The sequence below is a fragment of the Equus przewalskii genome, chromosome 3 (assembly GCF_037783145.1).
Source record: "Equus przewalskii isolate Varuska chromosome 3, EquPr2, whole genome shotgun sequence".
NCBI classification, from domain to species: domain Eukaryota; kingdom Metazoa; phylum Chordata; class Mammalia; order Perissodactyla; family Equidae; genus Equus; species Equus przewalskii.
In genome coordinates, this window is record NC_091833.1 from 36149199 (window position 1) to 36286290 (window position 137092).

The following is a 137092-nucleotide window of genomic DNA, read 5'->3' on the forward strand; positions in this document are numbered from 1 at the left end:
CTCGTGCACGCCGGGCTCGGGGTGCCCTGAGCAGCAGAGAAGTGCCTTCTAGGAGCTGATGCTCCTGGGCACCTGCTCCCCACCCCACACAAGAGGCGGCTGGGTCACAGCACAACTGTCCGGGCCACGTGGCAAATGGGGATTTGAGCCCTGCCCCAAGTCCCAGCCGCTGGGTCCTCACAACCGTGTAGTGAAGGAGGCTGGACATCCACCAGGGCTTCACAGGGCTGCCGGCCTCCACACAGTTGGAGGCAGTGGGTGTCCAAAAGGGTTTGGTGACCCAAAAAGAGTTGAGACACCTGCCCAGTGTTGACAAAGGTCCTCCCGGCTCCTAACACCCACAGGTGCTCATGCTGGGCCCCAGGTCCACGGTCTTCCCGGGCCATCTCCTGGGGGCTCAACCCATAGACCTCATTTAACCTCCACAGTGAAGCTACGAGGTACATCATTATTATCCACGTCTCACAGGCAAAGAAACGGAGAGGTAAGGGCATTTGCCAGCCAGCAAGCGGCAGAGCCGGGAGTCTGGCCCAAGGCTGGGTACCTCTCTACTTTGCTTAAAACGGCCAAACATCGTCCTTCCCCCCTCAGCACCCACACCCATGAGAACTGCATCTCTGCTCACGTTGCCCAGATGGGCCTGGCCTCCTTGGGCCACCCTTCCTTCGTGGAGCTGGTTTCCTTCCTTCTCCCCCGAGACCTACAGCCAGACTCCCGCACGGACATGCAGTGCAGACTGCTGGTGGGATGGGGGAAGCAGGAGCAGGAGCGGCCCTCCCGGCCGCTGGGACCCCTCTGCTGCTCCGCAGAATTCCTCTCCTGTGGGAGCGGCTGCTCCTTCTTTCTGCCACCTTCCCTGCTCCTTCAGCTAGTCCTCCCGGAGCTCCAGCTCCCCTTTCTTATGAGGAGTAATTTAGTTCTCTCCTGTTCTCACCCTCCCGTCACAGAAACTGGAGCAGAGGCAAGCCAGCCCTGCGTTCTACATGAATTCCTGACCCACAACATCCCTGAGCACGATGAGGTTGCTGCTGCCTTGTGCCAGGGGACTCCAGAGCTGTTACGCAGCGATGTAAAATAGGAATGCCATGGAAAGTGGCTAGAACAGCGAGTGTCCCATAATAGGGGCCGTGAGTGTGGCTCTTAAATGTATCTGTTATTATTAGGAGGGGTTTGTTTGCAAGGACATGTGGGCATGAGGGTGCAGGAGAAGCCAGCTCAACAGAACCTCCTGGAAGGGCTCTCACTGGCCTGACACCATCTAGTGTGAGTGCCCCTACTGGATGGCGTTTTGGGCCAGCCATCTCATTGGCTGCTTTGTCCTCAGGTCCACTTGTCCATTTTGGCCTGGGTGAAGGGCCGGGCATGTCAGACCTGGGCCCCCTCCTGGTCCTGATGGAGGAGGAGCCCCAACCCTCCTGCACCCTCTGCCTGACTGGTGGGCAGGACGTGCTTAGGGCTGGGAGGGGACCTCACACCAGGGGTGGGGCTGCCAGAGCAAACACAGGATGCCCAGGTAAGTGACATTTCAGATAAACAAGTAACATTCCACTTGGGCCATGTCTATACAAGCAACTATTTCTTAGTTGCTAAATCCAGGAGACCTACAAAGCTGGGCCTATGCCAGGGGCCAGGCAATCTTGACCTCCTCACTCCGTCCACTTATTTGCTCCTCACAACAACCCTGTGAGGCAGATGCTGACAGATGAAGAAACTGAGGCACGGGACAGGAGAAACTGCCCAAGGAGGCCCAGCTGCAAGTGGTAGGGCCAGTTTGAACAGAGGAGATCGAGGGCCGCGTCATCGCCATTCCTACCTCCCCTGGGGACAGCGGCAGCCTGAGAAGGGGTTGGTGAGAGAGGGTTGAATGGAGATGACCCTCAACTCTGCCCCTCTCTGTGTGGCCAGGTCACTTCCCACCTCGAGGGCACTTTCCCCAGCTGCAGAGAACAAGCCCTCCGTGCATTTTAGAAGTTGGAATTCCATATATGTTCACTTGAGAGGAAAGACTTCTGCCCTTAAAATTCTTTGAAAATTGGGGCTGGCCCCGTGGCCGAGTGGTTAAGTTCACGCGCTCCGCTGCAGGCAGCCCGGTGTTTCGTTAGTTCGAATCCTGGGCGCGGACATGGCACTGCTCATCAGACCACGTTGAGGCAGCGTCCTACATGCCACAACTAGAAGAACCCACAACGAAGAATACACAACTATGTACCGGGGGGCTTTGGGGAGAAAAAGGAAAAAATAAAATCTTTAAAAAAGAAGGAAACCAAGCACTAGAGGCTTTGCTTTAAAAAAAAAAAAAATTCTTTGAAAATTACTTGCTTAAATAATAAGAACTGCGAGTACACAAATTGGATGGTGATGAAACCCAGCCCTTAGAGACCACCAGATGCAGCTGCCGCTGTCACCAGAAGTGTGGGTGGGTGGGTAGGTCCCCCCAGAGGAGGAGCCAGGGCCATGTGGGCTGTGGAGGAAACATGTGGAATTAGGCAACACCGAAATGGAGTCAGTCACCAAGGGCTGCATGTGAGGATGTCCACTTCGGACCAGGACTCAGGAGCTGACCAGGGCCCCGTTTCCTAGGGAATGACAAGTGAAAGCAGATGTGAGGTATTGGTGCAGAGCCCCCAACCTGAAGCTTACACCTAGGCCCCTCTGGGTCAAGTGGCCACATGGCTTAGACGCTCCAGGCAGGATCCTGCCGCTTGCTGCCCTAGTATGATTGCAGACGACATTCCTCACAGACTGCAAGCTTCAAACACAGGGCTTCTCCACCTTGCACCTGCTATGGAGCGCATGTTTGTGTTTCCCCCCAAATTCATGTTCGACATCCTAATCCCTAACGTGATGGCATTAGGAGGTGAGGCATTGGGGAGGTGATTAGGTCATGAGGGTGGAGCCTCGAGAGTGAGATTAGCACCCTTATAAAAGAGGCTCCACAGCTCCCTCACCCTCTGTCCACTGTGTGAGGAGACAAGGAGATGACCCTCAGCGGCACCGGACCAGACTGGCACCCTGACCTCGCTCTTCTGCCTCCAGCACTGTGAAAACCAAATTTCTGTTGTTTGTAAGTCACCAGTCTATGATCCTTCATCGCTGCACCCTGAAAGGACTGAGAGAGAAGCCTCAGTGCTAAGGTACAAAAGCCGTCTTTACAGTCTCCCCCACTTGGTCTGCGAGAAGCACTCAACCGAGATGACGCTGTTTACCATTCCCGGCAGCTCACTCAGAAGCGGCTGGTCCAGACCTGCTCTCCATCTGAGCAAACGGAGGCCCGCAGGGCTCACCAGCCAGCAAGCTCGTCACAGGGGCCCCTAGGGCGGTGGGCATCGCACAGCGGGCTCTGCCGGCAGCGTTCGAAGATCCAGCATGGCAAGGCTGCTCCCGCCGCACTGAGGCCAAACATGAGTGGTCAGCCATGGAGCAGGACTTCTGGCCCTGGAGCCAATATGGAAGCTTCCGTGCATTTTTCTATCTCCTTCTCTGAGGGTGTTTGAGGACTGGATTCTCATCCAGCAGGAATGATTTGTAAGATCAGTTAAAGCCTAGCTCCAGGATTCCTCCACTTTCCAGAGTTGGTCATACATCTGACATCCTTCCAGTGGCCCTGGGGATACTTCAGTTTTCCAGGATGGCGTGCTTGTCACAGGAAAATCCAAGAACAAAGATTAACAAAAAGAGAAAACACCAGAGTCACTCGTGGTTATGTGAACATTGGGAACCGGGCAGTGTGCCCAGGGAGATGGGCATCCAGGCCCCTGCAGCCCTGCCCTGGCCTCCAGCTTTGCCCTGACTGTGGGGGTGAGGGGTAGGGCTTTTCATGTATGGCACTTATTATGTTGAACTAATTTCCATCTATTCCTAGTTTGTTGAGTTTTTAACATGCTGGGGTGTTGAATCTTATCAAACACTTTTTCTGCATCTATTGAGAGGACCTGTGATTTTTATCTTCAACAAATGGTGCTGGGAAAACTGGATATCCATATGCAAAAGATTAAAATTGGACCCTTATCTTTCACCATTCACAAAAAAATCAACAAAAAATGGATTGAAGACTTAAATGTGAGACCTGAAACTATAGAACTCCTAGAAGAAAACAGGGGAAAAGCTTCGTGACATTGGCCTTGGCAATGATTTCGTGGACATGACACCAAAAGCACAGGCAATAAAAGCAAGGAGTAACAAGTTTTCATCAAACTGAAAAGCTTTTGCACAGCAAAGGATATAATCAACAGAGTGGAAAGTCAACCTATGGAATGAAATAAAATATTTTCAAACCATCTATTAGATTTCCAAAATATATAAGAAACTCCTACAACTCAAAGGCAAAAAACAACTTGCTTACAGAACGGGCAAAGGACTTGAATAGATATTTCTCCAAAGGAGACATACAGATGGCCAACAGGTACATGAAAATGTGCTCAACATCACTAGTCATCAGGGAAATGCAAATCAAAATCACAACGAGCTATCACCTCACACCTGTTAGGATGGCTTTTACCAAAATGCAAAGGGCAACAAGTGTTGGCAAAGATGTGGAGAAATTGGAACCCTTATGCTGTTGGTGAGAACGCAAAATGGTGCAGCCACTATGGGAAACATTATGGAGAGTACTCAAAAAATTAAAAATAGAGCTATCGTATGATCCAGCAAACCAACTTCTGGGTATTTATCCAAAAGAATTGACATCAGGATCTCAAAGAGATATTAGCACAGCCATGGTCATTGCAGCACTATTCACAGTAGTCGAGATATGGAAACAAACCCAATGTCCATTGACAGATGAATGGATAAAGAAAATTTGGTATATACGTACAATGGAATACTATTCAGCCTTAAAAAAGAAGAAAACCCCACAATATGCAATGACATTGATGAACCCTAAGGACATTACGCTAAGTGCAATAAGTCAGACTCAGAAAGACAAATACTGCATGATTCCACTCACAGGAGGCACCTGAAACAGTCAAACTCATAGAAGCAGAGAGCAGAACGGTGGGTGCCAGGCCAGGGGAGGGCAGAGCTGCTAGTCAACGGGTATAAAGTCTTAGTAATGCAAGGTGAGTAAGTTCTGGAGATCTGCTGTACAAAATTGGGCCTACAGTTAACAAGGCTGTATCGTACACTTAAAAATCTGTTGTGAAGGTAGATCTCATCTTATGTGTTCTTACCACAATAAAATAAAATTTAAAATGAAAAAAATTCATGCTGCTTCTCTGCTCAAAATCCTCCATGGAGAGACTGACTGAGGACATCAAATGTTGGTGTGGATCCAGAGATGGAATTGGAATCTCAGGAATGCTCAGACCAATGGAAATGTGAAAGGGCACAACCACCACAGGAAAAGTTTGACAGACCCCCAGAAATTTAAACACACACCTAACATATGATCCAGCCATTCCAAGCCTGAGTATTTACCCAGGAGAAGTAAAAGCAGACCCCACACAGACTTGTACACGAATGTTTACAGCAGCTTTATTAGTAACAGCAAACCCTGAACACAGCCCAGATGTTCACCCACAGGTGAATGCATAAAGCAGCTGTGGTCTGTCCACACCATGGAAACCTACTCGGGAACAAGAAGAAACTACTGACACCTGTTTTGACATGATGCGTCTCAGAATAATCAACCTGAGTGAAAGAAGCCAGACAAAAAAAGAGTCCCTGTGATAAGATTTCATCTCTACAAAATCCGAGGAAATGCAGTGTAGCAACAGAAAGCAGATCAGTGGTCTCCTGGGGACAGAGGTGGGGACCAGGAGGGAGACGGTGGAAGGGCACGAGCATGATGGACAGGTTTACCATGTCAGCGCGGTCGCAGTTTCTCAGGTGCATGTGCCTGTCAAAGCTCATCGGACTGTACACGTGATGTCAATTATACCTCAGTAAAGCTGTTAAGAAAAAATGAACTTCCACTGGCTCCCATCTCACCAAAAATCAGAGCCAGCGTGTTTATAAACGGCCCCCACCCTCTCTCGTCTCCAGATCTCCCCTCTCACTTCTCCTTTCACCAAACTCCGGCCACACAGACCTGCTCTCTCTCTGCAGGAACACTGGGCTCTTTTGGTTCCTCAGGCCCTTTGCACTTGTGGTTTCCTTCTGGATGTTTTTTTCCCAGCTCTTCTGTGGTTCTCTCCTTCTTACCCTTTGGGTCTTGGCTTGAGGATGATGTCCTCCTCCCCTGACCTTGGTCACTACCCTGTGACCCTGTTTATTTCCTTTTCAGTGCTCATCACATCTCCTATTAATTTGCATCTTTGCTTATTGTCCATCTGGCTCCTTCAGGGCTGGGACCTTGTCCGTCTTCTCACCACTGCGGCCCAGCCTCAGCCAAGGCCTGGTGCAGCAGACACTGATTCAGCTTGACAACTGGCACTAACACAGGCTAATGGAGTGGGCCATCTGCCAGGTGGAAACTTCGTCCTCCCAGGGCCAGCCTCACTCGGGGACCCATCCCTTCGTCAGTCCGTGTAACTAAGCACCCACCGTGTCCAGGCACTGTGTCCAGGCCCTGAGGCAGTGAAGAAAGCAAACCAAACCCTTGCCTGCAGCCCTCAGTTTCCGTGGGGGGAGGGGGGCAGTGGAGACAGACAAGAAGTAAAAACGCACAAGACACAGGACATCAGGCAGGCACGAAAGTAATAGGACAGAGCAGCAACGTGGAACTGCAAAGCAGCTACTGCAGATGCCGGCTTCTCCAACGCTCGACCCCAGCCTCCACTGAGCAGCCCCCTAACCTCCCATGCCTCAGTTTCCTCCTCCATAAGATGGGGTAGAACGACAGCGTTTCGTCCCTCGCCAGTTGTGAAGGTCACGCAGCGGTGAGCGAGCACAAGCAGCTGCTACTTGCAACCTGATTCCCTCTTCCTTTTTTTTTTTGCTCTCCACCACTTTTTTTTTTTTTGTAAATTAACTAAGACCAATTTCTTGTTTAAGCGTTGTGGTTTCTATTCGAACCAGGACTTTTGTGATTCCGGAAAATCTGGGAAATGCAACCCCACGCCAAACCGTCTTGAACAGGCGGAGGAGGCGTCACCCCTTCCCAGGGCGCGGGGGCGGCTGCCATGAGCCTCCGGGCCGCGGGCGGCAGCAGCGGGCGGCGGCGGCCGACACTGGAGCGAGCGCGGCGGGGACGATGCAGCGGGCGCGGCGGCGGCAGGTGAGCGGCGGGCGGCCCGAGGGCCGGGGAGCGGGGGTCGGGGGGGGCTGGTGCTCGGGGCCGCTTGGCCGCCACGCCCCGAGCTCGGGGGCCCCTTTCCCGCCGCGAACGCCAAGGGCGCAGGGGCCGAGGGACCCGCCGGAGGCGGGATTCAGACCGCCGGCTGGGACCCCGGCTGCCCGGTCCTCAAATGGGTGCAGGGGTTGTTGGTGACCTCAGCTGCCCCCCACCCGACTCGGGCAAGGTTTAGCACCCCAGATGGGAGTGGCCTCCCCAGGAGACACTGTCACCGCCTCGGGCTGTCAACCCTGCGCTGTCTGTGGGACCCATAAGGCCTGCGTGGACCCCTATGGCTTTCCCACCCTCCACGGATGCTGGGCCTCTCTGAGCCTCAGTCTCCTCATCTAGGAGACGGGCAGGCGTGGTGGGAGAGACCTGCCCCTAACCACATCCCCAGAGAGTATGCCTGTTGTTGTGGGTGAAGGTGGGGGAGCTATGTTTTGGAGTGGCCACTCTGCCGAGGCCTCAGGGGCAAGCAAGCCTTAACGGACAGTAACGCTGCCCCTGCTCCTGGAGGCCTCCTTCCAGGTGTGAGCAGATGGGATAAACCTTCTCCCCTGCCCCCTCCAGGGCGAATTCTTGTGGCCTCGGTGGCGGCTTGGGTGGTAACAGGACCTCTTGGTGGCCATGCCACAGGCAGGACATGGCGGGCTGGTTTGGTGCATCGGGAGCACATCTGAGCTTCAGGCCAGCACCCCTCCGTGCCCGCAACACCCTGGGCTTTATTCTGAGGTTTCCTTTAATTGCCAAGTCGTAGAATCCTCTCACCCATGAGAGGGGCGGTCTCTGGAGGAGGGCAGAGGGTAGAATAGCGAGTTTCCTTCCTTCTTGGTTTCCACCTTCCTGCCTGTTCCTCTCTGTGGTCAAGCCTGAGTTCTGGGTGCAGAGTTCTCTGTGAGGTGAACCTGGAGGGCTTCTGGGGTGGCTGTGTCCCTGGGCCCGTGTGTTTGGACATCAGGTGTCTGCCCTCGGCAGCCCCAAGGGAAATATAATTCTCCAACCTGGTAGGAGAGAAACTGAGGGGGAGAGAGGTCAAGTGAGCCCACTCGTTCATTCCTCCGTGGCCTCTGTGTCAGGCCTGGGGCTGGCAGCCCATAGAGAAGTGCATGAAGATGCTTCTTCCCGGGAGCTTGCAGACTGCAGGGGACCTGCTGCAAAGAGTGGCTCCTCTGGCCAGATTTTACAACGCTGGAAAGTTTCCAGGGAGAGACCCCTGGGAGTGGCTCCTGCGGTCCCTCAGCGCTGGGCCGGTTGTCAGGCAATGACAATGACAGTTGGGTCTGCAGCAGCTCTGGGCTTCACTGCCATATACAAGCACTTCGTGCTTCCGCCCACCCTGAGAGGGAGGCGTTCTCCCCTAGGTATGGGCGAGAAATAGGGAGCTCATCGCTGGGAGAGCCAGAATTTAAATCAATCATAATTGATTCTTAATTATGATAGTAACAATGAAAATAATAAGTTGTAGCTGATATTTATTGGAGGCTTACTTTTTGCTGGCCAGGGTACTCAGAACTTCATGTGAACTAATCTTCACAATAACCCTACACAGTGGGTACTGTTATCATCCCCATTTGAAACACCAGAAATCGAAAGCAAAGAGAAGGTTAGGCCTTTGCCCAAGGTCACACAGCGAGGAGCTGACAGAGCTGGAATTTGAATAGGTCCAGTTCGTCTCACTACAAGGCTGTTGGGGTGTTCAGTCAGGATCTGTTTTGGCTGCAAGAGACAGAAATCCCTCACCCAATGACAGTTGTTTCAGCAGAAGTTTATTTCTGTCTCATTTGAATGAAGCATAGGGGTGTGCAGCTCAGGGCTCCGAGGTCACAACCGGAGGTGGCTGGTCCAGCTCCACCCATTATATCTGCATTCCAAGAGGCAGGAAGGGCTGCAAAGGGGCAGTCCCTCCTTTTTAAGAGCAGTTCCCAGAAGTCTCATGAGATCTTTCTGTTCACATCCCATTGGGCAGAATATAGTCATATGACCACATCTAGCTTCAAGGAGGTGGGAAATTATGTGATAAGCCAAAAATCAGAGTTCCACACTGTCAAAATAAAAACAGACCTGGACAGTCATTAAAACAGTAAAAACAGGTTTCATTCAGGACTACTGCAGTAGGGGAAAAGAGACCTCAGTGTAGAACTGAGCTCAGCTCCAAACACAGCACACGGGCAAGTGGGTGTTTATGCCAAGGTGCAGGGCGGGGTTGGGGGGTGGAAAATTGCTAGGAGGAAACATCGGGGGGAGGGGGATTCTGGCTAAATGGACTTAACAGGCTGCTTACTGAAGGCAGGCCAGGTGGGCAGACATCCCCTGGGGGATGGTGGGGGGTGAGGAACCCCATCAGATATGAGGGTGACCAGATAGCAGGGTGGGGGTCTCTTGCTAAACCGACGTAGCAGGGTTCTTGCTAAAACTGGATTTTACAAGGACGGACACAGAAGGGCCTCAGAGGAGGTTCAGGACCTGGCTGCAGTCTGGTTGAGCAAAGAATCTCTGTCACTACTTGCGAAGAAGGGGTGAGTGAGTCTTGGAACTGCTGGATCTGCACTCTGCGTGCTTCCTGGGACACTGGCACCTGCCATCTGGGGAGGGGAGGCGCTGGGCAGCAGGGACTGAGCACCCTGGTGAGCTGCCCAGAGCCATCAGGTCAGAAGAGAGAGGGGGACTGGAGCCCATGGCACCTGTGTCCTCCTGTTTTGACCCAGAGGCAGCCAGTCATTGGGTGCTGGGCTCTGCCAGACTGGAACTCCCAGCCCACATGCGCACCACAGAAGCCAAACAGGCAGGACAGCTCCCACTGGGGGTGTGGGAGTTCCTGACCCAGGGTGGAGGTGGGGTGACCCTGGGCAGGGCTGCCCCGTCTGGGCTCAGTTCTCTTTCTTTTGCATGAGGGGTGCCGATAGGAGTCACAGGGTTGTCTTCTAGAATTACAAATTATTTCAGGCTGTAAACAGGTATAGAGAAAGCATGATCAACACCCAGGCTTACCACAGAGCTTTAAAAAAAAATCTCTGACTTCCTGTGAACTCATCTCCTCTGCCCTGGAGGCAGAGAAGCTGAGGAACGTGGCCCAGCTGGTCAAGTAGGGGGACCTGGGATGTTAACCCTCCTGTCAGGAGGCATTGGCCCAGTGTATTCTGCAGTTTGCTGACCCCCCCAGGGAGGGGAAAGGAGGTGCTTCCTGCCTGGATCCAGGGATCCCGAGGTGTGGGGCCTGCGCACTGACTCCTGAGGCACTGACTCACATGGGGCATTGGTGGGAACCCAGGCAGTGGGGTGCCGGCCTGGCCTACGTGATGATTAAATAGCATTCGTGGATGCTTCTGGCAGGGATCTGGAGCTCCATGGGGCTCCAGGAAGAGGGCCCTGCCCAGGGCCACACTGTAGGCCTGGGCCCTGGCATCAGATCGAGTGTTCAGCACTGTGCCCTCTGATGGTCGTCACTGATGTTCTGCTCAGGGGCTGTGGTTTTGGGGTGCTCTCACGGGAAAGGAGCCCTCAGGTCAGGGTCCTGGGTGGTGTGTCTCATGGGAGCAAGGGAGCTGTTCCTCCTCAGTGGACAGTGAGGGTGTGGCTGGAATGGTGCCAAGGGACCCAGTGCTGGGAGGAGGGGGGTCCTTTCCCCAAGAACAAGTCCCTCTCCTAGTCCTGCTTGTGTCATCTGCACGACGGGGGTGGGTTGGATGTCACTGCTGTCACTGAGGGGACACTACCAGTGGGGGCCTGGGCGAGGGGGCTGAGCTGGTTTGGCAGGGTGAGGATGGAGGCTGTGGTGTGGCAGTGTTCCACCCAGCACCTCCCAGGGAGGTGAAAGAGGCCCGGTGTCACCTCTGCAACCCCTGGAACTCAGCAAGCCTGGGGGCTGGATGCTCATCTCTGCCCCTGCCCTCCCGCAGGTGGGATGCTATGGAATATGATGAGAAGCTGGCCCGGTTCCGGCAGGCCCACCTCAACCCCTTCAACAAGCAGCTTGGGCCGAGGCAGCATGAGCAGGGGGCTGGCGAGGAGGCCCTGGACGTCGCTTCTGAAGGTGGGCGCTGGGGGTAGGCCTGCGTGGGCAGCCCACCCCCTCCCATGCACCCCCCCAAACCCCCCTCCCTGGCTCCTCCAGTGGAGCATGTTGGCCGCCCCCTCCCACAGCTGCCCTCTCCCAGCTCCTCCAGTGGAGCGTGGTGGCTGCTTCCTTTTCTCCACAGCACAGACCCGTTTCCACCTGTTCTATAGTTTGCTTCTGTTCCTGCATTAGAGTGGACACTGCTGAGAGTAGGGATTTGTGACCATGTCATTGCTGCTGTGTCCCGGGCCCAGCACACACCAGTGCTCACCCACCTTTGGGGGGGGTGCTCAGAGCTGATTGTGGTGGGTGAGGGGTTAGCTGATGGCCTGTATGAAGGCCCGCTCCTCTGGGGGTTAGGGGGTATGAGCTCCAAGACAGCAGAGTCCACAGGGGTACTCGGGCCCGGGGGCTGTGCAGGGCGGGCTTGGAGTCCACACAGGGCTTAGGAGTTCTGATGTGTAGCCTCTGGGGGCCTTTCTTGAAGCCATATTCTCATACACGAGGTGTGTGCCTTAGAAGCAGGTGTTTCTGTAGTGCTGGTCTGTGGACCTCTTCTCGCACCGTCGGGGTCCTTCCTCCTCATCCTTTTGAATGGCTCTCTCCTGTCTGCACAAGGATATGGGTCCCTCTGCAGATGCAAACAGGGGAGATGCCAGGGCAGGGCCAGGCTCCCCGCTCCCCGAGAGCCCTTCCACTCCTGGCCGCCCCAGCTCCTCTTCTCTCTCTGCCCTCCACACCGGCGCCCTCCAGAGGCCCCGCCGCAGCTGCGCCCTGGGGAGCCGGAGTTCCGCTGCACTGAGCGCGTGATGGATCTCGGTCTGTCTGAGGACCACTTCTCCCGCCCCGTGGTAAGATTTGAGGTCTGGGGGAAGGGACTGGGTGAACCACCAAGGCGTGAGGAGCCAGCCATCTCCTTGTCAGCCCACCCTCGGGCAGCGGGGCCACGTGGACCTCAGCTGGGGCTCCTGGGCCTGAACTCTGAGGCCACAGGACACCTGACTCCCACCCCCAAAACCTGTTTGGGGGCCGTGGAGACAGGCTAGACGTGGGGTCAGGGACCCTGGGCTGCTGTTCTCGTGTAGGCCGTTCCTCTCCACTGCGCTCCACACGCCTGTGAAGCAAATGAGAGGGCTGAGTCCATCTGGGGTCCTAGGGAATCCTGCAGACAAGCCGCAGGTGAGGGCGAGGGAGGGCGAGAGGGGAGCCCCCACCCACCTCCCACCACCCTCTCAGCTCGGTGGCCACTCCTGTCTGTTCCATATTTCGTTCCACAGAAAACTTTTGTTTTTTTAAATAAAAGAGCTCTAGTGATTTTTTTTAAAAAGTTTGGAAATCTTTTAGTTTTATCCAAACCATCCCCAACTTTTATTTGAGAGGAACATTATAGTAACATTCAAATGTAACTAAAAAAAGGTTTACCCAGAAGCCCCCGTTCTAATTTATTTTCATTTTGTATGTGGCCTTTAAGCTTTGCTGGTACAGATAGCTATTTCATTTATGAATCTTTATTACGACACTTTGAGCCCCTCCTGTGGCCCATGCACTGAGCCCCAAGAGGGTCATCGCCTGCTCTTTGCCTGGTCTCCCGGAGCCTGGTGTGTCACAGGGGAGGGTGGCCCCAAGGGCTCCCAGCCGAGACCTGAGCCTGTCTTCCTTCCCCAGCGCGGCAGTGTCCTGAGTCCAGGGGCCTTCCCAGCCTGGCCCGGGTCACTGTGAGGTGCTGGGGCTGGGGTAGGTAGGTGCCTGCGGCATCTCTGGGCTTGGTGATTAAGCTGGAGGCCACTTCCTCTTCTTCACAACAGGCCTTCATGACAGTGTCATTTCCCCAGTTTTCATCCCAAAGGAAGTTCTGCAGAAGTAAGCAAAATAGCATAGTCAGAAAAGCGATAGGACTTCTCAAAGAAGGAAGTTGTGTTTTGAAAAACATCCTGAATTAGGTCTTCCGAGGCCTGTGGTAGACACGTCCAGCCGAGGGCCGGGCAGTGGGGGGGCTCCTACCGTGCTGCTCACTCTCCTGGGCCTCCAGCAAGTTCTCAGCCCCCTCAGGCTTCAGTTTCCCTCTCTGGGCAAGTGAAGAGGGGGAGTGCTCCTCTGGGTGTCTGTGAGGATGGGCCTGGCCTCCACTGGGAGAGCATCTGACCATCGTCCGCGCCTTCCCCGCCCCGGGCAGGGTCTGTTCCTGGCCTCTGACCTCCAGCAGCTGCGGCAGGCGATTGAGGAGTGCAAGCAGGTGATCCTGGAGCTCCCCGAGCACTCCGAGAAGCAGAAGGACGCCGTGGTGAGGCTCATCCACCTCCGGCTGAAGCTGCAGGAGCTGAAGGTGGGCGCTGGGCCCAACATGGAGGCACTGGAGCCGAGCTGGAGGCCACGGCAGCTTCTGGCTCCTTCCCAGGGGCTCAGTCTGCCTCCAGGTGCTGAGGGGCTGAGATAGGAGGCCCCCCAGAAAGGCAGGGAGAGAGAGAGAGACGGGCCCTCACCCACGTGCAGGGATTTCTCTATTAGTCTGACCTTGAGTGGGCGCCCTGGGTCACGTGCCCTCCCACTGGAGCAAGTGGGGGAGGTGAGTCCCACCTTGAACCACATGACCAGAGTTGGGGATGGTTTCCTGAAGGTGACAACAGAAGGGGTAATGGATCCTGGAGGCCAGACCCACAGGTGTCCACAATGCCATTCTTGAGTCTGTGCACTCTTTGGCTTGTCTGCACGGTGTCCCTACTCTGATTCAGGAGTCCCTGGGAATTTAGAATGTGGAATATTCATTAGGATCTAGCTAAGGCTGTGGTAGAAAAGACATCCCAAAACACAGTGGCTTAAAGGAATTATACGTACAATTTTACTCATGTAGAAATCCCACAGGTGGTCTCATACGGCAGCTAGTGGTGTTGGGGACCCAAGGTCTTCCTTTTTATTGCTCTGCCCGTCCCTGGGGGAGTCCTGGATGGTCCCACACCACATCTGGGTCTGTACTCAGCCAGCAGAAAACAGGTGGGAAGGGCAGACAAGGCCGGGTCATTCTTGCTCATGTGCCCTTGGCTCCAACTTAGTCCTAGGGGAGCCTGGGTACAAGGGATGCTGGGAAAGGGGGTCTGTAATCGGGTGGTCCGGGTGATCACTGGGGAGCTGCTAAAGGGAAAAGCAGGTGTGACATTGGCGGAAACTCACAATCTCTGCTACAAATGGTGCCTGGAAGAAAAGCCACAGGGCTTGAGTGCAGTCGGCTCCCTGAGACCCTTCCCTGGGCCTCTCTCCAGGACCCCAGCGATGAGGAGCCCAACATCCGAGTCCTCCTCGAGCACCGCTTCTACAAGGAGAAGAGCAAGAGCGTCAAGCAGGCCTGTGACAAATGTAACACCATCATCTGGGGGCTCATCCAGACCTGGTATACCTGCACAGGTGGGCCGAGACCCAGACCTGCTCCTGCTGGGCGGGCACTCCGGGTCCGCAGGGCAGGGCTGAGGCTTCGCAGCCCAGGGCTGTGTCAGGTGAATTCATTCTCTCCAGAGTACTCACTGTTTACTGAGCCCTGCGGCACGCTGGGACACATGGACGTAAGACCCAAACTCCTGCCTTGACCCTGCTTGTGTCCACATCTGCCCCTTCCGTATGGCAGCCACTAGCCACACATGGCTATTGAAACTTAACTTTAAATTAATTAAGGTAAATAACTATTTAGTTCCTCAGTTGTACTAGCCATATTACAAGTGCTCATTAGTCACCTGAGGCTGGTGGCTACCATATTGGACAGTGCAGAGAGAACATCTCCATCAGTGCCCAAAATTCCATTGGGTGGTGCTGTTCTGGATGAAAAATCAAATAAGTGACTGACAGGGTATGTTAGACAATATAGTACAGTGAAGAAAGATAAGGAAAGGGGACCAGCATGTGTTAAGGAGTGGGATGGGTGCAGCTTTAGGGTGGAATGAAAAGGCATCCTGTGACATTTAAGCAAAAACTTGGAGGTCAGGGAGGAAGCCAGGAGTATATCTGGGGAGGAATGTTTCTGTGGGGCAGCTGTCCCTGCAAAGTTCCTGTGGTCGGCGTGTGTCCAGTGTGTTCAAGGAGGAGCAGAGTGTGGCTGGAGCACCATGTCTGAGAGGAGGCATGGTAGGGTGGGCTCAGGGTGGCCAGGGGATTTTCTCTAAGCACACTGGCAGCCATGGGTGGTGCTGGCGTACTCAGGTCTTAGCGGGATCACTCTGGCTGCTGAGCTGAGCATGGACTGAAGGAGGAGGATGGCAGCAGACTGATCAGGGTGGGGCGGTTGAGCGTGAGAAGTGGCCACGGGCAGCACTAGCTGAATGGCTGGAAACGGTGTAAGAGAGAGGAGTCGGGGCGCCTCACCATTTTAGTCTTTAGCAGGTGGAAAGGGGGAGTCGCTGAAATCCCAGATGGGAAGACTGTGCATGGGGGTGGGTTTGGTAAAGGAAGAGCTGGGGTTCCATTTAGACAGCTTGGGTTTGATGCCTCTTAGGCGTCAAGGTCGGAATGGCAGGTGGTGGCCCCTGGATTTGAGTCTGGAGTTGAGGGGCAAGGTCTCAAGGCTCCAGGGATGGAGACTGAGGGGATCTTTGAATTCTGGGACCTGCAGTGGTACCTGGAGAAGCCGTGGGATTGATCTGGGCACAGAGTAGAGCCCCCTTGGCGATCCTGGCAGCTGAAGGTAGGCCTCCGCTGCAGGATACCCCCACTTCTAAGAGGCTCATTGTTGCCCCGTGCCCCCAGGGTGCTATTACCGCTGTCACAGCAAGTGCTTGAACCTCATCTCCAAGCCCTGTGTGCGCTCCAAAGTCAGCCACCAAGCCGAGTACGAGCTGAACATCTGCCCCGAGACGGGGCTGGACAGCCAGGATTACCGCTGCGCGGAGTGTCGGGCGCCCATCTCACTGCGTGAGTGCGGCGGGCGGACAGGGTGCGGGGGCCCCGGGAGCTGTTCTGAGCAGTGTGGACGGCCAGCGGCCTGCTCTCCTCGGGAAGCGGCAAGGGGCCGCCACGGGCACCTTGTCACTTCCCACCCAAGCAGCCTGAGGTTCCAGCCCAGGTCACCTGAAAGTACTGCAGTGCTGGGCCTGCACCCTGCCTCCTGTGTGTGGCCCCTTGTCACAGAAAGCCCATGTAGGCGGGGCTAAGAAAACTACACCGTGTCACGCACGTGCCCGTCAGGCCGTCTTCCTAGAGATTTACTAACGTTCATTTGTGGGGTCCCCTCAGCGGCCCCATGGCAGGGGTCCTGTTATTGTCCCATTTTACTGATGAGAAAACTGAGAGCAGCGAGAGGCCCTGGCCCGAGGTCTCGAGGCTGAGAAGAGGATGAGTCGGGTCTGGAGGGTGGTACCCCGCCCAGCTGGCTCTTTAAGTGAGAGCCTTGGGTGCGGCGGGGCAAGGGGCCACGCACCACGTGGCGCGGACCCTGAAGGCAGCCCCCGCTTTGTAACGACCCGCCCCTCCGCAGGGGGCGTGCCCAGCGAGGCCCGGCAGTGCGACTACACCGGCCAGTACTACTGCAGCCACTGCCACTGGAACGACCTGGCCATCATCCCGGCGCGCGTGGTGCACAACTGGGACTTCGAGCCGCGCAAGGTGAAGGGGGCAGAGCTGTGCGCCGCCTGGGGGGCGGGGGGTGGATTGGGGTGGGAGGGGGTGTGGCCCTAGGAGGGAGACCCATGCGCAGGCTAGGCGGGATTGGGGAGGAAGGCATATGCGTGGCTCTCCTGGGGGGTGCAGTGCTGGAGGCGCTGCTCCGTCACGCCCCCCAGGTGTCCCGCTGCAGCATGCGCTACCTGGCGCTGATGGTTTCGCGGCCGGTGCTCAGGCTCCGGGAGATCAACCCTCTGCTGTTCAACTACGTGGAGGAGCTGGTGGAGATCCGGGTGAGCCTGGGCTGGCGCGAGGTGGGGGCGGACACGGCCCACCCCGGGCGTCTGGGAGCCGAGCACAGAGATCACTTGCTTAGGTTTAGCGGGACTCCTCGGCTGTCCTTTGGGTTAAAGACTGTGCCCTGTCTGGGGCATATCCAGTCACAATCTGATGCTAGGCCCAGAGGTAATTTGAAATTTTCTAGTCGCCACATTAAAAACTTAAAAAGAAGCAGGTGAAGTTAATTTTAATAATATATTTTACTTAATATATCCAAAAGATTATTTCCATGTAATCAGTATGCAACATTATTTAGGTATATTACATTCCTTTTCTTTTGTACTATGTCTTTGAATTCTCGTGCGTATCCTACACTAACAGCAGTCTCACTTCAGCCCAGCCACATTTGCATGCTCGGCAGCTACAGTGGCTGATGGCCACTCTGCCAGGTCCACAGGAGGGTGGGGCGGGGGGCAGTGTCTCAGGTGAGGTGGTGAGAAGGGGTTGGTTCCACTTAAAGGGGAGGAGACCTAGGCATTGCCAAGGCCACTTGGGCTGTGGAGGGAAATAGGATTTGACTGGGAAGCCCGGGTCGGTGCTCAGCCGCAGCCCCATGCTGGCCCCGAGGCTGCTGCTGTGCATGTGTGGGTGGGCTGGAGTAGGTGACTGAGGTTGAATGAATGTTTGAGGTCCTGCCTGGCCTGGAAGCTCTGGTTTTCACTTGAGCTGGGCTGAAGCACTCAGATCTGGGACCGTCCTGGGGGCCGTGAAGGCCCTTCCTGTTCCCGGCTCACCCAGAGTGCAAGGTGGGATGACTCCTACAAAGCCAGTGCAGGGCCAGCCCCCTCAGCCACGAGTTGGGGCAGTGGCCTAGCCCCTGCCCTGGTGAGGACACCGACCTGTCCCTTTGTCCACAGAAGCTGCGCCAGGACATCCTGCTCATGAAGCCTTACTTCATCACTTGTAAGGAGGCCATGGAAGCGCGCCTGCTCCTGCAGGTCAGACCACAGAGGGCCTGGCCCATGGTGGGGCGGGGAGTCCTAGGGGAGGGCAGGTGGAAGACAGCCAGGGTGATGAGCACATGTCATGCTCAGGTCTTCCTCGGATGGCTTGGTGGCTTGTGTGTGTTGTGTCTGTAGCAGAGGGGCCCCTGGCTCTGCTCTGGGTCTGTAATAGGCAAACAGGTGTTCTGCCCACTGAAGTTCTCTGATTACATCACTGGGGGAAGCGCTGAGGGCAGGTACCATCTCTGCAGCCTTTCCATGCGTCCCGTGGAGTGGGCCTGGCGCAGGCCTGCCAGGCAGGGTTGGCCACAAAACTCTTTTCAAGGGTCACCTGTTTATTTGTTCAACAAGAATTCAGAGTGCCTGCTGTGGGCAGACTCTTGTCTAGGTGCTGGGCAGCAGTAACAGCAAGAATCCTTGCTCTCACCTCAGAGAGCACCCTTCAGGTGGGGAGGACAAGAATGAGCAGCAGTGCATCGGAGGGCGGCGAGGGCTGGGCGCAAGACAAAGCAGGGAAGCGGGTGGGGAATGTTGGGTGGTAACGGGGTCAGGACCGGGAGGAGGTGTGGCGTGCGGGCAGAGGTGCGCTGTGCCGGGTGCCTCGGGAGCAGGCATGGCTGGAGGGGCCGTATGGGGCCCAGATGCCACAGCAGCTGAAGCCTGTTCTTCCAGGAGAGCCCAGGCCCAGGGAGGGTGGGCAGGGGGGGCCCTCACCCAGTGCTTGGGGTCACGGCTGCTGGGACCCGCAGCTCCAGGACCGGCAGCATTTTGTGGAGAACGATGAGATGTACTCCGTCCAGGACCTGCTGGACGCGCACACAGGCCGCCTCGGCTGCTCGCTCACTGAGACCCACACGCTCTTCGCCAAGCACATCAAGCTGGACTGTGAGGTGGGCCCCCGCCTCAGACCACGGGGCATCTCTCTCTGCTCCCAGTCCCAAGGGCGGGGAGGGCGGGAGAGCAGCTCGGCCTGGTGTGACCCTGGCCCCGGTGCCCTTCGGGCAGGCCTGACCTTCCTCTGCACTGTTGCCCCCAGCGGTGCCAGGCCAAGGGCTTCGTGTGTGAGCTCTGCAGAGAGGGTGACGTGCTCTTCCCCTTCGACAGCCACACGTCCGTGTGCACCGACTGCTCCGCCGTCTTCCACAGGTGGGTGTGGCCCGACCCCCCTCAGGCCAGGTGCCTGGGCACCCCACCAGTGGGAGCCTGTGCTGCTGCCCTGCAGTGAGGGGGAGGGGAGGCAGGAGGGACTTGGAGGCTGGTCTCTGCTGCCTGATTTCAAAGCCCTTTGCCTTGATCCTGACGTAGGGACTTCGCCCTGATACGTGTGACTAAGTTGAAAGTTCCACTGGGAACGAGAACCTATGGGGTAGGGAGGGGGTGCTGCAGCCAGACCCCGGGTGTGGGCACAGCGTCCGACCTGCTCCCCTTCTCCAGCGGGACTGAGGTTCTCTCGGGTTATATAGGCCAGAGGTTCCTCAGCTCTGGGCCCTGGCACCCTTGGTGTCTCAGAGACTTTTTCAGACATCCCTAGGCCAAAAGAAATACCTGACGTTTTTGTTTGTTAAGTACTTAGGTTCAAACAACTCAAGCATTTATGTCCCAAAGACTTAGTGGATGTTTGGAAAAATAATACACATAAGTTAGAAGAAAAACATTTTAATTCTTTAATAAGCACAATTACTAATGACATGTACGTGCCTGCTGGGCCCTGCATGATTTCTCACACTGGATTCAGATGGGACACCACCACCCCCATTCCTATCCACACTTATGTTTGCCTGGCACTTGCTGTTTGTCGTAGCTTTGCAGAGCTGTCACAGAGAGGGCTGTGGCAAAAACTAATGTTGAAACTGTGAACTCCTTTGAGCGAGCAGTTTGCATGGTGTCTGACAGAGGACAAGTATTTTTCTGCCCTTCAGAAGTTTAAACCAGCCCACAGGACCCTGTGTAGCTCCACGGTGCCCGGTGATGAGGACAGGTGGGGAAGTCGAGTCACTAAGAGCTCTGAGCAGAAGCTTCCTTGTCAGGTGGTAATGAGGTGATAGGTGTGGACCCCTCAGGAGTGGGCTATACCAAGGTACTGGGTCACAGCCCTGGCAGGCACACCTGGGCGCAGACCCCGCTTCTGCCCTTTGGGAGAAACTGTGCCTCAGTTTCCCTGTCTGTAGAGGGGGCTATTGGGACCTGACATGGGAAGCTTGTAAAGACTCAGTGGTAGAATTTTACATGCAGAGAGCCGTGCCCTGTCCAGGGCTGACCCTATATCCCTGCCCCTAGGGACTGCTACTACGACAACTCCACCACGTGCCCCAAGTGTGCCCGGCTCACCTTGCGCAAGCAGTCGCTCTTCCAGGACCCTGCTCCAGACGTGGACGCCTAGAGCCACGGGCACCCTTCCCCCCCGTCTGGCACCCACCCTGCTGGTCATTGCCAAAGTCAAGGTGTTTCTTGTGCTCTGGAGACCCCGAGGGTGCATGCCCTGGACCTCTCCCCACTGCCGGGCCAGAGAGGTGTGAGTGGTGACACAAGGACCTTCACCCCAGGTGCTCGCAGGGACTCGGGGTGGCTGCACCTGCCTGTTTCCTGGGTGCACTGCTGTGAGGGGGATGTGGCCCCTCCCACTGCAGGGCTCCACAGGCAGGGGAGTGCCTCCCCTCTGGGAGAGAGCCCCCGACACCCGTGGGGCCAAGGCTGCTGCTGCAGCTTCCCGCCCTGAAAACGCTGGAGGGCTTTGGGGGAGTGGCCGACCAGACGGAGGATGCCGGCTGTGCACACCATGCCTTGGCCTGAGCTTCGTCTGCTGTGGATGGTTTCGGTTCTGCCTGGAGGCTCCCATCCCCCCCGGCCCCTTGTGTCTTTGAGGTCTTAGAATTGTCCCTGGCTGGGGCTGTTCACTACTGCCTCCTGAGGCTCTTTCCCTCTGGGTCATCCTCCAGCAGGGTCAGTCCAGGGGTTACTGGCTCCTTCTATCAACATGGAGGGAAGGGGGCCGTGGAGCCACTCCTCCTGCCTGGGCCCAGCCCCGCGTGCCCTGGTGCTCTGAGCTGGGTGGATGGGGGTCCAGCCTGAGGACGCTGTCCCACTTCCAGATGTGGAGCAGGGACTGTGCCCCCGGGGGAGGTTCCAGGTTAGGCAAGAGGTTGGTTGCAGCGGGCCTGGGTGGCATTTCTCGGGACCAAATTTGCCCCTGCGGGGCTCCATCCTGTGCCTGTGGGGGGCTGCAGGTGGCTCAGAAACCGCCAGCCAGGGGCCTTTTGTTTGGGGGCCTGCGGTTGGCACTGGGGAAATTTGCTCGAGGGAGCTCCAGAGGAAGCCTGGGTGTGGGGTGTGTGAGGTCTCGCGCCCCCGCAGAGGAAGGGACCGCTGGCCGGAGAATGAGACCCACAGCTCTCCAGCAGGGACCACAGTCGGTCTCAGCATTTGCAGGGCGCTTCATGCTGTGGAGACCCTGCCATCGAAGGGAAGGCCCTTGGGAAGAGGATGTTTCAGGACACAGCTTCCCCGTCTTTCCTGTCCTCCTCCTCGCCCTAGACTGTGCTCGGGTGCCAGTGCATGTGGTTGACACACACAGGTGGTGGGTGGCGGGCAGAGAACGTAGCTGCTTGGATATCCATCACCTCTGACTGGGAAGCCAAGAAGAGATGCCTCGGCCAGCAGAAAGGCCAGCTTAGCTTGCTGGCGACGTGAGGGGTGGATGGAGACAGCGTCACCTCTTCTCGCCCCTCGGCACCATCAGGACCACCCCACGTGGTGGCTTTGGGCAGTCCTCTCACTGTCTGTTCTGACCTGTGTCAGGGGGTGACAGTGAGAAGGGGGCACTGGTGAGGTCAAGGTCAGCTCAACGGGTCCTCACTCTGCTTCCCTTCTGGGTCGAAGAGTGAGTCAAAGGCCAAATGCCCTTTTCTTACACCCCTAGATCTGCACATTTTTTGCCACAGCATCACATTTCTGTCCTAGCAATACTGGCCATTCCTGAATTTACTGTGTAATCAACATCGCATTGTTCTAGTTACAATCACTGTGTCATAGAAACATTAGCATGCTGGCATTTATCGGACAGAGTTGGCTCCTCCCCCCTTTTTTTTAACTCCCCCCCATTACCTCCTCCCCACCTACCCCTTGTGGATGACAGTCTTTAAACAGAATCATGTGTCCATCTTTCTGAGTCCACAGCACAGTAGCAAGAACCCACCAAGGAACCAGTTTGCATCGCAAGCACCTCACAGAGGAGCAGCGAGGGACACCCAGATGTACCAGTGCCGCAGCCGCTGTCTCATTAAATCGGTGTTCTCTAGACTCTGGTTGTGTGGTGAATGGGGGACAACGCAGGGTTTGAAGACACGCAAACCACTTGCAGGCTTGGGGAAAGCCCATAGCCTTCCCATCCAGTGGGACCAAATGTCATCTGGTTTGGGGAGAAGCACATACGTGGGTGTCCGACTGAGGCCTGTGTGTGCTCTGATACCTCTCGGCCTCCATTTCTTCTGTGAGAAGGTTGAAAACACACCTCGTGGGGTTTCGGGTTCCAGGAAGCAATGAGCACTGAGGCTGGCATGCAGAGAATGCTGGATAAATAGAAGCTATGTCTGCTTTCCAGTGTCCTCAGTGCAAGGACTGTCTCATTAGCCCAAAGTAAGCAATGAGGAGCTGGCTGGTCATGCAAGTCACAGGTCCAGCTCCTGGGACCCACAAAAGGGTCTTCACTGCAACTCAGGGCCATTCCTGTTATCCAAGTTACATTCAACCCATCGCATACGTACATTTGTCTGCAAAGAGATGATCCGTGGTTTCGACCAGCATCTCAAAGGGGCTGTGACCCAAAAAGCGTCAGGAATCTGCTCTAGAAGGTGTCTATACATCATCCATATCCACTAGCAATCCAGATAGTTGACAGACTGCAACCGTGTGCCTGAGGAAACCAGAGAGCTCCACGGGGCATGTGTGCAAGGGTGGGAGGAAAGGCATGCAAGGGCTGTCTGGGGCCCAGGGCTGGCATGCTTGAGCGCAGGCCTCCAACTACAGATGACTAAAGCTGCACTTTGGATAGTAGATGGAGGGTGAAAACATAATCCCTCCATTTCAGGTTATGAAATAGTATTTTAACATTTTTATTTTGACAAACTTAGATTTACAGAAATATTGCAAAAACATTCCCATTTACCCATCTCCTTGATTCTCCAAATGTTAACATTTTGCCCCATTGCTGTATTCTTTCTCCACATACACACATTTTCTTTTTTCTGAAACATTTGACGGTAAGATGCAGAGATGATGCCCTAGTGCCTCTAAATGCTTGTATTCCTTCCAAACAAGAACATTACAAGGCCACAGTGCAATCATCAACATCAGGAGATTAACACTGATGCAACACCATAAAACCTACAACAAACCTATTTAGATTTTTCCATTCAGTTGCCATGTCTCTTTAGCCTTCATTAATGTGGAAGGGTGCATGACATCAACATTTCTGAAAAGTGCAGGCTAATCATTGTGAAGAGTATCCTTCAATGTGAGTTTTCCTGATTGGATTCAGGCTTTGCACTTTTGGTGGGAATTCCACAGACGTGTTGCCATCTCCTTGGTGCATCGTGTGTTCCGTTCCTGGAGGTGTTGACTCTGATCCTCCTGTCTCCCGTGTCCTTTCGGCACGTTCCTGTCATTCTTTGGGCACTCGCTTACTTTCTAGCATAGCAAGGTGTTGCAGGCTCTCTTGTGCTCTCCCAGTTGTGGCCCTGAAACCAAGGAGCCTAGCACCTTTCAGTGGAGAAGAGTAGTGAGTAAACAACAGGTGGTTGTTGGATGTGTGCACTGCTACCAGGCTGTCACTGCTTCTAGGTCCTTCCAACAGAGAGCTAGGAAACAGTCCCCCCTACATCTATTTCTGTCTATAAGCACATTAAAAACCATGAGTTCGCCCTGATACTTCCAGCTTCAAAACCACACCACAAGACTCACTCTTCACCTTTTTCATGTCTGCGATTCCCTTCCTTCACAGTGAGGAACCTGGCTCCATTATTCCTAATATATTTATTTGCCCAACCTTAGAATACACAGAAAGCACTGTGAGCACTGCTGACCTATGCCTCGGAAAAACAAGTCCACTAATGAGTTTAATATTACAGTTCCTTTTTGTCTGCAGTGTGAGGGCATACGGTCAGACGATGGTGTTCTAAATTTACTTGGGTGTTTCTGGCCCTTCATTGTGGGTGTGTAATTCATGTGAAATTGGGTTCCACTCATATATTCCATTTTATGTCTTATTTCCCTATCCTTTATTTGTGTGATATACTAACATGGTTCCAAAAGTCAGAACTTTACAAGAGATACACTCAGTCAAGTGTCACCCTGCCGAGCCCCATAGGTAACCAAGCTCTTTAGTCTCTGGTTTCACCTTCCTGTGTTTCTTTTTGCACAAATGAGTAAGATACATGTATATTTCGCTTCTCCTTCTTTCTTCCACAAAAGGTCACATACTATACTCTTGCGTGTTGCTTTTTTCAATTAATAGTACATCCTGGAAATGACTCCACGTCAGTTCATAGACTTTTTTCTCATTTTATTATTATTATCATTGGTGTCTGTATTCTATTCCAGGGTGTGGAGGTGCCATTTCATTTTCTACCACTCTACTATGTGTGAACATTTAGGATATCTCCTTGCTCTCGCAGTTACAAGCAAGACTGCAATGAATAATCTGTGCACATGGATTTTCTTTTTTTGGAGATGTAGCTTCAGGGTACAATCCTAAAAGTGGGATTGCTAAATCAAAAAGAGATCCATTTTTTATTAGTGTCTAATCCCCTCCATAAGGGTTGTGCCACTTTGCACTCCCCCAGCAATGTACAAGCACGCCTGTTACACCACAGCCTCAACAACAAAACGTGGAGTCATACTTTTTGATTATTAACCAGGCCGGTTAGTGAGAAATGGTATTTGTGTAGGCTTAATTTGCATCTCTCTGTACGAGCGAGGTTGAACTTATGTTTCAAGATCCAATTTACTTATGAATCATAGCTTTTGTCCACTTTATTAGATGTCTGGTATTTTTTCTTCTCAATCTTTGAGAGTTCCTCATGTATCAGGGGTATTAACTCATCTGTGAGATGCACTGTAGACATTTTCTTCCAGTTGTCAACTGCCTTTCACCTCATTTGTAGTGTTCTTCTCCATGGAAAAGTTTCGTTTTGTTACATTTTTATATGGTCAAACTGATTAATATTTTTTTATTTTGTCTGGATTTTGTCATAGAAAAGTTTCTCCCTACACCCAGGTCAAAGAGTCATTCACTCATGTGTTTTTGTAGTATTTGCATGGTTTCAATTTTTACATTTAGATCCCTGATCTCTTTATTTATTCTTGCATATGCTGTGAGGTATGGATCTTATTTTACTTTTCTCCAAATGGTTAAGCAGTTGTCCTGCACCACTTAAAAAAAAAGGTCTGGGACCAGCCCAGTGGCATAATGGTTAGGTCCACATGCTCCACTTCAGTGGCCCAGGGTTTGTGGGTTCAGATCCCAGGCATGGACCTACACACTGCTCATCAAGCCACGCTGTGGTGGCATCCCATATACACAATAGAGGAAGACTGGCAACAGCTGTTAGCTCAGGGCCAATCTGCCTCACCAAAAAAACCCAGTCTATCCGCATGTATTTCTGGATTTTCTATTCCACAGGTCTACTACACTGCTTTAATTACAGAGGTTTTATAGTATGTTTTAATGTCCAAAAGGGCTAGTCTCAGTGTGGTTTTGCTTTCCTTAAAGAAATGTTTTTCTGGGTATTCTTGCATGCAATCTTTTTAAACCACATATGTAAATAAAATTTTAATGACAAAACTTGATACTCTCGAGTTTCAAAATGCAAATCCCAGAAACAGGGTTTCCAGGGATGTTAAACATCTGGAAGCAGAGGGTCTGGCTGGGCCTCATCGCTGAGGTCATCTTGTTGCTTCTGGCTTTATTTTGGCTTTTGGTTACAACACTGAAAAATGGCCTAAGAGAGTTGCTTTGAGCGCCGCTTTTTCTCATTGTACAACTCCCTGTAGCAGTTGATTGCATCATTGATTGCTCTTGAAACTTTCAGTTTCCACTCATCATTAGGGCTGTTACTGGTAAGGACCTGCAAGCCAGCCTCGAAATGGGAGAAGGCAGCTGAGAGTTCTCCTGTGGTTAGTTGACGCAGGGCAGGTGGAGTATCCTCGCTGTCCTCCTCTCCCGCTGGCTCCTGTCCCAGCTGCATCAGCTCCTCATTTGAGAGATCTTCCTCATGAGACTGCAGCAACTGCTCCACATCACCTTCTACAACCTCCCCAAAAGCCACGTTCTTGGCAAGGTTAACAATGTTTTGTTGAAGCTGTGCAATGTTATCTGTTTGGGAAACACTCTGGAACTGAACACATTCGGGCCAAATCTTCTTCCACACACTGTTCATTGTTGCCGGTCTGAGCTCCTCCCAAGCTACTGCAATGTTGTCCACAGCATCCATGATGTTGTAGTTTCTCCAAAACTCCCTGATTATAGCTGTATCCTCCCCATCTGTTGCTTCTAGGATGTGCTCAAAAGTCCTTCTCAGGTACTGAGCTTTGAAGACAGAGGCCACACCTTGACTCATGGGCTGGACTGAGTCAGCTGTGCTGTCAGGAAGATATTCCACTCTTACATTATCAGACAGATCACTCAAATTTACTGGGTGGCATGGCGCATTGTCTAGGATGAGCAATGCTTTGTTGGTGAGATTATTTTGGGCACAGTATTTTTCAACAGCAGGGCAAAAAAAGTATGTGAACCATTCATGAAAGATGCTCCTGGTTGCCCAGGCCTTTCTATTTGAGCGCCAAATCACAGGCAAATTTGGCTTGGAGTACCCCTTCAGAGCCTTGGGGTTCTCTGAGTGGTACACCAGTAAGGGCTTCAACTTAAAGTCCCCAGCTGCGTTGCCACCAAGAAGCAGCATCAAGCGATCTTTGGATGACTTAAACCCTGGCTCAGCTTTCTCTTCCATGGAAATAAATGTTCCTTCAGGCATTCTCTTCCAATAAAGCCCTGTCTCGTCTACATTAAAAACTTGCTGGGGGGTGTACTCACCTTCTTGTATGATGCTTTTCAGCACTTCTGGATACCCGTCCTTGTGGCCAGGAGCTGTGCCGTTCATCTTGAAGTGGGGCAAACAATGGCGCTCCTTGAATCTCACAAACCACCCTTTACTGGCGCTGAACGTTTCTGTTCGAGAGCTTTCGCCTTTTTGACGCTGTAAGTCATCAAACAAACTCTTAGCCTTCTCCTGAATGATGGTGACACTCAGGGGCACATTTCGCTGGGTCTGGTCTTCAAGCCACACGTGCAACAATCGCTCCATGGTCTCCATGACTGCACTCCGATGGCGAGTCAGCCGAGAAGCTCTCAAGGGAGTAGCTACTCGTGAACTCGCTTTGATTTTTTCTTTATTGTCTCGGATTGTGGCCACTGTAGAGACGGCAAGGCCTAAGGCCTTCGCGATTTCACTAAGCTTCTCACCTGCTTCAAATCGTCTCAACACTTGTAATTTTACATCAAGGGTAATTGCTTTCCGTTCTCTTTTGGCACTCGGAATGACCGCTGCACTGAGGCGCCTTTTCCCAGGCATCTTTGCTTCCAAAATGTAATAAAATCGCAGCAGTCTCGGGTGCAAGAAGTTCTGCGGCTACTCTGGGCTCCCTTGCTGAACTTGGGAAAGAGAAAAGAGAGCTGCAAGGAGGCACAGGCTGACGTCCCCAGAGACGCGGAACGGTCACCGTAGGCCTGCCCAGCCCCGCTGCCAAGATACAGGCTGGTTCATCCTCGACCCCAAGCCGGGCGGCAGGGACCCCTGGCGTCCATCAGTGTCCAAATTCCTGGACAGCACAGCTGCAGGTGTCTGTGATCCAGAGGACAAACAAACAAAAATCCGTGGAGGGGAACAATACTGCGTAGCATACACGATTCCTTCGTTCACGAAGGACCGAGGAGCAAGAGACCAGCCCGGAGACCGCAGAACCCAGCGCACGGGCAGCAGCGCGACGGCCCAGGAAGAGCAGCAGCCGCCACTCCACTTTGTGACCCGCTGCCCATGGAGGACCCCGGAAACACGCGTCCTTGGGGAGGCCCGACTTAAAATAGGTCTAAAGGCGCTGGGTATCTTCCTAGCCTTAAACTCAGTCGGTCGCTGTAATTTCTGCACTCAGCCGTCTGCGTAGGGCAAGGCTACGCTCCTGTTCAGATTCTTAGAGAGTCAGGCGATAAAGTAGACACCTAAAGAGAGGTCCCCGAGCCGGCGCAGTACCTTTACTGCGCATGAGCCAGGCCTCCCCGAGCCCGCGGGGGCCGGCTTGAGGGTGTGGCGTCACTGTGGCCGGTTTGCCGCTAGTTTGCGCGTGCGCGCGCCGAGGGGCGCGAGGCTTGCCGCGGGGCGCGAGGCGCCGGCTGGTGGTGGCGGTCGGCAGCCGAGTGGTGGTCGGGTCGCTCGCAGTGCTGTGGCGATGCGGCGGTGGCCCAGGAGGCAGCAGGCTGGCCGGGACAGGCCTGAGGACCCTCGGAACCGTCCGGCAGGTGAGTGGGGAGGCGCTGCCCGTCGGTTCCAGGCGGCGGGGGCGGCGGCTGCGCGCAACGCTGCGGTGACGCCATCCGGGCGCGCCGGCTGGCGCGGGGGAGCGGAGAAGCGGGGCGGCTGTCCCTGCCCGGGCGTGTCGTCCTCCGAACACCCTGCTCTTCCCTGGCGGCACCTGCCACCCTTTCCTCCGGAGGGCCCCGCTGCCTCTGCCGGCTCCGTTCGGGAGGCGAGCCGGTGCCGCCGGCCTCCTTGCTCCCGCCTCCAGAGAGCCCCACGGGAGCAGTTAGCGCTCGTGTTCCGCTCCGCTGCTAATTTACCGTGTCTTCTTGGGCGCCTCGCTCCGACCGCAAGCCCATGTACTCCTGCGCTCAGCGGGGATATTACTTCTGCTTTAGTTGCTCCCCAACCAGGTATGGTTTCGGACGTGAACGAGTTTTGTGACCTGTTAGTGTCTCTTATTTGGCCGACATTCGTTGAGCCCAACTCTGGCGCTTTAATAACAGCTAATACTGCTTGAGGGCTTCCGTGCTGAGGACTGTACCCGGATTGTTTCATTAAAGTCTTGTACCAGTCCTGCAGGTAGGCTCTGCTGTGAGCCTCTTTTATAGAAGGGAAATATAAGACCAAAGCTGGTCAGCAGCTGCTCTCACCTTGCAGTTCAGGTCCCTCCCGCCCTACTGCCTCCATTTTTCATGATTTTATTTTAGTTTATTTATTTGTTTATTTTTGTTTGAGGAAGATTAGCCCTGAGCTAACTACTGCCAGTTCTCCTCTTTTTACTGAGGAGGACCGGCCCTGAGCTAATATCTGTGCCCATCTTCCTCTACTCTGTATGTGGGACGCCTGCCACAGCGTGGCTTGACGAGTGGTGCCACGTCCACACCCGGGATCCGAACCGGCAAACCCCGGGCCGCCTAGAAGTGGAACGTGAGCACTTAACCGTCGTGCCACCGGGCCGGTCTCCTACTGCCTTAATTTTTAAATACCTCTGTGTTATATGCTATTCTCTGGGTTAGGCGCTATGAATATTATTCCATATTTTGGAACAATGGCTGTATTTTTGTATTGATACATCCCAGGGGGCAGTGATCACGTTGACTTTTTTTTTTCCTAATGCATTGATGTGGAGTTTTTGGATTTTGCTCCAAGAAAGGTGTCTTACTTTTCAGATAGAAGTGAAAGAGGAAGAAGGATTCTTTGGGTTTATTTTCTGTCTTGTCTTCAGGAATGAACTTTCCCCTTTCACATCTCTTCATTTTGGAGACGGTGCATGTCAGATTTAAGTTGTTTCTAGCAATATCAGTGAAAGCAGAGCCTTTCACCTGTAGCCACATGGCATCTCAGCATGGCAGGGGACTGTTCTGCTTGTTAATGTGTGGTGGAAGTGAGTAATTGACGGTACAGCACAGGTGTCCTGTGAGCCGCTGGACCTGCATGGACCTCGGTGGTTTTAGTGATGAAGGGAGGAAGTTCCTTTCCAGACTGAGTCATTCGCCTGTTGACAAACTGCCGGCCAGGGGACATGATGGTGAACAGGACAGGCGGGGGTTCTGCCCCGTGGGCTGCTCTCCCTTGAGGACTTGCTGATTCGTAGGCTGAGTGGGGCATGCAAAGGCCAGAGAGGCAGTGGCAACCTACTTCATAGTTGAAAGATCTACCCTAACAGTGAGCACCCACCAAGGGAAGCTTATGTTCTGGAGGCTTCCATGCAGTCATTTGCTGGGAGCCGTGGCTACATCATTTGATCGGCTGTTTGACAGGGTCCAGCCGATTAACGCTGAGGGGTGCAGGGTCGCCCCTTGGTGAAGAATAACCGGCCAGCCCCTCACACAGTTCTGAAACCTGTGCTGCTTCTAATTGCCCTTCATTCCTTTTCCTTTCTTAACCTCCAGTTTTCACTCCTTTGGGTGGCTGCTTGGGAGGCACTACCTCCCGGGAAAATTAAATATAGTAAGAGAATGTGACCACCTGCAGGTAACTTTCAAGATATTTTTCGGTTAATTAACGGAGGAGCACACAGTCCCATTTGAGACAAGCAGAAAGGAATCCTGTCCAGATAAGATGTCGAATTAGGTTTATGGCCTCTATCTGGTTAATGTTTCCTTCTCCCTCCAGTTCTTTGTCTAAATATATATATGCATCGTCCTTCTAAGTTTGCTGGTTAATTGGATGATCAAGAAGTATCTATATATTATTCTTGACCTTCTGCTTTCTGTTAAAACGTTATAGAGGTTTTCTCCTAAAAGCAATAAATAATAAATAATTGATGAGTAGAAGGGCCGAGAGGTGCAGGGATGCCCCTCGGTGAAGAATGGCCGGCCGACACCCCTGATATTTTCTGAATTATATGCATGCTTTCTAGCAAGGTTATGTCTAACTTATTTCTTTTTTATTCTTGAAGATATATAGTTTAGCCTAGCTTTTCAGCCCTTTACTTTACTAACAAAATGATACTTTCTCCGGCAGCGTGCTTAAGGGACTGTTAGCTCCACAATCTAAAAGACAAAGGAATGCTTTCACCCCCTAAAGGGCGCAAAAATGTAAAGATGTTTAACTGCCCACTGAGAATGCAGATAGCCCTGGGGATAAGATACTCTGGACTCGCCTTTTGTTCCCATTAACCATGTACACTAATGGCGTAAATGATTGAGGGAGGCAGGGATGGCTCCACCAGGATGTAACCAGACAGATTGCTGTCCTGTCCGGAGGCCTGGACCTTCTCTCTTTGATTTAACTTTACCATGAATTACAACAGATGCCTAGGTACCTATCTCCTTTAGCTTAGAGACAACAAACACTAGTTAATTGTGGAGAAGACGATCATTAACCTTATGCTCTATAGAATGGAATGCTAATAAATATTCTTGTGCTCATTTTTTACTTCCTTATCTCTCTGAGAATATTTGTAGAACTATTTCTGTACTAATCCTGAAAAATATATAAACGACACTTGTGCACAGTAAAGTCGGACTTGCTAACACCAACCCAAGTCTCACATCCCCTTTATTTTCCCCTCATTGCGCCGACGCCGTCCATCCCTCAGGAACCTGGACTCCGCCGGGGCAGGACCCCGGCAGTCATTTTTTCATTCAGTGAGCTTTCCACACTGTTCCTGCCACGCAAGGAGGAGATCCAGATAACAAACAAGTTTATGGCATGTTAGTTGGTTATATGTGAGGTATGAAAGAGAAGGAAGCAGAATGAGGGAAGTGGAAAATAAAGAGAAGGGTTGGAGGAGGATGAATGTCACACTTTGTAGGTGGAATAGTCAGCTCCTGAAGGAAGTGAGCAAGTGAGTGGGAGCTCGCTTGCAGATTGATTTTTGTTGTTGTTTGTTTTTCTTTTTCTTTTTTGTTTTAGATTGGCACCTGAGCTAACATCTGTTGCCAGTCTTTTCTTTTCCTTCTCCCCAAAGCCCCCCAGCACATAGTTGTATGTTCTAGTTGTAGGTCCTTCTGGCTGTGCTATGTGGGATGCCACCTCAACGTGGCCTGACAGGTGGTGCCATGTCCGTGCCCAGGATCCGAACCAGTGAAACCCTGGCCTGAGGAAGCGTGTGAACTTAACCACTTGGCCGTGGGGCCGGCCTCTCGCTCAGAGATTGAGTAGCAGATGCCTGGTGGGCCTGCAGCTGTGTGAATCTGAGACACAGACCAGGGTCACCTGATTCATTATTTAACTGGGAAGAAAGGACAGTGCACTTTGCCTGTTTAAAGGAGACCTTGGTGTGCCCCGCTTCGCTCTTGTCTTGGCTTTGCATATGCAAAGGCCAGTTTAAAAACCAAACACCAAGAACTGGTGGTAGACCTGTGTCTTCTAGAGCTGCATCTGACCTAATGTGGTCCCCTAATCAAATCAGAAAAGGATTAACTCATCAATTGAAATAAAGGAATTGGATTTTTGTGTGTGTGTGTGTGTGTGTGTGTGTGTGTGAGTGTGAGGAAGATTGGCCCTGAGCTAACATCTGTGCCAGTCTTCCTCTATTTTATGTGGGATGCCGTGACAGCATGGTTTGACGAGTGGTGCTAGATCTGCCTGCACCCAGGATCTGAACCTGTGAACCCTGGGCAACCTAAGCAGAGCATGCAAACTTAACCACTATACACCAAGCTGGCCCCAGGAATTGGAGGTTTCATCAAGTTTTGAAGGCTTTAGCGTTGTACTTTGTATCCCTAGGGCTGCAGGTCACCAGATAACTCTTTCACACCAACAGCTCCTTTTTCTCTGGGCGATGCTGGAGAAGCCCTGGGAGGTTTGGGCACCAGAATTCTCATCCCACATCACCAGCTCTTGGCTCTCTTACTGCAGGCATGCACCCCTCTGAACTTCTGCTCTTCCAGCTGTGCGGTGGGGATGGCAGCACCTCCTTCCTCAGAATGGGCCGTGAGGATCGGAGGAGGTGACAGAAGCTCCTGGCACCCACCGCCTTCCGTGCTCCTTTGTCTAGATTTCTGCTCACAGTGACACACTTCTGTGGCATCTCTGTGGGTGCATTGTTTCTTCCAGGTGAGCTCTGGGCTGTTGTGCGGGGTGAGCTGCTGCAGCAGGGAGGCCTCATTAGTGGTGCAGAAGTGCCAGGTAGCTTCCTCACCATTACTGGCTACGTCTCCTTTCTGAGCTTCCCTGTTTGGATGTTTTCCTGATTTTAATATCTTTCTCATAGCTTACCTGACTTTTTAGTCCACTATGGCCTTTGAGAGGCATATTTGAATAATTTGGCTAATTAGCAAGTTAGTAATCCTCGGGGAATGAGTTTACTTTGGGGAATAGCCTGCCTCACTGTGAAAGATGGCACGGCTGGAGAAACACCGGTGTCATCACCTGTGGATCCATTTTCATCATCATAAAACATTGGGGGGCCAGCCCCGTGGCCGAATGGTTGAGTTCACGCTCCCCGTTTCAGTGGCCCAGGTTTTCACCGGTTCGGATCCTGGGCGCAGACATGGCACCGCTCATCAGGCCATGCTGAGGCGGTGTCCCACATGCCACAACCAGAAGGACTTACAACTAGAATATGCAACTGTGTACTGGGGGGCTTTGGGGAAAAGGGAAAAAATAAAATAAAATATTTGGGACAGATCCTTGGTTGGGTTGGGATTTTGTTAAATACAAGTAATCCTGGGTTGTTGAGTATATGCAGGTTTTGTTTTCTGGTGTGGTGGCTTTTATTGTGCTCGTTGTTGCAATAATGGCTTTTGACCTATAATAGTGGAAAATCTAAGTTGGTTGTCTCTAGTCCTGTTCTTAATTGATGTTAAGTATTGTTAATGGCTTATGGTAAAAACTGGCATTTTCCTCCTTGTAGACAAGAAAATACAGCTCTGGAAAAGCGTTTGCTTTCCTTGGCATGACAAAAACACTGAGTTTTGGCTAATAAAAGATAAATCGTAGTACCCTTTGGTTTTTAAATTTCACATGATTTTAATCTTAGAATCACGTTTGTTTTTGAGACTGCAATAGTTTCAGTGATCAAAGTTGCCTCAGGGAAGAAATGGTTGGGTTTTTTTGAGAGTTGTAGCTATAAAAAAAAATCTTTATGCATTTCTGCAGTGAATTTAGTTTCTGTTTATCCTGTTTGAATCGTTTTTTTTTTTTTTTTAAGATTTTATTTCTCCCCAAAGCCCCCCGGTACATAGTTGTATATTCTTCATTGTGGGTCCTTCTAGTTGTGGCATGTGGGACGCTGCCTCAGCGTGGTTTGACAAGCAATGCCATGTCCGCGCCCAGGATTCAAACCAACGAAACACTGAGCCGCCTGCAGCGGAGCACGCGAGCTTAACCACTCGGCCATGGGGCCAGCCCCTGAATAGTATTTTTAATGGGACATTTAAGCAGATAAATAAGGCAGCAAGCTTGCATCTCAGCCCATCAAGTTGCAGAAGCAGCTAATCCTCTCTCTCCTTTCAGTTCCTTCATGGGATCCACTTTCAGCAGCTGGCTCCGCGGGTGAGACTGACACTGTTTTCCCAGTGGCTGTGTTCAAAACCACCTGGAGGTACCTGTCTGTCGTCTACCATCATTAGCAGCATAAGGTTTGCTGGAACTGAGTGTGGCTGCCTCAGTGTCTCCCCACAGTGGGGAATCAGGGGAGGGGGCGTGTGATGACTCAGGATGCTGCCCACTTCCCCCCTTTTTTCACTTCCATATTGGCCACACTTAGCTCTTCCCATTTCTGGGTCACTGCAGCACTTTTTCACGTGTTTACGGTTTTATCTCAGGGAAGATGATGAGGAGAAACTGTCAGAAGGAACTTGCTAGGTGAATCTTTTGGAATGCATGGAAACAAGCCTTGTTTCTGCACATCTGAGGGCCAGCAAACTAAGTCTCATGTTTGGAAAGCAGAACAGAGACGATATGCAGACTGCAGTTGGCTGGAACACATCTGCCCCTCAGAGCAGGCTGTGGACCTCTGCTCAGTGCTCTACCCCCTGGAGATCCCGTGTGTGGAGGCTTGAGCAGAAGGCACTTGTCCACACTTCTTGTTCTCCCATTGTTAGGACTTGGAGGAGCATGGCGATTGCTTCCAGTAAGAAGTCAGGAAGGAAGGCTGGACTGCTCACTCTCTCTGTCCTGGTGGACAGTATGGCTGCTTATCTGAGTGTGATGCGTGCTTTTAAAGTGCTAGAACCTCATCGTTTTGTCCCTAAGGGTTTGAGAAGTTCTTTAAAAGGAGTGGAAGAAACACAGACTTAGAAAAAACAACTCCAAAGAGAAGTAAAAGGGCCAGTTTGACAAATCAGACTGTCAGCAGTTTCACCTGTGAGTATTTATAAAGTGTTACTAATCTTTGAGTTACTCTCCTTGGGAGGTGACAGGCAGGCGGGCCTGTCCGCGTGTGGTGTGGCATGCTCTTCCCTCTGCTTGCTCATGGATGTTGCTGTCATGCCAAGTTCCTCCACCTTTTGTCTTTTTGTCGGGGCCTCTGCAGCTCATTCGCGTCCTAAGCCTCGGCATGTCCATCTTTTAAATCCCATCACAGCTTGGTGATGTGGATTGGTGAAGTCAGTATTTATCAGATGGGTTTCTCCTGTGAAACATTTCCTGCTCAGGTACCCAAGAGCCGGGAATAAGAAGAGGCCCATAAAAGCATGTTGGGAGGTCTGTTAACATGCTTTGCTACAAATATAGCATTTATTTGAAGACTCGTTTTTGTCCTTAAAATTCATGCAAATTTTTACTATATCCCATAATATGTTTGGCCATTCCCGGGGTCCCCTAGGCCTTGGGGCTTCCAGGCTTAGTTTTGGGTTGTTTCAGTGGCGATGTGTGTGCGAGGGGCTGCACCATGGCTCGTTCTGGAACCTTTATGAGTGTCGTGCTTCTTGCTCAGGCGCTTACGTTTTCTGTCATCGACTGGCTGTGAAGAGACGTGGCCGTGGACAGATTGCCTGCCTGAGGAGGTGATTGCTTTCTCAAAAGCCACTATTTCACTACCTTTTCCTTACTTGGGAATTTTTTTATAAGTTTTGGGTTAGTTTCCCAGGTTCTTATGAAAAACTCATTCCTGTGTGTCTCCTCTACTCTTAGTACTTCACTCTGGTCACAACTGTGTGTGTGGAGGTTTCCCCCCACAAGCAGTTCTGCGACACTAGCTGGGTGTCCTACAGCTCAACTCGACCTAACACTGTCTGCTGGGAGGCAGCATCAGATCCCACAGGTTACGGGCTCAGTCCTGCAGGAGTGCCCCCACCCACCCTTGAGACATCAGTCACTAGTCCCATCATCAGCTGTGCTTCTGACCAGCTGCTGTAAATCAGAGATTCCTGCAACCCCCTCCTCTGCTTCTGTTAATTTACTGGAGTGGCTCACAGAACTCCAGAAAGCAGTTGACTTACTAGATTATGGGGTTATTACAAACGATATTAAAGGATGGGAATGAACAGCCAGATGAAGAGATACACAGGGCGAGGTCCAGAAGGGTCCCTGGTACTGGAGCTTCTGTCCCCTTGGAGTTTGGGGCAGGCCACTCTCTAGTATGTGGATCTGTTCTTGTCTAGCAGCCCAGAAGTTCTCCAGACCCTGTCCTTTTGTGTTTTTATGGAGGCTTCATTGCTGTTCCCATGAGTGATTAAATCATTGCCCACTGGTGACTGATTCAACCTCCAGCCCCATCCCCAGAGGTGGGAAGGTGGGGCTGAAAGTTCCAACCCTCAAATCACTGGCTGGTTCTCCTGGCAGCCAGCCCCACTCCTTAGGGGCTTTCCAAAGTCACCTCATTAACACAGACTGGGGTACCTTGGAGGGGCTCGTTATGAATAACAAAAGACATCTTTATCACCTAGGAAATTCTAAGGGTTTTAGGAGCTTCTGCTAGGAAGATCAAATGTGTTTCTTATTATAAATTAAACATTACAGAGGTCAAAGCTAACTTCCTGGCAGATACTGTGATAGCAGTTATTTGCTTTCGTTTCACGTTTTTCCCCTTGTCGTTTTTGTGTGTGCTAAAGTACCTTTTGATAATTTTAATCGCAAGTGTAATTGGTTTAGTTACAAGGGAAAGGACGGTTTTTCTCCTTGGATGTGCCCAGCTTTCTAGGACCGTTCAAGCCCCCTGACCCATAGACTGTATGTAGAGGAAATGGGGCATTAGACCACAGATGGGCACGTCCTGAGTCAGACCCATCGCCCTCGACACGTTCTTTGCACCTAACAGAAGGGCGGGGCTTCAGGGATGCTTATGGCCTTGGACTTGTGTGATTGGAACTGTTCCGTGCGTCATGTGCGTGTGTTGCAGGAAGAGGCTTGCAGGGCTAGGTTCCGCCGTCTAGTGTCTGGGTCACAGTGTTCTGAGGAGAGGGGACCGTGCCTGAGAGCCGGAGGTCTGAGTTCTGGCTTTCCTGAGCAGAGGACCTCCACAGAGGGTCCACCTGTCCCAGTCTCTTGTCACTTTCTTCCTTCCTTTCTGTTCCCCACTTAGTGGTGTGGCAAGGTGACTGTTACCCCAGAAAGAGTTACTATTAAAGTTTGGGTCTGGAGCCAGCAAGGTGAAACTGGAGGCATTTTACATGTATCTGAAGCTATGGCCGGGCAGCCTCCGCCACCCTAACCTAAGCCCTGAGCTGAGCTGAGCACTGCTGCTTCCCTGCCCACTTCGGAACAGGACGCCGCCCACTCCAGTGCCACCTCCAGCTCCTCCTCTCCTTGTCCCTGTTTATCTCCAGAAAGCACCAGTGTTAGGAAAATCGTATGTTGGAAAGTTATGTATGATTGTTTTCTCTCAGGAACTGGTGAACCAAAAAGTGCTGGGCCTGGAGCAGATGGAGGCCAGAGAGGAGGGAAGCAGGATGACTCTGCCTGGTGGAAGCGGATGCAGAAGGTTTGTGCGTGTCTGAGCTCCAGACCCTGTTGCTTTCCCAAGGAAATGGTCCTGTAGCTCAGGCTTTGTACAGCCTCTCTGCTGATTTCGGTGCAAGCTGAATCAAGGATTCTAAGAAATGAGTTTAATTTATAAAAATGTGGAGATTTCCATCTGAATTTTAAAAAGACTCAGATAAGAGGTAACAGCCCCGGAAGTGATGGCTCTGAAGGCAGCCCTTTGTGGAGGCTCCTCTGGGGGGTCTGGTGAGCTGCGGCTTGCAGTGTGTGCTCATGCCCTGTGCAGTCTTTCCTCCTGAGAGAACTGGCCTTGGCGTCACCACGCACAGCCCTCCAGGGGCAGTGTGAGGAGGCAGGTTTGGACAGCTGCTCTCAGGACGTCACGGGGAGGAAGCAGCTGTGTCGTGAAGGAGCCACCTTGTGTAACTGAACTGTTGATCTTCCACAGGGCGAGCTCCCCTGGGACGACAAGGATTTCCGCAGTCTGGTGGTTTTGGGGGCAGGTGTTGCCTTCTACTTGTATTTTCGAGATCCTGGGAAAGAAATCACGTGGAAGCACTTCGTGCAGTATTACCTGGCGAGAGGTCTGGTGAGAGGATTTACAGTCTGTCCTGGAAGGAGGTGGTGCACACGGTCTGTGAGCAGGAATCCTAAGCAGTCCCAGCCTCGGGTACAGACAAGACACGGTTTTACTTTTTCCAGTAACGAGCCCACCGAGCACTGTCATGCCCACTTTCTTGCTGGGTGGAAGTCCCTTGAGATCATGGCTAACTTCATCTTTCCTTTGCTTTTGCTTCTAAGACTTAGTTCTGTTTGTTTATCTTTAAGTTTCGATCTTGTATCTGATTCAGAGCTTCTCTCCTCTTAGTGCACGCTGCCCCACTGGCTGGCCCAGCACAGTGTGGGCCAGCGCTGTCAACCCTGGGCTTTGTGTTGCCAGCAGAGCCCTCCCTGGCTTGACTTTCCCAGGACTTGGGTTTATCCTTCAGGATGCTGAGGTCGAGTGAAGTGCTGCTCAGGCTTATGTAAACTTCTGCGAGAGCAGAGGCCTTACTCCTCTCCTGCCCTCAGTGGCACGCTGTGAAGAGCTAGACTTCCTTCTGGGATGACGTCCCTAGGAAGCTGTTAGTTTCCACTAGGGCTATGGCCGAGGCCTTTGTCATCTGCCCGACATCTGTCCTCAGAGAGGCCCTTGATGACGCTTCCTGCAGCGTGAGGGAAGAGCTATTGCAGCCCCCCTCTGCCCAGGACCTACCATCTCCAGGTGTGGCTGTGAGGAGGCAGACAGATGTCCACCTGCAGGTGAAGCTGTGAGGAATGAGACAGATATCCTCCTGAAGGTGCAGCTGTGAGGAGGCAGACAGATATCCCCCTGTAGGTGTGTGAGGAGGGAGACATGTCCCCCTGCAGGTGCAGCTGTGAGGAGGGAGACAGCTGTCCCCCTGCAGGTGTGTGAGGAGGGAGACATGTCTTCCTACAGGTGCGGCTGTGAGGAGGGAGACAGATGTCTTCCTGCAGGTGCGGCTGTGAGGAAGGAGACAGATGTCTTCCTGCAGGTGCGGCTGTGAGGAAGGAGACAGATGTCCCCCTGCAGGTGCGGCTGTGAGGAGGGAGACAGATGTCTTCCTGCAGGTGTGTGAGGAGGGAGACAGATGACCCCTGTAGGTGTGGCTGTGAGGAGGGAGACAGGTGTTCTCCTGTCTATGCACTCTGGACAGATTCCAGAGTTTCCTAGAGGTCTGACATGCTGATAGTGACACACTCATTCTGAACCACAGCCTGGAAGGGCGAGGTAATCCCTCCCCAGCCTGCTGACATAGCCGTGTGCTCCGCTCCTATGGTGCGTAGTGGGAGCCTCTCTTCTGGCTCAGGCAGTCCAGGAACCCACTCCTGCTCACTTAGAGGAACTTCCGTGTAAACTGGAAAAGCCTAGCGTGTGAACACGAGTGCTGTGTCCTCTCCCAGCCCCTCCTGATTCTTCTAAGGAGATCCCCTAATAATATCTTAGGCTATCACGGAAGTAAGTTAACTCATGCACCACCACCCTGGAGCCCCGATGCATTTCCAAGTCTGTGGCTTGGAACAGATGTTGTTTTGTGAAGGGCTTATTTGGGAATGAAAAACTACAATACCCTAAAACTTCAGTAGCGATCTTGCTTTTAAAACAGCTTTGTTGTCTTTCTTGATTATAAACAGACCACATGCTTATTGTAAGAAATACTTGAGAAATAAATAAAAATATAAAGAAGGAAGTCACCATCCTCTGATGACCAAGATTGGGCTTTCATTGTGGCCCTCCTGGCCTGCGAATGCATAGGTGCTCACTGTCTCGTCCCCTGCCTCTCTGACCTCCCCATGTCCAGTCACGCACTCAGGCGATAGTGCACTGTGTTGGAGAAAGCATGACAGGTCTGCTGGGCAGTGATCCAGAAAGTAAAAGATTGCAGCATGATAAGGGGCAGCGAGGATGACCATGCTCTTGTGTCATCGATGTGACGGCTGTTGGGGTCTTGTTCTCTGGGGACTCTGCATGTTGCCAAAGGGAAGCTGGAACCTTTGGTCGCTCTGAGTACTTTTAATACCATGTGTATACAGCTGTGTCACAGGGGTATTCAGGAGTTTGTTGGGTAAAGACCATACTGTTGTGATTGTAAGGTACCCACTTAGGAACACGTCCTCCTCACAACCCTAAGTCCACATTTAGTTTCCAAAAGGAGCTATGTTGTTGTGATTTAAGATGCTGTTTAGAGCAACAAGCAATGAAATTCCCATTATAACCAGCGAAACGGGGCCCACCCCTCAGTCCTGTCTTTGAAGTGCTTCCCAGAGGGGCACATTAGCTTTCGGATGGCTGGGTTTAGAGGCGACACCGGCTCCTGGGCTTTGGGGTACATTTTCCTTCTCGCTGGCATCATTTTCTTGTGGTACCTGCAGCTGAGTGGACAGAATGTTCCTGAATCAGCTCTGGATTTCAGACTTCACTCTATTGTCAGTATAAGTCTTTCATTCTTATTCCTTTGGATTTTTAAGCTAGTCTGGAATCTTGGTGCTCAGATGTACCAAATTTTAATTCCTATTCTTGAATTGGTACCTGTTTATTAAAATGGGAATAAATTCATACCCTGTGTTAGTAGGGAAACAAAGCAGATGTGTTCCGCAGAGCATAAGCTGTGTCTCGGGTAGTCGGTCTGGGTGTGGGACGCGTCTGAGGACGGAGGCCCAGAATTTGCTGTTGGCTGTGCTGCTCGCTGCCTCAGCTGTTGGGATTGGTTTCTCTTTTTCCTAGGTGGACCAGCTGGAAGTCGTGAGCAAACAGTTTGTGCGTGTTATTCCTGCCCCTGGGACCTCGTCCGAGGTGAGTGCTGGGTTCAGGGCAGAGTGCTCCAGACATAGGCTTTTTTTACATAGAGTATAGTCTTCTGTTTTTGCAGAGAAATGCCTCCCCTTGTTTCCCTATCCAACAGCAACCTGTGTTAATTGGGTGTTTGTCTTATTGACACATGTCAGTAACAGTCTTCCAGCCAGAACAGGAGGCCCTTATAAGACTATAACTGTGATTTAGTTTTGCCAAGTAACATGTCAGAACCACTAGCCAAGATTTGGAAGAAGAATGAAAAGAAAAAAGAAGGGGCAGAGGCAGGCATTAGAGTTGCTGCAGCATTTTATACTTTCATCCAGAACCTACAGCCCGTGGTTTAGTGGGGCTCTTAGCAGCATTCCCTTCAGAGCTAGACTCGGGCCTTGCTGGGCGAGGGGCTGGGGAGTGAGGCGGCGGCCGTGGGGAGGGGCAGCCTGAAGCTGCTCTTGGGCCTCCGTCTCTGCAGACGTTCGTGTGGTTTAACATCGGCAGTGTGGACATCTTTGAGCGGAATCTGACGATGGCTCAGTGGGAGCTGGGCGTTGAGCCCCACAACCAGACGGCAGTGATCTACACCACTGAGAGCGATGGGTGAGCAGCGGGCCTCCAGTCCGGGCCTCTGGTTCTGAACACAGAACAAATCAGCCTTTAATCTGTTTTGGAATGTGCTTCCTTCAAGCCTGTTACTGGCATCCACTAATATTTAGTGTTTGTAACAAACAATAAATCTGTTAGCTCTCTCTCTCTTTTTTTTTCCTGGCGGTAGTGCTCCGTTATTCAGAGAATAGCATGGAGTAGCATGGGGACAGGACCCATGGGCAGTAAGAGCTGCCAGCTCTCTTTTTTTTTAAGAGAGAATCGATCAGGGAAATATTTAGCTAGGCAGCCTTAAAAATTGGCATGATGGGCCAGTAGGGCCCAGCTCTGAGGAGGCCATGCTGGGTCTGCTGGAGGCACTTCCTGAGGGCAGGGCTCCTGGCACCCACAGGTTACGTCAGCAGACAGACGTGCTGGGATGAGAGCCTTCAGAGTTGGGGGAAGGCTGGATGCTGTGTACAGACTTGGACACATTTTGAAAAGAAGCTACTCCCTTTTGTGTAGCAAAACAAAGTTTCAGAGCATTCTACTCTTCATGGTCTGAAGGTAATATTTCTGGTGTCTCCTGAGGGAACGTGACGAAGGGTTTTCTTGGATTTTCCAGCTCTTTCTTGCGAAGCCTGGTGCCCACCCTCCTCCTGGTGGGCATCCTCCTGTATGCTGCGAGGAGGGGCCCGATGGGGGCTGGGCGTGACAGGCGTGCAGGGGGCCTCTTCAGTGTTGGGGAGACGACGGCCAAGATCCTAAAGAAGAACGTCGACGTGCGATTTGCAGATGTAGCTGGTTGTGAAGAAGCCAAACTGGAGATTATGGAGTTTGTGAATTTCCTGAAGAACCCCAAGCAGTATCAGGACTTAGGAGCCAAAATTCCAAAGGTATTGATTTCAGAAAATGTGATAATGCTGAGCTCCACCCAAAGCCGGCATCACTGTGGCTCAGTGTCGACAGCTGTTGACAGCTTTGCTTTTGCAGTGACTCTGTATTTTATTAATCGTAGTAGAAAGTGGAAATAGCATTTGCAGAGTAGAACAGTGAAAATCCTCCTATCTCACTGACTTGGAACACTGTGCGTTATTTTTTTTTTTTTTTTTTAAAGATTTTATTTTTTCCTTTTTCTCCCCAAAGTCCCCCAGTACATAGTTGTATATTCTTCGTTGTGGGTCCTTCTAGTTGTAGCATGTGGGACGCTGCCTCAGCGTGGTTGGATGAGCAGTGCCATGTCCATGCCCAGGATTCGAACCAACGAAACACTGGGCCGCCTGCAGCGGAGCGCACAGACTTAACCACTCGGCCACGGGGCCAGCCCCAGTGTGCGTTATTTTTTTAACTGTGAAACTGTGCAGTCATAGGAACAATATATGTCCATCTGAAGTGTGTTTATTTTTAGCTTAAAATTTTTAGCTTAAAATGTGTGTCCTTTAATGGTCTCTCCTTCATAGGCCAGCTCTTCCTTTGTGTTTGGTTCCAGTGATCAAAATTCTTTGTTAAATGTCCTGTATAACCACGTGTTGTCTATAATTTTATTTCTCTAAATTGAAGTGAGAATTTAGAAGCAATCAGTGCAGAATCTCCTATACTTTTATGACTTTTACTCTTTTAGTATTTTCTCACATACTCAGTTCAGCAGCATTTTTTTTTTTTTTAGCAGTTTGCCTTTATTGCTTTATTATCCAAATCCTTTGACTTAGTTTTTGGAGAAACAAGTGTTTTACTCCGTGACCCATGACCCCGCAGGTGGGACAGGTGGGCAGTGTGGGCATGGGTACAGGGGACCTGGAGCCGTAGGGATTCTGGCCGCTGGGTCTGTCTGCTGGTGTCTTTTGTGTCGCGGACCTTTTGAGGGCCTGACAGAAGCCATAAATTGTTTTCCCAGAAAGTTTTGCATCTCACACAAAATTGACTCACAGACCCTTCAGGTCATCCCCAGCCTCTGCACCAGGCCAAGAGCCCCTGTGCAGATGGTGCTCTCCACACAGACCCTCGCAGTAGCCCCATGCTGCTCCCAGCTCCTCCCTGCAGAGTAGGTGCCACTGGACAGTTTGTCCTGAGCAACAACCCAGAATCGTGAGCCTGGGGAGGAGAGGGCGGGAGGTGGTACTCCTACAGTCTGGTGGGTGGGACAGCGTGCTGATGGCTGCCCCTCGCCCCTGTTGGAGCTTTGCAGCAGCAAGTCCGGCTCTCACTCACTTTGGCTCAGCGGTTGGGTATCGCAGTGGATGCTGCTGTTTGCTTTTCAGGTTTTCTTTCAGGGGCTTACATTTCCTGGGAAAATGCCTCTGATAAACAGAGGGGGCGGAACAGTCAAGTACCCAGGAAAGGCTTCTCACCTGGAGTACTGCCCACCAGCCAGGCCTGGGCTGGAGGGAGGGGGCTCTGTCAGTCTGTGGTGTGAGGATGTCGGGGCCCACATGGCTCTCCAGCTCCTTCTGGGTGGGTAGGATGACAGCTCCTAAAATGACCTGCCATGACTGTGGGCACGTGTACCCTGGGTTCCACTGCCTCCCTGTCTCGAAGAATCGGCCGTCTGTGTGACTGGCGGGGATGGAGCTTGAGACCATACACATGGTGGCTTGTGATGCGTCTGTGAACCCCACCTCCATGCTTGAGGGGATGTGGGATCCCAACGCCTTGTTGTGGGTTTGAGGTTTATGGCTCACTCCCCAACTTTATGTGAGCATTTTGTTTTTGTTGTTAAATAAGAAAACAACCCTCATGGTCTCCTTTGAGACACCAACCCACACCCTTGACTAGAAAGGGAGCCGTACGAGCCCCGCTTGAATCTCTTCAGTGTTCAGGCACGATAATGATCCATCCAACGGACACCAAAGCATGGTAGACGGGCGTGAATTGGTGATTTTTAAGCCTTAGGTCAGCATAGAAAAAGGCAAGTCACAGACAGGCCACCACAGGTGCCGGTGACCACACAGTGCGCCTTCATAGCCAAAGGCAGGCCAGCTAGTTTGTGAAGCTGGACAGGCTTCTCTGTGGCCTGAGATCTGGGGAGTGGGCTCCTGTTCTTCCTGGCGGGGTATGAATCGGGGTCACTACTTTGGAGAGCAGTTTGACAGTAGATGTTAAACTAAACATTCAGACCCTTTGATCCAGCAAGTCCTACCCTTGGGGCCTTTTTCTGAGTAACTCACCTGCTCAGCTGGTTGGGGGTATGAGGGCTTTCGTTTTCTGTATTAATGTCTATAATACTTGAGCTTTTTATAGTGAATATGCATTAATTTTATAGGCAGAAAATATTAACAGGAAAACAAACCCTGGTCTCCATGAGTGGTGCATCGTCTGATGAGGTTCTCCTTAGTCCTAGAAGTTGCCTGTTTCAGTGGAAACAGGCCTCTTTCCTCTGGGTGCTGTCTTTAAGAACCCTTTAAGAACCATCTGCCGCCTTTCTGTTTCAGGGAGCCGTGCTCACTGGTCCTGCTGGGACGGGCAAAACACTTCTTGCCAAAGCAACTGCCAGGGAGGCCAGCGTGCCTTTCATCACTGTGAATGGGTCAGAGTTCCTGGAGCTGTTTGTCGGCGTCGGGCCAGCGAGGGTAGGTGGATGTTGCTTGCTCTTGAGTAGGACAGCCCATGCTTTGTGTGGGGCCCTGGCGACAGGCACAGAGCCTGCCACAGGTGTGTGAGGGAGACTCAGGTGGCAGAACAGAGCAGGTTCTGGAGGGGAGAACTTGGGTTGATGAACTCTCGTTCCCGTCTTGGTGCCTGTAACGAAATAGACTGTGGGTTCCCGTTGCAGGTCCATGACATGTTTGCAATGGCCCGAAAAAATGCGCCTTGTATCTTATTCATTGATGAGATTGATGCTATTGGCAGGAAGCGTGGCCGCGGGCACCTTGGAGGCCAGAGTGAGCAGGAGAACACGCTGAACCAGATGCTCGTGGAGATGGATGGTGCGTGGATGCGCTGAGAGCTGGCCCCTCACTGACCCTCTTCCAGCTTTTTATTTCTTTAAAGAAGCTCCCTGAGTGAGAATGCCTGTTTATTCTGTTTTTAAGGAAGGCTGTTCTCCACAAACATAATAGAGAAAGCTGTGTTAGGTTAACGCAGGCCCCTGGTTCTCGACAGTAGGACGAGGGGGCTGAGGCGCTGCCCCTCACCCACCCCGCCCCCGCCGGCAGGAGGAAGGAATTAGCAGTGACGAGGAGTCACCTGCTTTTCTGAGGACGTGGACCTGGTGGGCCAGGGCCCCCAACTCTCTTAGCACAGGCATCGGGGCCACAGGACAGCATGGCTACAGCCCATGCTCTTTCCACTCAGAGCTGCTCTCGCTGCCCTTCCTGACCCAGAGTACCTACCTGTGCCAAGATCTCTCCTTCCTGCCAGTCAAGGCAACTCAGAGTGACTCCACTTAAGTGTGTCTGCTGGCTCTCAAGCCACCTGAGGCTCCATGGGAAGCGTCTGGGCATTGAGGCCACATTTCCAATTTGGAGGAACTTTCGCTGGACCTTTGGTGTGTCTTATCTTCACTTTGACTTCAGGACCACCCTGAGTTCGGGGATTTGCTGGGAGGACTCTCAGGACTCCACGTGTAGTCATACTCGTGACTGAGACTGACTGCAATGACAGGATCCCCAGCAAAATCAGCACAGGGAGGAGGCACGTGGGCAGAGTCCGGCTGCAGCTTCTAGAACCCTCTCCCCGTGCGCTGAGTTGCAGGATACACTTGCTTCTCCGGCATCGAGTTCTGACGACACCTGGGAGTGTAGTCGACCTGGGAAGGCTGTGGAGACCCAGCCCCCAAGGTCTTCAGTGGGGGCTGGTCACGTGGCACCCTCTGCCCAGCATGTGCCCAAAGGCCAGCCTCCTGGTGGAAGGCAGGTGCTCAGCATAAACCACCGTGTTTGCAAACAGTTTAGGCACAGGGAGCCCTCTTATCAGGGAATGGAGGGACCGTCCCCAAATCCGAGGTCCCATAGGCAGCCGAGGGGCTGCTTGTAAGCAGGCCTTTCTGAGAGTGAGCCTTTAGGCCTGTTGTGTTAGTTCTTTTCTGCACAGACCAAAACATTTCCAAAATCTTTTATTGTGTTTAGTTTCCACCAGTAATTCTAATGAGATTATCTCTGTTCTGCTGTCTGGAAGGGCTGATAGGAGAGAGCAGTCAGTGGAAAGGAGTGGGTGGAGCACTGCCACTGTCCTTCTCTCCCCCTCCCCCTCTGTTGGGCATCCCCTCCTCCGTGCAGTCCCTACCTGCCCTCATCCAGTCCAGCTCCCTGAGCCCTGCCAGGGACCTGAGTGATTGGCGGCCTTAGCAGGTGGCCACAGGCGCTGACACAGGGCAGCTCTCCCCATCCCCTGGGTCGTATTATGTGGTGTCAGAGGCTAGCCAGAACCAGTAATGAATCAGGATGGGGGTCCATATCCTGAGACTGGGCCATGGGATCCCAGTTAGCTGAGGAATGTCTGGCTTCCCACCACTGGAGATGCATCTCAGCTGCAGCAGTGGACCCAGAGCCATTGGTGTGGCCTGTGAAGGGTCAGGGAGGGGCTGTCAGAGCCAGCCCTGGGTGTGAGCGTCTGCCCCACCAGAGAGTGGCTTTTGCACTGAGGTGTGGAGCGAGCAGAAGGAAAAGCAGAGCCTGTGTGGGGCTGTTTGGGGTGGGCAGTGGCCCTGGAAAGATGGGGACAGGTGTGCAGGGGAAGGGCAGTGGGATATGCTCTCAGGACCAGGAGAAGGAGGAAAGACACCGAGGAACCCAGTGTTGCCCTGACAGACGCCAGCCTGCTGGGTCCTGTGCAGTCACAGACCCCAGGCCCTCTCAAGCTCACCTGCTTCTCTCATGTCCAGGGTTCAACTCTAGCACGAATGTCGTGGTGCTGGCTGGCACCAACCGCCCCGACATCCTCGACCCGGCCCTGATGCGGCGCGGCCGGTTTGACCGCCAGATTTATATCAGTGAGTATATCAGTTGCTTGGGCACTGGGTTTGCATCTTCAAGCCCTTGGGTTAGAAGTTTGGTAGATCATTAGCTCTGTATTTGGAGGAAATTTTGCTTGAGGTCCTGAAGCAGTTAACATAATATTTTGAAACAGTGGAGACGAGTGAGTGCTCTTGGTTGCTGCTGGTTCGTGTCTCCCAGCCATCAACTTTTTGGGATAAGAGACGTGGTTGGGCCTGGGGGAATGTCACCGCAGTCCACATAGGTAGAAGTGACGTGGCGCATTTCTGTTCTTCAGCGGTTATTTTTTTGTATGCTGTTATAAAAGCTTGAAGGATAGTTTAGAAGAGAAGAGTTCACTCTTCCCTGCACTCTGATGGTCAGCCGTCTTTCTCTTCCCGGCCCTTTTCTTTGTGAGAAGACGTTGATCCTGCTGGACGTCCCCTGCTGCTGGGGCAGTCCTCGTCTTGCTCACTGTCGGGGCCTGGCCCTGGGGTGGAGTTAACGTTGGCTAGATGCAGCACAGTTAGGAAAGTGTTTTAATGGGTTTGCGGGCTGAGTGTACCTGAGCTTTGGGTTATTTCCACCATTGCTCCCTGGCTCCCGTCAGATAACCGCGTGTGAGGTACCGACACGGTGGGGAAGGCGCCTGGAACCCCAGGCCATCTGTATGCTTTTGTGAAGTGTCTGTGGGTGACCTTGCTCTGGCCGTCTGTGTGTTGCTTTCTCCGTTAGGCCCCCCTGACATCAAAGGCAGGTCCTCCATCTTCAAGGTCCACCTGCGTCCACTGAAGTTGGACAAGACCCTCAGCAAGGACACCTTGGTGAGGAAGCTGGCGGCACTGACTCCAGGCTTCACAGGTGAGTGTGGGCTGGGCCATGCTGCTGTCTGAGGGGCCATGTGTAATCCATGGGTGGTTTCTGGTCATGCCCATTGGTGCTGGCAAGTGCCCGCGTTTGTCTTTAGAATCTGGAATCTGTTGAGACATACTGAGGCCTCAGGGAAGATTAGGCCCAAAGCTAATTTATACCTATTTGAACTTCTGTGTTTTGTTCTGTTTAGTCTTGATAATTGTTATTGCAGAGACCAAACTACTGTCTGAGGACAGACCTACTGCAGGGAAGAGGGAGCTGGGTTTTACAGTCTTGGGCTTAGGGTCCCAACCTGGCAGCTTCCTTTCCATCTCTCTCTTCTTTGGAAGTAAAACCCAAGCTCCTGTACTAGGAAGCTTGTTTCCCTACCAGGGTAGTTTGTATACCAGGACTTTAGGGCTTTTCCAGGGCTCCCTCTGCTCAGCAGCCCTTTTGTAAGCTTTGTGGTTAGTATGATGAGCTCTTGGCCACTGCTCCTGCCACCCTGAAGCATTCCACTGTTTAGTCTCATCTCCTCCAGCCACTGAGGCCACGATCTCCTCAGTGTCCTGCCCAGTGCTGGGCAAGGACTGGGGTCAGATCACACACAGACAAAGGAGTGTGCATTTGTCATCTGTCGGGGGATGAGTGACGAGTTCTCGCCTGAGCAGGCTGATATGTGAAGGACTTGATCTGTCTCCTTGCCAGAACGTGCTTTCTGCCTTGGTTCTCTCCCCTCATGGCTTCACACGTTCACTTACACAGCGAAGTTCAGAAACTGGAATAGACCACCGGACTTTGTTTTTTCTTGACCAGCAAAATTAGAGCTTGCCCCTCAACAGTGGTGACTCAGCAGGATGACCCAGAACTCAGCAGCCTCAGCCCGTGGGTCCTGGGAGGCTGCCTCATGGAGTCGCCCTCCTCCCTCAGGCTAGTCCTGTGGGTCCTGCTGTCTCCGAGGGGAGACAGACACAGTCTCTGCGAGTGTCGAGACGGCAACGATGGAGAGTGGGGCATCTGCCCTCACACAGAGAAGGGGATGTGGAATTCTTGGAGTAAAAGAACTGTTGACACATTTTCAAAAGCCACAGAAATAACCGCTGACTGTGGAGCTGTGATGGCTCTTTGACTCTTGAGCCCTCCTCTCTCCACATTGCTGCAGGACCCTGAGGGGGATGCAGCCCTTTTAAACCGGGTGTTTTTTGGAAACCTGACACTTAAAATTCTCTTTTTTCATCTGTGCTCGTTCTTTGCACTACAATGTATTAATAAAAATTAAAGAAAAAGGGCATTTTAGAAGTTGGCTAATGGCTCAACAAAAAATTACAATGCATGCAAAAAACAAATATAAGTCATTCACAGGAAAAAAAATGGACAGAAACGGTCCCTGAGGTAGCAGAGACTTTGGGTTCACTAGACAGAGATTTAAGTGAACTGTCTTAAATATGCATGCCCCAAGAGCTGAAGGAAACCAGAGAACTACTGTCTCGACAAATAGAGAATATTAGTAAAGAAATAGAAATTATAAGAAGTAAACAAATAGGAATTGTGGAGCAGAAAAGTACTGTCATTGAAATGAAACATTCACTAGAGGGGTTCAACAGCAGCTTTGAGCAGACAGAAGAAAGAATCAGCTTGAAGTGCATGAAGTGATGCAGTCGGAGTAGCAGGAAGAGAAAACAATGAAGGAAAGTGAACAGAGCCTAGGGACACACAGGACACCACCACCTGGACCAACATACATGTTGTGGGTGTCCCAGAGCAAAAAGAGGGTGGAACAGAGAATAGACGAAGAAAGAGTAGTTCAGAACTGCCCCAATTGCATAAAAGACATGAATCTACACATCCAGGAAGTCTGTGGACTCCAAGGAGGGGTAAACTCAGAGAGATCCACCCTGAGACACGTTACAGTCCCACTGTCAGAACCAGAAGCAAAGACAGAAAGGGACACTTCATGTCTGAGGGAGCTTCAATTAGCTCAGCAGCTGCTTCCTCATTAGAAGCCGTGGAGGGGCCGGCCTGGGGCCAAGTGGGTAAGTTCACGCGCTCCGCTTCGGCAGCCCAGGGTTTCACTGGTTCAGATCCTGGGCACAGACATGGCACCACTCATCAGGCCATGCTGAGGCAGCGTCCCACATGCCACAATTAGAAGGACTCACAACTAAAAATACACAACTATGTACTGGGGGGATTTGGGGAGAAAAAGCAGAAAGGAAAAAAAAAAACCATGGAGGCCAAAAGGCAGTGGGATGACAAAGTCAAGGTGCTAAAAGAAAAACGCAACCGGCAGTTCTGTATCTGGCAAAAACCATCCTGTAGGAATAAAGGAAAAATTAAGACATTCTCACATTTAAAGTTGAGGGGCTGGCCCTGTGGCCAAGTGGTTAAAGTTCCTCATGCTCTGCTTCAGGGGCCTGGGTTCACAGGATCGGATCCTGGGCGCAGACCTAGTCCACTCATCAGCCACGCTGTGACGGCGTCCCACATACAAACTGCGAGGAATGGCATCAGATGTTAGCTCAGGGTGAATCTTCCTCACCAAAAAAAAAACCCAAAAGAAAACGTTGAGGGGGGGTTTATTACATTAAGACCTGTCCTGCGAGAAATGTTAAAGGGAGTCCTTCAAGCGTGAAATGAAAGGACACTAGCCAGTAACTTGAAGTCACATGAGGAACCAAAGAACATTGTGGCGATGCCTACACAGGTAAATATAAAGGCCAGTATTACTGTATTTTTGGTTTGTAACTCCTTTTTTTCCCCTATATGATTTAAAAGAAAAGTGCGTAAAACAATATGCGATGCAAAAAGATGTAACCTGTGACATTAACAACATGAAGATGGAGGGAGGGAGGTGCACAGCAACAGAGAGTTTGTGTAATTATTAAAGCCGGAAATGGAAAAGCTGATCTTAAAATTCATGAGAATGGCAAGGGGCTTCAATAACCAAAACAATCTTGTAAAGGAACAGCAGAGGCGGAGGACTCGCACTTCCCCATTTCGAAGCTTACTGCAAAGCTCCAGTAAACAAAACAGGCACACGGGCACAAGGACAGACAGACCAGTGGGATGGAGTGGAGTATCTGGTTGGAAGCCTGTCCATCTTTGGTCACTTGTTTTTTGTCAAGGATGTGCAGACCATTTAATGAGGAAAGAACGTCTCAACAAATGGTGTTGCAACAACTGGACCTCCACATGCGGAAGACTGGACCCTTACACCATATACAAAAGGTAAAGTGGATGAAAGACCTAAATTTAAGAGCTGTAACTATAAAGCTCTTAGGAAAAAACATGGGAGGAAATCTTCATTACCTTGGTTTTGGCAGTGATTTCTTAAATATGATGCCAGAAGCACAAGCAACAAATGAAAAACTAAATTGCGCTCCTTCAAAATTAAAATCTTTTGTGTATCAAAGGACATTATCAAGAGAGTGAAAAGACGACTTATAGAATGGAAGAAAATGTTTGGAAATCATGCATCTTGTAAGGGTTTAGCATCCAGAATATATAAAGAACTTTTACAACTCAACAACAAAAAGAACCCAATTTATAAATGGGCAAAGGATTTGAATAGACATTTTTCCGAAGAAGATACACAAATGGCCAAAAAGCACATGAAAAGATGCTGAGTATTATTAGCCATTAGGAAAATGCAATCAAAACCACAGTGAAATACCATGTCACACCCACCAGGATGGCAATAAAAGACAACACGAGGAGTAGGTACAGGATGTAGAGAAATAGGAACCTTCATAGATCGCTGGCGGGAATATAAAATAGTGCAGTTGTGGAAATCAGTTTGGTGGTTTTTCAAAAAGTAAAATCCAGAGTTACCATATGACCCAGCAGTTCCACTCCTTGGTAGCTACCCAAAAGAATTGAAAACGAGTCCATACAGAGACTTGTATGTGAATGTCCATAGCAGCAGCATTTATAATAGCCAAAAGGTGGAAACAACCCACACGTCCATGATGGATAAATGAAAGGTGTGTTATGTGTAATAGAATATCATTCAGTCGTGAAAAGACATGAAGTACTGGTGCATTCTACAGTATGGATGCATCTCGCAATATCATGCCAAGTGAAGAAAGAAGTCACAAAAGGCCACATACTGTGTGACCCGTTCACACGGAGTGTCCAGGACAGGCGAATCCACGGAGCCAGAAAGAGATCAGTGGTGGGCTGGGGGCGGGCATGGGAATGACTGGAAGGAGCACCGGGTATCTTATGTGGATAATGGAAATGTCTGAGATGAGATTAGGGCGATAGTCAGTCAACGTGATAAATTTACTGAAAGTCTTTGAAGTATACACTTAAAATGGGTGGATTTTATGTTAGATGAATTATACCTCAATAAGTTGTTGAAGAAAAACTGGCTGGAACCCTGGTGACTGACACGGCCCTTGCGTCTCCCTTAAGCCCTGGCCCCGGCTCAGCTCTGGGTGCTCTGCAGGAGACTTTCCTGTGGTGACGGCCCTGGAGCACCGACGTCAGCTGGTTTCTCCTTTCCGGGGTCAGGTGCTGACATTTCTAACGTTTGCAATGAAGCAGCCCTGATCGCCGCCTGCCACCTGAGTCTCTCTGTTCAGGAGAAGCACTTCGAGCAGGCCATCGAGAGGGTCATTGGAGGTGAGCCGGGCAGCCCTGGGGGGTGTGTCCCGCTCTGGCCTGCATGTGGCAGGCACACCCTGGGGCCCAGCCTCACTTAAGTGCACAGGAGCCGTGGACAGTTTTCCAAATCAAAGTTGGGCTTAGGATCTGACAGCAGCTTTCATACCCCTTCTGGAGTTAGGTTTAGAATCCCAAAGAGAGGGGACCTCCAGGGCACGGGATTGTCCCTGGTTTGAATGCTGACTGGACAAGAGGAGGGTTTCCCGGGAGCGTCGTCCTGCTGGGGCAGTGCCTGTGCCTCAGTGTGGGGGCCGCCTGTCAGGTCTCCTGTCTTCAGCCAGCAGCTCGGGAAACTAGTCAGCGATGGGTAAGGGTCTCCCAGTGCCTTGCTGGGACAGAGGCCAGGGAGACGTCCATGTGACCAGCAGCTGTCCTTCATGGTCCAGCCCCACAGCTGTGAGAACTGATGTTAGCCCAGCAGCAGGTTGCAGCGCATCTGTTTTTTTATTGAAGTGCGACAAGCACAGGAAAGTGCCCCGAGTGTTACCTAGCCCAGGGCAGTCCCCACGGCCTCTGGAGGGTTGATCAGTTGGAGCTGGGCTCATCACCAGTTGTCTGTGGCTCTTCTGTGTCCTCCCTGCCTGTGAGCTGGGTTGTGGGAGGGCATTGAGAATCACTCCTCTCTCTCCATGCTTCTGGCGTCACTTCTAGTCAAGCTGTAGAAAGTAGCCAGTCCTTTTGGCTAAAAACGGGCCTTCTAAAGCGGTCCGCTGCATGCAGGCTGCATGGGGGAGGCCTTCTTCAGAGCTGGGGCGGCGGGGTTTCTGCGGTACAGAAGGCAGCAGTGTCCGGCGTGGAAGGGCCTGGGGGCATGTGTGGGGGCAGATAGGCGGTGGGTCTGTCCTGGCTGAGCAGAGGCTCTGACCAGTCCCCGGCCCCCCCTGAGTGGAGAGCGGGGACTTGGCGCCCTCTCCCCAGCTGTCCTGGGAATGGGATTTGTAGGCCTTGAGAAGAAGACGCAGGTCCTGCAGCCCAGCGAGAAGGCGACTGTGGCCTACCATGAGGCTGGACACGCGGTGGTGGGCTGGATCCTGGAGCATGCGGACCCCCTGCTGAAGGTTAGTCTCTCGTCACCCAGTGTGTCTGTGCTGGGGCTTGGGGCCTCCTCCCTTCCCAGCTCGTCCTTCGTTCTGTGGGCCTGGGTGTTCACCCGACCTGGGTGGCTGGCTGTGTGTGGGGTCTGTGGTCATGTGGGCACCATACATTCAAGGTGGTGGCCGTTTTAGTTTTCAAGGAATGTAATGGTCTGGAATTTGTCAAAAGATTCTTTGGGGGGCTGGCCTGGTGGCGCAGTGGGGTGTTAGCTCAGGGCCAATCTTCCTTACCAAAGGGGGGAAAAAAGATTCTTTAGGGGGTGGGTAGGCAGAGAGGATGTCTGAATGCAGGCACTTGACACCCTAGAGGTTTGCTGCTAAACTCGCCTCGCTCCTAAGCTTTGGCCCTGAAGTTGCGGCTCCTCTGGAACTTCCTTGAGGGGCAGGACAGAGGTGGTTTCCACGTTAACCCTGGGGGTGGCCCCTGGTGGTGGTGGGCCCAGGGGTTTTCTCTCTTCCCACAGTATTGTGGAGAGACTGACGGTCAGAGCTGGGCAACGTTGGCCTGGGGTGCTCCAGGGTGGCCCCTGAAGGGGCAGGCTCTGCTCAGGGAGTGACGAGGGCCCGCCTGCCATGCCTTGAAGGTGTCCATCATCCCCCGGGGTGAGGGGCTGGGCTATGTCCAGTGCTTGCCCAGGGAGCAGCACCTGTACACGCGGGAACAGCTCCTGGACCGCGTGTGTGTGATGCTGGGGGGCAGGGTGGCCGAGCAGGTCTTCTTTGGGCAGATCACCACGGGGGCCCAGGACGACTTGAGGAAGGTCACCCATAGTGCCTACGCCCAGGTAAAGGGCAGCGACCCCGGAGGGGCTCTTCGGAGCCTCGCCCAGCCAGGCTCACCCTCGGCTCCTCGCTCACTTCCAGGTTGTGCAGTTTGGGATGAGCGAAAAGCTAGGCCAGGTGTCCTTCGACCTTCCCCGGCAAGGTGAGACGCTGGTGGAGAGACCGTACAGTGAGGCCACTGCCCAGCTCATTGACGAGGAGGTCCGGTGCCTCATCAGCTCTGCCTACGAGCGGACCCTGGACCTGCTGATGCGGTGCCGGGACCGGGTGGACAAGGCGAGTCAGGCCGGGTATAGGGCCGGGCCCCATCCCCGTGGGATGCTCAGGTTTGGGGCCTGCCTTTGGCGGTGCCCACTGTCCTGGAGTGGCTGAGTGGACTTGTTCAGGATAGCCTGATGGGCAGCTGTGATTTCCAGGTGGGCAAGCGGCTGCTGGAGAAGGAGGTGCTGGAGAAGCCGGACATGTTGGAGCTGCTGGGCCCCCGGCCCTTCGCGGAGAAGTCCACCTATGAAGAGTTTGTGGAAGGCACCGGCAGCCTAGAGGAGGACACGTCCCTTCCCGAGGGGCTGAAGGGCTGGAACTGGGGACAGGAGGAGGGGAGCACGGAGCATTGAATGCAGGAGAGCCCAACTTAGCCACTCTACCTCTGGGAGCAGTGGCGGGAATTACCAGAAAACACATTAAAACACGTGATAACTGCAGATGGGCGTTTTAGATGAGGGCACTCTGACCTCGCAGTGATCCCGCTCCCAGAATATGGCCTTCCCCTGTGACAGGAGCTGGAACCCTGTTCCTAGAGGACAGGGGCCCAAGTCAGGGGAGGGCAGCGAGCCGTAACTCACCTGCCACCCCAGGAGCAGAGGGCGTTGTGTCTTCCTGGAGACCGCGAGTGTTGGACCCCTGTGGGCCTCTGACAGGATGGGTGGTGGTCGCATGTGGTGGGGACAGTGCCTCGTGGAGAAGTGTTAAGTGCTGGTCACTGTAATTGCCTCAAGGAGAGGAGGCTTCTGGCTCAGGCCAGAATTGCTCAGGGTTTGGTGAGGCGGCAGAATTAAGAAAAGGAAATTATGAGCCAATTATCAAGGAAAAGTTTAGTTTTTAAAATAGCCATTTGGGTGGAAGGCCTGTCAGTCTTTATGGAGGAAACTCAACACTTCCCAGAGGGGTGTGGTTACGGGAGGATGGTGAGGCCTTGGGGGCCCGAGTCCCCCAGCACCTGGGCTGAGTGTGAGGGAGGCAGTTTCTCAGAACCCAGCACCCAGGGGCTGGCCCTGTGGCCGAGGGGTTAAGTTCGCGCGCTCTGCTTCAGTGGCCCAGGGTTCCCCTGGTTCGGATCCTGGGCATGGACATAGCACTGCTCATTAGGCCATGCTGAGGCGGCGTCCCACATGCCACAAGCAGAGGCACTCACAGTAGAACATACAACTCTGTACTGGCAGGCTTTGGGGAGAAGAAGACAAAAAAGATTAGCAACAGATGTTAGCTCAGGTGCCAGTCTTTAAAAGGAAAAACCAGCATCCATCTTTGGCGGGGGCCTGAGCAACAGAATGTGTCTGGATTCACCCCCTTCGGTAACCGGTGGGCCTGTTACCCTTTTAGGATCACGAGAGAGGCTCTGGGCCTTATGTGGGGGTGCTGCTGTCACTACCTGTTAACCCTCTTTCTGGTGTCAGGCAGCTGCCAGACGAGGGGAGAGCCAGTCGTAGGTGGAGAGCCCTAGGTCTGATGCTCGCGCCCAGTGCCCTGGGAGGCAGAGTCAGGACGGGGAACCTGGTTAGTGGAGGGGTCCCAGCGCACGCCTGCCCCCTGGAGTTGTCAGAATTGTGACACTCACGGGGCATCAGCTGCTGCCTTCGTGTGGGTGGGCAATGTCTGGGTCACCTGGTAACCCTCTGCTCGCCTGACTGCTGCTCAAGACATCCTGGGGTGACTGGCTGTGGGGGGCAGGGAGTGGCCTCTTTCCATGACGCACCTGCCCACTGCTCTTGGCCCATCTAAGACCAGACACTGGGACTTGGTCTTAAATTTTCCAAATCGTTTGTTATGTTTGCCTCAAAAATATAATTTCCAACTTGGAACAAGCACTTTCAACTTCTCTTGTTTGTAAAATGTGCATTATTGAATTTTTTTAAATCTCCAGGGGGCCAGCCCGGTGGGGCAGCAGCAAAGTTCCCACATTCTGCTTTGGCAGCCTGGGGTTCGTGGGTTCAGATTCCGGGTGCGGACCTATGCACCACTTGGCAAAGCCATGCTGTGGGAGGCATCCCACGTATAAAGTAGGGGAAGATGGGCACGGATGTTAGCTCAGGGCCAGTCTTCCTCAGCAAAAAGAGGAGGATTGGCAGCAGATGTTAGCTCAGGGCTAATCTTCCTCACCAAAACAAACAAACAAATTTAGGGCTCACTGTGTAATGCAGCTTCCACCAGATTCAGCCTCCGTTAGCTGAGTGGTTTGGGGGTCCTGCCAGGGTCCTGTCTGGGTGCTCCCCTCAATCCTAGGGAGGCGCTGTGGCATCCAGAGCCACCTGGGCACCCATTCCCCAGCTTCAGGTCAGTTCCTGGGCCCACAGATGGAGGAGACCTGGCTGAGAATCTTCTGTCAGGGAGGCTGGGGACCCACCTGCATGGTGCCCAGCGTCTGTTCTCTGGGCCCGTCTCACAGGTGGTTAAAATGGTTGGGGTTGGGCCTTGGCCTTGGCCTTCTGCTCGCAGAGGGGCCCTGCTTGCTGGCTGCCTCCCTGTGAGAAGCCTGTTGTCCTCACTGGGAGACTCACCAGGGAACCTTGTTCCGCTTCCAGCTTGGGCTTGTGTGGGGGCAGGATCTTCACCTAATGACCAGACGACCAGGGCACTTGTCCCTGAAGTGTGACCCAGATAAGCAGCCCGGAGGCAGCAAGGCTGAGCCCCTAGTGGCTGCAGCTGGAGAAAGACCTGGAGCATGAGCGTTGCTCCTCGAGCGTCAGCCCCGCCCCTGAGCGCTGGGGTCAGCTGAAAGGAAGAGACCTGGTGAGGCCTTGGGGTGGGTGATGTTTTAATCCCACTTTTTGTCAACGAGCTCTGCGGAAGCTGCAGCAAGAAGGATGGAAATTGGGCAGGAAGACCCGGTTGGTGGGGTGGGAGCAGTTTTAAGAGGAATTCTCGGTCGCGTCTGGTCAGCATCTGCATGGTGCTGCTCATCGTGCGTGGAGGGCGTGGGCGGTGTCCCCCAGGCCCCGCGCGGAAGGCAAACTCCTGCGTTTCTGAGGCCCGTTTTCCTGGCAGGGACTTGCCTGTAGCTGCACGCAGTGGGTCCAGCACATGCCCAGCGCATCCACAGAAGAGCCCGGCTTCCTTCCCCAGAAACGTTCCAGTGGGGGATGGGTCAGGGCAGGTTGGCGTGGGGACAGAGAGCAAGCTTACATGTGTATTTTAAAACCATTCTTGGACTCGCTGGCAGACCAGAAGCCTATTCTATCCCTTAGCACGTAGGCAGCAGCATTGGGAATAGCCGAGCCTGGTGCCCCTGAATTGGGGGCCGGGGGCTGTGCACAGGTCCCCTCACATCCCCGCCCACCTCGGGCTGCTCCACCCCAGGCCAGGAGGCTGGCTGGGGACTCAGACCCACGGGGATGCGTGCTGGATTGTGGGAATGTCACAGGCTAAGGTGAACCCCTGCCCAGGAGTCGGAGGCAGTGGTGCCATATTTGGTGTTCTGAGCTAGGGGAGTGGGCCCTGCTGTCGCAGAGACCAGGAGAGGCAGGGTTTTAGGGCCTGGGGAGGGGACCCTGGTGCCGACATTGCTCCCTGGGCTGCAGGAAGGGGACATGATTGAAATCAAGGTGGCAATTTTAAGGACCCGCCCACCCACATACTTGGCTGGACAGCAGAGCATCCCATGGGCTGGAGCTCGGTGTGGCCATTCACAGACTAGAACCCCAAAACCCCCAGGGGCTTTGCAGAGCAGCTCTTGCTGGCTCAGGTCCCCCCACACCCAGAACCCACTCAGGAATCTTGTGACAGACGAGAGCACCAGTCCTGCAGAAAGAAGTTTCCAGAAGGCCCAGGCCACTCCCATCTCATCCCCGGCTGTTGTGGTCCCTGATCCAGGGACCAGGAAGGAGCTGGACGTAAGGCCACTGGACTGTGCTTGTGCTGGGGTGCCCCGAGACCCCGGCCCGGAGCCACGTGGGGCGGGCAGAGTGTCCATGGGGCCACGACTGTCCAGGTCTTCCCACGCGGCCCTGGGGCCAGCCCCCTAGTCCTCCTTGGGCCTCTCCACGGTGAGACACGTGTCCACAATTCCCGGCTGCCGCTCGGCGTCACTGACGGGCTGCTTCTCGCGGTTCTGCTCGGCCCTGGTGCGCGTCCAGGAGGGGGAGCGCAGACAGCCGGCCCGGGGCAGCGGGTGCAGACCTGGCGGGAACACGAGGGTAGGGGTCAGTGAGACTGGGGTCCCCTGTATGTGCCTCCATCGTGGGGTTCGGCTGCATACTGGGGTCCTCTGGATGCTTATAAAACACCCAGGTGCTGGGCCACCAGCAATGCAGATGTGTGGGTCCGGGTGTGGCCTGGCCCGGAGCAGCCGACCACCCCCCCGCCCTCCCAGGGAGCAGGCTCTGCAGGGTTGGGGTCTGAGCCCCCGACCCACCCCTCCACCTCCTGCCTGCGTGAGGTGTGAGCAGGGAGGGAGGAAGGCCACTGGGCCCCCACTGGCTGCCTTGCTGTCTCTGAGGCCTTCAGGGTCTTGGGCTAAGGGCAACGCTTCCCTGAGAACTGAAAGGGAAACCAAGTCAGGGCTGAGCTGAGGAGGGGCCAGGCAAATGCCACCCTCTTTGTGCTGGGCCTAACTTGCGATTAAATTCACATGTAGTAAATTCTACCTTTGGTGGGACTGTGGCCTTGACCTTTGTTGGTGTTTGAAAATTAGAATTGAGGCGTAGTTTTAACAGGAGGAAAATTCCTTAAAATTGGGCAAATAGATAAGTAAAATGCAAAAATGTTGCATGAAATGGTGCAGTGGTGATAAATACTTAAACACACACTTGAGAGAAAATTATTTTCAAAAAAAGAGGTTTGCAAAAAGCAATGTCCAGGGCTGGGGGGGTCTTCAGCCCCAGACCTCCCCACACTGCCCGCTGAGCCCCAACACCAGCCCCACCTGCCGGTGACTCGCTGGTCAGGTTCTCGTCGTCCGAGTCAGCGAAGACCTCGGCCAGCTCCTGGTCGGACATGTCAGTCAGCTCGGTGAGGTCCAGGAGGTCAAAGTGCACCTCCAGAGAGGAGACACTGCTCAGGGGCTCTGGGGGCAGAGGGGGCTGGTCACTGGCACAGTCCCTCCACCAAGAGCCCCCCAGGAGGCCCAGTGAGGAACCAGAACTCTGGGTAAAGCCCAGCCAGGTCAGGATAGGTGGGGCGGACCCAGATCCCACCGTCTGCTCTCCACACTCAAGACTAAATGCCTTCTGGGGTCCCCTGTTCCACAGATGGTGCAGCCAAGGCCCCACCCCCACAGCCAAAAGGGTGTGTAGACAGGGCCCCCCTGAATTTCCCAGGGGAGCTCTTGGGTCCCCATGGAGAGTGCTGGGCAGGTCGGCCATACTCACGCCTCCTCTCTGTGACCTGCAGGAGCCCTGGTGCCGGTATCGGGATGCCCACCTCCTCCTCAGCCACAGGCGAGTGCCCGCTGTCCCCTGGTCCGTGGGCCGGGGTGCCCAGGGCAGCCTGTGGCACCTCAACCTCCTTAACTATTTCTGCAAAAAGACAGAAGTTGTTAACCTGAGAGGAGACATGGGGGCTCCTCCCCAGGAAGAGATGTGGAAGCTCCCACAACCCCAGGAGGAGACACGGGGCTCCTCCCCAGGAAGAGACGTGGGGGCTCCTACACCCCCAGGAGGAGACACGGGGCTCCTCCCCAGGAAGAGACGTGGGGGCTCCTACACCCCCAGGAGGAGACACGGGGCTCCTCCCCAAGAAGAGACGTGGGGTTCCCACACCCTACAGGGTGCAGGCAGGGAGGACTAGAGAATGCGGCTCCTGGCGCCCTCACTGGAGGCTCAGAGCAGTGACCAGGACCCAGACAAGGACAGGGGCTTCTCCATGGTGGCCTCCTGCTGTGGACAAGGAAGGGGATGACCTTGCCCTGCGTGCTGGAGCACAGGCCATGCAGGTCTCAGTGGGACTTCCTGCTGGTCCCATCAGCTCAGGGCCCACAGGGTCCTGACACTGTCACTTGTCTCTACTCTGTTCCAACCGAGGGTCCAGCGGTCACTCATGCATTTCCTTCTCCATTGGCTCCCGTTAACCCAGAACAGCCCCTGCTCGTCTATCTGTCCTCTGTGGACTGCCTTTTAAAAAAAAATCTATGTTGTTTTTGAATTCAAAATAATACACTCTCATAGTAGAAGAGTTACAGAACAGGAGGAAGGAGCCGACCCCTCACCACCAACCACGCTTCACCATTGAGGAATGTTCCTCCAGGTTTTTTCTATGCAATTATTATTTTTTAAAATATAATTACTTGTTTTTAATATTTAACAATTTTTCGTTGGATGAGAGCAGGAGGCCCCTTGGGGAGGAGACTGCCACTCAGAGATGAGACCTTGGCCCCACAAAAGCGCCAACTGTGCCCTTCTGTTGCTGGGGCGACACCTGTCCTGTCGGCTCACATCCCCCCATCCACACCTTACTAGCTCCTCCTCAGAATGCCTCGGGCCCACCAGCATCTCCCCCTCCACAATGGCCAGGCTCCCTCGCCCCCCGCAGAGAGCTCAAGGGTCCTCTGAGGCAACTGGACCCCTTGGCTCCCCCACGTCCCCACTGTGGCCCCACTGCCGCCCTCTCCTGGGACCCCTCCCCACAGATCCCCACCGTCCCTCAGCTGAGGGGCCCCCGGCCGAGCAGGTGCTCAGTAAGGACTGGAGTGAACAGGGCCCTCCACGCTCCCTGCAGCAGGGCCCTGCCCACCCCACAGGGTGAACACTGAGAGAGGGGTGTGGATGAAGCCACAGGAGCAGCTGCCTTCAGCGTTGTGCCAAGGGGGGCCCGGCTGGGGCCCTTAGTGCCAACAGCTGCCTGTGTCCTCCCCGACAGTGTGGTCAGCAGCCTGGACGCCGGCTGGCACGTGAGTCTGGAGGGTCCCCATCTGAGAGAGAAGATAATGCCATCGATTTGCAGCTGCAGAGCTGGCCAGGTCGCCCCTAGGCCGTGTGGCTGAGGGAAGGTGGCCCTGCTGACCCGCAGACTGCTGAGCTCTGCCCTTGTTGTGTCATCACATGGGGCCTGGGCCCACCCAGGACAGACGGGGGCTCCAGGGATCGGTTTCCACCTCTCAGCAGCATTTGGAACGTGGCTTTTGAGCATCCTCAGAGGGTAGAGTTACACCCACCAGTGTCCCACATGCCCAGCTGGCAAGGACACCTTCCCACCCAGAGGGCACAAGAGATGTGACTGGGACCTGCTCGGAGCAACGGGGAGCTGAGCTCTGCCTCGAGCCCAGGCCGTCCAGCTGAGAGTTGTGGTCAAGGGTCGAAGACTGACCCCTGGGGGCTTTCAGTCTGCAGGAGATTTGCTTTGTTTCCTCGAGGGGTGTTGGTGCAGTGGCCCCGGGGTCCCTCCCCCAGGGTGTCAGTGTGATGGGAGTGTGCTCGTGCCCCACTGGCCTGTGCTGCGCCCACAACACAGACAATTCCACACATGGGGCCCATGGCTGCGGGTCGCTGTCGGGGCTGGGGGCTCGGTTTGGGGCAGGTGCTGCTGTCTGTCTCGAGCCTCCAAACGGGCAGGTGGCTCTGGGTTAACAACAAGAACAGTGACAGCAGCTCACGTGTTCTCAGATTGGTCTGTGACAGGCATGGCCCCAGCACTCTCTGTTTTTCAACCAACATCACAAGTGCTGAGTTTTGTGCTTTAGAGACGCAGCTCATCTCAGGCACACGGCCCGGGGACCATGGCCTCCAGGGTCTCAGCCGCCACCTGCCGGCCTCTGTTCCCGAGTCATGGCATGGGGCTGGCGACCGGACAGGGCAGGAGCGAGGTGAGACTCGCCTGACCGTGTGCCCATGGGAGGCTGCTCTGTGTCCCTGGGCCCTGAGCCAGGTGGAGGTGGGTTTCTGAAAGAAGGGGGACAGAGGTGGGGTCTCTGCTTACAGCTGCCCTCTCTCGCTGGGTGGGGCCTCTTGGCCAGGAAAGAAGGCACTCGTTCACTCGTTCGTTTGTTCATTCATTCAGTCATCCAATAGGCTTCCTGAGTACCCACTCTGCGCTGGGGACACGGCATGAACAAAATAGGTGACTCTGCCCTTGGGGGTGGGCCTTGCTGGGGGCAGTGGGGGAAGGGTCTCAAGGTGGGCAGGAGTTGGGCGATACCTGGGTGAGACGGACCAGCAGAGGTCCTGAGGGGAGCATGGCTGTGCGTCTGAGGAACGGCGGTGGGCGGTGCCCATCACAGAAACGTCGTCAGGACTGTGGCTGCTACTCTGAGTGAGCTGGGAGAAGCCGCTCACGGGTTCTGAGCTGGGACAGCATCAACCTGCATTTTTATGGGATGCAGTCCAGGAAGGAAGGATGAAGTCCACAGGTGCTGCCCCCCTCCCATGTGCACTGAGCTGGGGGACAGGCAGAGGCAAGCAGGACCTCAGCCAAACAGCACAGTCCTTCTCCATCTTGCCTTGGGGAGGGGGCTGGGAACACCAGTAGGCCTCATTATAGGTCCTGGGATCCAGGGGCCCCTAGGACAAAACTCCAGACCCACAGGCTCAGCGTCCTGTCCTGCTGACTGTGAGAAGCACATTTTATCAGATTTCAACATCCTGTCCAAGCGAGGCATCTATGATTGATGGTGTCCTAGTTAACAGAACATGGTACCCTGCACTGTTGAAACCACCGCCTGTCTTCTGTTTGATTCTTTCCCACCTCCCTCTGGCAGTGTCTGGTCTTTGTTCTGCAAATCCTGTGCCCTGGCCTGTGTCACAGCTGTGGGGGGAGGAAAGAGAATAAGATGCAACTTTTGCCATCAAGGACACTGATCATTTGATTGGAAGCATGTGATGAAAATAGGAGACTAAGAGTCAAAATGCCAGGGCAGATGCCAGGGACAGGAGGCCCCGGGCCCGGAAGAGGCACAGCTGATTCGGGCGTGTAAAGTGGAGCAGCCACCGTGGAAAACCGTCTAGCAGTTCCTCAGACTATTAAACGGGGAGTCCCCACATGACCCAGCAATTCTGCTCCTACACACACACCCAGGAGAGGCGGGAGCACACACCCATGCCCCCAAACGCACACATGTGCACACACACATATGCTCACCACAGCACTATTCACAACAGTCAAAGTGGAATCAAACCCAAATGTCCACTGATGGATGAACGAGTAAACAAAATGTGTTCCGTCCACATGGTGGAATATTACTCAGCCATGAAAGGAAACAAAGCGCTGACACGTGAACCCTGAAAACATCATGGTAAGGGCAAGACGCCAGTCACCAAAGGCCACAGGATTCCTTATGATTCCACATGAGATGTCCAGAATAGGCAAATCCATAGAGAGAAAGAAGTAGATTAGAAAAGACATAGGAAGTAGACTGGCGGTTTCCGGGGGCAGGGGTATGTGTGGAACGAGGAGTGACTGCGATTGGGCACAAGGTCTCCTTCTGGAGTGACGAAAATGTTCTAAAATCACCTAGTGGTGATGGCTGCACAACTTTGTGAATATACTAAAAATACTTAATTGTACACTTTAAAAGGGTGAATTTTGTGATATGTGAATTATATCTCAATTTAAAAAAAATTCTCAATGGAAACAAAGGCTGGTTTTGGCTGGAGTTGACAGGTGCTAACGCTGCTGTGTGCTCACCCTGTGCCAGGCCCCGGGCTCAGAGGCTGCGATTGGGTATGAGAAGTGTGAGTCCAGGGCCCAGGCTTGGTCCCAGCACACAGTAGGTGCACCATAACTGTCTGTTGAGAGAATGAGCCCACGACCACAGCCCACAGTTAACAAGCGGCATCCCCAGGTCTGCGTGATACCCTGTCTACAAGCCCTTGTAGGAAGAAGGGACCAATTCTCCACGGTGAGCCTGCTGCTCTTCCTGGGGTACAAACAGAGTGACACACAGGCAGCCACGGGGCTGAGGGTGCTTGGCAGCTGGGCCAAGCCGCAAGCTAGGTGGCTCAGCAGCCCTGGGTCACTGGGCCAGGGCAGGTGTTTCCAGGCGTTTCTGATGCCCAGGAAAGCCAGGGTGTGGGACAGCGACACCCTGGCTGTGAGCCCAGTGCAGTCCCTTAAGGGGATGAGGCCCCAGCCCCTGCAGGGGCTGCTGCCACCTTGAGCTGTGCAGGCCCAGGGGCAGCACGCCTGTGGGGGACGGTAGTGGGTGCCACAGTTCTGCGCCCCAGGCCGACTGCTGATCTGAGTGGAGACGGTAGGGTTACCTGGTGCTATGCTGTTGACCTATTTTCCGTCACATTCATGCCGAGAACTTGGCCCAAATCTCAAGTTTCCTGCTGCGTGCCCAGGGCCTGGCCCTGCGCATCAGGGAGGTGCTCTGCACACACCCACGAACGAAAGAACGAATGAGTTAATGCAGTGCACAAACGAACGTCATTAAAAAAACGACTGCAGGGAGGGGAGACGGTCACAGAGGTGGTGGCACCTGCACCCCATCTCCCCAGCCCTTTGTCCCTGGACTTACTGCCCTCCCCCAGCATTTCGAGGATGTCCAGTGGGTCCCGCGAGGGCTCCGCCTCCTGAGGGCAGGGCTGTTCCTCAGACTTGAGGGGGCGGGCTAGAGCCTGGTTTTCCAAACGCACCAGTTGGAAACCTTCAAGACGTGCTCTCTGTGCCACACCCCACTCACTTCTCCCCTCTGTGTGCGCACACTTGGCTGTTAAGAAATTACTGTTAATTTGTTTAGGTGCAAAAATGGTATTTTAATTATACTCTGTAAAAATCTTATCTTTTAGAGATAACTTCAGAAGTACTTACGGATGAAAAAATATGTCTAGATTTGCTACAAATTATGATTGAAGGGAGGTTGGTGGTCTGGTCGAGCAGGCCGGAAGGTGGCAGGCGGGGCTGGACCGTACTGTTCTCTCTACTCTGTGCGTGCTCCGCGCTCTCCAAAATAAAGTTTTCAGAAGTCAGTGAACTGAGAGAATGACAGTCACAGCCACCCACCTGTGAGCTCCTGAGCTCCCACGGAGTGGAGACCACCAGCCGTCTGTGCAGGCAGGAAACGGCTACACAGTAACAAGGGTGAGCCCCTGAGTGTGGCCAGCCCGTCTGCCTGACTGTCCCCAGCCCTACACAGGGCCCACACAGAGAAGGCATCTGATAAATACACGTCTGTGCCCTCAGTGCGTTAGGTCTCTGAGGCCCCCAGGCAGTGAGATTCAGAAACTGAACGGTCTTAAGCTCCTCTCCCAGGGGCCCTCCCTCCAAGAAGGCTGGGGCCCATAGCCCTGCAGGGGAAGGGGGGCTGTCTCCACAACCCGCAGGCTCAGAGGGGCCCGGCTGCTTAGCCCACATGGCCCAGCTCTGCTCTCCAAATCCTCCCCTTCACGTCCCCACAAAGCTGCAACTGGGAACCCCCAGGGGGCCCGGGGCTGTCCATGGCAAGAAAAAGCTGGATCCCTCCCACACATAACAAAGAAACCTCACGCCCACTAGCCCCTAGGTGTGTCTGGTGACCCTTGCAGGGAGGGTGGCAAGGGTCTCCAGACAGCCGTCTGGAAGGCACCTGCCTAACTCAGACTGCGGACACAGCGGCGGGTGGGCCCACTGCTGCTGGACGCCTCCCGGGCCAGCCCTTGGGCTCCACAGGAGGCTGTTGGTGTCGCTGGGGGACCTCCGGCGGGTCCTTGTGTGTCAGGGAGTGGCTCCTTGGGATGGGACCTCCAGGAAACCAGTATGCATCTGGGGCCTGGCCAGGGCAGTGGAGGACCCCCACAGTTTGCATCCAAGTTCCTAGGCCAATGACATCCCCAAACCCTTTCGGAAAGGGCTCTGAGGGGGAGGTTCCCACAGTTTTCCTCCCATCATTGACCCCCGGCCTGCTGGGGCCAGATTCCAAGGTCCGGGGGTGGGTACCCAGGGTGGGACCTCATCGTCAGAGACGCGGGCAGCTATCGGCCTGCGAGGAGGGGTCGCTCCGTGCACACCTGCTCTCCCAGATGTGTGCGCCAGCAACCCCCCAGGCCGAGCCGGGGCACCCCACCCCGACCCTATGTCAGCCCGGTGCCCAGCAGGATCCCGCCGCGGCCTCCCCGCCCTGGACCCCGGAGTCGCGGCTGGGGCGAACAAAGCAGATGCGCGGCCAGGCGGGCAGCGTCGCCCCCGCGCCTCGCCGACCCGCACCCCAGATTTCGGCCCCGGCACACTCCACCTCCTGACCCTCGGTTCCGCGGCTTGGCTGAAAGGGGGTTCGGGATGAAACTCTGGGTCACACACCCAGGATAGCGCCAGACACGGCCCGGCGGCCGGGAGCGCAGAGGACGAGGGGGCGGGGACGCGCTCCGAGCGCCCGCAGCCCCGCGCGGGGGCTGTTCCCGGGAGGTGCCCCTGGCCCGGCCCCCCAGCGCGGCGGGCCAGGCTTCCTCGCTCCGCCCGGGCAGCGGGGACTCGGAGCTGCCGGTGCGTCTCCGCGGCCCCTGGGCGCGGCCGATGAGTGGGCCCGGAAGGAGGGGGCTGCGGCTCGCTGCGTGGAAGGCGGGCTCGGGGGCTCCCGGGGGCTGGGGCCGCACTCACCTCCCGGGCTGGCGCCCTCCGGGGGCTCCATGCGGCCGGCGGGGGCTGGGAGGGGCGCGGGCGGCGGCGGCGTCACCCGGCCCGGGCGCCCCTGCAGCTGCGGCGGCGACTCGGCCCAGGCTCCCGGCGCAGCGCATCGGGGCAGCAGCCGGGGGGCCGCGGCGGCGGGGAGGAGCCCGCGGGGCGGGGCGCGCAGCTGCTCCGGGGCCCCGGTCCCCCCCGCCATCCTCCCCCCGAGCCCCGCAGCACAGGTGCGGCCCCGCCCCGCCCCGCGCGCGCCCCCTGTCGGCCCCGGGCCCTGCGGACCGCCTCTCCCGCGGACTTCGCCCCCGCTGCGGACCCACCCGGCGCGGGCCGCGGCCTCCCGTCCCCGGCCCGGTGGCTGCGGCCCCCGCGCGCACTCATCCTGCAGCCGCGCCGACTTCCGTCCATTTGTTCACCCCCACATATTTATGGGGCGCCCACTACGTGCCGGCGCTTCGCGGGGCGTGGAGGGGTGGGCGCTGGAGAGGCGAAGGCGGCGCCAACACCCGGCAGCCCATAAACGTAGAACTGCCAGTTACGATAAAAGCTGTGCAGAAACTCTGGGGTAGGGGTTGGGTGGGGGCGAGAGCGCGTAACCGCGAGGCTGGAGGGGCGTGGTGGGGGGGAGGTAAGGAGACGGGAGCAGGCAGGGAGGATGCCCCAGGGAGGGAGAGCGGGGTCTGGACGTGCTGAGAACCCCAAGGAGAGAGTGAAATCCCCGCTCCAACGCTGGTCTGCTGCACTGGGCCCGCACACAAGCTCCTGGAATGCGGCTCTGTGCCAAGCCCTTTGTGTGCGATATCTCATTAATTCTCCCAGTGATCCTAAGATGGTATCCTGGTTTTAAAGGTAAAGAAGCTGAGCACAGAGAGGGTAGGTAACCTGACCAAGGTTGCACAGCCAGGCATTGGAAGCCAGAAGGTCCGGATCCAAGTCCACACTCTGCGTTTTTACAAAAACAAACCAAAGAAAAGCATCAGGGAGAAGAGTTTATTCACAGGTGGGCTGTGAACTTGGTGTTTGCAGGAAAGGCACATTCTCAAAGGCAGGTGGTACGCAGGCTTCAGCCTAGCCCGGCCCTCACTGCCCAGCCCAGTGCCAGCCCGTGGCTTCTGAGACTTGGTGAGTCCGTGAGGCAGGCTAATAGAGCCCATTTTTCTGTAGTTTATGAAACAAACGAAAACAAAAACTGCTGTTTGTGACCATCTAAAATGATTTCATGGCCTGCTAGGACAAGCCCCTGGAGTTTTCAAGCCATTGGCCTCTCGGAGATAAAGCTGGGCTTCAGGGTGGGTGGCAGGGACATAAGCAAGCCAGTGACCCCTCAGCAGACAGGACGGTGGGTGGGCTCTGCCTGCTTAGAGTCAGCTGGGGAGGCGGATTGTGTTTTCTCAGAATGGTGAGAGCAGTATTTCTGATTCCACATGTTTTCCAGAACCTTCCACTCCCATCAAGACAGTCCCCATCGATGCTCCTTCTGCTTGAATCTGGGCAAGGCTTGTGACTGCTCTGGCCGACAGAATGTGGCATAAGTGATGCTGTGTGACTTCCAAGGCAGGATCATAAGGAGGACTCAGCTCTCTCAGCAGGGCCCCCTGGAACCTGGCCACCCTGTGTGAGGATGCCCTGGCCACTCGAGAGGCCGATGGTGTGTGTCTAGCCGGCAATAGCCAATAGGCCAGACCTGAGACCCTATCTTTGAGCCACCCCCCAAGGGTGACATGTAGAGCAGAGGTGAGCTGTCCACAGCAAGTCCTGGCCAAGTTGCAGAATCATGGGCAAAACCCGTGTTGTCACTGTATTAAGCCACTATGTTTTGGGGGTGACCTGTTATACATCATAGTTACTGTCACGTAATTGTTGTTTAATAAGCATCCCCATTTGAGAGATGAATGAGTGAATACAGAGAGGGTTTTGTCAAAGGTGTCCCACTGGTAAGCTGCAGGCGGTCTGACTCCAGAGGCCAGAGTTTATTCTTAACTTTTCATTAAGAACATTTTCAAACAAAAGTAGAGAGAATAGCACAATTAACCTGCATGTATCCATCACCTGGATTCAAGGATGACCAACATGGCTGATCTTGTTTCTTCCCTACTCTCAACTGCCTCCCTACTCTACTGGATTGTTTTGAAGCAAATCCTACACGTTATATAATCTCATTTGTAAATACTTCACTATTCATCTCTAAAAGTGAGTCCAGTCTTAAGCACTCTGTGATCCTGACATCCAGGCCTGTGTCGAGCTGCCGCCGTGGCCTGAGGTGGGCTGCCTGGCCCACCAAGGAAGCGGGCGCTGGGAAGCAGACAGGAGACTACACGGCCCGTGCGTGTTGCTCGGCAGGAAACTCAGATGCCGTTTATCTGGGTTTCTGACCTGCACAGCTTGATGCTGAATAAAAGTATCTTAAGCCACACATGTGAAGAAAAGGCTCTTTTCTAAAAATCTGAACTCAAATCCAGTAGGAAAAGCACAGGCTGCTGTGGGCCTTGTTGGGAGCGCAGAGAGCCGCAGCCAGGGCTCCTGAACCATCCATCTGGCGATCCGCACTGAGAACCGAGTGGCACTGGAGGTCTGTGACAGGTGAATACCGTGTCTCCTTGTGCTGAGCTAACCCTCTGATTCTTGTCCTTTTTGCCGAGAGGAATTATTGTTACACGTTTATTTAACTCAGGACTCCCAGCCAGACTTCTAAAGCAAAAAGCCAACTGGCATGAGGTGCCCAGCACATTGGGTCTGTAAGTGTTAACTGATGGTAACTACCCCGCCGCTCTGCCCTGCTGCACCGTCTCACCTGCCGAACTCCCGCTGGGAGACCCCCGTGGGTGAAGGCCCCTCAGGCCAGTGGGTCTGGCAGAGAAATGCAGACTCTCAGCTGACCAGGCACAGTGATGCGACGAGACCTCACAGAGGCCTCAGGGCCTGCTATAAACAAGTCACGGCTCTGTGCAGGCCAGGGAATGCAGTCTTTCCAACTAGCTGCTCCTCTCCAGGAACAATCAGAGCTTGAGTGGGCAAACGGGAAGCCCGTTGGGCTCCTCACTTCGGCTCTCAGATCCCTGCCACTGCGTGGGGGCCTGAGGCCTGAGCAAGCCTATCTCGGGAGGTATCTTCCTCCCCGGGCGGGACAGGCAGATCCACGCCTGCTGGAGCCTTTCTTCATTACTTACACTCTGTCCCCAACACAGTTCTCCAGGGGGAGAAGATTCTGGAGTCTTCTCCATCCCAAAACAGATGGGAAAACATGACCTGATGCAAAACCACTATTTAGGAAGAAGCTGAGAGTGTCAACCTACAAAAACAGGAACTAGTTTAAGAGCAAAGTGTTTATCTGGGATCAAAGAATTGCAATTCGGGGAGCACAGATTCAGGGAATAACCCAAATAGCGTCCCCATTACAGGAGAGGGGCTCAGAGTTTTCATGGGAAAAAGGGAGGACGGTGAGGCAGGCTGTATTAAAGGGGCGGTCATTGGTGCTGGACGAGGGAAGGCCAGGTCTGTACTTCATTCGGCTGTCAGACAAAAGGCTAGACTTGAAGTTCATGGATTGGTTAGCGATTTGGTCCTCAGCAAAGTCCAGTTTCATCAGTCCTTACAAACAGGATATTCTTGTCCTTCCTGGCTTCCTGGAATGCTGGGACTTTGGTCCAGTTTGGAAGATAAAGAAAACAAGAGGTGCAGGGCAGTTCCTCTGAAACGGCAGCTCTGGCTCTATTTTAATATGGCTCCACTCATGTCCTCTTTCATAGGAGTGTGGAAAAAAAGACAACAAATGGTGTGGAAAGACCACCTCTTATGACAAACTCTCAGCCTTCTGGGGTGACAGAGTGATGTGTGTAAGTAATAGGTTGGTGGCCGGGAATGGAAATTCACTTTAGAAATCATAGAATGGTTGGCCGTTTTCAGAGCAAGAGGTCAGGAGAGGAAGCTGGTAACTCTCTTTTTTCTGCAGTGCTGTTTGGAAACCTCTGGCAGCTGTTTCTGGTTTTTCCTCACCACGAGGACTGGGCTGCCACCAAGGAGGCCTCTTCAGGCTGAGCTGTTTATTTCTGTGAAGGGGACACTTGCTAATTTCAAAACGTTGGACTTAGCTGGAACATATTTTTCTTTCCAATTTTTGTTTTTTTCGGAGGGTTTGTGGAAACGCAGCCGTCTTCCATCGCCAGCAGGGCAGAGGCGGGAGGAATCTTTGAAGGTGGGCAGGGTGAGGTGAGGCCAGGGCAGGCGCAGCCCACGCTTGTACCTAACTGGGATGTCTCGGAGCCTTGGGGGCAGATCTGTCCTCCCTCCCTCCCTTCCTCATTTACTGAAGGCAACCTTACTGAGCACCGCTGTGCACTCTTCTCGGCGCTGTAGTTCAGAAGTGGACGAAACATTTCCTCCCCCTTAATGGACGTTAAGTTCCAGTGGGGGAGACCGGCCACAAACAAATACATCTCGCACCGAAACGCGTTTAGGGGTGTCGAGGAGACCAAGCGCGTGGACCACGCCTTGCTGCGAGCAAGTCCCTGAACTCTGCAACCCCTGGCTCCGCCCGGCGCGCGTTACTAGGGACGCGCTCCCGTCGTTGCCAGGACCTGCCTCGGCGGGTGGAGTCTCGCGAGGATCCTTGAGACTTCGCGCGGGACCGCCCAGCAGTTGCCGGGAGACGGCGCAGCCTCCGCTGGGCGGGCGCATTTGTCCGCTGGTGGCGGCTCCCGACTGCCGCAGCCATGGTGAGGAGGGGCGTGGGTCGCTGGGTCTGCGCTGGGGCCTGCGGCGCCGCGGTTAGCCGACCATGCGCGCACGGAGACCCTGGGACGGGAAGGCCTGGGCTCCGGGGTCTCGTGCGCAGAGAGACCCCTGGACGGGGAGGCCTGAGCTCCGGGTTCTTGTGTGCAGAGAGACCCCTGGATGGGGAAGCCTGGGTCCCCGGGACCTGTGCACACTGAGACTCTGTGATGGGGAGGCCTAGAGCTCTGGGTTCCTGGAATTGAGAATTTGGTGGTCTCCTGGAGTCCCCATGGGTAGAGCCCAGGGCTGTATCATGCATCGTGCATCCCGCATTCCGCATGCACTTGGAGCTGAGAGATCTGTGCTCTCCAGGATCCTGTACAGGGGTGGTCATAGAACCCGCCCGGCAAGACCAGGGCCAGTGTTCAAGGCGTCCAGAAGAGAGAACCTGGCTAAAGGAGATTTCCCACGTGGAATGGAAAGCTTGGTTGGTCAGATCTTTGGGACCCAGGATCTCACCTCGCAGGGGTCTGAGGCACACAGGGTCCTCACGGAGGAGAGTTGGGTGCAAGGGATACCCCAGGACCTCCAGTCTCTGAGTTGGAGAGCCTGGGGCATACCACGTGGCTAGAGGTCCCTCAACACCAAGGAGTCTTGGACAGAGGGTCCCGTGCCCATGGGGTGCCCAGGGCAGAGCCTTGGGGTACAGGAACTGCTCTTTCCTTGGAGAGCCTCAGAGGAGCAAGGTCTGTATTGAGAAGAGCATGGTGGGAGCTGTCACCTCCCCAGTTCTGCATCCCTGTCTCTGTCATGTGATAGGTCCCTCTGCCCCCTCCCCCCCATAGGAGTTGTCAGTGACTTAGTTTGGAGGCAGGTGTGGCAGGCTGGGTGTTGCCGGGGATACCTTATGTGGGGGATCCACAGGAGCTCTTCCAGGCTCCTGAAGTTGGCTGTAAATGTCCCAGATACAAAGTGGTGACAAACCTTTGCGGTCCTCTGATGGGGTGGACTTCTTGGAGTAGAAGGATTAGAAAAAAGGCAGAACATTAGGAGTGAAGATTTCAGCGGATGGGTCTTTGGAAAATTAACTGGAAATAGACCACCCAAATACATCTAATCACTAGCTTGTGGGAATATGGGTGGTTTTCTTTTTGTTCTTTATGTTTTCTAAGATTTCCACATAAGGTTTTTTTGTAATCGTGAAAATGTTACAGGCACATGTAAACACACGCACATGAAAACATTGCAGACCCGTGCAGACGCACATGCACCCAAAAGCACGGGCCACGGAGGGGTGGGAGCGGGGCAGGCAGAGGGATGAGGATTTGCAAGTTCGGTATCTGCTGAGGGGCCCTCAGGAAGCGAGTGGGCGCAAGGTCCTCTCTCTCACCTTGTCCCTGGTGTTAAATGAAGCAGGACACCCCAAGCGGTTCCATGTGGCGGAGCATTTTCAGAGCATCCAGGGCAAGTGCTGTCTGCTCCAGCTGTCTGGACCAGGGTTCTCTGCAGGAGCTTTATATCTAGAAGAAAGGAAGCCTCATATTGTTGCCTGTGGTCACTGCTATGCAGGCATTTCTCTGTACACGTATTGAACAGTGTTTTGCAGGTTTCTCTATGGTGGTTACCAAGCATTACAGCCAACATGGCAACATCTGGCAGGTGGTATTGGGGTTCTTCCTTTTATTTTTTTTTAAAAAATTTTAAAGATTTTATTTTTTTCCTTTTTCTCCCCAAAGCCCCCCAGTACATAGTTGTATATTTTTTCGTTGTGGGTCCTTCTAGTTGTGGCATGTGGGACGCCGCCTCAGCGTGGTTTGATGAGCAGTGCCATGTCCGCGCCCAGGATTTGAACCAATGAAACACTGGGCCGCCTGCAGCAGAGTGCGTGAACTTAACCACTCAGCCACGGGGCTAGCCCCGGGGTTCTTCCTTTTTGAGGCCAAGTAAACTTTGCATCCACACCAAGGAGGTCTCTGCCATATACCAAGGAGTGGATTTGGAATGAGATCCCCTCTGTTCCTTTCTGAGGGAGAAACTTCTCTTCTGAAAAGGAAGCTTTCTCCTTGTTTCTCCAATGGTGTCAGCAGAGACCGTGTGTGTGGTTAAGGGTGGGGACCTTAGTGCAGAGTGATGTGCTCCAGGTGGGGGGCATGAGCAGTGGGAGAGAGGCTCCAGACAGGTACCCCTCTCCCACAAGACCCCAGGAGGGCCTCAGAGCCAGGCAGAAGGTGAAGCCATTAGTCAGAGCCCCCTTCTTTACCCACTTGTCTCTTCTTTAACCAAAGGCACCCAAAAGGAAAGGGAAGAAAGGGAAAGGCAAAGGCACCCCGGTTGTTGATGGGCTCGCTCCAGAGGACATGAGCAAGGAGCAGGTGAGTGGAGCAGCCCTGTGCCGTGACCCAGTCCTGGGTAGGTGGGTGGGTGGGTGCTCTTCCAAGTTGTCTCTCTGGACGTTTGTGTTCATGAGCCTCTTTGGGACCACGCATCACAGCCTTCTGCCTTGTGTGTCTGCCCTCAGTCTGGCTCCTGCAGTTCTGTCCAAACCAGGATATGCCCTCCCCATTTCCATAGTTCTCGTCAGCTCCAGAACGCTCAAGCACAGTACGTCTTAAGAAAAAAATGCAACACGGCCACAGTGAACAACTGTTTTATAGGATAGTAGCAATTTGGGAGGAAATATTTTTCTGATATAAAAGCTATTTTTTTTTTGAGGAAGATCATCCCTGAGCTAACATCTGTGCCCATCTTCCTCTACTTTATATGTGGGATGCCTGCCACAGCATGGCTTGACAAGTGGTGCCATGTCCGCACCTGGGATCTGAACCAGTGAACCCTGGGCCACCGAAGCAGAACATGCACACTTACCAGCTGCGCCACCAGGCTGGTCCCCCCCAAAAACTTTTTTTAATTTTCTGTATTTCATTTCAATTTTATTCTTTTATGCACCTGATATTTACAGATCTGTTATCAGCACATGGATCGATAGCATTCACCTTTATTTTATTTACCATTAAACATTAGGACATTAGGAATCATCTTAAGACACTTGTCCTTTTTTTTTTTTGTGAGGAAGATTGTCATGGAGCTAACATCTGTGCCACTCTTCCTCTATTTTGTATGTGGGACGCTGCCGCAGCATGGCTGCCCATGAGTGGTGTAGGTAGGTGCCCAGGAACCGAACCCAGGATTCTGAAGCAGAGCACGCCAAACTGAACCACTAGGCATGGGGCTGGCCCCTACTTGTCCATTTTGATGAAGTTAAGGGCTAGTGGACATAATTATATGATTATGATTTCAATTAAAAGGCTCCTGAAAACTAACACAGCAAACATGGGAGTGAGTGTGGCACCTCCTGCAGCCTCTGTGCCATTGACAGCTGCCACGTGAGCATGTCGCAGGGACCTGAGGGCTCCCTGTCAACCGAGTGTTGGTGTTAACAACCTGTACTTTCTTTTGCTAGTTTTAAGATAAAGAACAAATACAAAGGAGACTGACAGAGTCACGTGAGCTAAGTTGGGAGGCCAGGCAGAGGCCCTTGAGCAGTAGTGGACTGGCTTCACTCTGCGTGCAGGGAAGCCATTGCAGTGTAGCCGAGGGTGGCAGGCCAGGTCTGTGTTTGGGAGATCACTGGGCTGCGTGGAGAATGGATCGCACAGCGTTGCCCCAGCGGGTGAGCTGTTTCCTGTCTCCCTGCTTACTTCCTGCCCCTGTGGGCACAACTGGGATGAGGCAGTGGTCTGTGGAGCACAGCCTTGCCCTGGCACGGCGCACATTTGAGGCATGGACACCTTGCAAGTGACCAGGGTCCAGGCAGGAGTGAGGGATTGGGGACAGTTGTGGTCAGTTCACTGGATGGTTACTCTGTGGACATTGGGCTCCAGTGCTGTTTTCAGATTTTTAGGAGAAACTAGACATCTAGATGTTGACTCATGGCACAATCTAACACCGGAAGCCAGAGTAGGAAGGAGCCTGGTTTACACTGTTTGAGTGACACTGAAGGTCCATGACATGAAGACACTGTCATCTGCTGAGGCCCTAGTCAGATCCTGGGGTGCCATTCCTCCCTCGTAGGGAGCCAAGCTCCACCCTGGGTCCTCAGCTCAGAGGCCCCCTGGCTGCCCCTCGTGGCCCTTTCTTGAAGTGAGAAATGTGGTTTCTCTGTGGGGAACAGGGTTATCAGGAGAGAAGAACTTTACAGTGAGTGGCCTGAGTTATGCTCAGAAGATAACCAGTTCTTAAGGGAAATGAGATTCCCAAGAAAGCCGGGAGCCTGTCCTACTTTTTTTTCTTAACCTATTTGTAGATTTGCAATTGGCTGTGAACCAAACTCTCTTGACTGTTAGACCCTTCCACTGGTTTTGTGTATTTTTTGCTTAACGTGTATCTTTAAAGGTGACTGTTTTTTTCATTTAGCATTATTTTGTGGACGTCTTTACATGTTGCTACATCATTTTCATATCTCTGTATCTTTGGGCCAGATAATCTTCTACTTGATGTACTGTAATTTCCCAACCATTTCCCTATTCAAAACCATTTTAGATAATTTCCTTTTTATTTTTTTGCTGTTGCAATAACTGGGGCTACTATCTGAGCAGAAAGCTGTTGAGTTCTTTTGAGAAATTTCTTTAATATATATTCCCAGGAATGGATGAAAAGATACAGTCTTTTTACGATTATTTGCCAAATTCTGGAGATTTCTGCTATTTACTGGGCGTATCCTATTCCTGGAGCCTTCCTAGCATTGTGCTTTAACTTCTTACTTTTAGCTCATCTTTATTGTCAGGTGAGACCAGCCCCTCCCTCTTTCTTCCTCACCTTTCTCAGTCCACACGCCCCTCGCAGTGGCGGGGCTCCTGCTGGGCGCCTCAGTCGCCCTGCTCTGCCCGGCCAGGTGGAGGAGCACGTCTGCCGCATCCGGGAGGAGCTGGACCGCGAGCGAGAGGAGCGCAACTACTTCCAGCTGGAGCGGGACAAGATCCACACCTTCTGGGAGATCACACGGAGGCAGCTGGAGGAGAAGAAGGCCGAGCTGCGGAACAAAGACCGGGAGATGGAGGAGGCTGAGGAGAGGCACCAGGTGGAGATCAAGGTGAGTGGGCCGGCCTCTGCCCCGCTGGAGTCACCACACAGAAGCACAGGAGCTGGATGGGGGCATTTTCTCTTTTTGTTTTGGGGAGGTCACAGTCCTGTGTATGTCCTTTACAATGGGACCCTAGGGGTATTTTCTTAGAAAGGAGCATGTGTGTGCAGGAGTGTGCTTGTGCAGTGAACATGTGTGGACAGGTGAGCATGCGTGTGCCAGAGTGTGTGTGCGTGTGCGGGTGAGCAGGTGGTGCTCTCCGTGCACACAGGTCTACAAGCAGAAGGTGAAGCACCTGCTGTACGAGCATCAGAACAACCTGACGGAGATGAAGGCCGAGGGCACGGTGGTCATGAAGCTGGCCCAGAAGGAGCACTGCGCGCAGGAGGACATGCTGCGCAAGGACATGCGGGCACTGAAGGTGGAGCTCAAGGAGCAGGAGCTGGCCAACGAGGTGGTGGTGAAGAACCTGCGGCTGGTAGGTGTGGGGTCCCTGGGCCTGTCCCCTGGCTGCTGGGGACAGCAAACTCTTGATGACTCAACAGTACTAGGAATTCATATTTTTGTGTAAACCTCCTGCATTTTGGCAATTAATTGAAATACCACACACACACACAAAAAGCATGCAGCCAAACAAACCCCGTTTGGGGGCCAAGTACAGAATTCTGTCTCAGATTTGAGCAACAAATTGACTTTCCACGAGGAACTCCACTCAGGGTCCCTCTCCACGTGCTGCTGGCCCCTGACCCGGCTCCTTTCCCAGGGAGTATGTCAGGTGCATCTAGAGATACACACCACCAGTCAGGTGTCCGCTGCGCTGGCCCCTGGGCGGCCACGGCAGTTTGTCACGAAGCTGGGCTCGTGAGCACCTGGCTGAGTTTTGAGACTTTTTGGCCTTTCTAAGGGAGGCTGGGAGTTCCAGGTGCAGGTTGAAATCCGTTTCCTGAGCACCATAAGATGCCAGGCTCTGTTCTGATCTCTGGGGACGTAGAGGGAACAGGACTGAGGAAACGCCTGCCTGCCCATGTGTGGCTGCTGGTCTGGAGAGGAACGAGTACATGTAGGATGGAAGACAAAACGTGTCCAACACATACAGCGCGCCGTGGGTGTGAGTGCTGCAGGGCGAGCAGCATGGGGAGGGTGCTGGGGATGAGGGGCGCTGCATTTTCTACAAGGAGTTCTGGGAACGCCTCCTTGAGAAGGTGGCATTGGGCAGAGGCTGGAAGGAGGTAGAGGCTGGCCCAGGCTGGGGGAGACCAGGCCTGGAGAAGGGACAGGGGACGGGCCAGCCTGAAGGCCCAGGGGAGGCAGGAGCAAGGAAGCTGGGAAGTGAGCTCAGACCTTGTCCGCCCCCAAAACCACCGTGAGGACCAGGGCTTCGACCCTGCTGAGTCAGGGCACCTGCGGAGGATCTGGGCAGAGGGAGGATGTGTCCACATTTGGTTTTCAAAGGCACTTCCTGCTGCGGGTTGAGAAGACTTTGTCAACCCACGTGCCTCATGCCTGGAGGCAGCCCCGCCTCAGCTGAATCTGGAAAAAACTCAGTATTGTTGCAGACTTTGCAGCGAGGCTGCGGGTGCTGAAGTCTTGGACCTCAAGAATGTCTGGTCTTTCCTGAGAGAAGCACAGAATGGGCTGGTTTCCAGTGAATTTGATGTGAGGCTGTCTGCTTTCTGGAGGCCTAGATATAGAATAGTTATGTGGTTGGCTTCCCTTTGCATAAAAAAAAATGCTCTAAAAATCAATTTTTTTTTTTGAGGAAGACTAGCCCTGAGCTAACTGCTGCCAGTCCTCTTCTTTTTGCTGAGGAAGCCTGGCCCTGAGCTAACATCCGTGCCCATCTTCCTCTATTTTATATGTGGGACACCTACCACAGCATGGCGTGCCAAGCGGTGCCATGTCCGCACCGGGATCCGATCCGGCGAACCCCGGGCTGCCGAGAAGCGGAACCTGTGAACTTAACCACTGCACCACCGGGCTGGCCCCTAAAAATAAATTTTTTATTCAAAATTTGTATATATGATAACTATTGAAGTAATTTTTACTGCTGCTCGAGCTGCAGCTGAAGCAGGCTAGCAGGCACTGGAGGGAGCCTGCACTCTGTGTATCATCTCCACTGCTCTCCAGCCTGCGGGCAGAGTGGGCGAGAGGCCGAGCACGGATAATGCCCAGAATGTCTGTTCATGTCCTCTCAGGCTCTGGGTCACTTTAGCCAAGGGAAGTGAGGTGTGACACGTGGCTGATACCCAAGCTGTGTTACTCTGGGCATGGTCCCTGAGCTCGGAGAGGAGGACATGCACCCACTGGAACAGCAGAGGGTTTCCCGTTGGACTTTCCGTACTGTGAGGAGCTGGGCCAGCCCAAGGGCGGGGCTCCTCCCTGTGCCCGTCTAAAATGGCCTGCTCTGCCTTTGCAGAGACACACCGAGGAGATCACCAAGATGCGGAGCGACTTCGAGAGGCAAGTGCGAGGTCAGTGCCTCACATGCACACTGTCTAGGATGGTGCCAGAGCCCCTCCCATCAGAAAGTAATTTACCTCCGGGTTTTTAACCCAGGCCACATAAACCAGGTTAAAACAGCCCAGACACGCAAAGAGAGAGAACGTGGCAGTTGCCAAGGCTGACGGACCGCTCAGAATTCCAGAACAACTTATTTCCATGTGAGCTGGGGAGGCTGCAGTTACCACCCACTTCCCCCCTCCTGGCACAGTCGGCAGTTAGAAGCAGGTGGTATTATTCAGTCTCGTGGGCAGCATTCTTAGAATAGTCTTCCCATGTATTCTGACCTGAGGAGGCTCCCATTTCACACCTCTGTCTGGTTTACTAATAAAGCCCCATGTCTGCTCGATGGCCACACAGCCATGGTCAGTGTCCACTGGGATCAGCTGACACTCAGCTGTTGGGAGCCCTAATGCAGGGATTGATTAGCAATGCCTGCCACAGGCAAAGAAGGCAGACAGTGGTGTGTGTGCTGAATGTGTCATCTGAGCATCAGCAGAAAGAACTCCACCTAAACCCACCCTGTTCTTTGGCAGAACTTGTCTGTGCAGCCTTCGTCCTGGTGGGTGTGCTGAAGATTCATCTATTCTTGTAGCCACAGGGCACCTGTTCTTCCTCTGCTAAGCTGCTCTGTGTGCTGCTGCCTTTCAGAAATTGAGGCCAAGTATGATAAGAAGATGAAGATGCTTAGGGATGAGCTCGACCTGCGGAGAAAGACCGAGATCCACGAGGTGGAGGAAAGGAAGAACGGCCAGATCAACATGCTGATGCAGCGGCACGAGGAGGCCTTCACGGACATCAAGAACTACTACAATGACATCACCCTCAACAACCTGGCCCTCATCAACTCCCTCAAGGTGCCGCCTGGCCAGGGGATGGGCTCCCACACCTGTCCATGGGACTGGACAGTGCCCCCTGCTGCCCTTGACTGGATTCACAGCCGAGGGACTGCCTTGTAGCTGGGAGCAGTCAGCGTGCAGGGAAGTGAGGAGACGGTGCGCTTTCTGAGATGGGAAAGCTCAGGCTGAACCGCAGTGGGAGCCATAGCACGGCTGGTGCAGGCGGTGTCATCGTCGCCCGAGTGCTGGCAGGGACAGGGTTCCATAATGGAGGGTGCCCCTGCGGAGGTTCCGAACAGAGGGTAGTCTCTCATTTCTCATGGAAGCTGCATTCCTAGAAAAATCAGAACAGATTAAAACTGTGCCCAAATCCTCTGTGTTTATATGTGAAACAGTCTAGGTCCACAGTGTGCGAGCGGCTGGCGGGACCACTCTCTGTGGGCAGGAGGGCTCGTGGCCCTCACCCGAAGGCCGCAGCCCCTCAGGTCTGTCTGCCAGGCGCCTCCTGACCCCGTGCTGTGCCAACAGGAGCAGATGGAGGACATGCGGAAGAAAGAGGAGCACCTCGAGAAGGAGATGGCGGAGGTGTCCGTGCAGAACAAGCGCCTGGCAGACCCCCTCCAGAAGGCTCGGGACGAGATGAATGAGATGCAGAAGAAGCTCGGGAACTACGAGAGGGACAAGCAGATCCTGGTCGTGAGTCTCCACCTGAATTCATCTCCCACCTCAGCACCTTCTCCTGGGCCCAGGAGAGGAGGAAGGCCAGTGAAGGCAGGAAGCGGGGAGCTGCGGCCCTCCTTTCTTTGACAGGTGTCCTCTGGCGGGGGGCAGGGGGGGAAGTAAAGTTGGTGCATCCTCTGGGAGATAGGTGTCCCCCTAGCCCGCCGTCAGGGTGCTGAGCGCTTGTCCTTGAGTCAGTTCTTGCTGAGGATTATTTCTGGCCTTGTCATTTCTCAGGAGCCTGCATTACATGGATGCCAGAATGCCTTGTGTCCCCCACCCCCTGTTTTCTCTCCAGTGCACAAAAGCGCGTTTGAAGGTCACTGAGAAAGAGCTGAAGGGGCTGCAGTGGGAGCATGAGGTGCTGGAGCAGCGGTTCATGAAGGTGAGCAGACCCTGGGTGGGCCTGCAGCCCGCAGGCCGGGACCCCCAGCCGGCGAGGAGCGCTTCCTGCCGCCATCTCCTGCAATTGGCTCTTGAAGAGCTCTCCTGACGAGACCTCTTGAAGCGGTCCTGATGCTGTGGCTGGGTTTCTGGGGTTGGAAGCTGGAGGTCCTATTGCCCGCTCCCTATTCTACGCAGTTCAGAGGCAAAAACCTGTGGCACATTCTGTAGGAGGCCCAGGGTCTCAAAGACCAGGTGCCTGTGGGGAGCAGCTTGCGCCCGCTCTGGCCCCTGGTGTCACCTGTGGAACACACGCAGGCCGCCCGGCCCCTCGCAGCAAGCATCGTGTTCGTGCACAGACACGTATTTAGGTACTAAACGGTTACAGATGCGTTGGAAGGCAGGCATGGAAGCTGAAGTCTGTAAGTGACAATGAGAGGGTCCCGCTGAGCAGTGCTGGTCCTCACAGTGGTCACAGCTTCCCGAGTGTCCTTCCAGACCTCTTCCTGTGTGTCCAGCGCAGGAATGACTCCTACCTTGCAGACATGAAGTCTGGCCTTGTCATCTCTCAGGAGCCTGCATTACGTGGATGATATGGGGTCACGCTCGCTCGTGACACACCTTTATTCTCACGGTGTGTTGTGCCGTCTCCAAATCACAGTGTAGAGTGGCCTTGCTCTTTTTAGCTGCCACGGCGTGCCTCTGCCTGCAGGCTCCGGCATTTATTTAGCTAGTTCCCCTTGACGAACATCCCTTCCAGTCCTTTGCTATCACAGCATCGCTGCCACAATTCTCCTTTCATCTTTGTGCAATTCTGTGAATCTCTCTCAGGAAAGTCAGTTCCTGGCAGTGGAATCGCTGGGCCAGAAGGTTTGTGTTCAGAGTTTGGACAGTCTGTGCAGAGGGCGGTTCTCAGTTAGGCTCTGGCCCAGCGTGCCCGAGGGGCCACTTCCCGCCTGCAGCAGATCTCACCAGTTCAAACCTTTGCCGTCGTGAGTGGGTGGAAAGTGTCGGCATTGGATGTGCTTTTCTGAGATCCCCAGTGAGTGGCCAAGATGGCCCTCCCTGCCTCTAGAGGCCGCCCGGGTCTGGGCGGAGCCGGCCATCTTTGTGAGTGTTCGCTAGTGCGCAGTATTTTTCTTTTCCCACCTAATTGAAAAATCACAGTCTCAGACTCTGATAACGGAATGGGCCAAGTTCCTCAGGAACATCCCGTAAGCAAGTCAGATCTAGATTCGCCTTCTTCAAAGAAGCCTCAGCGGGTCCCGCAGGCTGATGGACAGCCCAGGAGCAGGGGCCTGGGCGTAGCTGGAGAGATGTCCCTCGCTGCTGGTTAAGGCGGGCGCAGTGGGGGAGGAGAGAGCAGAGCTGAGCCGAGGCCTGTGCTGGAGCCCTTGCTCCCTGCCACCTCCTCTTCCATTTGAATGTGGTTACTGGGACGTGGCCACGTCAGTGTCTCCTTAGAAAACCAAGAGCACAGATTTGTCAGCAGATTTTAAAGACCAAAGGGACAGGGACTGCGCTGAAGCAAACCTAAGGAATACTACGCAGTAGTTAGAAGGCTGAGGTGCTGTAGGGTTTAGCATAGTTCTCTTCTCCTCCTGGCACGATTGCGTGTTTTTACATATCTAGAGAACATTCTGGAAGAAGTCCCCCCAAATATTCACGTGGTGGCCTCTGGGAAGTGGGTTGACTTGTTACACTTCTACAAAGTCTTGATGTTTTACAACGCATGGTTAAAAGTAAGAGTCAAGAGATGGAAAAGAGCACTCACTGAGTGACAGGCAGCTGCTCCGGGGCTGTGCTCTAGATCTGCCATTTGTGGGGCACGTGGACAGCACGTGGGGTTCTAGGATCTGGGGCTGGCAGAGGAAGTGGATCCCCAAGAGGCCCCCCACCCACAAACAGTGCTTTCCGGATTCTGATGCCCTGGATGTCACGTGGGGCGATCAAGGACATGTTTGTCCTGAGCCCACTGCCCAAACCCGGGGCAAGGCCGGCCCCACTCTCCTGTGGGCCCTCTTCAGCTCCTACCAGGGCGCCCATTGCTTCCTGGGACACCTTCCTAGAGGAGGGCCCGGCTGCTGTTTCCTCCTACCCTCCACGGTGTGGACAGCTGCCCGCTTTTAATTGTGTCACAGAGAGTCGGGGTGCAGGCAGTGTGGATGACACAGACCCGCCCGCCTGCGGGTGGGCACTGGAGAAAGGTGGTCCCTCTGTGGAAGCGGTGTGTTCTGGCCCAGAGGTGGAGGCGGGAGGGGGCTGCTCGCCTCACCCCGCAGCCCGTCCCACAGGTGCAGCAGGAACGGGATGAGCTCTACCGGAAGTTCACTGCGGCCATCCTGGAGGTGCAGCAGAAGGTGGGCTTCAAGAACCTGCTCCTGGAGCGCAAACTGCAGGCGCTGAACGCCGCCGTGGAGAAGAAAGAGGTGCAGTTCAACGAGGTGCTGGCGTCCTCCAACCTGGACCCGGCAGCCCTGAGTCTCGTGTCCCGCAAGCTGGAGGTAGGTCCGATTGGTTCCTGGGCAGGGGCCGCGCTGGTGCCCCATGCTCCTGCGCCCAGCAGGCAGCCTGGGCTCTGGTCGGGGGTCACTTGTCTCGAGGCGGGACCCGGGCATGTTCAGCCTCCATTCCAGTGGAGGCTGCCCTCAGTTGACCTCGGGCAGGGGCTGTGGTGGATTTCTCATGGTCAAGCCCCCGGCTCCAGATGCGCAGTCCCTCCCTCACTCTCCTCAGTTTGCTCGCGTCTCTCAGGTCTTCCTGATCCCCTCCTTGTCTTCTTGGCACCTTCCAGTCCCTGAGCCCACTCCCTGTTCTGGTTCTCAAGATGGGTTCAGCCGTCAGGCCTGGGGTCACTCTTGAACTTCTGAGCCTGAGCTCCTTGGTCATCTGGTGACAGGCCCAGACACAGGCCTGCGGGACGATGCATTCCTCTGAGCTGTCAGCTGAGGCCACTGCTGCCGGGGACACTCAGATGTGCTGGTTTAGGCTGTGGACAGTGAGGACGGGGACATGGAAGCTGTGGGTGGGGGTGCCAGGGAAGGCTTCCCAGAGGGAGTGACATCTGAGCAGAGGCTGGAGCTGTTTGCTCATGAGTCCACGTTATTTATGGCGCTCCTCTGTGCTAGGACCATCCTGGGCAGGGGGGACAGCAGTAACCAAGACAGAGAAGACCTCCATGCCCACGGGCCAGCTGGGTCAACTGAGGAATTGCTGCCACCTTTGACCAGCAGCAGAGGCCCCAACAGCACCTGGCAGGTCATCTCTTAGTTGGAGCGGGGCCGTGTCCCTCTGCTCCCTGGACCTGGTTGGGGGTATCACAGGTTGGGGGTATCACAGGAAAGGCCAGTGATGCGGACCAGGGGTCTCTGGCAGCCAGGGAAGCGTGGCTGACCTTGGGATCCTGGCCGGCCAGGTGGCTTGTAGCTAACAGGCCTGAGGTGGCCCCTGGGGTGGCTCCCTTGGGGGCCTGGGTGACAGACACAGGTGTGCTTGGGCCCCTGGAATGCAGCTGGCCTCTATCGAGAGGCCCAGTGACAGGGCTGGCTTGTCCCAGACATAGATGCTTCCAGGGTGAAGGGCACCTGTCTGTCCCTGCTCTTCCTTCACGGAGAAGCAGATCTGGGTCCCGTGAGGCCCCCTTGCTGCTGTGTAGGTGTGCAATCCTGAGAAGCAGCACAGGTGGCATTTTCAAGGTGATTCACCAACGCACAGCTCAGCTGAACGCAGTCCACTCACACGGCCTCTGGGCCCGAGGATTAGCTTGTGTCCGTCTGGTCACCTGATCTTTGTGTGATCCCAGCCGGCTCGCTCCCGCCCGGCCTTGACCTGAGGCCGAAGCTCGCACTTAGCTCTGTGTACACTCCTGAGCCCCTCGTTGCTGCCCAGGCCTTAGGGGGACACAAGGCTGAGATGAGGGAGCACAGCCAGCTGGGTGGGCGTGATTCTGAAGCCTGTCAGCTGTGCCCCCAAGTTAGGGGCCGATGGGAACCATGGCAAGCTGTGGGCAGAGGGCAGTGGATAAGAGTGAGCCCACTGTGCCACAGACGGACACTGAGGGCAGGAGGGGAGCACACTGGCGCCAGTGCAGGAAGAGCGACTTCACCCACTCAGGAGGGGCTGGGAGTCCCAGGGGACGTCGTGCCCACACGTCTGGCTGAGACTGGGTGTTGGCTGATGGGGGAGCAGTGCCTGCGGGACCCGAGTCATTGGGATAGGCGCTCGGGGCCTGGGGCAGGGCGGCCACACAGGAGGGGCCTCATCTGGGCCGGCAGCACCACGGTCCTCTGTCTAGGGCTCCTCTCTGTCCTTGTCCCTATTTGTATGTGAGTCACCCAGAGTGCTGGCCGGCGGGGGAGGTCAGCTTTCCTGCGCCCCTCTTGGGAAGGCGGCCGGTCTTAGAGCTGGGGAGGCCCTGGGCTGCAGCAGCTGACGAGGGGAGGGACACATCCCGCCTGCAGCGGTCACGGCACTGTGCCCGCAGGCCAGGGCGCCGTGTGGCTCAGCGCTCACCTTTCTGGTGGCCAGGAACCCTGCGGAGGATGACTCCCAGATGGCAGGTGTAGGTGCAGGGGGCTTCCCTGGGCCGTGGCTGGAGGAGGGGGAGCTCCAGAACCAGGCCAGCTGCCCCTCAGACTTCCGGTCCTCACTTCTCCCATCTAGGCAGTCTCCTTGGAGAGGCAGGTCTCTTTCCCTGGGAGGCCTGTCCACGCTGGCTGCTCCCCGTGCATGGACACGTGATGGAGCCAGGCCGCTACTCCCTGGATGGCTGCGGTCTCCTTGCTGGAGCCCCCAGCCTCCCGCCCACCCGTCTGCCTCGGCCTCAAAGAGTCTCAAACTAACGTCCGTCCTTCTCTCCTCAGGATGTTCTGGAATCAAAGAACAGCGCCATCAAGGACTTGCAGTATGAGCTGGCCCGAGTCTGCAAGGTACGGGGAGCCCCCGGCCCTCCCACAGGGCCCGTCCCTCCCCCAGGACCCCTCCCCATTTATACCTCTGCCCAGGAGGTGGGGGTGGACACAGCTTGAGGCTGTCTGGCCTGCCCAGTCTCACTGGCCTGCTGTGGCCTGGGGCACGTCCCCATAGCTCCGGCTGCTGTCCTGGTGTCCCTTACAGGGCCTGCCTGGTGCACGTCCAGTAAATGAGGGCAGTTTGTTCATCCGGCAGGCTCTGTCCGTCTCCCCACCTGGCCCTCACCCTTGCACCATGGCGCAGACCTGGCCTCTGAGGTGACTGGAGGGGCCCCCAGGTTGATGCCCGTGTCCTTCAAGCAGGGGACAGTTATGGGTCTAACCTTTTCTGACCCTTTGTTAAGTGATGGGAGCCGCACTCTCTCTCCGTGCCAAGAACCACATGGGCATGGAGGTCTCCTGCAGGTGGGGAGGGCAGTGCCCCCCTCCCACTGTTGTCTGTCCCACACTGGACAGGCCTGGGCCCCAGTGCCCCCAGCTCCATAGTTGAGCCTACAGCTCTGTCTGGGCTTTGCCCATGGGGGACGCAGATACAGTGCATTTACCAAGAGCCACCCCACGAATGTGACTCAAAAATGCCTTTAATTCTGCGGGGGGACATTGTACACAAGGTCTCTGGAACCCCACAATGAAGGCTGGGCCTGCCCTCGGCCCTCCCAGCCTCCTCTGCCCATCTGGGCCCTTCCCTCAGATGCTCGGCATCTCCTGACACTTAGATGAGCAGAAGTAGGGCCATCTACTGGTGTGTGTAGCTCCTAGGGCAACTGGTCCACACCCAGCGAAGGGTGAGCCAGGCCTGGCCCCAAGTTCTCTCTGGAGCCCGGCCCTTAACGCTCAGCTCCGAGCCCTGGGGCCCTTTTCTTGATGACAGTTTTGCTGAGTCAGGCCCAGCTCCCTGGTAAAGGTTAGCTTTGTGGTTTTCCACCAGCACCCTCCTGCCCCTCCACGGAGCTGGGTGGGCCTGAGTGGGGTCAGCCTTGGTGCCGTGCGCTGCACCCGCCCCTGATGCCGCTCTGTTCCCACAGGCCCACAACGACCTGCTTCGCACCTATGAGGCAAAGCTCCTGGCCTTTGGGATCCCCCTGGACAACGTGGGCTTCAAGCCCCTGGAGACAGCTGTGGTCGGGCAGACGCTGGGTCAGGGCCCCGCGGGACTCGTGGGCACCCCAACGTAGCCCCTGCCCGGGCTGGAGGACACCCCCTTTCAACCCTGAGGACGGCAGGCGTTTGTTTTTACATTTGTGTTGCCAGCAAATGAAGGCGCTTCACGTTGGCTGTGTGTCCTGTTGCGTGGTGTGTGGAGAGGCGCTCCAGGGCCCACGGCCAGCTGCAGCTTTCCCTGCAGCCCAGCTGGTGCGCACGCCCACCCACCCACCCTACCCCTCCCGCCTTGGGGTGGGTGGCACCAGCTGAGCTCCGCCTAGTGACCGCCACAGCCTTGCAGATGCCAGCACTGACTTTATTGATGCCCAAGTCACAGCCGCCACTGGGAAATTGGGGGCCAGATGACCCAGGAGGAACACAGAGGCCAGTCTGTTGAGGGCACGGGTGGCTCGGCGGCTGTGGTAACAGAATTGGTGCTCACAGGCCAGCTGGCATTCAGCCAGAGTGACGGTGGCTCAGCCACTAGCTCCCTCGGTACGTGGTGTAGGACCACGGGCTCAGCAGCAGCGGTACGTGGAACTTGTGGGTCTCGTTTGTGATGGTGAAAACGACCTGAGAGAAGCAGAGAAGGCACCAGAAGAAGCGAGGGGCCTGCATGCAGCACACGAGCAGCCTAACCCCAGTGCTCCCGGGGAGGACACAGCAGCCCAGGCTGTGCCCTGGGAGTTAAAGTCCAGGGGACAGGAGCCCCAACGTGGTGAGGGCTGTGGAGGGACCTGAATCCTCCCTGGAGAAAGTGCTCGGCTTGAGGGACCCCTGGGCCTGCGGGTTCCCAAGGGGTCCTCCCAAAACAGGGTCAGGTGAAGGGGGAGGCAGGGAGGTCAGGCCCGGTGAGCTGGATGGGGCCCGAGTCACCCTTGGCCCTGCCCCCAACAGCCTGACCGAGGGGCAGGGCAGGGATGGGCTGCCGTGAGAAGTCCTGGACACTTCCTCTGGGAACTCAAAGCAGGTGACCTCAGCACCTGCCACCACCATGGGAGAGACTGAGGGGCGGGACCAGCCTGCCCCCGGTCCTCACCTCCACATATGGGTAGAAGCTCTCCTGCCCCCGCTTCCTCCAGTAGCCCTCGGTGTCAAAGGACAGCTTGTACGTGCCCACCTTCATCTGGCCTGGTGGCAGGAGCCCGGGACAGCGGCCGTCAGGGTCGGTGTAGCTGGCGAGGGGAAGCGGGAGCTGCAGAGGCGGTTGCGGAGCCGCGCCCCGCCTGGCTCTCCTGGGTCTGCGTGCCCGTGGCCTCAGACACCCCTGCAGCCTGACTGGGACCCGGGTGAGTAGGGCCAGGACAGCCCTGCAGCAGGATGGATTCTAGAGCCTCGTTCTGGAGCAGCCTTAAGGACACAGCCACATTGTTCTTCTAGGAAATCACAATACAGAGGAGCAGAAAGGGGAAAAAAATTCTTCCACAATCTACCCCATGAGCAGTAATCAGTTTATATTTGGCACATATTTTTCCAGGTTTTCTCTATGCCTAAATATGCTTATATACAAACATAAAAAAAATAAAATGGATTATACTTTTCATACTGTTTTATAACCTGCATTTTTCATTGACTATATTGCACAAGGCTTTCTGGGTCAATAATGACCCAAACCCCCATCCACATGGCGGCGTGTTTCCAGTGGCACCGAGTGTCCAATTGGAGGGTTCTGAGGGCCCCCAGTCCCCGCCAGAAAAACATCTTATTGTTCCCACCAGCTGTGCTTTCAAGGGTTTGTACTGTGAAGGGAAAGAGTAGCCTGTCGGGGCAGTTTATGGGCGGGCTGGGGATGGTCTATGTGACCCCTATGCGACACCATGAGGTGGGACCTGGACCCCCAGCTTTTGTGGAGGGCTGAACAAGGAGGGGGCGGGCTCCTTACCCTCAGGCCCTGAACCCTGGGGCCCAGCCCCTCACCCCAACCACCAGAGGGAGCCTGCCTCCTTCAAGTCGGTCTGGGGAACCTGCTCACAAGGCCAGCCCAGGGCCACAGTGGCAGCCAGCCTGGGCCATGCCTCCCCCAGCAGGGCCTGCAGAGCACAGCGGAATCCACTCTGACCTTGCCTCTTGCTGCCTCAGTCTCCCATCTCCAAAAGGGGTAATTATGGTGCCTGCCCACAGGGTGTAGTGAGAATAAAAAGAACAGACAGTGCTCAGCTGGCACAAGCTTCCCCGTTAATCATGGTGATGAGCCTCAGGCCTTAACCCAGCCTCTGCTCCCCGGTTCTAGGGGCCAGTCCAACCAGGACGGCACAGCCTGAGGAAGCAGAGGCTGCTAGAGTCAGGAGGCCATGGGGGTCCTGAGGCCAAGGGGGACTGTCTGGCAGTTGTCAGCCCACCATCAGCCCTCAGTGCTCGCACTCCTTGCCCGTCTGGGATCCTTCACCTTGCCCGGTCACAGGCTGGGACTCAGGACGGGCCCTGCACTGGGGGAGGTGGTCTGCACTTGTGTCCTTCCTACCTTTTCCTCAGCTCGGTCCACTGCTGGCCGTGGTCCTCCAGCCTGGAGAGACGTAGGCAGAGGCCCTGGGCCGGGAGCCCTGACGCCGTGTCCAGCACATGTGTGGTCAGTGGGCTGCTGACCGGCTCCATGCCTCTGCCCTGGGCCACAAGAGAGGGGCAGGGATGAGTGTGTGGGGCCCAGCCTGGAATCCACACCAGCCTTGTGGGGCAACAGCCTTAGAGTAAACAGCCCCGGGCCCTGGGGGGAGGGGCTGGAACTGCTGAGTCAGCCCCACGAGGCTGCGGTGTCAACACTGCAGCACAGTCCCTAACAACGCAGACCTGCGTCCAGTTCTCCCCACTAGCATGGCCTCCCCACCCTACTAGGGCCCCCTCCTCTCCCCTCCCCCCACCACTGAAGGGCATCTCCGCACACAGAGGCCTCCCCACGCAGCCCTCCTTCCGCCCAGTCAGTGCAGGCCGTAGGAGGCCAGACGACGTCTCCTCGTTCTCCCAGAAGCCAGCTCGCTGTCCCCTGGCTCATGGGTCACCATGCTGTCGAGGGGACAGGAACCCAGCAACCGGGCCTGGCCCCTACCTCCGGGGAGCCAAGGTGTCGCTGGAGCGTCCGCAGCCGCGGGGCGGCCCTCGAGCTCATGGCCGGCGGGCCTCGGGACTGCGCGAGGCGGCCAGAGGTCACACCCCACGGGAGCAGGCACCTCCCCGGGCCGGCCCTCGCCCTGACCCCGGCACCTGCCAGGCCTGGGGCCAGGTGTCTCACAAAACCTAGGAGGAGGGGGGCAGGCGTCCCGCTCGCGGGGGCGGCCCCACCCGGTGTCCAACTCGAAGGCCCCAGGGGATTCTGCTCAGGAGCCGGCTCGGGCGGGTGACCCCAGCGCACGCACCTGCGGGGCCGCGGAGGCTCCTCCCGGGGCCGGAAGTGAAGTCGAGGGGACTTGTGTGGGGTGGGAGGGTGGAGACGGGGCGGGGCTCGAGGGCGCGGGGCGGGTCTCCGGGGGCGGGCCTCTGGGGGGGCGGGTCTCCGGGGTCGGATCTCCCGGGGCCGGCCTCCGGGGGGCGGGTCTCCGGGGGCGGGCCTCTGGGGGAGCGGGCCTCCGGGGACGAGCGCGGGGCGGGGCTGGTGGGTCCTGCGGGGATCGGTTCCAGCCGCGGGCGCAGACCCGGGAGGTCGGGGACGCGCGCGAGCCCGCCTGCCCCCCAGGAGTCCCAGAACTAATGTAGTTTTTTTTCTTCCCTGAGACAGTCAGGATTTTGATGGAAGCCCCTCAGTGGGGCAGGTGAGGTTTCTAATTCTGACTGCCCCGGCCGGCCACGTGATGGTGCCTCAGTTTCCTCATCTGTAGAATAGGAGCAGTAGTGACTCCCAAGGCGAGGTGGTCCCATGGGATGAAGCTCTCTGACCTGGCGCTCTTGCTGCGCTACCTGCCCCTCCTCTTACCCACTCTGGCCACCCACCCCGAAGGAGTAGGGGGCTCCACACGTTGACGGGGTGGGGCCGGGGCTACGCAGAAATAAGAAAAGTGACAGCGGATTGTGGAGGCGCGAATCTGTCGTTGTATTAAAATTTTATAACACACATATAGAACACATTTTATGTGATATATCAATAAAATAAGGGCAGTCTATATTTAAAGTTTGAAAAGACCTACAACATGACGTTGGTCGACTGGCAGTGTGGCTCTGGATATGGGAACTTTTTTCTTCTTCCAAAGTGCGTTTTCTAGTTATTTCGTAGTGAGTGTGGACTGTTTGTAGGTGAGAATTGGCGCGGCTAGGCGGAGGAGAAAACCCTCCTGGTGAGGTCGGGAGTGTGCTGGCTGAAGCACTTTGGAGGTAATCAGGCGCTATCTATTCGAGGTTTAAACGCACCGACGTTTGGCAGGGCTCATGTTTCTAGCAGTTAACACCAAAGGGGTGTTCACACCTGTTTTAGCAAATGCCCATGGGTACAAGAGACCAGAAACAACCAGACTGTCTCCACTGGGACAATTAAATATGTGAGCTCTGTCACACACACCGGCGTGCTTTGCAGTCCATTAAAAAGAATGAGGCCCTTTGGTGTGTGAGATGAACAGTCTCCTGGAGTAGCATCTAGTGACAAGGCGTAAAACCGTGTGAAAAATGAGAGAGGCACCTATAGCTTCCAGCATTAGATTCCACATAGCTTCCCCTGCATTGCAAAGATTAGCCCACACAACCCTCAGATGCAGGTGTGGTTACCCCCCTTCTACACAGGAGGAAACTGAGGCACAGGGAGGCCATGGAGTGGCATGTTGTTTTCTGGCACAATACACGAAAGACTGATACTGTGATGGAGTGTTCTGTGCTCTGTCTACACCGAGCTGGCTTTTAGATACTTGACGCTTAGTGTAGCAGTTAAGAGGTGGACTCTGGTTCAGATCTTGGCTCTGTCACTTACTGAGCAGGTGACTGTGCTTCTTTGTGCCTCAGTTTCCCCCACCATCAATGGACACAAAGGCAGCACTTCTCTGATAGTCTTGGTGTGAAAACTGATGTGTGAATACGTAAACAGCCCCGGCACTTGGCGAGACTGCGTGCTAGCCCGCCATCTGATTCCGCTCTCCGTTCTCCCCACAGACCTGTGAGGCAGTGTTGAGCACTGAGCAGAATTATCTGAGAGAGTCCCTACGTGGCTGGGCCAGGGGTCAGCTCTGGACCCTCTGGCTTAGCCCCCTCCACAGGCAGGGGGTTCACAATTCTCAGGGGCTCAGTTCGCCCCCTGGCACAGTGTCTGGTTTGATGCAGGTCGATGTGTGAGCGTTCTGGGGCATGCCCTTGGGGGAATTCTGGATTTTCAGCCCCTCCATCCCCCAGGCTGCTCTCCATGCCACCTTTGGTCTTCTCCACACTTTTTCCAAGTGCCTCCAGTATTCTGGGGCTCAAAGATCACATCTGGAACAAAGAGCAGTCAATGCCTGCCCCCTCTCCAGCCTACCCTCCTGAGTCCAGCAGAGGGTGTCATCTGGGAGGGTCCTGAGGGGGGTTATTCAGGACCTCACCCACACGCAGCCTGTGTTGTTCTGAAACTGTCCTCCTCCCCGTGAACCTCCCTCCCTGTCTTGTTGTCCTCTCTCTCTTTTTGTTTGTCCCTGGGCAGTTCTGAGGGAATGAGGCAGACGGTTCCAGGCCCCGCTGCCCGCTCTGGAGACCATTGAGGCTCTGGGGACAAGGCTTCTTGCCTCTAGGGGTGAAGCAGCAGCCACACCCATGAGGGAAGGCGGACAAATGCCTTAAGAGAGACAGGCGGGAGGTCTGGGGGCCTGAGCCCTTTGCCCCTGAGGTGCCTGCGTTCCCTGCTTCCTGTCCCACCCTCCCAGCTCCCTCACTAGCTCTTCCAGGGTCCCTCCCACAAATTCTCGTTTCGGGGTCTGCTTTTGGGGGAACATCCCAGGTTAGTATTTTTCTGGGAGACAACTGTTAATTAGGCGGCACTTCCCCTGGGGTCTGGGGTGCTGGCGTGGCTGTGTTGACACAAGGACCAGGGAGGACCACTGTCACAGCAGAAAGCCCTCACCGGGAAGCCGCCACCCTCTCGTCCTGTCCAGAGCAGATGGCACCAACTGATGGTGGCCCCAGTGGGAGGCAAGTGGGTGACCAACATAGCCTGTCTCTGGGTGTTTTCAAAGGCCGTCCTTGTTCTTGGGGTCCATGGTGACAGCAAAGCAGCTGGTTCTTCCACAGTAGGAGCCGGGGCGTCAGCCTCCTTCACCTTCAGCCTCACTCTCCCAGCGTCTGCCTTGTTCTCAAACGCCTGGCTCACCTACTGCACGCAAAGGATACAGGCACCTGTTCCTGATGCCCTGTCTGGGGACTTGGGAGACAGACAGCCGGCGCCAGCCTCGAGGAGCCCTCTGTATCTCAGGAGGATCCTTTGTTCTTAATCAAGATGGGCCGCAGTGGAGGCTGCTGTGCTGTCGGCCCAAGAGATGATGAGGGGCACCCACAAAGCCCCTGCTTGGCCCTCTGCACGTGCCTGTCGGTGTGGGGCTTCCAGCAGCTCATTGTCCATCTTCACCCTGTTCTGAAGGGGCTGGACAGCTAATGCCACGTCTCCCAGGCCCTGCAGCCCTGATCCTGGGCGTGTGTCAGCAGGAGGAAGCCACAGCCCCACGGCTGGGTGCAACTCCTCTGATTCTGGCCTCCGGTCACTGTGAGGAGCTCTGTGGTGACTGCAGACCCCTCAGGTCTGACTGTGGCCATCAACCCTGCAGGACCCAGAGCCCAACAAGAATTTGGGCCTGGTGTGGCTCCTCCTGCCTGTCCCTTGCACCTGCCTGTCAAGTCCCCGCTGACTCAGTCTCCACAGGGATCGAGTCTCTCTGTCTTCAGTCAGGCACATGAGATTGCAAGCGGAGCTCAGCTGGAACCCCTGCCACCCCCGGGGAGTCCCTGACACCAGCCCATTCCCCTTGGGAGCAGCGGGGGTTTATTGCTCTGGACCGTTTGAGGAGAAGGCGCTGTCCGGATCCGCCTCTACATCTCAGCGACAGGGGCTCATGGGCCTCTGCAGTTCTCTGTCTCTCTGTGTCCTGCCATTTCTGTCTTGGGACCAAACGACAAACTGTGGCTTTGTCCACAGAGGGGTGGGCTTCCACACTGTAGCAGGCAGCATAGCAGCCTTCCCAGGTCAAAAGAATTTACTCGATTATTTTGAGGCTACACCTCCCAGAGTGGAGAGGGTCTGCTCTCTGAGGTCAGGCTGGTCTGGGTTCAGATTCCAGCCCAGGAATCCTGGTGTTAGCACCTCCCTGTGCATTGTTTACTGTGGTCCTGACACACCTCCGTGGGACACAATCAATGTCCCCTTTTCTGCCCTTCACTTATCGGAGCATCCTGCACAGCGCACCCCAAAGAAGCCTGGGTCACTTCCCGCCACCTGGGCCTGAAGGCTCTTTATTCTTATCCGGCGGGATCCAGAGGGCTCCTGGCCAAGACGGAGCCCCTGCCCTGTCCCCAGGACAACCACATCTTGTCTGTCTTGTGGACTCTTCCTTCTGCACTCGTCTGCCCATTTGAGTCGCCGCCCAGCCCAAGATGGCTGCCCTTGCCCTGGGACAGGAGAGTTGGTCAGTGTGTCCCAAAGGTGGCAGCAGGCTCTAACATGCTGCCAGGCTGAGAAACACTGGCCTGGATCGCGACACTGCTGCTCAGCACAGTGACGCACGGGCCACAGGCAAGAGTCCACTAGATGTCCACTGGCCTCAGCTGGACTTACTGAGTTCGGGCTGGGATGGGAGGGCTGGCGGTGCTGTTGGCCCCTGTGACCACGGCTGTCACGGTAGACTTCAGCCTTTGCCTTGGAGGGCAGCGGCCTGAGCCGTCGGGGTGTGCGCGGGAGCGCTCCGCAGACAGGCATGCAGGGTCAGCACTGGAGACTGTAGATGAAGGTGCGGCTCAGGAGCCGGAGAGCGATGCGGAACCCCTCAGGCTGCCAACCCGGAGGATCCTCCCTCCATTAGATGGCGGGCTTCTGGCTGCTCAAAGAAAAGCTTTCTCCTTGGCTCACCACTATCCAAAGAAGCAAACTTTGGTAAATTCAGACCATCCTCTCCCAAAATTGACCCAGGAGGAGACTTTACCTGGATTGGGATCTGACCAATATGTTCCCAGTCCCAGTACCAGACCAGGGCGTCCTGGGACCCCTCAGTTATGTGCTCAATACTCGGGGCGGGGGGTGGGATGCTGGGAGTGGTCTTCTGTTTTCACCAGAGGATGTGGTCTAATTTTGTGGGAAGTGGAACCTTTTCTTTCTACCAGTTCCAGGAGGAGTCTGGCGGATCGCATCCTGATTTACTCCAGTGCAACCTTGGGCTTGCTAGGCGCAGCTTGCAGTCAGCCAGCGGGCACCAGCAGGACCTTGTCTGCAGCGGGCGCCTCTTCTGCTTGGCTGGTACACGTTCTAATTGGTCAGGAGTCTGTTCTGATTGGTTGGGAACCTGTTCTGCTTGGTTAGTGTTCGTTCTGATTGGCTACTGTCTGTGCCATAGCAGCTGAAGCAATTGTATGTGTGACAGCACCACCCCTGGCCCCTCCTGACCTGGGACCTGTCTGCCCAGCCTGAAAGAGAGCACACTGAGGGTTCCTGTGTGCCAGTTGATGGTGAGGCACCTGAGGGGTCTTGGCTGAGGATGGTGTAAGCCCTGGCTGCATTGCAGGTGTTCTCGTTGTCATCTGTGTCTGTTGCTCTGACTTGGATCTTGGAGGGTCCTGCAAGGACAGAGGGGAGAAGAGTTGATAATCTCAACAAGTAACAACCAGCATGGCGATGTGAATTAATATAGAAATTTAAAAGTAAATGTGTACCCTTTCTATACCGATGATAAAACTGCTTCTTGGGGCTGGCCCTGTGGCCGAGTGGTTAAGTTTGCACATTCCACTTCAGTGGCCCAGGGTTTTGCCAGTTCAGATCCTGGGCACAAACATGGCGCCACTCGTCAGGCCACGCTGAAACTAGAAGGACCCGCAACTAAAATATATACAACTATGTACTGGGAGGACTTGGGGAGAAAAAGCGGGAAATGAAAAAGAAGAAGATTGGCAACAGATGTTAGTGCAGGTGCCAATCTTAAAAAAAAAAAAAAAAGAAACTGCTTCTCAAGTGATATAAGCTCTAGTTCAAACAATTCACCAAATTATTAGAATAATTTCCAAATGGCTTGTTCACTCTTTTCAGAAATCTTTAGGGCATCTTTTGACATGGCTGTCACCATGGGATCCTTGCCCCCATTAACATGACGCTTCAGGGGAGTGAGACTCTATTGAATGCCTAAGGGGGGGCTGTGGCTGTTTCCAGTGGTCCCATTGCTCCCAGGACACTTCTGACCTTCTCTTTCCCCTACTGTTGTTAGGGGAGTCCTGTCTGGACCTGGCCACCCTTCAGGAGCTGGGGCCGAGCACACAAGCCAGAAGGGGAGAAGTGGTGAGGGCGCTGGACAGAGGTGGAGGGGGCAGTGCGTCCTGATTGCTACAACCAAGCCTCTGGAATTTGGTCCATGGAGACAACCCCACACGGCCGTGTGCCTCACGTGGATGGTCAGGAGACCGCTGGTGCGGTGGGGAGCAGTGGTCTGTTGTGGGGTTACAGGCAGCAGGAGGATAGACAAGAATGGAGGAAAAGTGGAAGAAGGCAGAGGGGGAAGGAAACGCCACGTCAGAGCGTCCTCTCCTAGGAGATGCCCTGTAATTTTCATTTCACCATTTTCAGTCGCAGACAATTAGGACCCCACAGTGTCAGATTGGGAGCCATGGGTGCACGGACGTGTCAGTGCTGTCCACGAGGCCGTCGCAAGGCCAAGAGATGCTTCCCGAGAAGCGGTCCCTGGGCTGCTGCTGGGCGGCAGTGGGGCCGGAAGGACACGTGCCCCTCGACCCTTCAGCAGCAGCCAGCTGGAATGGAGCACCCCCGAACCAGACCCTTGTTTTCAGGAACGTGAACTGGAAAATACGAAGGGAACTGAGCAAGGAGAAAGGGAAGCTGAGCCAGGGTGTGTAGAGAGAAGCCATGCGTGGGAACAGCTGTGAGGGGGAGGAGGGGCTGGGAGGGGCCCCGTTACTGAGACGCAGAAACAGCAAACAGAAGGGACGCGCAGCCTGGAGTAAAGCAGCCAGTGGGCATCGCCTGTACTGTGCAGACCCATGGTCCCTGCACTTCCTCGGGCCTGGGGGACCCTGTTGCTCTACGGCCCCTGTTGGCGCATCTCTGTGGGGTCCTTCCTGCCTGTGGCCCTCCCCGGTGCCAGCTTTCTGAGTGAGCCCGAGAGAGGCTCTGCTGCTTGAAACAAACAGAAAGCCTCTGCAGCCCTTGAGCTGTGCCTTCTGGTTTCAGGGTGGGGACACCAAGCACTGGAGCCCAGGGCACGGACTCGGAGGAAGACTTTCTCTGCTGTTTGCACTTAGTTTCCCAGATCTTCATGTCTTCCCCAAATTTACTGCCGGGTGTCACCAAAACCTTCCATTGTTCTCATTAACCTGGGTGGGCTCCTTCCATCACAGACACCTGGGTAAATTCGGACTTGCCGTCTTTCTGGCCTGTCACCGCGATCATAATCTCCATTGGGTCCTTGACAGCATTCCCGTTCAAAGATGCAGCGTGAGAAAAAAGCGGCAAAACCTGACAGCGATGGAGACAGGTGCGGGCCACCGGGTGTGGTGCCACTCAGCACACACTTGGGTCTAGAGAAGGCCCAGCCCAGTGAGAACCCACTTTCCTACTTCCCCCCACACTCCAGTCACTGGGGAGTCTGAGGAAGGCGGCATCTGCGACAACTCGGGTGTCTCTGCTTTTGTGCTCATGGCCATCCTCCTCCTCCTCCTCCTCCTCCCTGTCCATAGAAAGCGCTTCAGTGGGACACGTGCTGCCCAGAGAGGTGACAGTCACCATTCCCTTGCAGCTGGATGTGCCACGTGACCACGTTCTCCAGGACGGGCCATGAAAAGCGATGGCTGCAGTTTCTGCACCACACTGCTTGGCGCGTGTGCACCTCCCTAGCCCCTTCCTTCTTCCCTCCTTAGGTGTGGAAATGCATCTGGATGGAACCTGCTTTGACTCTGTGAATGAGGGTGACTTCCCAGGGGAGGAGAGCAGGGAGGGAGGAGCCTGGGTCCTAAGTGAGACCCACTCAACTAAGGAGGGCTTCACCTGGGCCTCGGTCTCACTGGGAGAGGCGTAGCTGGGAGTCTGCTGGACAACACGCCCCAGAGATGTACAATCCGAGGGCGCATGGCATCACAGCTAATGACAACAGCTGACGTGTGCTGAGAACTGACCCAGAACCGGACGAACTTTAGCCCAACAGCAAAGGGAAGCCAGGGCTCCGAGGGCATTGTCACCAGGCTCACTAAGCGCCAGTGCTGAGGTTTGACTGCAGGCTGTCTGGCTCTGGGTCCTACGCTCTTCACATTTGAAGATTGGAGAGTCTGGAATAGCCTCGAGTCGTAGGATCTGCTCATTCTCTCTGCTTGGCCCCCACTTGCCACTTCCTGTCCCTCCACCGCACCTTCATCTCTGCTGCAGGCATCATGCCTTCTGCCCCGCAGAATGCAGGCACCTGCAGAGCCGGCCTGCTTATCACGCATCGCTGCAGCTAGTAGTTGTGGTAGAAACCATAACAATAATAATCATATTCTTCCACGTACTGCTGGCTACAGGCAGCCCTGGGAGTCTAGTGGTTAAGATTGGGCCCTGTCACCTTCCTACCCTGGGTTCAATTCCCAATCAGGGAACCACACCACCTGTCTGTCGTAGTCACACTGTGGGGGATGCATGTTGTGTGTGGCTGGGATGCTGAAAGCTCTGCCACTGGTATTTCAACTACCATCAGGGTCACCTGTGGTGGGCAGGTCTCAGTGGAGCTTCCAGAGTGAGACAGACTAGGAAGAAGCACCTGGCCACCCACTGCTGAAGAAACTGGCCATGAAAACCCTATGAATGGCAGCGGAGCACTGTCTGAGAGAGCGCTGAAAGGGAAGAGGATGGCACCGAAAGACCAGGTGGAACCTGCTGTCCGCAGGTTGCTAGGAGTCGGAACTGACTCAATGGCACTGACAACAAATTGCTGTCTACTCCGAGGTCAGAAGCTTGAAAATACCACACTGACCTGCTGGAGCTTCTGGGGCATCTTGGGAGGCCCCTCATTGGAAGGCATGCAATCAGCAATGAAAAGGAAGCCAAGGACACAGAGGACAGGCTTGGACAATGCCATGGGCCAGACTGAGTGCCGCCATTCGGTGTCCTGTTTCTCCTCTGGTCCCCAGAAAACAATGCCTCCCCCTCCCCCGTTCCCCTGCTATGCCCCGCCATGGCCTCAAGATGTTTCCAAACCCCTTCCTCTGGAGAGCGGAAGGCTGAGAGGTGGACACCGTGGCATCCGGGAGAGGCAGAGGCGGAGCAGATGCTTTCTCCCTAAACCCAAGAAACCGGAGAACTTTCTTGAGCCCTGAATGCATTGCATATTTAAACCTGTACCAAAACTAGGTCAAGATCTGGTCTACAAACTCTTTCTGGAAACAGCTTTCCCGTCCAACAAGAGGGAGTTTGTTAAACCACAGCCTGACCCCAGGATGTGGGACACAGCGTAGCTGTGAAAACTGAAGGGAAGGTGTTCGAGATTGTTTGTAAAGGGAAAGAAGCGGGTGGGAAAGCAGGATGGGGGCCGAATAGTGTTTGTAAAGGAAAAGCATGCAGGCACGTCTGTGTGGGTGCAGACACCTGTCTGTGTGGGACGAATAGAAAGCTCTAACTCGCTGTGTTAACTGGCGTTCCCTCTGGATTATGGAATTATGGGTGGTTTTTATTTTCTATATTTTCTAAATTTTTTTAAAAACCAGCAATGGCATATCATTAGAAAAAAACAATAGAGTTGTTGCCATTAAGTATGAGAGCTTGCATAATAAGATCTTCAAGTGCACGTTTCAAAATAAACCCCGTGCTGCCAAAGCAGAGTGTGCAAACCCAGCCACCGGGCCATGGGGCTGACCTGAACTTCTACTTTTTAAAAAAGAGTTATTTTAAAAAATCTTTCTGGGGCAGCCCTGGTATCCGAGCAGCTAAGTTTGTGTGCTCCATTTTGGCAGCCCAGGGTTCGCCGGTTTGGATCCTGGGCGCGGACATGGCACCGCTTATCAAGCCATGCTGAGGTGGCATCCCACATGCCACAACTAGAAGGACCCACAACTAGAATATACAACCATGTCTTGCGGCTTTGGGGAGGAAAGAAAAAATACAATAGATTGAAGTGATAACCTGAAATAAAGAAGAAAGGTCAAATTAAATAAAAAAAAAATTTCTTCCATAAGTTTTAAGAAATCTGATCTTGGAAGACAGCACTTGTGGGTGACATCCCTCCTCAGAGGTGGCTCTCAAGAGCCTGGGTCAGATACTGGCTGGGCTGGTAGGACCGGGGCTGGGCCAGGAGCCAGACGGGGCAGAGTCTGGGAGTCAAAGACAAATTTACCAAGTTTTGGACAAGTTTACCCTCACGTGCTGCTTGGCCCCTGGTGAGGCTTGCCAGGCCCCAACTGTGGAGGGTGCTCTGCTGTGCTGGGCTCTTGACTAACCATCCCCACCTGCCCAGCTATGGTCTGCAAGCATGCCAGTAGTGTCCTTACCTGGGTGGCAGACAAGCAGAGCAGAAACAGGTGGCTTCAGTCATAGCTGTGGGGGCCACTGCAGTCACAGAGTGGAGCATGTGATGGAGGCAGCTGGCTGTGCCATCCTGTCACCTCAGCTGCTGATGTCCTGCTTGCCCAAGGACTATGGACCTGCCCTCCAGGGCAGTGTCAGGTGGAGGTGCTGGGAAGCCAGCAGGCGCAGCTGGAGTGGCCTTGGAGGCCCACTAGGTGATACGGGCACAGGACAGTGGCTTCAGCTGGAGGTGTTTCTCAGCTGCCTGCTGGGAAGAGAGAGACTGGAACCCAGAGCCAGCGCTCACTCCTCTGAGCCACCTCTTCAAAGTGAGGGTTACGGCTGCCAGCAGCGGACAGTCGGGCAGGGGGCGTATGAATGACCAGCTCCCTCAGCGAGGTGACCTGAGACCGTGTGAGACCGTGAGGGCAAGGCTGAAGCCGATACGCCTTTTCATGATCTAGTTTTGGGAGTTGTCACCGTCACTGTCACGACACAGCTCAGCCCCGTTCTACGAAGGAGGGGACTGCACAGGAGTGAGGACAACAAGAGGTGGATTTGGGGGGCCGTCTTGGAGGCCGGTGGCCACATCAGGAATGAAGTTTGTTGCTGAAGGGCAGGAAGAGGAGCTGACTACTCTCCTCCTCGTCCTGAGTTGCTCAGCCTTCCAGCAGAGTGTTGGGGTTGGCGGGAGATGGCGGTAACAACCACCTGGCAGTTGTGGGTTCCCCTTCCCGCTGTATTTCAAGCTTGACCCTATAACTCTGCCCCCTCTCCCACGGCCCGTGCTGAAAGCACAGAATATTGAAAGTTTATGGTGTTCTCTCAGAGCATTGTCCCCACTCCTCTTCCCATAGGGAAAAAACCCACAGACACACACCTTCCTTTAAAAAAGCATGAAAGAAAAAAGAAAATGATAGTGGATATTTCTTATTGATTTCTTATTGATAGTTCAGATAGTTTATGCAGAGACTCCTCACAGGCCCGGCAGAGCGAGAGGGACAGAAGGTCATCGCTCCAGGTCGTGGGGTTCAGGGGACCCCTGGGCGGCCCGCACTCCTGTTGTCATCTCCGTAAGGGGTGGTTGGAATGCGGCTGTCCTGACCCCCCCTCGCAGGAGCAGGACTGACTTAGGCTTAGGGCCCTGGGAAGCAGGGCGCTACCTCCCAGAGGAGAGGATGTGGTGGGGGTCCTCACCCACTGGGAATCTTAGCACACCAGCGCTCCTCTCTACATTCAAAGTCGGTTCTGGTTCTGAGAAAAGCGCAACCTCTGAGCTGTTGGCACCCTCACTTTCCCAGTGGGAGACGCAACATGCTTACTTGCCTCACTTCGAGTCCTGTGGACTCCCACCCCGTTGGGCCCACGGGAACTCCGTGCTCCTGGGTATTGTGGACGCTATAAGTGAACGGGCAGCCAGGAATGACCGACACCGTGCATATCCGCTCTGCTCACCGTACACTCCATTGTCTCATCAGACTTCACTTAAAAACGTAAGTGTAAAGATAAAATAATTCAGAATTTCGAGATGGCAACAGTGTTGCACTGAACCACGTGGGCCCAGGTACAAGGCAAGCATGTTATAGAAGCTGCTGTGCCTGCGTGTGTCATGAGGACATGGTATGCAGACAGGGCGGCAAGGGGCTCAGAGACCCTGGCCGCACGGCTGACTCCTGCAGGTGCTGTCCCAAGAGCCTGTCCTCAGCAGGGCCGGGTGAGGGCTGGTTGCACAGGCCGTGGTCAGGACTGCCCGCCCGCGTTAAGGGAGGTTCTGAGGCTGCCCAGGCTTGGTGGGAAGGGCGGCGGCCCCAAGGGACATGCACCCACACACCTTGCATCCCTGACCTCACACCTCCTTCTCAGGGCAGCTGAGTCTGTGCAGAGAAAGCAGTGGGTCTGCCCAATCTCTGAATTTGGATCCCAGGCCCCTTTGCCTTCCCTCGTCCAGCACTGAAGACATGGAAGACGTGGGCGTGGAAAGCTGTGCAGGGAGAGAATAACAAGGAGGGAGGGACTTGCATTCTCAGCCATCCTCTGTGCCAGATTCTGCCTGTGCTTACTCGACTTTGAACATCAAACCAAAAGGCTGGGGTTACAATTCCCATTTTATAGATTAGAAAACAGGCACAGAGAGGTTGAGTATCTTGCCCTAGGTCACACAGCTGGTGAGGGTGGAGCTGAGAATCAGGCCCACTATGGTCTGATCTGGAGTCCAAATGCTGTGCACCATGAGATGCTGACCCTGAGGGGACAGCAAGGAGAGAGTGAGAGAGACCAGATGCCCCACACTGAGCCAGGCACACGTATGTGCACACACACATGTGCACACATCCCTCCCTGGCTTTCACCTCTGAGGCTACGGACGTCGGAGGAATCAGGAGAGGATCCTGGAGAAGCCAAAGGTGGAGAGTGGGGGGCCTATTAGGAAAAATACTTCCCAGGAGACCAGAGAATACCATTCCCTGATGAATCTGTCTCAAATCCTACATTTCCCCCGGGCCAGGACTCGATTCTCCAATAACCTAACCAAAAGGACTCCAGGCTTATGCCAGACTTCTAGGGGCTGAGTTCCTGTGGAGATCTAGGCCAAGAGTATGAGTTCTCTGTGGCCCTCCTGGACCCTCTGCTTTCAGTGGTAAGAGGAGACTGAGGTATGTGGTCTGGACTTCAGATTTGTATGGAAATAACATTTATTAGAACAGGAGGCCCAGAAACCATGGAGGGGATTGGAATCAACATCCTCAGAGCACTGAAGGTACTCTCCTATTTGTCTACCTCATCTCTTGTCATCAAAGTGGAAGACTTGTTTAACTGGTGATTTCTGCACTCATTACACTTTTGCGAATGTAAGGGGTCAGTAGACTTCCTCTGAAGCCCCCGTTGGAGCTGGAGTATGGAGTGTGTGTGGTGGCTACATTTGTCCTCTTGGGGCTGAGACGTGATTTATCGGTAATCACTCACTTACCCTCTCTGCAAAATTAGAGCTTCTCCCCTGTGTGTGTCCTCTGGTGCCTGATGAGATTTGACTTCACACTAAAGCCTTGTTCACACTCCCTGCAAACATAGGGCTTCTCCCCTGTGTGTGTCCTCTGGTGTGCGATGAGGCTGTGACTTCCGTGTAAAGCCTTGTTCACACTCCCTGCAAACATAGGGCTTCTCCCCTGTGTGTGTCCTCTGGTGCCTGATGAGATGTGACTTCACACTAAAGCCTTGTTCACACTCCCTGCAAACATAGGGCTTCTCCCCTGTGTGTGTCCTCTGGTGTGCGATGAGACTTGACTTCACACTAAAGCCTTGTTCACACTCCCTGCAAACATAGGGCTTCTCCCCTGTGTGTGTCCTCTGGTGTGCGATGAGACTTGACTTCCACTAAAGCCTTGTTCACACTCCCTGCAAACATAGGGCTTCTCCCCTGTGTGTGTCCTCTGGTGTGCGATGAGACTTGACTTCACACTAAAGCCTTGTTCACACTCCCTGCAAACATAGGGCTTCTCCCCTGTGTGTGTCCTCTGGTGCCTGATGAGATTTGACTTCACACTAAAGCCTTGTTCACACTCCCTGCAAACATAGGGCTTCTCCCCTGTGTGTGTCCTCTGGTGTGCGATGAGGCTTGACTTCCGTGTAAAGCCTTGTTCACACTCCCTGCAAACATAGGGCTTCTCCCCTGTGTGTGTCCTCTGGTGTGCGATGAGACTTGACTTCTGTGTAAAGCCTTGTTCACACTCCCTGCAAACATAGGGCTTCTCCCCTGTGTGTGTCCTCTGGTGCTTGATAAGACTTGCCCTGTCATTGAAGCCTCGCCCACACCCTCCATATTGGACTCTTACATTTCTTGACATTCTCATCTCCAGGAATAATTTGCCTGTGTCCTCTGGATTCACTTTCCGGCCTATACTGGGCTTTTCCTCCATTATTCTCTCACGCATCCTGAAGTTCTCCATTTGTCCTTTGGGTGGGTAGGAAAAGGCCCGTGGAATCCTCCTCTGCCTTATCTTTTTAAGCAAAGGTTTGGACCTTTCTTTGACCTCTTGACTGTGAGCTTTGTCTTTCCAGCTGTGTGGATCAGAGTGTTGCTGCTGCTGATTCTGGTCACCTGGGCTGGGATCCTCTGGTTGGAGGTGATTTCTTGCAGATGTTCCTGGGAGGATCTGAGAGGGGTGATTGCGTTCCACATGTTGGCTGAGGAATTTCTGACTGGAGAAGGCCAGAGAGCAGGAGGGACATGGATGGATCTCTAGCTTTGGTTCTGCTGAAAGAGGAAGTTTTTTATTAGGGTAGATGTTGACAAGGCTGCCTGGGCTGTATGCTTTGTCTCATGGTAAGGCCTGCCCCACTGATCATTCTTGCTGTGTTGACAATGCAAGCTCTGCTTCTCACCAAGTGTCCCTTTACAGTCTCTTTTTCCATTCCATTTAATTCACAACATCTTCAGAAATCCAGAAAGGCTTTTTTTTTTTTTTTTGGTGAGGAAGATTGGCCCTGAGCTAACATCTGTTACCAATCTCCCTCTTTTTATATGAAGAAGATTGTCGCTGAGCTAACACCAATATTAATATTTCTCTATTTTTTGTATCTGCGATGCCACCACAGCCTGGCTTGGTGAGCAGTGTGTAGATCTGCACCCAGGATCCAAACCCGTGAACCCTAGACCGCCAAAGTAGAGTGTGCAAACTTAACCACTACGCCACCAGGCCGGCCCCACAAGGAACTTTTTTACATGATGCCTAGATTAGGGACCTTCAAGTAGCATCAGAGGCAGCCACACTGTATAGACGGGACTGCAGTGACCTTCCTCACATACAACACCTTTGAAGCCATTCACTCTGTGACACAGTGTTCGCAGCTATTTTATTCCACTGAGAGCTAACTACACTCTTGACGAGTCAGGTGGAATCGTCCTTAGTGACTTCCTGTGAAGGGAAAGGGATCTGTTAAGTTAGGAGCCACTCAGCCTGGAGACCTACAAATGGAAGGCAGGATGGAGTAGTGGTTAAAGAGAGGGCGTGTGAGTAAAGCTGAATTTGAGTCCCCATTCAAAAGGACATGTTTAATTGAGGACCCTTTGCATCTGGATCTGTCAGAAAGTAGGATGCAGATCGGACAAGACAGAGTGGTCTGGGTTGCACTGACTGAAGGACTCTGGCTCCTGCTGCCCTGACTAGGTCATGAAGTGCTTCCCTCACTTTTCCACAAATCATGAAATGGAAGTACATCCTTCATCAAGCCTCACACCAAGTATTCATACTTGATTTATTTCATTCAGTCTTAGTCTTGAATAGGAAGTCTTGTTTCAAAACATATCCCCAGCCAGACTTCTCGCGGCCCCGATGCCCATCTATCTGCAGCCAACCCACCATCCTCTCCCACTGGGAGATGAAGTCATCCCTGCGGGGATTCCCCGCTGCAGTCTCCCTTCCAAGAGTTAACCACAGCATCATCTTAGGACGGAGAACATGCCACTGCCAGCTGAAAACGGCACAATGTTCCACCTCACCCGGGAAGATCCCTAGTGCCTGAGCACGGATCATAAGCCTTCAGGCTCCTGCGGGTTGATGCAGCCTCCTTTCTTATCCTCGGTGCTCCTTTACCACCTTTCCATTGCCACTTGAGTGGTCTCTCAGCCAGTCCTCAAACACCCCACCTCTCTCCTGCCCCAGGGCTCTTGCACTAGCTGCTCCCTCAGTCTGAAACCCTTTGCCCATAGGCATCTGCACATTTAAAATGTTATCTCCTGCGGCTGGCCCGGTGGCGCAGCGGTTAAGTTCACATGTTCCGCTTTGGTGACCCGGGGTTCGCCGGTTCAGATCCTGGGTGCGGACATGGCACCACTTGGTAAGTCACGCCGTGGCAGGTGTCCCACATGTAAAGTAGAGGAAGATGGGCACAGATGTTAGCTCAGGGCCAGTCTTCCTCAGCAAACAGAGGAGGATTGGCAGCAGATGTTAGCTCAGGGCTAAGCTTCCAAAAAAAGGAAAGAGCAGTAGTTCTGATCATCTTGTTCAATCTGGCACAAAGTAGGAGCTCACATGACACCTAACTGAAATAATGAATGAACACACATCAACATACACATACCATTTAGAAACAGGAAGGAAACCAGAAGAAACAGCTAAAAGAGCCAGAAGAAACTGCCTTGGTGAGAGAGCTGGTTGGTGACTGAAAATTTGTTTTTTGCCTCTAAGCCTTTCATCACTATATGCTGTTATATATTCTGTGCATGAACAAAAATAAAAAATATAAAAAATTGCCCTAAGAGTCTGACAAGAAATTTTCACATATTGAGGTATCTGGGGTGGCTGTTCTGGTTTAAAACAAATTTGGCTCGAACTAAAGAAGCCTGACTTACAGCCTATCAAAAATATATTGTACATTTGCTTTAAGCACTGAGGTAAAGAAGGCATTAAACGTTATCTCAAAGTAAAGGAATGGACTCTGAAGCTAAGAATGCATCCTTCCCCTCCTAGGACTCCTGAAGATAAGTTTCCTTTCCTAAACACCAGGGTCATGTTGACCTGCTAACTTGCGACCGAGTATCTCTTTGAAACTTCGAGGACTATGTAATCCTGGGTGTGTTTGATGTATATTCTTTGTTCAAAGGTATAAAACTGTACTGAACACCGTGAGTCTCTGGAATGCTTTCTTCCTTTGTGGAGACTGCCTTCCTGGGTCTTAATCCTCAGGTTGGCTCAATAAAACTCACCGTATCTCTCCTCTCTACAGAACCATTATTGGTAACTTGTGTCAACAAGTCAAAGGCATGTTAAATGCGTCATTAATTCCTGAAGCATCTGAATTGAAAGTTTACTGACTTTAGACTGGATGTTACTTGACTTAGGAGTTGGACATGATAATTCCCAAGGAGAATCCTTTCTTTTCCTTCTGTTTTGAAGAAGAGCAGTGGTGCCCACCTCTCCCTGCCGTGAGCTCTCTCTTCCACTTGCTGCCCCACTTGATGCCCAGCTCCTGGCCGTACTCGTCCCCGTACCAGACCAGCAGTTCACAGCCCGGCCTGACAACCCGGCAGGTTCGGTAGAAGATCTGCCTGTGATATTGAAAGGCTACCAGGTTCTGCTCCTCATCATCCCGGGCACAGTTCACATACCTGGGGTTTAGGCAGGCAAAGGGAAAGAAAACCACAGGTGGTAAGTTCCCACTCCGTGTGTCCACCCACCTGTGTCCAGCTCCTCACCCGATGTTTATGGCCTGCCTGCTCTGAGCCCACCCATTCCTCCCACCACTCCTCGGGGAACCTTCTATTCGTACCTAAGTCGCTTTCACAATCTCATGTGAATTCCTACCTCCAAGTCCTGCTTACGTGCTCATCCTGTCTAGAATGCTTTTACCTCCTTGCCTAATTAATCATTTCCCAAAGGCCAGCTCCAGGCTTATCTCCTCCTTGGTTGGCCATAAAACCCAGTGACCCGTAGCTTCTCTGAACTCTAAATTAAGTTCTGTTTAATACCACAGAACCCAGTGCTAGATCATGGCCTCTGCTTCTAGACCAGCACACGTCATTCAAAACTCAGCCCAAGACCATCTTATTTTGAGAGCCTTTCTCCAATCTCCCCACACTTTATCTACAGTACCATCACTTGCCTCCCTCAGGTTCCCACAGCAACTTGAAGGCCTCTTTCTCTTAGCACAGTAACACAGAACAATAATAGTTTATTCCCATTCTGTATCCCCTGATAAAGCAAGAGCCCCTCAGTGAAAGGGGCAGGGTAATAAAGCACAGAGGCCAGGACCATACAGCAGCTCACTCCTACGCAGGCTTCAGAACCCAGTTTTAATTAGAACCCAGGAAGGAAGATGGGTTGCCCTCACAGATTAAAGGTTCCTTGTTTTAGGTTATCCTCGCACTGCGTGCTTCTCAAAAAAATAGGAAAATTACAGTTAAATATTCCTAAAATCAATTGTTTAATGTCTGTCTGCAGTAAGTCCTCCACAAGGACATGTGATCTGCTTAAGTGATGAACTTCATCATTGAAACTGGAGCATAGTAAGTGCCTCATGAATGCTCATTAGATAAAGTGTAAATTCAGGCCCCTAAGGCTTTTTCAAGTCTCTAAAGTTTGTCTAGCATAAAAGTTTATGTTTTGTGGACATATACTATATTTTTATCTCTTGTTTTTCTAAATGTCTCTTGAAATGAAAGAGCATTGTTTGGAGAAAAAAGAGGAACAGAGTCTGTAAAAGCCACAGATGGAGGTGTGATGAGAAGGAAAGGAATGTCGTTCTTTGTAAGGCTTGTAGGGAGAATGTCCCCTCTGCAACCCAGAAACCTACTGGCCTCACCTCATCCAGTTGGCCCAAGATATATCCTTTCCATCCACATACTCGTAGCAGTTTCTCCCTTTGGTGATCTAGGTTTCAGAAAAAACAGTTAAAAGCTTTTTTTGGTGGGGAGGTAACAGTCAGAAGCATTATTTTACTTTACTGTCATCAGTACTCTTTCAGCCGGCATGGATTCAATCACCAATTGTGACCACGTGATATGCTCCTTGCTCATCATCTACATGTCTGAGTTGATTTGTCCACTCAGGGCAGGGGTCCCACAAGGGAAGAGCCACTTCTTTGTGTCTGTGCCTCTGTGTTCCCACTTACCCTCTGATCTTTAAATAGGAGTTCCATGTTCTTGCAAAGTCCACTCAGCACAAAGAGCTAACAATGTTATCTCCATCCATGACCCAGCATGTAGAAGGTGAGGTCCCACCAGTGCACAAAAGGGATGTGGGAAGCCAGAGGACAGGGGAAGAGGTAGATGCTTCTCACCAGCCAGGAGTATCCGCTGTTGGCTGCCTCTTCATCTTCTGTGATCTGGCCCTCATAGGGGCCAAAGTGCAGACCCAATGGCAGATCAGACGCCTCGTTCCATACGCCAAGCCCAGCCTCAGGGATACCCGATGGTCTGATTCTTAGCCCAGGGGGCAGAGTGAGGGCTGAGCGGTTGGGATGCCCCTTGTCCACTGCACTGTCCTTTACAAATATAGGGGGCCCATGAGCAGCACAGCTGTCAATGAAGAAATTCTGACAATTCTCACAATCTGGAGGCGAGAGCAACAGGGATTAGGGAAAGTATTGTGCATGTTCCTGGACATAAAGAGCTTCAAAAAGAGCCCAGCACTCACATCATTTAGGTTCAGTCTTGTACTCCAAGTTACCAAAGGAGGGGAATGATTTGGGGGACAAAACGATGAGGTAAAATTATTGTACCAAGACATAACAGCCTTCTTTGTGAGTGGGCCGAGAGCGTCACTTACAGAGGTAGTCGTCATCCTGTGGCTCGCTGACCTCTTGGTATGCATGGCCCTTTCTTTCTCGTAGGCTGTACATCTTCACTCCAACCTCCTTTCTCCTGAGTTCTAAGTGAGAGAAGAGTAGGTGAATGAGGTTGGCAGAATCTGGAGTGTTAGTCCCTGTTTTATCAGAAAATGTGAAATCTCCTCCCATCAAATTATCACCTGTCCTTCTATACTCTTTTTCCTCTCCCTTAACTATTGGTTCAGAGACACTAAGACTCTGCACTGATTATAGATGCCTAATTCAATTTGTTTCTGGCTCTTCCCATGATCAAGTTTAAATTCCCAACCTTTATACTTAGAAAATAGTTCATTCACATATTTATTCATTCAGAAAATATTTGTTGAGGGCGCATTACATGTTAGGCATTGAGCAAAGGCCTGGGCATACAGCACCAAGAAAGTGTGATCACAGATGGATTTATTGGATAACCTTCATGTGTCAATTCTTTTATATTTAATTTAATGATTTCAAGCAATATCTGAGTTATGAATCCTTATCTTCACTTTATAGATTAGCATCCAGGAGCTCAGAGAATTTATAAGATTTGCCCAAGGCTCCAATGCTAACTTCAGGTCTCAGCTTAGTGCAGCTTAACCCAGGCCTATCTAAAGTCCACCCCATACATCTAGGCTGTATTCACCAACCTTACTAGAGGACTTAGAGGGACTAAAGTCCCTAAGTTATTTTATCTTACCCAATTTTCGTCTAGAGTGCTGTTCAGAGGAACTTGCTTCTCCAAGAGGAGACACTGGTTTCTGGACCTGTTCAGAGCTACTTGTCTTCAGCAATTTTGCTGTTCCTGACAATTCCTTCAATCTGGATTCATTACTTAATGGTGCCGTGCGCATTCTCTTCAAGGTGAGAGTCACATATTAAAATACAACATACTTTTTTTTAGTTCTTTAGGGCTTATGATGTGCTTTCACATGCACGACTTTAGCTAATACTTCAACAAGTCTTGGAAATACCTGGGGAGTCTGAATACTAGAGGGAAAAGAAAGGGCTTAACTGGGTAGCGAATTCAAGACCAGGACCCACGTCTTAATGTTCTTTCCCTTCACCTTTCTCTCAAATTTCTCCATAAAAGTGAGAGTGAGGGAGGGAGAATCCTTGGGAAGAATGGCTGGAGAACTGTAAGGTCTGTGAAAGACGAGGGTAAGGCTTCTAGAGAAAAAGAGGAGGTCTTCTCTGAACCAGTAGACACTTGATGGAAGAGGAAATGTAGAAAAGTGCAGAGGATACAAAACACATGTGGAAAACGAGGTGACAGAACAGTGAGATTGGGAAGAGAACAAAAAAGTGGCTGGCAGAAAGGCATCTAGACAATAAAGAAACTGATGCTAAAAATTGCAAATTGCCATGTCTTGGGAAGAATATTTAGAATTAGATTAGCTGGTTCCTGTCAATTCTCTTTGAATAAGTTTGTACCACTAGCTAGTTCTCTTCAGTTTCCTGATCCATAAGTTGGCATATATGCTAATTCTTAATGTTGTAGTGAACATGAAATATAATATAGTCACACACCTCATAACAATGCTTCGGTCAATGATGGACCGCATATATGATGGTGGTCCCGTAAAATTAGTACCACATAGCCTAGGTGTGTAGTAGGCTATACCATCTAGGACATACTATGATGTTCACACAATGGCGAAATTGCCTAACAACACATTTCTCAGAAGATATCCCTGTCGTTAAGTGAAGCATGACTGCAACATTCACCAAAATGTTTTTTGAACTATTTAATGCAGTATGACTGTGAGAGTACAGTCCAGCTATCAATTTACTCCCTCAACTGTCTCCATATTTGAAATCAAGCTCACAGATATTATCTCCAGCATTCCTTGACCCTTTTACTTGTAATTTAATTTGTAAATGTGGAATCACTCATCCAGAAAACATTCAGGGGGCCCTCAGGGGCCCTGAGGTGGGCCTGGGACTTCTGAGAAGAGCTCTCAATGCAGAGGCAGGTTAAACAAATGATTCCAAAAAACACAAAGTTGTCACATTAGAGCTCAGGGGAAGGAACCGTTCCTTCCTCCTACCAGACAGCATTTGAAATCAGCTCCAGATGGATGAGTTTCTATTGAATAGTGAACTCCTTAAGAAGCCCTTAAATCATTTTCTTCTTTGTTTTTTCTCAATCATCAAACCTGAAGCTACTCAAGGCTGGGAGATGCTTCTTATCAGAGTGGGAGGCTCTGAGGGTGGAAATGCTATCTCTTTCTTTTTCATCTGGGACCATCCACTGCACAAATTGCCCATATATTTGTAAGCTTCCTTTAGTCACTTTAGCATAGCAAAAAGAGCTGAGGTTGAAATAGTCAGGTGAATGATGTGAAGATGTATGAAAAAGGCAGTGTATGAGCTTGTAAGTTGTTTAGAGATGGAGCTATGAATTAGCAACCACTGATACTGTGATCTCAGGCATATATTCAAACATTTCTGAATGTGTTTCCTCATCTATAAATGGTGATAATTATAGTACCTACCTCATAGGGTTCTTGTAAGGTTTAAGTGAGTTTATTCACATAAAATGCTTAAAATAAAGTTTGAAATATTGTGAAAATAACAAGTGGTAGCTACTATGGTTGCCGTTCTTATTAACTATTAAAATGATGATGATATTGGACATTGTGCTAAAGAGATCAGGAAGGGAAGGCAGCAGTCCCTGGGGTACTCTGTGCGTTCACTTACTCTTACCTGTGTTTGGATCCATAAGGATGATTTTCTTGTCAACAGGATTTGGGCAATACTCACCTTCTGTTGTTTACTCTGTTCCACTCTGAAGGCCACCCAAGAAGGTTTGACTAAAAGGTAACGAGAAATCAGTGTTTTGGTTGGTAAATGTTTCCAAATTCTGGAGCTTCTCATTAGAGATGCAGAATTCTGAATTAGAGTGTAACGAGTACAAGGATTATTTAATGGTACCTGGAAGATGGTTTCTGCAGTGTTATCAAGGCCTATGCTTCTACTGGAGACATCAAGTAATTTTCTTAAAATGTTGAAAAAATAGACAAGACCTCATCTATGCTTCATTCTATGTTTATGAGGTATGTATCTATTATATTTATTCAAAAAAATAAATTGGGCTTTAGGACAAAAAATACTCAACAAACTAGGAATAGAAGGAAATTACCTGATATAATAAAGGTCATATATGAAAAGTCCACCTCTAACATCATACTCAATGGTGAAAACCTGAAAGCTTTTCCTCTAGGATCAAGAATACAGCAAGGATGCCCACTCTCACCACTTCTATTCAATATGGTACTGGAAGTCCTAGCCAGAGCATTAGACAAGAAAAGGAAATAAAAACATCCAATTTGGAAAGAAAGAAGTAAAATTATGTCTGTTCCCAGGTGACATGATCTTACATGTAGAAAATTCTAAGGATTCCATAAAAAAAACTCTGTTAGAACCAATAAATGAATTCAGCAAAGTTACAGGGTACAAAACCAACACTCAAAAATCAGTGTCAGGGACCGGCCCTGTGGCCAAGTGGTTAAGTTTACAGACTCTGCTTCCGCGGCCCTGGGTTACGCCAGTTCGGATCCTGGCCATGGACATGGCACCACTCATCAGGCCATGCTCAGGTGGTGTCCCACCCAGCACAACCAGAGGTACTCACAACTAGAATATACAACTAGGTACTGGGGAGTTTTGGGGATAATAAGAAGGAAAAAAAAAAAAAAAGAAGTTTGGCAACAGGTGGTAGCTCAGGTGCCAATCTTTAAAAAGAAAAAAACAATCAGTTGCATTTCTATGCACTCACAAGAACAACCCAAAAAGTAAATTAAGAAAACAATTTCATTTATAATAGCATCAAAACAATGAAATAATTAGGAGTGAAATTTATCAAGGAGGTGAAAGACTTGCACACTGAAAACTACAAAACATTGTTGAAAGAAATTAAGGAAGACACAGCAAATGGAAAGACTTCCCGTGTTCCTGGATTTGGAGATGGAACATTGTTAAGATGGCCACAGTACTTGAAGCAATCTAAAGATTCAATGCTATCTCTGTAAGAATACCAACGGCATTTTCTGTGAAAGAGAAAAAGCCATTCAAAAGTTAATATGGAATCTCAAAGGACCTCAAATAGGCAAAACAATCTTGAGGAAGAACAAAGCTGGAAGCCTCACACTTTGTGATTTCAAAACATATTACAAAAATACAGTAATCCAATGGTATAGTATTGGCATTTATATAAACCAATAGGACAGAATAGAGAGCCCAGAAATGAACTTTTGGGTACATGGTCAAATGATCTTCATCAAGGGTGCCAAGACCTCACAGTGGATAAAGAATAATGTCTTCAACAAACGGTGCTGGGAAAATAGACTATCCACATGCAAAAGAATGAAGATGGACCCTATCTTACACCATGTACAAAAACTAACTCAAAATGGGTTAAAAACCTAAATATAAAACCTGAAACTATAAAACTCTTAAAAGAAAACAAGGGGAACATCTTCATGACATTGGACTGGGCAATGATTTCTTGAATATGACACTAAAAGCACAAACAACAAATACAAAAATAGACAAATGGGACTACATTAAACTTAAAAGTTTCTGTGCAGCAAGGGACACAATCAACAGAGTAAAAAGGCAACCTATAGAATGGGAGAAAATATTTGTAAAGCGTATATCTGATAAGGGGTTAATATTCAGGATATATAAAGAACTCCTACAACTCAATAATAAAAAGCCAAATGACCCAATTAAAAATTGAGTGCTATGGATTGAATTATGTCCCCCCAAATTTATATATTGAAATCCTAACCCCTGATATGATGATATTTTGGAGATGGGACCTTTGGGAGGCAATTAGGGTCAGATGAGGTCAGGAGAGTGAGGCCCTCATGATGGGATTGGTGCTCTTAGGAAGAAGAGCGATCTCTCTCTCTCCCAGAGAGCAAGCGCTTACAAAGAAGAGGTCGTGTGAGCACACAGCAAGATGGAGGCTGCCTACAAGCGAGGAAGAGAACTTGACCATGATGGCACCCTGATCTCGGACTTCCAGCTTCCAGCACCGTGAGAAAACAAATTCTGTGGTTTAAGCCACCCAGTCTGTGGTATTTTTTTAATGGCAGCCCGAGCTGACTAATCCCACGGGAAAAGGATTTGAATAGGCATTTCTCCAAAGAAGATATATAAGTGGCCAACAAGCATATGAAAAGATGCTTAATATCACTAATCATCAGGGAAATACACACTAAAACCACAAGGAGATATTATCTCGTATGCATTAGGATAGCCATTATCAAAAAACCAGACAATAACAAGTGTCCTCTACGGCAAGGACGTAGAGAAATTGGAAGTCTTTGATACTGTTGGTGGGAATGTAAAATGTGGTAGCCACAGTGGAAAATAGTATGCAGCTTCCCCCAAAAACTAAAAATATAACTGCCATATGATCTAGCGATCCAACTTTGGGCATATATCCCCACAAAATGAAAACAGGATGTCAAATAAATATTTGCACACCCATGGTCATCGCAGCATTATTCACAATAGCCAAGACGTGGAAGGAACCTAAATGTCCATTGACAGATAAATGGATAAAGAAAACATAGCGTATGCATACAATGGAAAACTATTCAGCTCTAGAAAGGAACAAAATCCTGTCATTTGCTGCATCATGGATGGACACTATGCTAAGTGAAATAAACTGATCACAAAAAGATAAATACTACATGATTCCACCTATATGTGAGGTCTCCAAAGTAATCAAATTCACAGAAACAGAAAATAGAATGGTTGTTGCCAGGGCCTGGGGGAGGAAGAAATGGCAGTCGTTCGATGGCTATAGAGTTTCAGTCTTTCGAGATGAAAAAGTTCAAGAGACGTGTTGTACAAAAGTGTGCATATAGTTAAAAATATTGTGCTGTACACTTAAAATTAAGATCATAAATTTATGTGGGTTTTTTGCTGTCAAGTGTTTTTTTTTTTTTAAATGAAATATTGGGGAGAGGCATTTTTTTTTAAAGATTTTATTTTTTTTCCTTTTTCTCTCCAAAGCCCCCTGGTACATAGTTGTATATTCTTCGTTGTGGGTCCTTCTAGTTGTGGCATGTGGGACGCTGCCTCAGCGTGGTTTGATGAGCAGTGCCATGTCCGCGCCCGGGATTCGAACCAGCGAAACACTGGGCCACCTGCAGCGGAGCTCGCGAACTTAACCATTTGGCAACGGGGCCAGCCCCTGTTACGTGTTTTTTTACACACACACACACACACACACTCTGACTGGGTTGGGGGGTTTAGCCGGGTCTGGATAAAGACGTGCAGGCATATGGTAAATCATGGGACGCCTGTTCCCTATGGAGACTGACTCCACATCAAAACCCTTGTGGACGACCATGAGTTGGGTGTTCGGATCTCTTATGCTGCTTTTAAGAGCCTGAGGAATCAGAAACCCATAGAGGGGGAATCACCACCTCATTTAAGCTGCTTTCTCCAAGTCAGTCCGGTTGACTCTTGGTCTAAACTCTCCTGTCTGAGCAGCAGAAGAGGAAGGGAGTTTCTCACTTGGGCTTTATAATGACTGTGTGTTGTTTCATTCAGCTGATGCTGTCTCTGGTCAGTGACGCGTGGGAAAGATCAGGGAGACCAAATAATTCTCTCAAACCCTCTCACAGACGCAGACCAAGCTTCAGGTTCCTCGTGGCGGGAAGATCGTGTGGCGCATCCATAAATAAATCAAGGATCTTTACACCATATGTCAATCACTTCCTCTTCCGGGACATTCGATGCCATAACTGAACCATCGTGGGATTAGTGTTAGAAAGCTCTTGGGTGGATTTACAGTCTAATTCTTTAAATGCTTTTTCATTAATTAACAGTGTTTAGCAAAGATAACCTTTTTTTAAAGAGATGATAAATTTTAAACACATAGAAAAGCACGGAGAATTATACTGAAAAACCCATACATCCGTCGTTCGCTCATATCTCAACATTCTGCCACGACGGCGTCAGATACTTTTAGCTCTATGTCAAAACTCAAAAACGAACAACAACTAAGGAAGACAGCGAAGCCGCGCGCCAGCCCTTCCTCCTTTGCTTGTGAGGACAGCTCTTCCGAATTTGGTGCTTATTCGTGTTCGGATTTTGCACGTTTGCTGCTTCTTAACGCATCCATAAATGGCATGCGGTCGCTTCCCCGCCGAGCGCCGTGCGGCCGCCCTCCCGCGCCCCGAGCCTGTACGTTCGGGGGGAGCACAGGCTCCCCCGAGAGCGGGCCGGTGGGTGCAGACGGCGCCTCGACCTTCCAGCCCTCACCTTGCTGCCTTGGCGTCCACTCCTCATCCGAGTCCTCGGCGTCCTCGTCCCGGCGTCTGCTGGCCCGCCTGCGGTGGCACATGAAGGCCGGCCGAGGCGCCCTGAGCCCTGGAAGGAGGCAGACTCGATGTCGGGAGGGGAAGAGCGCGCCGGAGGGAACGGAGGCCCCGCAGCGGGCGGGCCGGGAGCGTGTGGAGCCCGCAAGCTGTGGCTCCGCGTCCCGGAGGAGCGCGGTCCCCCGCAGACGTGTCCCCACGGAAGGGGGCCCGGCGCACGAGCCACCCGAGAGCGCCGCCTCCCGCTCCCCGCGCCCGGCGCGCCCGTACCGATGGTAAGCAGCGCTTCGTAGTTCCGTTTCACGTTCCGGTACCGGCTCTTCTCCCAGTCTCCCATCTCCGCCCACACTTGCTTGGAGAAGTACACGGAAATGTCCTTGAACGCATCCTCGGCCTGGAGAGACGGCAGCTTCCATCAGACCGGGGGCCCCGCGTGCGCCGCGCCGGCCTCCGCGGCCTCTCCTCGGACTGCGGACCGCGCGCCACGCGGGCATCTTCGCAGCCTCCCGACGCGGGCCGTCGCGCCGCCGTGTGCCGCGCCTCCTTCCGTGCACCCCGCGGCATGAGGGCTCCCGCAGGGCCCGCGCCCCCTTCCGTGCGCCCCGCGGGGTGCCGCGCCCCCGCCGGCCCCTGGAGCGGGCCTCGGCGCCCTCCCAGTCCGGCCCTCTCCCTCCGCGGACCCCTCACCGTGGCCCCCCGCCGCGCGCTGCCCTGGTCTCCCGCGGCGCTCTGCTCGGGGCACAGGCGCGGGCTCACGGCGCCGGCGCTCATCGCGCTCGCTCGGGGCGTCCCGGCCCAGGCGGGCCCTACGGAGGGAGAAGCGACGTGAGCGGGCGGCAGGCAGCCGCGGGCCTCCTTCGGCAGGGCGTCCGGAGCGGGGCGCGGCCGGAGAGGAGGATTCCTGCCAGGTTTGGGGGCTCCGCTGCGGAGTCTGGAAAACCCGGCGGAGGGCGGCCCGGCTACGGACGCAGGCCGCTGGGGTCAGGGGATCCGGGGTGTCAGGCTGAGGGGACCCGGGGTCTGGGGGGGACCGGGGTCTCGGGCTGAGGGGATCCGCGACCTCGGGCTGCGGGGATCCAGGGTCTCGGGCTGAGGGGACCCGGGGTCTCGGGCAGAGGGGATCCGCGACCTCGGGCTGCGGGGATCCAGGGTCTCGGGCTGAGGGGACCCTGGGTCTCGGGCTGAGGGGATCCGGGACCTCGGGCTGAGGGCACCCGGGGTCTCGGGCCGAGGGGACCCGGGGTCTCGGGCCGAGGGGACCCGGGGTCTCGGACCGAGGGGATACAGGACCTCGGGCCGAGGGGACCCGGGGTCTCGGACCGAGGGGATTCGGGGTCTCGGGCCGAGGGAATTCGGGGTCTCGGGCCGAGGGGATCCGGGGTCTCGGACTGAGGGGATCCGGGACCTCGGGCTGAGGGGACCCGGGGTCTCGGGCTGAGGGGGTTTGGGGTCTCTGGCCGAGGGGATCCGGGGTCTCGGGCCGAGGCAGCTCGGGGCCTCTCCAGGTCCTCTGGCCTCGAGGTGAGTCGGCCCTTGAAGCTGGGGTGCAGCCCCCCGGCCCTGAGGCGGGCCTTTGGTCCCTCCACCCTGGTGCTATGTTTAGAGCCTGTCAGGCCGAGGGGGCTTGGGCTCCTCAGGGGCTTTGGGGAGTCTAAGCTTTAGGGCATTTGAGGTCCCTGAAGCTGAGGTGCTTTGGGGTCTCAGGCTGAGGAGATTTGCGTCCCTCGGGCTGAGGGAATTGGGTTCTCAGGTCCAGGGGACTTAGGCTCCCTCCAGGTGGAGGGATCTGGGGTCCCCTGAGGCCAACTGCGCGGCGCCTCTCCGGGTGCGGGGCTCTGGGTCCCCCAAGCTGAGGTTGGAAGGGCTCGGGCTGAGGGTTTCTGAGGGCTCGCGCGGCCCGGGGCTCCTGTCAGGCTCCCCGCTGCGCTACGCGCTGCCCACCCTGGCCCGGCGCCCTTTCCGCGGCTCTGCGCGCGGCTCGCCCTCGGGAGGTGAAGGCGGCGGAGCGCGAGCTCCCTGCTTGTAGCGCCCGCCCAAGCACAAGCCGCCAATCAGCGCTGCGACCCAAGCGGTCCAGCCAATTGGCGGCCAGCAGAGGCTGAAGGGCGGAGCGCAGGGCGGAAGCGTGCCTGTCAGTCGCCGGCGGAACACAGTCCTGAGCTCGCGCGGCCGCGGCGCGGCGCGGCTTTCCCCGCCCCTGCACGAGGTCCTTGGCTGCTCTGCGTCCTGCGCATGTCTGTCACGAAGCCTCCAGCGCGCAGTCGCGGTGTGGGGTATTTCGTTGCTTGCGGACCGGGGCATCGGGGAAGGGGTGGCAGGCAGGAGCTCGCGGCGGCCACCGGGCGGCGCAGGCCGAGCCTGGAGCGTCGCGCGGGCGGCAGGTCTCTGGGGTGACCGTGGCCGTCCTGTGCCCTGATAGAGATTCTTTGCTTCACCAGACTTTAGGCAGGCTTCGAACTTTCTCCTAGGCGCGTCTGTGTTCGCCTCCCGGGGGTACCGTGAGGTCGGGGGGCGGCGCTGGGTGGGGTCTGCGAGCGGAGGGCGCAGGGGTCGCCGAGCCTGCGGGATGCTCGCGGTGCCCGCGCTGCTCTGCGGGCAGCTCCCGGCTGGAGCCCCCCCGGGGCTGCGAGGGCCGCGTGAGGCTGTGAGCAGGCCAAGCTGCTCTTCAGGCGCTCGCGAAGAGCCGGCCGTGGGGGCTCCGGGAAGCCTGACGTCTAGACTGTCCTCGCTGATCTAGATAGGAGATACCTAGCTGTGGGAAGCCCTGCGAATTCTAAGCTGGACGAAGAAAAGAAAATTAGCTCAAGGACGGGGCGTGGCAAACTGCTAACAACCGACAACAAAGAGGAAACCTTGAGATCCATGGCAAACAGATTACCTTTGAAGGAGCCGCCAGTCAGCCTTACAGATGACCTCACAAGAAAAGATTAAAAGCCAGAGAACAATGGAGTTTTAGCTTTAATCTGGTGAAAGAAAATAATTTCCAATCTAGGATTCTAACTCAGCAAAATATCACTCGAGTGAAGGTGAAATAAGGACATTTTCAGAAAAACAAAAACCGAGAGAATACGGCCGACTCACTCTAAAGGGTGTTTTTTAGGCAGAAAGAAAATTATCCCAGTTGGAAGCTCTAGATGCTGGAAAAATTTACGAAAAAATGAAGTATAAATCTAAATAAATATGAACTGCTAAAAATAATAAATAGGAACTGCATAAAATAATTTGGTTTAAAATGTGTATGAAATTAAATAAAAACAGTAGCATGTAAATAGGGTGAAATGTAAAGAGATCTAACTCCATTGTTCAGGAAGAAGGAAAATACCAAATAACGTTAAGCTTTGATGAGTCAATGATGCCTATTGTAACCACCAGATAACTACTGAAACATTAATTTCAAAAATGTGTGGCTACCAAGCTTCAAGATGAAAAAAGTGGAATAAGATACAATGCAATAAATGCCCCGTTTACAATAGCAAAAACAAAACACAAATAAAACAACAACAGAATCTCCCAAACCAAAATAAAAGACTTGGAAACAAATAAGAACAATTTAAAAGGCTCACGACAGAAAGAAAAGAAGCAGATGGAAAGACACACACACTGTCATTGGGCAGAAAGACTTGGTGTTGTACATATGTCAGTTCTCCGTATGCTAATGCAATGGTAATGTCACCCCAATAAAAATAACAATTTAACCTAGAGAATTTTTCAAGCTGTTTAAAAGATTATGTGTAAAATAAGCTTGAATAGCAAGGAAATTTTGAAAACAAGAGTAATAGGTGGGCTAGCCTATCAGACATTAAAATTTGCTATAAGCATTAATATTAAAACTGTGTAGTTTGGCAAATGAATATACAGTCAGATCAATATAATATAAAATCCAGAAGTAGGCCTTGGACAGGTTAATTTATGTGTCAACTTGATTGGGCTCAGGGATGCCCAGATACATAGGGGGTAAAACAATATTTCTGGGTGTGTCTGTGAGTAGGTTTCCGGAAGAGATTATCATTTGAATCTGCAGACTGAGTAAAGAAGATCTGCCCTCACCAGCGTGGGTGGGCATCATCCAATCCATTGGGGGCCCGAATAGAACAAAAGGTGAAGGAAGGTTGAATTCTCTCTCATCTTGAGCTGGAATGAAATGGAATGGGGGCTCCTTTTCCAACCCCTGGACATCAGAGCTCCTAGTTCTCAGGCCTTCAAGACTTGGACTGAATTATACCACCAGCTGTCCTGGTTCCCAGCTTGCAGACAGCAGATTGTGGGTCTTCTCAGCTTCCATGTAAGTCAATTCCCATGATAAAAATCCTTTTATCTAGGTCTGTATATATCCTATTTATTCTGTTTCTCTGGAGAACTCTGACTAATACAAGCCCACATGAATACAGTGACATGGTCATTAAGGAAAGTAAATTTCAATTTTGGAGGAAAAGATACACTCTTGGGAGATTGTGGAGAAACAGGCTCTGTCCTGAAAGGCTGGGAAGAGGGGTATGTTGGTGCAGCCTCTGTGGAGATCGTTTTGACGATAGCTATCCAGGTGTAACGTTTTCATACCCTCTGACTCAGAAATTTCACTTTTCAAAATGTAACAGATAGTTTTACTTCCCTTGTATGACATTCTTTTATAATAGCAAGCAACATTTTTATAATAGCAAGAGATTTAATTTTTTAAAAAGTGTTCAGTTTAATAATTTATTAAATAATAATAATAATTTATTAAATTATCTTTTGCCTATAGTGTGGAATATTATACAACTTTAAAAATGAGTGAGGGTATAGTATGTTTTGATAAAAAAATTAAAACCTGGTGAGGTGGTTCTAATGGATTTTGAAATAGAATAATTTCTAAGCAGTATTGTTATGTGAGAAAAGTAAATTTCAGAACAAATTGTGTTAATAAAAAACCCAGCCAGAAGATGTATGTGTCTGGTTATGCGTGTGCAAAGGAGACACAGGGCCTGGCCTGGCGCCAGGAAGACTTGCTTTTCCTTTCTGTCATTTGGAATGTTGTATCTTTTTCTTTTCTTTACTTAAAAAAAAAACATTTACAAATATTTCCTGTAAATGACTTAAATACTCCTTAAAAGAAGAAATGAAAAGTAATAGGTTATATACATATTTAAAAATGACAGAACAAAAATTCTGTACAACCTCATTAAAGCCAGCGGCCCATGCTGCTTTCCTTATCTGAATGATGAACCTTGACCACCCAAAGGCTGGGGGTCAAAGTGTCCAAATTTCCTCCAAAGCTCCATTCCAGCAGGTAAATTCTCATAGTTCAAAATATCATGCTGTGTCACATAGTTACTGTTACTATCCAGACACAGCTTGTTCCCAGCACTGTCTCTGCTTAGCAAGCTAATAGAACTCCTAGAAACATCTTTCATACATGTGTCTTTGAACACAGTGTTGCTGACAGCACAGTGTGTTAAGAGCATCCATGAAATAACACTTATCTGAACTTTGCAAGTAAATTGCACTCTTAGAAACGCTCAGTACCCGTGTGCCTTTAAATGCTGATTAGATCCACTGCCCTGCCGTAAAGCGGTCGTTCAATGAAACACCACTCCTGTCAAATAAGACGCAAGCAGCCTGCATAAAAACACCTTTAAATGTGCATTTATAACTAATTTTTATTCACTACATGATGAACACACAATTCAATGAAATAACAATTTTGAAATTTGAAAGCAAGTAGCATACTTAAAAACAAAGATTAAGGGCCAACCCTGTGGCTGAATGGTTGAGTTTGCATGCTCTGCTTCAGCAGACCAGGGTTTCGCCAGTTTGGATCCTGGGCGTGGACCTAGTGCTGCTCAGGCCATGCTGAGGTGGCATCTCACGAGCCACAACCAGAGGACCTACAACTAGAATACACAACTGTGTACTGGGGGGCTGTGGGGAGGAGGAGAAGGAGAAGGGGAAGTGGAAGAAAAAGAAGATTGCCAATAGACGTTAGCTCAGGTGCCAACCTTAAAAAAAAAGAATAACAATTATAGTTGTACATTTAATCTTTTATGCACGTACTACATGCAGGTCACGACATTCTAATGCATGAAAAACTCTTTAAATACATATATTACAGTGAAATGTGGGTAGGGATGAGGGAAGAGGGTGAGAGTGAGGGTTGGGGTTAAGGTTAGGGTCAGTGCAAGGGTGTGGGGGGTTGGCTAAGGGTTATGGTTGGGTTTGGGTTAGGGTATGGGTTGGGGTTAGGATTCAGGTTTGGGTTCAGGTTCAGGTCAGGGTTTAGGGTTTGGGTTTAGGGTTCGGGTTAGGGATTGGGTTGGGGTTAGGCTTGGGTTAGGATTTAGGGTTTAGGGTTTAGGGGTTGGGTTCGGGGTAGAGTTCAGGTTTGGGTTAGAGAGTTAGGGTTCACGTTGTTAGGGTTGGAGTTAGGGCTGTTGGGGTTGGGGTTTGTGTTAGGGTTCCATTTGCAACAACATGTATAGACCTTGAGGATATTATGTTAAACTGAATAAGTCAGACAGAGGAAGACAAACACCATATGATCTTACTCACACGTGGAAGATCAACAAACACATAGTCAAGGGGAGCAGATTGGTAGTTACCCGAGGGAAAGGGGGCGAGTGGAAAGGGAAGGGGATAAAGGGACACATACAATATATATGGTGAGGGATAAAACCTAGACCATTTGTGGTGGACACGGTGCAGTCTATACAAAAACTGAAATACAATAATGTACGCCTGAAATATGCCGATATGCCCTCAATTATGTAATAATAAAAAAAATCCCAAAATGTAATTTCTTAGGTTTTTGCATCTTCCAAATGGCATTGGACTGTGGAAGAATACATTGAAAAACTACCAATATACCTTTTCACAGGAGAACAATAACACATAGCCTGAGTGTAGCATTGAAATGTCATGGTTGATGCACTTGTGGGCCATGCTGGGTTTTTCTGACTGCCTCCTCCTTATGAAGGTCAGGCTGCACATTTTGGGTAAGAACATGGCCTGGTGATGGTGTGAGCCCTTTATTGTGACCCATCAGGGACATGGTCTCTGTTATCCACTCCTGATGATATTAATTTTGATCACTTGGTTAAGAGAGTGACTTTCGTTTTTGCAACTAGTTAATGAGATGGTCTGTTTCTCTGAGCTCATGTGCACAGCCTGTTCCAGAAAACACCTCAAGCAGTGGTTCAGGACTCCTTTATACCCTTGCCTGAATCAGCTGCCACAGTGGGTTTAGAAAATGGTGATTCTGTAACGTGAGCATTCCTTCCAGTGCAGTCCTTCACCCTCTTCTGTTTAGAAGAGCTTCCTCTCCCTTTCTTTTCCTTTAAGATGCGGATGGATTAACGCCTTCTATGTGGGATGTTACAGTTGTCTTTTTCTCAGACTGCAGATTTGCACAAGGGAGACCCCTCACCAACTCCAAGAGTGTGGAGCCCTTCCCCTGGCTCAGCTTGAGCCACCTGCCCTGCCTGTCAGCACCTCCTCTTCCAAGGAGCCCTGGTTCCTTGCAGAATCCCAGTTCTGGACACTGTATCATCTGCTTTAATATTTCAGGAAGAGTAGTGGACAAGTATGTGATTTTGTAAACCTTCTGATAATTGTTAACAAAATAAGTATTTAGTGTATTGCACATGCTTTAAATGTATTCAGATGCCATATGGTAATACAAGTGCTGCTTATTAGGGCCGGCACAGTGGCAGAGTAGGTAAGTTCACGTGCTCCACTTTGGTCGCCCAGGGTACGCAGGTTTGGATCCCAGGCACGGACCTGTGTACTGCTTATCAAGCCATGCTATAGTGGCATCCCACATACAAAATAGAGGAAGATTGCCGCAGATGTTGGCTCATCGACAATCTTCTTCAAGCAAAAAAGAGGAAGATTGGCAACAGATGTTAGCTCTGGGCCTATCTTCTTCAGCAAAAAGAGGAGGATTGGCAGCAGATGTTAGCTCAGGGACAATCTTCCTCACTCCTCCCCCCCCAAAAAAGTCCTCCTCTTTTTGAATTTTAAGGAATTGCATTTTGTAAGTTATATATAACTGTAGCAATTTCCTTAAGCTAACAGACAGAGCAATTGCCCTAATAGATAAAGAAATTAAATGGAACGAGTTCCAAGGAAGCTGATGATACTGTGTTTGGGAATGACTAGTATAACAGTCTTATCTCTTGCGCTAAATTAATGCTTATCTTTCTAAAAACAAACATTTAGATTCTGTCTGATCTACCACATATTCAGACTTGGCTTTGAATCTTCCAAAATGGACCTGGACCTCATGGATATAACACTGGATGAGAGGACAGACACAAAGAGCTATTCTTGCTTTATTTCCTCAAATCTGAAAGTTACGTTTCTATACTCGCAGGAACAAGTTTTCTCTTTGAAAATGTAATTCTTTTGGCAGCTCTTCAGAAGCTCAAATCCTGGTTGAGTGACTTGAATAATGGGTAAGGCAGAACCGCACAGCATTGGGTTCAGTACTGGGATTCGGAATCGACAGATGGTGTAGACAGACCGTGTAATTCCAACCCTCTTTCTCTAACAGACACGTGACCTTGGGAGGGGGGACGCATCTTGGTCAAGTAGGGATGGGGAATTTACCTGAAGAGATTGAGGGTCCGGGTTACAGTGTTGGAGGTCCCAGCCTCCTCATATCCAATAACTCCTACAGCTTTCCTGTGGGTTCCCAGGACGTGAGACCACCTCAGCTCTGTCGTTGGACACAGAACTGATTTGCTGTAATACGGACAATGCCCAACAGCTTTAAAAGCCCCACTGTCATTTTTAAATTCAATAATCAAAACTGATTATTGTTTCATAAATGATCACAATAAGTCACATTCTTTGAAAATGTGTAAGAGTGACCAACATGGGGTTTTCTGGCTATAAATAGTTTTCAAAATAATGTATTTAGGGATGAACGACCAATATTAAGGATTAATCTCTTTTAAGTCAAATCTCTATTTCACTCTGTTTGTCAATCCTACCAGTAAAATCTAAACAACAAAACCTCATATCAAAAGCCAGGTTTCTAAGTAATCTTCGCTTTCCTACACAATTCAGTTTCAACATAAAAATAAAGAGGAATCAATTGTGTTGTCATGGTTGTTCAGATGGTCTCGGGATAATGTCCCACCACTTCTGGTCAAGGTCACGTATGTCAGGTAGATAATCTACCTCCAAGGGACTCGACAATGAGAGACTTACTGACCACAATTTTATTTAGGAAATCGCTTAACTCTTGTCATTTGTGTTTAGAATCCAGTGAAACGTCCCCCAAGTTTTAAGCACGTGTGTGCACTAATTTGAAAACACGAGTGATACCGACTGAAACAGTGAATTCAATGGAAGGTTCCTTTTTGTCTGTTTTTGATAAACATGGACTAAGCTGTGAGTCATAATCAGCTTCACATGATCTCATTTAATGCTCAAGAAGATGTTGGAGAAAGTTGGCTTAAACCCACAAAATGTGAGTTTGCACCAGAATGTCGTGAAGATGTCCTGGGGGTCACACCCTCGCTCACCCAGTGGACCCTAGCTGTGCTGGTGAGAATGCAGGCACCATTTGGACCACTGACACCCCCTGGGATCCTGGGTTCTTGTTCTGGCTTCTCCCACTGCCTGTGCTGCCCACTCCATAGGTGCCAGATGAGACCCTCTCTGCCACTGCACCTGTCAGGGTTTCAGCGCAGCCAAGGGCACCAGAAATCCGGTCACCTGAGGATGGAGGAGCAAGGGGGCAGCTTACAGAGGCACAGGTGGATGGAAGGGACTTCTTCACTGTGGGGCAGGGCGGGGCGGCCTTGGGTTCTGTGAGGCATCTTTTCACCTGGCTGTGGCATCTCTGGGTGACAACACTGAACAGAGTGTGTCCCCCGAGGGGCTGTGCAAGGACATGCGATTATTAGGCACGCCGCCTCATGCAAGTTGGCGAGATTAGTGCTGTCTGATAAAGGTAATTTGATATCTGCGATGTCTGTTATTTGAAGACATTGAGTTAATTCAATTCAGAGCATTAACAATGTAATTATCCAGCACCAGCACTCGCTGGAATATTACAAAGCCAGTAAAACGCTGCTCCGGTAGATGATTGAACAGGAGTCTGTGGCCTGAGGCGTCATCACATGAGCAACGTAATTAGGAGCACAAGGACAGTTAGAGCCAGGACAGCACTGCGGGGAGCTCCTGGAGGAGCTGTCAGTTCTACCAGGCGATGGGACAGGGGTCGCTGTGATTACTGCTAATGTCTCTGTTGTACTGTTTTCAGGGTAGTTACCATACTCATAGAATTCAGTCATAAGCAGAATGTCAAAAACAGAGTATTCCCTCTCTTTCCATCTACTCTCCCTTCCTAACCGCAAAGGGTCTGATCTCCTTCCTTTGCCTCATTCCCACTGGCATCCCCCTGGCCAGGCCCCCCATCATCCTCTCACTGTGGTTCCACCCACCCTGTAGACATGCCGAGTGACTCCCCGGAGCTGGCCATGGTCCTCTGCCCGCTCAGATGGTCCTTTGCTGTGGGCCATCTCCTCTTCCAAAAGCTTTCTACATTTGCCTTCTGAAGCACCATCTTCCTTCCTTCTCTTTCCCTCCTCTTCTTTCCTCCTCCTTCCTTCCTCCTCCTTCCTTCCTCCCTCCTTCCTCACCTCCTCCCTGTCTTTCTCCTCCTTCCTCCCTCCCTCCTTCCTCCCCTCCTCCCTGTCTTTCTCCTCCTTCCTCCTCCTTCCTTCCTGCCTCCTCCTCCTTCCTTCTGCTTCCTCCCTCCTCCTTCCTTCCTCTTCCTTCCTTCCCCCTACTTCCTTCCTCTACCTTCCTTCTTCTTTCCTTCCTCTCCTTCCTCCTCCTTCCTTCCTCTTCCTTCCTTTATTTTCCTTCCTTCCTCTTCCTTCCTTCTTCTTCCCTCCTTTCTCTTCATTTCTCTCTAGAGGAGAAGCACAGGAAGATCAAGTGACTTCCTAGGGCCACACAGAAATGGAGATGGAAAAAGCCAACTAACCTATGAAGACACTGAACAGCATCAGGAATCAAGACAGGGCACATGGGGACGATGAGACATCGTGTGAAATGTGGGTGTTTGTAGGGACACAGGGGCCATTGTGTATCGTGGTGGGCAGGAAGATGGATGCAGCCATCCCCAGGAGCAGTCAGCACCTGCGAGTCATGGACACATGCCATGGCCAGACCTTCCTGCTGCTGGGAGTAAGCCCAAAAAAACGATCAGGGGAGGGTCAGAGACACAGGTCAGGGCTGACCAGCCCAGTGTCATTTTTAGCCTCAGGGACTCAGAAACCCTTTGGGTGCCTGTAACCAGGAGGAAGGAGAGCTGACATGAGGTAGGGACATCAATAGTGTGCAGTGTCGTGGCTGAAGCCACATCCTGGGTGTGTGCTCAGCAACATGTGTGCCTCTTAGTAAAAACAGAAATAAAATGGTAAATACAACACTATCACACACGTGGACACAGATATACTAAAAATACATGCGTGTAAAGCAATAATACCCTGCCTTTGAGGACATGCATAAGGAAGATGCACTGAACAGTCAGAACAGGGAGGGAGCAGGAATCGTTCCTCCCCTTTACTGTGAGATGAGGCTCCAAGTCCTCACTTGAAGCACAATTTGAAAACTTCACCTAATTGTGTCCATTGATTGGGCTCAACTGAGGCCCACTCAGCCCAGCTCTGCCTGAGATGGCACCCACACGATGCTGTGTGCTCTGGGTCTGCTCCGTGCCGCCGAGGCAGCTTCCCAGTGACACCCTCACAGATGACACCTTCCCAGAGGACACTCTTCCAGATGATGCCCCCAGAGGTGAGCAGAGCTGCGTGCCCGCTCGGGAGCTGCCGCATTGAGTCTGTGGGGCTGGCTGAGGCATTTGGTGGTTGTTCTCTTTACTCTCATTGGTGAAAATGAAATGATTGGCAGGGTTCCTAAAGACCCCTTGGCATAAGCAGCACCCACGGGCTGGATGTCTGGCACCTTCTGCTCCTGCTCCAGACCCTTATTTACAGTGAGGCAGTGTGCTGCTGTCTCCAGATTCTCGTCACCAGACTGAGAATTTTGTATTACAGAAGAATGTTACTGTCGGTTGTGCTTACAATAAATATATGAAAAATTGATAAAGTGTGTTAATATATTAATAGCTATTAATGTCTTCTAGAACACTGGGGTCCCATATTTAGATAGGTCCCACCAATGACAACATACAAAACTACGAATATTGGGTAAAATATCTTAAAAATAACTTGTTTAACCATATCTTTAAAAAACGCTTTCTAGACAATAGTTAACCTAGACTATCTCAAAATAAATTGCTTACAAATATCTAGAGGACAAGATATGATTGTTTACCAAATAAACTATAATATGGTGATAATTCTTCCCCAAACCTAAGTTTGAGAACTTCTGAACGAGTGTTCTCTTTTTCAGAGGACACCGTCCATATGGAATTTGGGAGACAATGGACATGAGCCCTGCCTCACAGAGCCCCCAGCGAGGGTTCTGCGCATGCGCTGCTCTACGAGAAAGTGCTTATGGTGGAAGCTCGTCCTATTGTTTATGCAGAAATGCATTTGTTGACAAGTGGTTGAAGTTCCTTTGCATCTAAAGAAAATGCCTGTCAGTCAGGATCCAACCAAATACATTTCAGAATCTGTCAAATCAAATATCTAATATTCAACAAATGTGTTTCTAAAGCCGTGCTGGGCGTTTTACGGAGAAAATAAAGATGTGTTGATTCAGCAATTCTAGAAAACAAAAATAACTATAGCCCTACATTTCACTCTGAATTCAAGACAAGTCTTTCAGTGCAGGAGATGGGTGGATGGGAATAATTTCCTCTTCCCGGGCAGGGAGCTGGGGCGCGGCCAGCCTTGCAGGAGGAACAAGCAGGAGCCGCAGGCCCTCCCCAGAAGGCTTCCCACCATCTCACTCGGCTTCCTTGTGGCTACATTTCTGGAAGATGGTCAGAAATTTGGAGGCTTTCTTCTTCTCTTGTGTTTAAGTCTTCAGTCCAAAGTTGACACAACACCTACTTGTGTGTGTGGGGGTGCGTGGGGGACTGAGGCTCTTCGGTCCAGCAGACGCTTCCCTGTGGATCCGGCTCCTCCACCCGGTGATGCACCACGTGGCCCCTGGGCAGACGGTCTGGGCTGCAAGCCCCGCTGATCCCTGGGTGCTCTGTCTTCATTTTTGTTTCTTTCTCTTTGATTATTCCAACCCAATTAGTGCTGGCTTTCTTCCTCTTGGTGTTGTGAATATGTGAGTGGAGAGGGAGAAAGCAGCGACCTGGGTGGGTGTTGTCCTGTTAGGCTGACACCTGCACTCCCGGTGTCCCCAGACCGGCCTGGCTGGGTGAGGGGACTTGCCCCTCGACTCACAGGGTGTGTCTGCATCGTGTGGAAGGAGAAGGTGCCAGCACCCAGTCTGTTTCTGTAGGTACTCGGTCAGATGCCAGATGCAACGACCTCGGGAGGCCAAACACAGCACCTTCAGACTGAGTCTATCCCTCCTTGGAGCTGAGATCCAGCTGCTTACAGTCGATCTCGGAGCTGGTGTAGGAGCAGGTGAGCCGTCAGACCCTCACGGAAAAACAGAAGGCACAGGGACTCTCCCACAGCCCGTGATGCTTTCTGCAGCTACATATACGTGACTGAGAAAGCAGCCGGCGTGTCCCCCGGTGAGCGGGGAGTCAAAAGCTCTGCCTAAGCATTGCCTCAGGGCTCGGGACTCAGGAGCTGGCCTCAGGGCTCTGTCCTGCTCCCAGGATCCTTGCCCAACAGCTGCGTCCACACAAAGTCTTAGTTACAGCCGTGTCCCTGCATATGCAGCTTTCAAACAGCTTGTGTGCAGCCTCGATGATTACTTTTCTACCACTTAATACTACACCATAAAAAATGGGTTATTTCATCTTCTATCCAACATGAACCAAGAGCCGTTCCTCCCAGGCTGACGGTTACCTGGGTGCAGTGGTGACTGGGCAGAGCAGGTACTTGACCTTCACAGGTGTCCCTCTAGGTCATAGTACCTGTGACACGTCCACACTCAGGAAGACTTTTTTGTTTCTTACCATAGACATGTTGAAAAATCATACAGTGTGTGGTACACGTGGAGACTCAGCCCCAACAATCCCCCTCCTTCCCTCCCTCTTCCTCCTTGGGCTCCAGTGGGCTGACCCCCTGGGGCTGGTGACACCCAGAGTCTTGTCCCTGCAGGGTGTGTTCTTAGGAGGGTGCAAACCAACCCAGGCTGCCCACAGACATGGAGCGTGGGTCCTGGAAACCCAGCTTCCTCCTCCCCATCCTCCTCCTCCTCCTCCTCCACATCCTTCTCCTCCACATCCTCCTCCCCCTCCTCCATGCTCCTTCAGCTCTGTGCCCCTGTTCAGAGCCCAAGCTTATGTCTGTGCCAGGGGACAAGCCTGGGGTGGGTTTGGGGCTCATGTGCCCGCTCCTAGGAACTGGGGCAGTATAATGGGAGCCTTCATAGAGAAATGGCAGCTGGAGAGTGTATCAGGTGTTTTCAGACACAAAATTCTGTGTAAGAAAGAGATTGGGAGAGAGAGCAAGAGAAGAGGAGAGAGAACAAGAAAACAGCGGCCAGATTCTCACCCTTCACTTGCTCAGGGCAACTTGCCAGGTCCTGGTTCTCTGCCTCATTCCATTTTACCACTCAGACTGGTCTCTCTTGCTGACAGAAGGTCCATAAGGAGGAAATAGTGGGGGGGGGGGGTCACAGGAGTAGTGGGGCCACTCATCACCTCTCCTAAGTGGGTGATGGGCCGAGCCCAACGCGTTGGGGCAGCAGACATGCCCTGTCCACTCCCATGGGGTGGGGGAGTCCCGTCACAGGGGACTGAACATGGTCATCTAACTGACCAGAGAGCTAAAGTTGCATCTTGTGTTAAAATAAATTGTCTGATATTCAAGCAACAAGGATGGACATACATGGTGGGTCTCAAAACCAGAGGGAAGCTGACCCAAAGCCACGCAGGCTGCTGGTTCAAGGTACAGAGTTCACAGCCAGGAGAAGCAGAACAGACCAGTGAGGATCAGGCTGGCTCCCTCTTCTGGGGCTCAGTGCCTGGCGGGGTGCTGGTGGCGGGAGGGCTCTGCATGTGGCAGTCACCAGGCAGGACCCTGATATTGTCTAATTTTCCTGCATACGCTGTTCAACGAGATGTTTTCTAGACGTATCACTGTCTGCTTGACTTCTTGGCTCCCATTTCTAGGAACATCCTACATTTTCTTTTGATGAACTACTTCCTAACAGCCCCTCCCCATTTTCCAATTGGCTGTCAGTCTTTCCTTCTCTATTTATGATCAACATTCTGCCATCATATCATTTTTGTGTTTCTCAGCTCCAAGTTTCAATCTCTTTATCTCTATCATTTGTTAGCACATGACTGACAGTTTTTCCTCTCATTTTCTTTCCTTTAGAGTAGTGAAGAGGAAGAAAATCCTTCTAACACAGGTTCAGTAAGAATCACTTACCTAATTAGTAATATAACCAAATTCTGGTTTCTGATGGCCATCATCTCAAGTTTGTTAAGTGAATGCCAGGGATGAGCTGATTTCCCATTTATTCTTAATGTGTCTGTGTCGGTGGAAGTGAGCACGTCCCGCTGTCTTTGTCAAGGCTTTGCTGTGTGATTATTGTCCTAAAGATGGTCTCTTCCCTCGAAGAGGGTGACTTGCCGGCCCACAGGGAGCTAAATGGCCCGCAGGTGTGGTAACTCGGCCGTCCTGGGACATCTCGCATCTCAGGCCCTCAGCCTCACAGGGGTTTCTAACCTGGAGGATGCGTGTCACCTCCTCTCCATCCACACTCTCCAAGCAAACTCGTCGGGGGTGCAGGTGCCCAAGAAGGGGTCACCCACGTGTTGAGTTGCCCAGGAGAGTCCCGAGTATGCCAGGTGAGTCTGGCATTTTCTTCACATCTTTCTGCAATAGAAACAACTGCTGCAGTGAATTCTGGATCAAGTTCTCTCTCTGTCATAAGCATACAAGCCCAGGTTTTATTTTAGGACTCAACAGATATGCATTGCTCTCTAAAATTTCAGCAACATATCCCAGTGCTGGTGCGTGGGTCCTTACCTGTCCGGGGTTGGTCCATAGGCGGCGTGTGGGGAGCGATGCTCAAACGCGGCTGAGCACAGAATCACCAACCCCCAATCACGACCCCACCACCACCAGGCCCGGAGCTCCCGGGGCCATCTGGTCGACCCCAGAAGCGTGGCGGCAGGGGGAGCCGGGACCGGTCCGTCCCTCCCTCTGAGTCGCCGGATCAGGACTTAGAAAAGAATTCCGCGGTGGCGCCTCCGGCGACCGGCCCGGCCCGGGGCGGGACCGTGGCGCCCGGGGCTCCACCTACGCCTCGAGCCGGCCCCCTCCCACCTCCGGACACAGACGCGATCCGGGAAACTCGGAGAGAGAAGTCCGGTCCGACGGCCCGGACCCACCCGGGCACGCGTCCGGGCCGGGGACGCCCTCCCCGGCCCGCCCTCGAGGGCTCCCGGGGCCGGTCCACGCTCTTCTCCAGGGCGGGACTTGGACAAAAAACTGCCACGGAGGAGGAGGCATCCGAGGACCGGGCCCGGTCCCCACCGCCAGAGCCGGTCGACTCGGAAGACCGGTGGGGAAAAGGCCAGCCCGGCGGCCGAGCCCGTCGCGCCCTCCACGGGCCTCCCCCGCAAGGCCCCGGCCGGTCCCCCACCTCCGGAGCGGGGCGCGGAAAGGAGATCGGCGACGCGGAAGGCCGGACCACCGGGCCGCCCTCGGGACGACGGCCGGGCACGGGACGAGCTCCTCTCCCCCTTCCCCCCCCAGGAGGAGACTAGAAGTTAGAGAAAAGTATCCTTTCGAGAGCGAGAAAAACAAATTCTGATTTTGCATCAGCTTCCCTCCGATCTTGTAACTCATTGACTTGATTCCATTCTGTCGACTGAAATAATCCAGAACCAATCTATCCATGAAAATCGGTGTGAGTTTATTCTGAGCTAAAATGTGAGGACTGTGGCCCGGGGCCTTTCTTCCCGAAGGAAGAAAGGGCGCCCGGGAAGTGGGGTGTACAGAGTGCTTCTAGACCCCCAGAGAGGACGTTTCACATAGGATCGAAAGGTCCCTTGGACGATAGTCGCGAGACTCCTCTGTCGGCACAGCGATCGACAGACACTGCTGGGTGGCAGGTCTGTTGTCTGGGCCTGGGTGGTCACAGGTGAGCCGGATGGTCAAAGGTGAGCGCAACCATCCGTTCCTAGCCTAAGGAAAGATGCCTCTCCTTAAGGAAAGGCCCGAGCACGGGGAAGCTGCTCCTTTCCCTTAAGGGCATTGGTTCTTGCCGTAGGAAATGTTTAAAGCGGATCTACGATGCGATGTGTGCTCGCCGGCCACGTCAGGCCCTTTTGGAAAAACACTGTCAGGCCGAATTAGGCCGACACCCAATGGCTTCCTCATAGACTCCAATAGATCCTATCGCTCGCCATTTCTATCTGTCCACTCGTTCCAATTTTAGGCCACTTGACCACGAACAGACCTTTTTCTCAGATTTTTTTCCCTGTGAAACTTTGATCACCTTTTCACAGACAAAACGATCTTTACTTTTTAGGCCCTCTTGCCTGAAGGCAGCCATCTCACTTTCCTTGAACACAAAGATGTTTCCCATATTCACTTTTAGTGGCTTTTTGTTTTGTTTTGTTTTGAGGACGATGAGCCCTGAGCTAACTGCTGCCAATCCTCCTCTTTTTGCCGAGGAAGGCTGGCCCTGAGCTAACCTACGTGCCCATCTTCCTCTATTTCATATGTGGGACGCCTACCACCACGTGGCTCGCCCAGCGGCGCCACGTCCGCACCCCGGATCCGAACCGGCGAACCCCTGGCCGACAAAATGGAACGTGCGAACTTAACCACTGTGCCACCGGGCTGGCCCTTCGGGAAGTTATTTTCAGGACACAGGCCATAAACTAGAATCACCGCTACAGGTTTATCGGAGCGACATCAGCGTTCGTGGTGGATTGAGTCGTGGTGGTGGTGGTGGTGGTGGTGGTGGTGGTGGGTGTGAGGCTGAGGCGGGGCTGGTGTTTCCTTTCCGGGTCAGGTGAAAGAGCTCCTCCAGTGGAGGTTTTTGGACAAGGGGTCTGGTCTGGCAGGATGGGAGGTTGCGGGTCGAGCCACAGGGGAATCTGTCGTAGCTCAGGCTCGGACCTTTGAAGAAATAGACAGAGAGAGGAGTTTTGCTCTGTCTGTCGCCGCAGACGGCACCTCAGGAGCAACAACAGAAGGCTTCCTGAATGAGTGAAGGGGCAGGAGCCAGCGTGCCCCGTGCCTCTCTCAGCCCTGCGCCGGCAGGGAAGGAAGCAGGCAGGCAGGCAGGCCTCAGGGCTACTCCCGTCCTACTGCCCGGTGGTCCCTGTCCCGGCCCCGCCCCCACTCTCCCCCTGACCCTCACCGCTCCCCAGCCCTCTTCTCAGCCAGAGAGGCGATGTGGGGGGGGGGGGGGCGGGGCGGTCCCAGAACAAGTTTCCTCTCA

The 137092-nt window shown here is 53.0% G+C and overlaps 7 protein-coding genes across 68 annotated transcripts; 3 read left to right on the forward strand and 4 right to left on the reverse strand.

Moving 5' to 3' along the window:
• The first annotated feature begins 6579 nt into the window (after positions 1 to 6579).
• On the forward strand, positions 6580 to 22426 carry DEF8 (differentially expressed in FDCP 8 homolog). Of its 6 annotated transcripts, none has more exons than XM_070612570.1 (13): positions 6580 to 6818; positions 6958 to 7156; positions 11113 to 11246; positions 12024 to 12121; positions 13444 to 13593; positions 14525 to 14666; positions 15996 to 16160; positions 16723 to 16850; positions 17027 to 17140; positions 18044 to 18124; positions 18880 to 19020; positions 19167 to 19276; positions 20408 to 22426. In XM_070612570.1, exons 2-13 carry the CDS (start codon positions 7062 to 7064, stop codon positions 20508 to 20510), a joined length of 1461 nt encoding a protein of 486 aa, XP_070468671.1. In that variant the 5' UTR covers positions 6580 to 6818; positions 6958 to 7061; the 3' UTR covers positions 20511 to 22426. The 6 variants fall into 6 exon arrangements, with proteins under 6 accessions (XP_070468671.1, XP_070468673.1, XP_070468670.1 ...); XM_070612569.1 differs by lacking the exon at positions 6580 to 6818 and adding an exon at positions 9644 to 9732 and having other exon boundaries at positions 7082 to 7156; XM_070612571.1 differs by lacking the exon at positions 6580 to 6818 and adding an exon at positions 9644 to 9732 and having other exon boundaries at positions 7094 to 7156; positions 18931 to 19020.
• Positions 22427 to 23222: 796 nt separating this feature from the next.
• On the reverse strand, positions 23223 to 28620 carry CENPBD1 (Putative CENPB DNA-binding domain-containing protein 1). The gene has a single exon (XM_008544538.2). It carries the CDS (start codon positions 27751 to 27753, stop codon positions 26125 to 26127), a length of 1629 nt encoding a protein of 542 aa, XP_008542760.1. The 5' UTR covers positions 27754 to 28620; the 3' UTR covers positions 23223 to 26124.
• On the forward strand, positions 28457 to 57334 carry LOC103567802 (mitochondrial inner membrane m-AAA protease component AFG3L1-like). 50 transcript variants are annotated; one of them, XM_070612552.1, is made up of 20 exons: positions 28511 to 28694; positions 33004 to 33201; positions 34603 to 34690; positions 35193 to 35454; positions 36026 to 36095; positions 37917 to 38011; positions 38459 to 38599; positions 39195 to 39388; positions 39491 to 39642; positions 41297 to 41365; positions 41835 to 41959; positions 42570 to 42840; positions 45373 to 45510; positions 45714 to 45867; positions 47763 to 47870; positions 48589 to 48714; positions 53221 to 53331; positions 54316 to 54431; positions 55332 to 55526; positions 55667 to 57334. In XM_070612552.1, the coding sequence occupies exons 9-20, from the start codon at positions 39553 to 39555 to the stop codon at positions 55862 to 55864; spliced, it is 1701 nt and encodes a 566-aa protein (XP_070468653.1). In that variant the 5' UTR covers positions 28511 to 28694; positions 33004 to 33201; positions 34603 to 34690; positions 35193 to 35454; positions 36026 to 36095; positions 37917 to 38011; positions 38459 to 38599; positions 39195 to 39388; positions 39491 to 39552; the 3' UTR covers positions 55865 to 57334. The 50 variants fall into 50 exon arrangements, with proteins under 50 accessions (XP_070468666.1, XP_070468656.1, XP_070468639.1 ...); XM_070612543.1 differs by having other exon boundaries at positions 28491 to 28694; positions 38459 to 39350; XM_070612554.1 differs by lacking the exon at positions 39195 to 39388.
• Positions 57335 to 58264: 930 nt separating this feature from the next.
• Positions 58265 to 68462, reverse strand: DBNDD1 (dysbindin domain containing 1). Of its 4 annotated transcripts, none has more exons than XM_070612578.1 (5): positions 67968 to 68100; positions 66207 to 66338; positions 60833 to 60979; positions 60388 to 60528; positions 58265 to 59642 (listed from the first exon to the last, which is right to left on the reverse strand). In XM_070612578.1, exons 4-5 carry the CDS (start codon positions 60458 to 60460, stop codon positions 59485 to 59487), a joined length of 231 nt encoding a protein of 76 aa, XP_070468679.1. In that variant the 5' UTR covers positions 60461 to 60528; positions 60833 to 60979; positions 66207 to 66338; positions 67968 to 68100; the 3' UTR covers positions 58265 to 59484. The 4 variants fall into 4 exon arrangements, with proteins under 4 accessions (XP_070468679.1, XP_070468678.1, XP_070468677.1 ...); XM_070612577.1 differs by lacking the exons at positions 66207 to 66338; positions 67968 to 68100 and adding exons at positions 63375 to 63489; positions 63594 to 63760 and having other exon boundaries at positions 60833 to 62370; XM_070612576.1 differs by lacking the exons at positions 66207 to 66338; positions 67968 to 68100 and adding an exon at positions 68312 to 68462.
• Positions 68463 to 70943: 2481 nt separating this feature from the next.
• GAS8 (growth arrest specific 8) lies at positions 70944 to 89879 on the forward strand. Of its 5 annotated transcripts, XM_070612580.1 has the most exons (13): positions 70944 to 71094; positions 71738 to 71824; positions 71941 to 72703; positions 74987 to 75073; positions 77593 to 77790; positions 78053 to 78259; positions 80198 to 80252; positions 80932 to 81137; positions 81648 to 81815; positions 82138 to 82224; positions 84518 to 84727; positions 87086 to 87151; positions 88219 to 89879. In XM_070612580.1, the coding sequence occupies exons 3-13, from the start codon at positions 72701 to 72703 to the stop codon at positions 88366 to 88368; spliced, it is 1437 nt and encodes a 478-aa protein (XP_070468681.1). In that variant the 5' UTR covers positions 70944 to 71094; positions 71738 to 71824; positions 71941 to 72700; the 3' UTR covers positions 88369 to 89879. The 5 variants fall into 5 exon arrangements, with proteins under 5 accessions (XP_070468681.1, XP_070468680.1, XP_008542762.1 ...); XM_070612579.1 differs by lacking the exons at positions 70944 to 71094; positions 71738 to 71824 and having other exon boundaries at positions 72319 to 72703; positions 81648 to 81880; positions 82077 to 82224; XM_070612581.1 differs by lacking the exons at positions 70944 to 71094; positions 71738 to 71824 and having other exon boundaries at positions 72632 to 72703; positions 77526 to 77790; positions 81648 to 81880; positions 82077 to 82224.
• On the reverse strand, positions 88632 to 91720 carry LOC103567805 (5-hydroxyisourate hydrolase-like). Its single transcript, XM_008544541.2, has 4 exons — positions 91377 to 91720; positions 90798 to 90937; positions 89376 to 89511; positions 88632 to 88909 (listed from the first exon to the last, which is right to left on the reverse strand). The coding sequence occupies exons 1-4, from the start codon at positions 91434 to 91436 to the stop codon at positions 88820 to 88822; spliced, it is 426 nt and encodes a 141-aa protein (XP_008542763.1). The 5' UTR covers positions 91437 to 91720; the 3' UTR covers positions 88632 to 88819.
• Positions 91721 to 104779: 13059 nt separating this feature from the next.
• Positions 104780 to 120820, reverse strand: PRDM7 (PR/SET domain 7). Its single transcript, XM_070612584.1, is given in 13 exon segments — positions 104780 to 105046; positions 105048 to 105313; positions 105316 to 106188; positions 108851 to 109044; positions 110238 to 110305; positions 110715 to 110986; positions 111203 to 111304; positions 111940 to 112096; positions 114006 to 114055; positions 118530 to 118637; positions 118856 to 118979; positions 119273 to 119391; positions 120715 to 120820. Coding segments are annotated over 12 exon segments (2424 nt in total). The 5' UTR covers positions 119357 to 119391; positions 120715 to 120820; the 3' UTR covers positions 104780 to 104920.
• Between the last annotated feature and the right edge of the window lie 16272 nt (positions 120821 to 137092).

Coding starts and splice junctions, on each gene's coding strand:
- DEF8 (XM_070612569.1), top strand. CDS start 7,133: ATGCAGCGGGCGCGGCGGCGGCAG. Junction 11,247..12,023: donor CCTGGACGTCGCTTCTGAAG/GTGGGCGCTGGG, acceptor GGCGCCCTCCAG/AGGCCCCGCCGCAGCTGCGC. Junction 14,667..15,995: donor GACCTGGTATACCTGCACAG/GTGGGCCGAGAC, acceptor CCGTGCCCCCAG/GGTGCTATTACCGCTGTCAC.
- CENPBD1 (XM_008544538.2), bottom strand. CDS start 27,753: ATGCCTGGGAAAAGGCGCCTCAGTGCAGCGGTCATTCCGAGTGCCAAA.
- LOC103567802 (XM_008544537.2), top strand. CDS start 28,625: ATGCGGCGGTGGCCCAGGAGGCAGCAGGCTGGCCGGGACAGGCCTGAG. Junction 41,960..42,569: donor TACACCACTGAGAGCGATGG/GTGAGCAGCGGG, acceptor TGGATTTTCCAG/CTCTTTCTTGCGAAGCCTGG. Junction 54,432..55,331: donor ATGCGGACCCCCTGCTGAAG/GTTAGTCTCTCG, acceptor GCTCACTTCCAG/GTTGTGCAGTTTGGGATGAG.
- DBNDD1 (XM_008544536.2), bottom strand. CDS start 68,193: ATGGCGGGGGGGACCGGGGCCCCGGAGCAGCTGCGCGCCCCGCCCCGC. Junction 60,980..67,967: donor GGAGGGCGCCAGCCCGGGAG/GTGAGTGCGGCC, acceptor GTCTTTTTGCAG/AAATAGTTAAGGAGGTTGAG. Junction 60,529..60,832: donor GCAGGTCACAGAGAGGAGGC/GTGAGTATGGCC, acceptor CTCTGCCCCCAG/AGCCCCTGAGCAGTGTCTCC.
- GAS8 (XM_070612579.1), top strand. Junction 77,791..78,052: donor GGCACCAGGTGGAGATCAAG/GTGAGTGGGCCG, acceptor CCGTGCACACAG/GTCTACAAGCAGAAGGTGAA. Junction 80,253..80,931: donor CTTCGAGAGGCAAGTGCGAG/GTCAGTGCCTCA, acceptor GCTGCCTTTCAG/AAATTGAGGCCAAGTATGAT.
- LOC103567805 (XM_008544541.2), bottom strand. CDS start 91,436: ATGAGCTCGAGGGCCGCCCCGCGGCTGCGGACGCTCCAGCGACACCTT. Junction 90,938..91,376: donor GACACCTTGGCTCCCCGGAG/GTAGGGGCCAGG, acceptor CTTGTGGCCCAG/GGCAGAGGCATGGAGCCGGT. Junction 88,910..89,375: donor GCTTCTACCCATATGTGGAG/GTGAGGACCGGG, acceptor TGCTTCTCTCAG/GTCGTTTTCACCATCACAAA.